The sequence below is a fragment of the Hylobates moloch genome, unplaced genomic scaffold (genome assembly GCF_009828535.3).
Source record: "Hylobates moloch isolate HMO894 unplaced genomic scaffold, HMol_V3 SCAFFOLD_4, whole genome shotgun sequence".
NCBI lineage: Eukaryota > Metazoa > Chordata > Mammalia > Primates > Hylobatidae > Hylobates > Hylobates moloch.
This window is the reverse complement of record NW_026652279.1, coordinates 83,936,452-84,080,630: the sequence shown is the minus strand read 5'-3', so window position 1 is coordinate 84,080,630 and position 144,179 is coordinate 83,936,452. Positions and strand designations below refer to the sequence as shown.

At 38.3% G+C, this 144,179-nt stretch overlaps 3 protein-coding genes and 2 pseudogenes across 22 annotated transcripts; 1 reads left to right on the top strand and 4 right to left on the bottom strand.

The window, feature by feature from the left end:
* Positions 1-3,291: 3,291 nt before the first annotated feature.
* LOC131383192 (large ribosomal subunit protein eL29-like) lies at positions 3,292-4,043 on the bottom strand (annotated as a pseudogene).
* Positions 4,044-14,884: 10,841 nt separating this feature from the next.
* Positions 14,885-16,213, bottom strand: LOC116467445 (eukaryotic initiation factor 4A-I-like; annotated as a pseudogene).
* A 10,203-nt stretch (positions 16,214-26,416) lies between these two features.
* On the bottom strand, positions 26,417-77,441 carry ALG5 (ALG5 dolichyl-phosphate beta-glucosyltransferase). 4 transcript variants are annotated; one of them, XM_058437661.1, is made up of 10 exons: positions 77,220-77,441; positions 71,834-72,005; positions 71,398-71,444; positions 70,012-70,080; positions 65,869-65,961; positions 62,056-62,169; positions 48,484-48,543; positions 42,125-42,276; positions 29,095-29,180; positions 26,417-26,626 (listed from the first exon to the last, which is right to left on the bottom strand). In XM_058437661.1, the coding sequence occupies exons 2-10, from the start codon at positions 71,970-71,972 to the stop codon at positions 26,511-26,513; spliced, it is 876 nt and encodes a 291-aa protein (XP_058293644.1). In that variant the 5' UTR covers positions 71,973-72,005; positions 77,220-77,441; the 3' UTR covers positions 26,417-26,510. The 4 variants fall into 4 exon arrangements, with proteins under 4 accessions (XP_058293644.1, XP_032006349.1, XP_058293645.1 ...); XM_032150458.2 differs by lacking the exon at positions 77,220-77,441 and adding an exon at positions 75,689-76,040; XM_058437662.1 differs by lacking the exon at positions 77,220-77,441 and adding an exon at positions 75,154-75,503.
* EXOSC8 (exosome component 8) lies at positions 77,086-85,886 on the top strand. Its single transcript, XM_032150455.2, has 11 exons — positions 77,086-77,137; positions 78,575-78,611; positions 78,798-78,861; positions 79,226-79,299; positions 80,810-80,855; positions 82,206-82,311; positions 82,401-82,446; positions 83,250-83,346; positions 84,290-84,410; positions 85,003-85,109; positions 85,454-85,886. Exons 1-11 carry the CDS (start codon positions 77,121-77,123, stop codon positions 85,567-85,569), a joined length of 831 nt encoding a protein of 276 aa, XP_032006346.2. The 5' UTR covers positions 77,086-77,120; the 3' UTR covers positions 85,570-85,886.
* Positions 85,765-136,643, bottom strand: SUPT20H (SPT20 homolog, SAGA complex component). Of its 17 annotated transcripts, none has more exons than XM_032150433.2 (26): positions 136,512-136,643; positions 128,162-128,257; positions 125,217-125,252; positions 124,531-124,589; positions 124,188-124,254; positions 121,910-122,039; positions 120,754-120,857; positions 117,311-117,427; positions 117,143-117,196; positions 110,375-110,514; positions 108,674-108,830; positions 108,527-108,583; positions 106,717-106,788; positions 105,105-105,262; positions 103,480-103,506; positions 102,892-102,924; positions 102,015-102,132; positions 101,030-101,132; positions 100,725-100,883; positions 98,703-99,009; positions 98,156-98,310; positions 96,168-96,223; positions 94,078-94,197; positions 88,403-88,508; positions 86,828-86,931; positions 85,765-86,084 (listed from the first exon to the last, which is right to left on the bottom strand). In XM_032150433.2, exons 2-26 carry the CDS (start codon positions 128,162-128,164, stop codon positions 85,944-85,946), a joined length of 2,583 nt encoding a protein of 860 aa, XP_032006324.1. In that variant the 5' UTR covers positions 128,165-128,257; positions 136,512-136,643; the 3' UTR covers positions 85,765-85,943. The 17 variants fall into 17 exon arrangements, with proteins under 17 accessions (XP_032006324.1, XP_032006338.1, XP_058293633.1 ...); XM_032150447.2 differs by having other exon boundaries at positions 98,703-98,772; positions 121,910-122,036; positions 136,512-136,639; XM_058437650.1 differs by lacking the exon at positions 136,512-136,643 and adding an exon at positions 136,141-136,407.
* Positions 136,644-144,179: the final 7,536 nt, after the last annotated feature.

Sequence of the window (144,179 nt, the reverse complement as noted above, 5' to 3'; positions counted from 1 at the left end):
AATATGGATGAGATTCTATTCCGTGGATCAGAATCAAACTGGTACATTGATCCCCTTGAGCCATTAGGTGCTCTCTCTCGTACAATCTGCCCAGGCCTGCAAAATGAAGCAGATTTTTTATTGTGAATAATAATAGGAGATATTTTTCTTCAGATTATGTTTTATTTCTTCTCATTGAGTGTGAGGAACACAAAATGGCTTAGTAAAAGCAATAAAATCAGTACAGTCACTAACTTTCCTTTGTACTTATTATTTTATGATATAGATGAATATTACTGATTGGTGTGATCTTCTCAGGGTGCTGCTCTTCAATGAAAATAAAAATTATTAGCTAATGGTTTTTCCTCAAACTCTGCTTTCTATAACTAATCAGTGTTTTAATGTTTGTGTGTTCTTTATAAAATTTAAATGTAATTGGTTACTGAATTCTGTTTCCAATATTAGTATCTATGTAAACATGATAGTATAACCATTTTTTCATCTGTGAGTATGCATAAAATAGTATTAAAAAATAAAAAAATAATAGATTGTAACGAAGTCTGTAGTCATCCATGGATGCAAAGATTCTGCTTTGTACGTCTTTTGTACAAAGTTTGAGCTAGCATGATAATGGCTGCACTCAGAGTAATAACTAGGAATCATAGTCTCCACACTCCTCCCACCTCAAGTCTCCTTTCTAAATTTTATCTGTAACTCTGTCCTGATGCTGCACTTTTTCTGCCTCCCATTCGGACTTTCCTTGAAAGTCATCTTTCATTCCGTAATCATTATTGAATGCTTTCCTAAGTACCAGGCACCCGAATTAACTATATGAACACAGAGCACTGGCCCTTAGTAAAGGCAGCCTAAGAGAGAGATACATCTACCAATGATTATCACACAACTTTCTGTGTCACCGTAGGGGAGTGGGCACAGGGAGGTGTCAGGGAGGTCTTCACAGAGTCGAAATTTTAGCTCCAACTTGAGAAGAGAGCATGAACACCTACTGTCCTGCACCCCCCGGGCCTCCACCCTGCCTGAGTGGCTGCAGCCCTGCAGGTGCCGGCCTCACAGCAGAGTGCAGGCTGCACTTCAGCCCACTTGCCCCCCTGGCCTGACACTCTGATGCAGGCCCAACTTGTTCAATCATGAAGGCAGAATGCCTACTATGTGCAGAATTCCCTGAGGCTTTGAGTAGAAAAGCCTCAGTTTTCTAAGAGAATTGTCAAAACTAGTTGGATAGATAAGAAAAACAATGTTAACATGGCAGTTCATCACCAAATACATTCTAAAGGATTGAGACAAGAGAGCGATGGACCATCTTGACTCAGCAGTGAGGATCAGATGCTGTCTCCATTGTGAGAGTCCCCCAACCGGGAACTGGACTGGCGCTTCCCACACCTCCTCTCATTTCCCTCTCGTGACCTCTCACGGGAGAATTATCATCTGCATTTTACGGTGAGGAACCTGAGGAACACACAGACTATCCCCTCCAAGCTGCCTTTCTCCAACGCCCAGATATTTACACCTCATTGTTGTCCTGGAACTTGAAGTGGAGTTGAAAAGTGATGCAACATGGGCAGTGACATCCCAAGAAGAATAAGCTACACAGGCTAGAAGGTGGAAGGGGCTGGGGGAGAAAAGTTTGTAGAGATAAGAGGTAAGGAGACCAATTAGGAAGCCATTGCAACATTCTAGGCATGAGGTGATGGGCGTCTGTAGGATTCTAGAAAAGTGAGGAGGAGATGTATTTATGGACACTTTGAAGAGATAATCAAGAAACTTTGGCAAAAAAAAAATGGAGGAATCAAGGATCGAAGACAGGAGGAAATGCTACCTTTAGAAGAAATAGGTAAATAAGTACTATGAAGCAGGAAACTATGCTTTGGGGAAAAAAGATAAAAGAAAATCACCTTCCTCTTCCCACAATTGTTCTTAAAATGTATTTACCTTTTTCCACCTCAGAGCAGCATCACTGCATGAAATTATGTATACTACATATATGTTTGTTTTGACTGGCTCCTCTGTAGGAAGGCTGGTCTTGCTCACTACTTGTATCCCCACAGCCTGGAACAATGCCTGGCACATAGTAGGTGCTCAATAAATATTGGTTGAATGAATGAAATGTTTAGTATGTGGTGAAAAATATTCGGAAAGTAATTAGAAGACAGATGTGGCTTTGCCTTTCTAAAGGGAGCGATTGCTATGCAGCTCCAACCAGCTGCGGCCATGTGAGAATAAGAATATCTTTTCAAGAGATAACAGACATTCAGAATTTTATGGAAAATCTTACAACTTAAAATAGTTTTTTTCTGTCACTCAGGCTGGAGTGCAGTGGTGTAATCTAGATTCACTGTAACCTCCGCCTTGTGGGTCCAAGCAATTCTCCTGCCTCAGCCTCCCGAGTAGCTGGGACTACAGGTGCATGCCACCATGCCCAGCTAATTTTTGTATGCTTAGTGGAGATGGGGTTTCACTGTGTTGATCAGGCTGGTCTCAAACTCCTTATCTCCAGGTGATCCTCCCGTCTCGGCCTCCCAAAGTGCTGGGATTACAGGCAGGAGCCACTGTGCCCGGCCACAACTTAAAATATTTTGCAACCCACCCAGGTTTTATTGTGAACCAAGTTTGGCTAGCAGTTTGCAGCCTCTGGGTTTCACTTCTCTCAAGTCCATTCGGCATCTCTCTTTTTGTTCTATGAGAGAGAAACAATAACTAAGGTCATGAAATCCATCAAATTAGAGCTTTTTGTCCTGGGAGAGAACAAACCCTTTCTCAAACCAACACAATATTTGGCCTTTCTTCCACTGTCAAGCTTCACAAGGAGGGCTGATGTTTGTTTCTTCTTCCTTGCCACCCCACCCTTCCTAATTTCACCAAATCTGGCTTTTGTCTTCCGCTGTCCACTGTTTGATTTCAGTGCTGTTCTAATATTCTTAGAGGTTGCCGGGGACCTTTTAATCATTAATTCAGTGTTTTGTTGACTATCATTCTTTTTAAAAAAATTTTGAAATGCACCTTTATTATTTCAGTTAAATTCATGTTACTATTGGAGTTAATCAGATTTATTCATTTATTTAAAAATTTGCTTAGTAATATGTTATTTGGAACCGTTTTAGGGACTAGATGAGACTGACTTTTTTTAATGTCTGATTTTTTTTTTCCTGCCTCAGGTTTATTTGTACAAATAGCGCAGGAGAACACCAGCCCCATGTACATGGCAGCCCAGGGGTGTCGCAGTAGTCCTCTGTCCTCACGTTGGCAGACAAAGACAAAGATCTCTACTCTGAAGCGTTGTAGGAGGCTGGGCACCTAGGGGGCCTGAGCTGGAACTGGAGCTGGAGCTGCAGGCCGGGTCTTGGTTTATTCCTTGGCCTTGGCCTTGGCCTTTGGCCGGCACAACCTGAGCCCCTGGGCAATGAGGGCACGAGAATGCTTCCCAAGCTTGGGGTAGGGCAATATAGGCAAGTCGATCAAGCTTGCAGCTGACTCCCTTTGGGATTTTGGGCTTAACCTCCTTGGGCTTTATGAGGGCCTCGATAGCCTTGGCACGTGCACTCATGGCCTTGGCACTGTTGGCCTGCATCTTCTTTGGGCCTTTCTTGTTGTGCTTCTTGGCAAAGCACATGTTCCTCAGGAACTTGGGGCCCACCCCCCTTAAGAGATTGGTATCGGCTGGGTGCAGTGGCTCAGGCCTGTAATCCCAACACTTTGGAAGGCCGAGGCAGGTGGATCATGAGGTCAGGAGATCGAGACCATCCTGGCTAACATGGTGAAACCCCGTCTCCACTAAAAATACCAAAAATTAGCTGGGCGTGGTGGCGGGCACCTGCAGTTCCAGCTACTCGGGAGGCTGAGGCAGGAGAATGGCGTGAACCCGGGAGGCGGAGGTTGCAGTGAGGCGAGATCGAGCCACTGCACTCCAGCCTGGGCAACAGAGCGAGCCTCCATCTCAAAACAATAAAAGAGAGAGATCCGTATCTTTGTGATCAGAGTTTCTTGATGCCATTTCTGTGCCGTTTTTGGGACTGGTTGTGTGTGGTGTGGTTCTTGGACTTAGACATGTCTGCATCGTAAGCTGTGGCTTCCTGGAACCGGAAGCTAATGTCTTTAATTTTTTTAAATGTACAGTTCAGTAGTCTTAACTATTGTCTTGCAGCAACAGATCTCTAGAACTTTTTTATCTTGCAAAATTGAAACTCAATGCCTATTAATCACTAATGCTCTCTCCCCCAGTTAGAAACTACCTTTCTACTTTGTGATTTTTGACTGCTTTGGATACTTCATATGAGTAGAGTCATACAGTATTTGTCCTTTTGTAACCAGCTTATTTCACTTAGCATAATGTCCTGGAGGTTTATCCATGCTGTAGCATGTGACAGGATTTCTTTATTTTTTTAAGGCTGTACAACATTCTGTTATTGCATGTATATACCATATTTTCTTTATCCATTCATCAGTGAACATTTGGGTTGCTTCTACCTTGTGGCTGTTGTGAAAAAATGAACATGGGTGTGCAAGTATCTCTTTGAGATTCTGCTTTGATTTCTTTGGATATATATCCAGAAGTGGATTGTTGGAGCAAACAGTAATTCTGTTTTTAATTTTTTGAGAAAATGCCATATTGTTGTCCACAATGGCTGCCACGTTTTGCACGCCCACCAACTGTGCACAAGGGTTCCAATTTCTCTACATCCTTGCCAACTCTTGTTATTTTGTGTTCTTTTGATAGTGACCATCCTACAGGGTGCGAGGAGATAGCTCGTTGTGGCTTTGATTTGCATTGCTCTTATGAATAGTGCTGTTGAGCATCTTTTCACATGCCTGTTGGCATTTGTATACCTTCTTTAGAGAAATGTCTGTTCAAGTCCTTTGCCAATGTTTTATTCTGGTTGTAATTGTGGTTGTTGTTGCTGTCGAGTTGTAGGAGTTTCTTATGTAATCTGAAGATGAACCCTTATCAGATATGTGATTTGCAAATATATTCTCCCATTCTGTAGGTTGATTTTTTTATTCTGTTGAATGTTTCTTCTGATGCACAGACTTTTTTAAGTTCGATGTTGTCCCATTTGTCTGTTTTTGCTTTTATTGCTTGTGCTTTTGATGTCATATTTGCTTCTCATTCTTGATACCTCTGCTGCCCTTAACAAACCCACAAAGGTTTTAATAAATTAAATCAATAAATGAATGAATATGCCATAAATAAAAAAGAACAGAAAGCCTTCTACTCCATTAAGTGGCAGGATTTACTTCACCTGGGCTTCCTCATAGAGTGCTCCTTCTTCTGCTCCTTGCCTCATTAGTGACTTCCCTTCCTCTGCGTCCCAGTTTAAGTGTCACGTCCTAGAGAAGCCTTCTGGGTCTTTTCTGACTTAGTCAGATCCTCTGTGGCCTATATCTTTCTCATTCATAATCAACACTGTTGTTCCACATTAATATATAATTTAACTATTTGATTAATATCAGTCCCCTTTAATTAATTATAACATCAAAAAGAATGAAGAGTGTGTCTGATTTTGCTTTTATTTCTCACAGCTAAAACTGCGTCTGGCACATAGTAAATGCTCATTAAATACTTATGAAATGTAGGAAGATTTACTGTGAGTAGAAGAAGAGAATAGGATAATGGATCCTGGGCTTGGGCTTGAGTTTTTGATATCCCAGGTGCAGAGCAATGAAGGAGAAAACAATGCCTGCCCCGGACTCTTTTTTGGAAGACTAACAGTAGTGTGTGTGTGTGTGTGTGTGTGTGTGTGTGTGTGTAGTGAGGGTAGACTGGGTGGTGATACATGTTCATAGAGAAGTGGCAGGCATGTTAAAGGGGCTGAAGAGAGAGTATGATCCACAAAACTTCCACTGTAAGGGTAAAACTAAGGCTTATTCTTATTTTTACGTGGGACTTAATTATTTGACGGTATATGTGGCACAGACTCTAATCCCATTATAAGGGCTTTTTTTACATTTAAATTTTATTTATTTATTTCATTTCTATATATTTTTGTAGTTTGTGATGGGGGTGTCTGATTTTGTGACACCTGATCCCCATAGAACTAAATGGGCCCCATTCTTTTTGAATAGCAGCTATTTAAGTTAAAGATAAATTTAATTTTGATTTGGAAACTGTGCAATACTTTCTGAAATAAAAAGCAACAACCGAGGGAACCTCAGAATAATATTTGGGGTTTACCACTAATAACGGGGAAACAAACCTTTAGTTTAAAGCCAAGTTTTGGCCTCGAATTGGCTAGAAAATATCTCTCCTTTCCTTTAAAGGACAGGCCATTAGACCAGCAAGACCCCTGCCTGTGTGCTGCCTGTCTGAAACGTGCTAATTTTTTTCCTCATAACTGTGAAGTGATTAACACGTTGCCTTTTTGCCATTTTCATGGTATTATCATCTTTATAATGGCTAATAAATCTTATTATGCTCTTCGATCTACACATTGTTCTTTCATTTAACTTTAATTTATAGAACCCTAGGAGAAATTAAAGAGATATTCAAAATACTTTAAATGCTAATAAAAGAATATCTCTAAAAGCATTTTCTGTACACATAAAATGTTTCATGTGCACACAGAATCTTAAACATTTGACCTAATCACTTTTCTTCCTTGATGATGTACTTCTATGTTCACATATCATTTTTAAAAATTTTTATTTTTAGTTCTGGGGTACAAGTGCAGGATGTACAGGTTTGTTACATAGGTAAACGTGTGCCATGGTGGTTTGCTGCACCTATCAACCCATCACCTAGGTATTAAGACCAGCATCCATTAGCTATTTGTCCTGATCCTCTCCCTCTCTCCACCCTCTCTTCCCAACAGGCTTCAATGTGTGTTGTTCCCCTCTCTGTGTCCATGTGTTCTCATTGTTTAGCTCCCACTCATAAGTGAGAACATGCAATATTTGGTTTTCCGTTCCTGTGTGTTTGCTGAGGATAATGCCTTCCCACTTCATCCATGTCACTGCAAAGGACATGATCTCATTTCTTTTTATGGCTGCATAGTATTCCATGGCATATAAGTGCCACATTTTCTTTATCCAGTCTTGTTCATGGGCATTTGGGTTGATTCCATGTCTTTTCTATTGATTCACATATCATTTAATGAGTCTTAGGTCTATTTTTTAGCCCTCTGTTGACGATAGTTAGGGGCCAGGTGCAGTGGCTCATGCCTGCAATCCCAACACTTTAGGAAGCAGATCACTTGAGCACAGGAGTTCGAGACCAGCCTGAGCAACATGGTGAAAGCCCGTCTCTACAAAAAAAATACAAAAATTATCTGGGCTTGGTGACACGTGCTTGTAGTCTCAGCTACTCAGGAGGCTGAGGTGGAAGGATCACTTGAGCCCCAGGAGACGGACGTTGCAGAGAGCCGAGATCCCACCACTGCACTCCAGGCTGGGTGACAGAGCAAGGCCCAGTCTCAAAAAAAAAAAAAATAGGGATAGAAAATTTCATTTACAGGAGGAATACGATCAGGAAAACTATTATACAACATGGTGACTGGTGACTGTAGTTAATAACAATGCCTTGTATACTTGAAAATTGCTAAGAGAGTAGATTTTAACTATATATATCAAAAATAAATTATAAGTGTGTGAGGTGATGCATATGTTAATTAGCTTAATTTAGCCATTACGCAATGCATGCATATTTCAAAACATCATGTTGTATGCCATAAATATATACAATTTTTTTTTTTTTTTGAGATGGAGTCTCGCTGTCGCCCAGGCTGGAGTGCAGTGGCGCGATCTCGGCTCACTGCAGGCTCCGCCCCCCGGGGTTCACGCCATTCTCCTGCCTCAGCCTCCTGAGTAGCTGGGACTACAGGCGCCTGCCACCACGCCCGGCTAATTTCTTTTTGTATGTTTAGTAGAGACGGGGTTTCACCGTGTTAGCCAGGATGGTCTCGATCTCCTGACCTCGTGATCCGCCCGCCTCGGCTTCCCAAAGTGCTGGGATTACAGGTGTGAGCCACCACGCCCGGCCTCTTCATTAGTTTTTGCATTACTCTTAGAGTGAGAAGTTTGAGTGGAGAAATAAAGTTTCTTGTTTTTTTTTTTGAGATAGAGTTTCACTCTCATCACCCAGGCTGGAGTGCAATGGCTCGATCTCAGCTCACTGCATCTGCCAGCTTCGGCCTCCCAAAGTGCTGGGATTACAGGCACGAGCCACCATGCTCAGCCTGAAATAAAGTCTTTTAAAATAAAGTTGCCTATAGAATAAGGTAGGTCATAAACACATAAATAAAATATGAGATAATATTCTGTATTTACCAGATACCAAAATATTCTTTCTGATATGTACATGTGTGTTACTGTACATTTTCATAAAATTTTAGTTTGTAAGCTCACGCTCGTATTATTTAATTTGGTTATTGCCATAACCCTGTGGGGAAGCAACCCACATAATATCTGTGTCTTCTCATGTCGTAGATAAGAAAACTGACATGCACACAGCTTACCTCACTGGAAAAAGTCACACACTCACCAATCAGTATCTATCCCCAAAACCAATGCCTGTCTAGAGGAAAATATGATGCCCAAGAAACCACATTTTTAATGAGATTAAATTTTCCAACATATATTTCTTATGTGAAATATAAATAAGGTTCTGTTTTCATTAGAAGAATTTTTATGAAGTGAATGTAAAAAAGTGAATGTGATATGGTTGCCACTAAAGCTCAGCTATAATACATTTACATTAATAATCAGAAAGGTGAATTGCAGGTGGCAGGTGTTAAAGAGGGTAAAACATTATATGGGACCTGATTAAACTGAGGTTTTAAAATTAAAACCTCCATTTGTTTTTTCTCTTTACATAATCAGCCTGTGGGAAGAGAAAAGTAACCATAGTCGAAAACATTAGTAGGCCCAAATCTCATCCTACCTACATCTGGAGTGGTGTGATAATCTGTCCTCTTCTGACTAGGGCTTGTATTTGATAGGTTCTTCTAATGCTTCTTTTATTTTATTTTCATTTATTTATTTATTTTTTGAGACGGAGTTTCCCTCTGTTGCCCAGGCTGGAGTGCAATTGCGTAATCTCGGCTCACTGCAACCTCCGTCTCCCAGGTTCAAACGATTCTTCTGCCTCAGTTTCCCTAGTAGCTGGGATTACAAGCAGATGCCACAATGCCCAGCTAATTTATTTATTTTTAGTAGAGATGGGGTTTCACCATGTTGGTCAAGGCTGGTTTTGAACTCCCGATTTCAGGTAATCCACCTGCCTCGGCCTCCCAAAGTGCTGGGATTACAGGTGTGAGCCACCACGCCTGGCCAATACTCCTTTTATTTTAAAAAGGACAAGTTAGACACTAGTTTGCATGCATAGCTTATTGATTCTCCTGCAGTGGGGTCATAGCTCCCCATTTGTGATGCTGGAAGATTGCCTGTGGAATCACAGGACCTCTTCCAATGTTCTGTTATGCTATAAAAAGACCAGAACTTTTACATTTTAAATTAAAAGAATATATGTGCATTTTTTAAAAATAATAAAACAAAACCAGTAGTTGCGGCAGTAGTAGCTGTTAGTGGTGGTAACAGTAATAACAGGACTGGGGAAAAAAGTTAAATGCCTATTTTAGTTTTCAAAATTAAACTTTTTAGGCCGGGCATGGTGGCTTACTCCTGTAATCCCAGCAATTTGGCAGGCCGAGGCAGGCAGATTGCTTGAAGCCAGATAGTTTGAGACCAGCCTGGGCAATATGGCAAAACCCCTTCTCTAAAAAAAAAAAAAAAAAAAAAAAAAAAAAAATTAGCCGGGCCTGGTGGCATGCACCTGTAGTCCTAGGTACTTGGGAAGCTGAAGTGGAAGGATCGCTGGAGCCTGGGAGATGGAGGCTGCAGTGAGCTGAGATCATGCCACTGCACTCCAGCCTGGTTGACAGAGTGAGGCCCTACCTCAACAAACAAATAACAACAACAAAATTAGAATTTTCATTTTGAGATACCTGTAGATTTACATGGGTTATGGACTGAATGTTTGTGTCTCTCTAAAATTCATATGTTGAAATCCTAACCCCCAATATGATTGTATTAGGAGGTGGGCCTTTGAAAGGTAATTAGGTCATGAGAGTAGAGCCTTCATGAATAGGATTAGTGTCCTCATAATAGAGAACCCACTCTCCCTCTCTGCCAAATTAGAGCACAATGAGAACACAGCTTACTGCAAATGAGGAAGAGTCCTTCACCAGACCATGGATCTGCTGGCACCTTGACCTTGGACTTCCCAACCTCCAGAAATGTGAGAAATAAATGTATGTTGTTTAAGCCACCCAGTATATAGTATTCTGTTATAGCAGCCTGAACAATGACAAAATGCAATTTTAAGAAATTATACAGAACGATCTCAGTATTCTTTGCCCAGTTTCCCCCAATGGTAGCATCTTGCAAAACTATGGTATAAGACCAAACCCAGGATATTTTCATTGATACAACTAAGACACAGGACATTTCCATCACCACAGGATCCCCCCTGCTGCTGCTTTATAGCCACATCCACTCTTTCCTACTCCAACACTTTCGCTAATCATTAATTCCTTCTCTGTTTCTATAAATCTGTCCTTTCAATAACGTTATATAAATGGAATCATACAGTATGTATGCTTTTTTTCACTCAGCATAATAATCTGGAGATTAAGGCTGTTGGGTATATCAATAATTGTCCCTTTTGGTTGCTGAGTAGTATAGCATGGTACGGATACACTCCAGTTTGTTTAACCATTCATCTATAGGAAGACTTCTGGAATATTTCCAGTTCGTGGCTATTATGAGTAAAGCTGCTATAAACATTTATGTAAAGTTTTTGTGTGAACATAAATCTTCATTTCTTTGAGATAAATGCACAAGAGCACAATTGCTGGGTCGTGTAATAGTTGCATGTGTTGTTTTTAAAGAAATTGCCAAAATACTTACCAAAGTGGCCATACCATTTTACATGCCCACTGGCAATATATGCATGATCTAGTTTCTCTGCATCCTTGCCAGCATTTATCATTGTCATTATTTTTTGTTTTAACCATTCTGCTAGGGGTATAATAGATATCTCATTGTGGTATTAATTTGTGTTTTGGTAATAGCTAATGATGTTGAGTATGTTTTCATGTGCTTATTTGTTACCTGTATATCTTTCTTTGGTAGACATCTCTTCATACTTTTGACCATTTTTAAATTGAATTGTTTATTTATTTACTTTTTTACTGTTGAGTTTTAAGATATCTTAATATATTTAAGGTACTAGTTCTTTGTTGGATATGTGGATTTGGGGTATTTTCTTCCACTCTCTAACTTGTCTTTTCATCCTCTTAACAGGGTGTTTCATAGAGCAAGAGGTTTTAATTTTGATGAAGTCCAATTTAATTTTTCCTTTTATTGATTGACTTAGGTATAAAGTATAAGAACTCTTTGTCTAGTTCTAGATCCCAAAGATTTTCTCCTGTGTTTTTCTTTCCAAAAGTCTGACATTTTACATTTAAGCCTATGATCCATTTTGAGTTAAGTTTTGTGTAAGGTGTGAGACTTAGGTTGTTCAATTTTTGCCTATAAATGTCCAGTTGTCCCAGTACCAATTGTTCAAAAGATTGTGTCCTTCACTAAAGTGCAATTGTACCTTCATCAAAAATCAGTTGGGTCCAGGTATAGCAGCTCACTTGTAATTTCAGCATTTTGGGAAGCCAAGGTGGGAGGATTGCTTGAGGCCAGGAGTTTGAGACCAGCCTAGGCAACATTGAGAGATCCCGTCTCTACTAAATTTTTTTTAAAAATCAGTTGGACATATTCATATGGGCCTATTTCTGGGTTCTCTATTCTGTTCTGTTGATTGAGCTGTATCTATCTGTCCACCAATAGTGTCAATCTTGATTACTGTAGCTATCTAATAAATTTTGAAGTCAAAAAGATTGATTCTCCTTTTTCAAAATTGTTTTATTCTAGTTCTTTTACCTTTTCATATAAATTTTAGAATAATCTTGTCTACATCTACTAAAATTCTTGCTGAGATTTTGATAGAAATTGTATTAAGCCTGTATATCAATTTTGGGAGAATTGACATCTTTACTATGTTGAGTCTTCCAATTTAGGAATATGGTATATGTCTCTCCATTTACTTAGATCTTCTTTGATTTCTTTATCAGCATTGTAGAGTTTTCTGTATAATGATTTACACCTATTTCCTCTTTTTTTGATTGATTATAAATGATATTGCATGTATAATTTCAGTGTCCATGTGTTCATTGCTGGTATATATAAATACAATAAATTTTTGTATGTTTATCTTGTATTCTGTGACTTCATTTTTTTATTTTTTATTTTTTGAGACAGAGTTTCACTCTTGTCGCCCAGGCTGGAGTGCAATAGTGCAATCTCGATTCACTGCAACCTCTGCCTCCCAGGTTCAAGCGATTCTCCTCCTTCAGCCTCCCAAGTAGCTGGGATTACAGGCATGTGCCACCATAACCGGCTAATTTTGTATTGTTAGTAGAGATGGGGTTTCTCCATGTTGGTCAGGCTGGTCTCAAACTCCCGACCTCAGGTGATCCACCCGCCTCAGCTTCCCAAAGTGTTGGGATTATAGGCATGAGCCACTGCGCCCAGCCTCTGTGACTTTAATGAATTCACTTACTAGTTCTAGGTGGATTTTTTTTGATAGGTTCCTTAGAATTTTCTATGTAGACAATCATGTGATCTACAAATACAGAGTTTTTATTTCTTCCTTTCTGGTCTGTATGTCTTTTATTGCCCTTTATTGACTAAAACTTCCAATACTATATTGAATAAGAATGTGGTAAGAGTAGACATCCTTGTCTCGTTCCTGCCCTAAGAGGGCAGGAAATATTATTCAAAAAAATACTCAGTTTTTCGCCATTAAGTATAATGTTTTATGTAGGTTTTATGTGCTTACATTTTATCAAGTTGAGGAAGTGCCCCTCTATTTCTAGTTTTCTGAGAGTTTTATTGTGAATGGATGTTGAACTTTGTCAAATGGTTTTTGTGGGAATCAATTGATATAATCATATAATTTTCTTCCTCAGCCTGTTAATATAATGAATTATGTTGACTGTTTTTCAAATAATGAGCTAGCTTTGCAGATGTATAATAAGTCACACTTGGTCGTGATGGGTAAATCTTTTTAAATATTCCTGAATTCTATTTGATAATATTTTATTAAGGATTTTCATGCCTTTGTTCATGAGAGATATTGGTCTGTACTTTTCTTTTCTTGTTCTCTTGTTCTGGTTTTTGGTATCTGTTCTGTTTTCTGGAAGAGGGTACGTAGAACTGGTGTTAATTCTTTTTAAATGATTGGTAAAATTTTCCTGCAAAACTGTCTGAGAGAGGAGTATTGAAATCTCCAACTATAATTCATCTGTTTTTCTTTGCACTTGTGTCCATTTTGCCTCATACGTTTTGTAGATCTGTTGTTTGGGACATGCACACTTGATTTCTATGTTTTCTTGGTGGATTGAATCTTTTTTACTACATAATATCCCACTCTGAGTCTAGTAATTTACTTTCATATAAAGTCTTTTATCTGATAGTATAATAGCCACTCCAGCTTTCCTTTGATTAAAGTTTGTATGATATCTTTTTCCATTTTATACTTTCAACCTGCTTATATTGTTATATTTGTAGTGAGTTTCTTATAGACAGCACATAGTTAGATCATGTTTTTAAATACTCTCTGCTAATCTCTTTTACTTGAATTTAGATTAGTTATATTTAATGTAATATATTCTTGATATGCTTAAGGCTTAAATCTGTCATTACTTTTGCTTGTTTTATGTCTGGGTTTTGTTTGTCTTTTCTTTTTTTGAAATAGGTTCTTACTCTGTCACCCAAGCTGGAGTGCAGTGGTGCAATCATGGCTCACTGCGCCTCAACTCCTGGGCTGAAGTCATCTTCTTGCCTCAGCCTCCCAAGTAGCTGGGGCTACAGGTGCATGCCACCAAGCCTGGCTATTTTATTTATTTATTTATTTTTATTGAGATGGGGTCTCACTATGTTGATCAGGCTGGTCTTAAACTCCTAGTCTCAAGCAATCCTCCAGCCACAGCCTTCTAAAGTGCTGGGATTACACGCATGAGCCATCATGCCTGGCCTTCTGTTTTGTTTTATATTTCTGTTTTCTTTTTCTGCCATCCTGTGGTTAGATGAACAATTTTTAGAATTCAATTTTTGTTTATTCATAGTGTTTTTGAGTATATCTATTCATATAGCTTTTTTCATGATTTCTCTAGGTATTACATGATACATAACTCGTCACATTTTACTGGTGTTATTTTACCAGTTGGAGAGAAGTATAGAAACATATCTGTTTTTGTCCCTTTACCTTCCCTCAGTTATAACAGTCTTATATATTTCCTCTGCATACATTTAAAACCACATCAGTGTTACAATTTTTGCTTCTGCAATCAATTTTAAAAACTCAAAAGGAGAAGGAAAGTTTATTTATTTATTTTAGTTTACCATATGCCTTCTTTCTCCCTGATGTTTCAAGTTTCCCTTTTTGTTTTTTTGGCAGTTTCTAAGTAATTTTATTTAGAATTTTGCATTTGTTTCCTGAATCAATAAATACAACACAATGTAAACATGGCTACAATTTTCTGTTCCCTGCTTCCCCCTACCTGGGGACAATCCCCTGGCAACCTCACTCAGGAGTTTTAGGGGTTCTCCCTCCAGATTTGGTCCAGAAAATGAGGTTGAGTGACATAGTCCCTCGAATCACTTTCAAAGGAGGTCAGCTGAGGTGAGGAGTGTGCTCTCTCTGGGATCTGGAGGTTACTAGATTGGGGAAATGGTTTAGTGATTTTTGGGAGAAGAGCTGGTGCCTGGGGCAAGAGCCTACCCCAAAGAAAAGGGTGTCTAAAATGTTCACGTTTCCTTCTTTTGCCTCAAAAAGTGACATTTATTCAGAGAAAAAAAATGACAAGATGTCCACCCCTTGGCTCCCCTTCCCTCCCCACCCCTGCTGTTCCTCAGCCTCCTGAGATTGAACCCTGGCTGGGGCTAGGAAGCAGGACATCCCCTCAGCCATGAGGTCAGCAACATTGAGGGACATTTCCTCAATGGAGGTGTTGTAGAAGATCTTGATGTCTTGAAGAGTCCTCTTGTCTTCTTCACCATGTTAATAGCCACAACTTTATGGTTAAACTGTCCACCTCGACCGATTCTGTGCATATAGTTTTCCCTGTTTGTGGGAAGGTCATAGTTGATGACTAAAGAAAGCTGCTGCACATCAATGCCTCTGGGCAGCAGGTCAGTGGTAATCAAAACTCTGCTAGAGCCAGAACGATACTCCCTCATGACCACATCTTGTTCCTTTTGGTCCATATCTCCATGCATGGCAGAGACAGTAAAATCTTGAGCATGCATCTTCTGGGTTAGCCAGTCCTCCTTCCTTCAGGTGTTGATGAAGATGACTGCCTGGGTGATGGTCAGGGTTTCATTCAAGTCATACAGTTGTGTCCAGCTTCCACTCCTTTCATTCCACGTTGATGTATAATTGGTGGATACCCTTCAGGGTCAACTATTCCTTCTTGACAAGAATCCGAATGGGGTCCCTCATGAACTTCTTGGTCACCTCAAGTACATCAGAAGGAATTGTAGCTGACAGCAAAACTACCTGGGTGTTGCTGTTGAGCATTTGGAATATGTCACAGATCTGGTCCTTGAATCTATGGCTTAACATTTCGTCAGCTTCATCCAGTACAAACATCTTGATGTATTTGGGAGACAGGTATCTCCAGTTAAGCATGTCAGACACACGGCCAGGGGTACCCACGATGATATGGGGAGCTTCCATCTGTAGTTTCTGTACCTTAGCACACACATTGATTCCCCCAATACAGGCATGACAGGAGACACCCATGTAGTGTACTAGTGCCATGACCAGCTTCTGTATCTGCTAAGCCAGTTCTCGAGTAGGTGCTAGGACCAAGGCCTGGGTGGCCTTTAGATCTCATTGAATCTGCTGCAGAATCAATATGGCAAATGTGGCCATTTTCCCAGTCCCAGATTGGGCTTGAGCGATCACATCATAACCCTTGGTACAAGGTAGAATGGCTCATTACTGGATGGCAGAGGGCTTCTCAAAATCATAGGCATAGGTGCCACAGAGGAGGGACTCCGAGAAGCTCTTGTCATCAAAGCTGTCAACAATCTCATTCCAGTTACTCTCAATGATGCCTTCGGGCTCCATCCTATCAGAGCCATTGTCTCTGGATCAGTAATCCTGACTCGCTCATGATCCTTAGAAACTAGCCAAGGTTCCCTTTTTTATTGTCTCCTTTCTATTTAGAGAATTTTGCTTAGCCATTCTTTTACAGTAGGTCTGTGGGTATTAAATTCTGTTAGCTTTCTTTCCTCTGAGAATGTTTTGATTTCCCTTTCATTTTTGAATTATTATTATTTTTGCTAAGTATAGGATCCTCTGTTGATAGTTTCTTTCTTTTAACAATGGAAAAATATTATGACATGTCCTTCTGATCACTGTGATTTCTGATGATAAATTAATTCACTGTCATTCTAATGGTTTTCTTCTGATAAATAAAGTATCATTAGTTTTCAGAAATTTAAGTATGATGTGTTTTGGTGTGGATATCTTTGGGTTGATCCTATAAACAGCTGAATCTGTAGGTTTTCATCTCTTGTCGAGTTTGGGAAGTTTTCAGTCAATATTTCTTCAAGTATTTTTTCAGCCTTTTCAGGGATTCTAATGACACAAATGTTAGATCTTTTTTATATATAGTCACACAAGTTTTTGAGGTTCTGTATTTTTTGTTCAATTTTCTCTCTTTTGATCAGATTGTTCTGTCTTCTAGTTTACTGATTGTTTCCTCTGTCCCCTTCATTCCACTATCAAGTTAATTCACTGAGCTTTTCATTTCAGTTATTTTATTTTTAAGTTCTAAATTTCCACTTGGTTCTTCTTTATACTTCTATTTCTTTGCTGAGGCTTTCTATTTTCTTCATTTGCTTTAAGAATGTTTGTAATTACATTGAAACTGTTTTGTCATGGCTGCTTTAAAAAAATCTTGGCCAGATAATTCTATTATCTCTATAATCTTATTATTGGCATCTATTGATTATCTTTTTTTATTCAAGTGAGTTTACTTGGTTCTTGATTTGATAAGTGATTTTCTTTTAAATCTGGATTTCTAAATGATGTTCTGAGACTCTGGGCCTTATTTGAACCTTTTGTTTTAGCTGGCTTTTTCTGATACAACTCCATTGCCAGGTAGAGGTGTGAGTACAGATGCCCCACTAGGTCTCTACTACACCAGAGAGGAGGAGGACTACTACTGGTGTTGGGCAGGGGTGAGAGGTCTGGCTTACTACAAGGTCTTCACTGTCACTGTGATGGGTGGGGCCTCATCACCACTGGGCGACGAGAGAAACAAAACCTACTCTGACACATGACTAACTCTCTGCTTGGCCTCCTCTGACATCACCCCAATAAACTGCAGGGCAGGGGTGAAGACCAGACCTCCCTGATAGTCTCCACTGATATCATAGGAATGGAGGACTCATTACAGGCTAGCAGGGATAAAAGTCCTGCACCCTACTTGTCTTCTTTGACGTCACCCCAGTAGGGTGTTCGGTGCCTAATTACAGCCTCATTAGGGTTTGAGTTGTCTCCCAACTCAGTCTTTGCTGGTATCAGTTGCGGGAGTGGCCACCACTTTTCTGTAGTATTTTGTTGGAGTAGAATAGTTCTTGTCTAAATGTTTTTTTTTTTTTTTTTTGTCTTGTAAGCCTGCCCCTTTCTTGGTCTTTTGGCAAGAGAGGCATTTATATGAGACAAAAAAAACAACAAGGAACTCACCTTTATGTCATTCTTTGGGTCTTAAGATCCCTAGCCAGTCTGCCTTCTTCTTTTCACCTTTCAGAGTATAATTATGTTTGTTGTATATATAATGTCCAGTGTTTTTAGTTGTACTTAGTAGGAGGAATAGGGGAAAGTACATCTACTACTCTGTCTTCCCAAAAGTGGAATTCCTTACTTTTTTTTCCTCATTGTATAATTATTCTGATTCAACTGACCCTTTCACTAAAATTCCTAAGAAAATATTTCTATAGATCTCAAAAAATACAATGTAAAATATAAATGAGTAGGATTGCTATCCTGTTTCAGAAGACTGACAAAGATCAAGCTGGGCATGGTGGCTCACGCCTGTAATCCTAGCACTTTGGGAGGCCAAGGTGAGCGGATCATCTGAGGTCAGGAGTTTGAGACCAGCCTGGCCAACAGGGTGAAACCCCATCTTTAGTAAAAATACAAAAATTAGCCGGGCATGGTGGCACGTGCCTGTAGTCCCAGCTACTCAGCTACTCGGGAGGCTGAGGCAGGAGAACCGCTTGAACCCAGGAGGTTACAGTGAGCTGAGATCGCACCACTGCACTCTAGCAGGGGAGACAGAGCAAGACTCCGTCTCAAAAAAAAAAAAAAAAGGGCAAAAAACGAAAAAGAATGACAAAGATCAAAAGGAACTGACAGTATAAAAACTATCTTCCCAGATGGAGGTGATTTTACTTACATCATAGTTGTGCATTGTGCATGCGGAGTTCCATAGAGATGCAACAATTTAGGGGAAATTTTCCTAATTTTAGACTGCAAAGATTCATCCTTCCTCAGAACATATCTGGCTTCTTGATCTCATATTGTTTGCATTGCAATTTAAATGTTTAACATATTCCTTTCTTTCTAAGTAGATCCCTTGAGAATAGACATTTTTTAAAATGTAGAACTGCTAGGCATTCAATATGTACTCATTGAGTGGATGATGGAAGGACTTATACTTCAAAGTGTATATAGTGCTATGTTAAGGACTTATATTTTCCTTACAGTTTTATTTTGAAAGACTTAAATAAATTCACACCACTGGAGAGTTGGGACATGTTTTGCAATTACTATGGCTTTGGGGCCCCTAGGTTTTACTATTTCTGCGATGACAGTAGAAAAAGCTGCAGTGACATTCATCTACCCTGCATGGAGGTACATGTTGTTACTGTAATATTAATGGGTCAGAGATATAGACCTTATGACTTCGTTTTCCCCAGCAGTATTTTTTGCTCTTTTTTTTTTTTTTTTTTTTTAAGATAGAGTTTTGCTCTTTCACCCAGGTTGAAGTGGCGTGATCTTGGCTCACTGCAACCTTCATCCCCCGGGTTCAAGTGATTCTCCTGCATCAGCATCCCGAGTAGCTGAGATTACAGGTGCCCGCCACCAGGCCCAGCTAATTTTTGTATTTTTAGTAGAGACAGGGTTTTGCCATGTTGACCAGGCTGGTCTCAAACTCTTGACCTCAAGTGATTTACCTGCCTCTGCCTCCCAAAATGCTGGGATTACAGGCGTGAGCCACCGCGCCTGGCCCCAGCAGTATTTTTGAGGTGCATTGTGATACTGCTCAGGTAAGGACCTCTGCTGTTCCCCTTTGTCCTTTCTCAGTACTATCAGAATTTAGACAGGATCAAATCTAGGTAAAGTATTATGTTTTGTGACTATCAAAATACTAACTGAAGTTTTACTTCAAAATCAGTGAATTACAAAGATATCACTTCTTAGAGTCTCTTATTGGATTAACAAAATAAATTTATCAATTTGTGGATTTGGCACTTTTGAGACTGCACAAAAACAAACAAAAAACTGCACAAAAACACAAAGCATTTTTGAGACTGCACAAAAACAAAAACAAAGCAGTCCTCTAGACTTCTTCTTCAGGGGATTTAACTGTCAATAAAATGGATAACCTCATTCATAGAATTATTTTTTCGATGAGTGAATTGAAATGGTAGCATTATCTAACCATTTCCTTTATTGAACAATCACAATTTAGGATGCTGTGGAGACAAATAAAATAAAGGCAAAGTTTCTGCTCTTAAGGAAATTATAACTGATATGGTTTAGTTTTGTGTCCCCACCCAAATCTCATGTCAAATTGTAATCCCTAGTGTTGGAGGAGGGACCTGGTGGGAGGTAACTGGATCTTAGTGGTAGATTTTCCCTTTGCTGTTCTCATGATAGTGAGTGAATTCTCAAGAGACATGGATGTTTAAAAGTGTACGGCGCCTCTCTGCTCTTTTCCTCCTTCTCCAGACATGGTTGTAAGTTTCCTGAGGCCCTTCACCTTCTGCCATGATTGTAAGTTTCCTGAGGCCTCCCCAGTTATGCTTCCTGTACACCTGTGGAACTATGAGTCAATTAAACCTCTTTTTTTTTCTTTTAATAAATTACTCAGTCTCAGGTAGTTCTTTATAGCAATGCGAGAAAGGACTAATAAAATAACTGAATAAAGAAGGTGGAACATAGAACTGGAGAATCAACTACGAGTAGAAGTACAGTGGACCCCTGAACAATGCAGGGGTTTGGAGTGCTAACCCCTGTGTAGTTGATAATCCATTAACTTTTGACTTCCTCAAAACTTAACTACTAATAGCTTGCTATTGACTGGAAATTTTACCAATAACATAGCGTATTAACACATATTTCGTAAATTATATGCATTATATATTGTGTTCTTACAATAAAGTATGCTAGAGAAGAAAATGTTATTAAGAAAACCATAAGTAAGAGAAAATATATTTAACATTCATTAAGTGGAAGTGAGTCATCATAAAGGCCTTCATTCTTGTCTTCACATTGAGTAGGCTGAGGAGGAGTAAGAGGAGGGGTTGGTCTTGCTGTCTCCCAGGTGACAAAGGCAGAAGAGGTGGAGGAGGTGGAAGGGGAAGCAGGAGAGGCAGGCACCCTTGGTGTAACTTCACGGAAATATTAATATGTCATAATTCTGGTCTGATTTCTTTTTCATTTCTCTAAAAATGTTTCTCTACAGTACCAATCCTTCTTCTACCATTTGCTTTAGTTTCAGTGCCCATATTGTAGAAGGGTCCAGGTTGTAAAAGAAGTCACAAGCAGTCTTGAATAATTGGAGTCCTGCTTCTTGTGTCTTCTTCTGCATCATCTGGCACTGGTTCAGAAGCGCTCATCTCCATCAAGTCATCTTCTGTTAACTCCACTGGTGTTGTCTCTATTACCTGTTGAATTTCTCCAACATCCATATCTCAAAACTGTTCACCTGCCATCTTTTTTTTTTTTTGCCATATCCACAATCTCTTTCATGATTTCTTAGATTGGCTCTGTCATATATCCTGTGAAGTCATGCACAACATCTGGACACAGTTTTCTGCAGGAATTATTGTTTCATGCTTGGTGACTTTCACAGCTTTTATTTTTCTATAATGATGGCTTGCATCTTCAATGGTATAACTCTTTCAAACTTTTTTTTTTTTTTTTTTTTTGAGAGACAGGGTCTTGCTCTGTTGCCCAGGCTGGAGTGCAGTGGTGTGATGACAGCTCACCACAGCCCCAAACTCCTGGGCTCAGGGAGTCCTCCATCCTCAGCCTCCCGAGTAGCGAGGACTACTGGCATGCACCAACCACCACGCCCAGCTAATTTTTAACTTTTTTGTAGAGATGGGATCTTGTTATGTTGCCCAGGCTGGTATTGAACTCCTGACCTGAAGTGATCATCCCATCTTGGCCTCCCAAAGTGCTGGGATTACAGATGTGAGCCAACAGACCCCAACCCCTTCCAGACTTTCATGTTCTGTTGGGCTTTTGTTCTAGCATTGACAATCCTTTCAATAGAGAACTGTGTGTAAGGAGACTTAAAGGTCCTATGACTCCCTGATGTAAAGGCTGAATTAGACACATCGTGTTTGGGGGCAAGTAGACAACTGCTAAGCCTTCCGTGTCAAACTCATGACGTTCTGGGTGATCAGGGGCATTGTCCAATGTCAAAAGAACCTTAAAAGGCAATTTCTCACTGGCAGGGTACTTTTTGACTTCAGGGACAGAGCATCAATGGAGCCAATCCAGAAAAAGGGTTATCATTGTCCTGGCCTTCTTGTACAACCAGAAGACTGGCAGCTGATGTTTATCATTTCCTTTCAGGATTTAGCAGCTTTATAGATAAGGGCAATCCTGATCGTAAACCCGACTGCATTTGTACAAAACAACAGTTAGCCTGTTTCTTCCTGCCTTAAATCCTGGTGCTTGCTTCTCTTCTTTACTAATAAATGTCCTTTGTGGCATTCCACCCCCACCCCGCCCCAGATTAGGGCACTTTCGTCTGCATTAAAAACCCGTTTAGGCAGATATCCTTTCTCCTCAATGATTTTCTTAATGGTGTTTGGGAACTCATCTGTTGCCTCCTGGATCAGCAGAAGCTGCTTCTCCCTTATCTTGACTTTTTTTTTTTTAAAGCCAAACCTCTAAAATGAACCATTCATTTCTGACATTAAATTCCCCAGACTTAGATCCTTCACCTTCCTTTAACTTGTCATATGATGACTCTGCCTTTCTGCGAATCATATTAGAGTCTATAGATGTCTTATAGCAATCCTGTACCCACTTAAAAGCTGCATTTTCAATATGAGAGAAAAGGTATTTTGCAAAAATTCCAAGATTTTTGTACCTGCAGATGTAGTAGTGGCAATGGATTCACAATTTTTTTTTTTTTTCCCAATAGTCCTTACACTGGATTTTTTTATTTTTGAGACAGTCTCGCTCTGTCACCTAGGTTGGAGTGCAGTGGTGCAATCTCGGTTTGCTGCAACCTCCGTCTTCCGGGTTCAAGTGATTCTCATGCCTCAGTCTCCCAAGTAGCTGGAATTACAGGCGTCTGCCACCACGCCCGGCGAATTTTTATATTTTTAGTAGAGATGGGGTTTCATAATGATGGCCAAGCTGGTCTTGAACCATCTCAGGTGATCCGCCTGCCTCGGCCTCCCAAAGTGCTGGGATTATAGGCATGAGCTACCATGCCTGGCTTGGATTCATTCATCTTGAAATGGTGAGCAACCTCAGCTGCAGCCCTCATCTATGGTACATATCAAGCAGTTCAACTTTTTCTTGTAATGTCATGACTTTTCTCTGCTTCTTGGGAGTATTTCCAGCATCACTAATGGTACTTCATATCTGTCCCATGGTGTTATTCAAGGTTTACAGTATTGCACTAAACATGAAAAATACATGAGAACTGCAAGAGCTCAATTTCTACTGTTATATGCAATTTACTGGAGAGATGAACTGCTCATATGGAGACGGTTAGCGTCACACAGCATTTAACCGGATACTCACACCTGAGCTCACTGCAATAGCAACGGGAGGTGGCTACAAAATTATTAATTTTATGCAGTTATGATTTAATACTGCATTTTTTTTTTTGAGACGGAGTCTCACTCATGTCACCCAGGCTGGAGTGCAGTGGCGTGATCTTGGCTCACTGCAACCTCCACCTCCCCAAGTGATTTTCCTGCCTCAGCCTCCCAAGTAGCTGGGATTACAGGCACCTGCCACCATGCCCGGCTAATTTTTGTATTTTTAGTAGAGATGGGGGTTTCGCCATGTTGGCCAGGCTGGTCTCGAACTCCTGGCCTCAGGTGATCCACCCACCTTGGCCTCTCAAAGTGATGGGATTACAGGTGTGAGCCACCACACGCAGCCTAATCCTGCATCTTTGTTTAAATTTCTCTCAACTGAATATGTATGGTCTATGTTTGTATGCATAAATTTGGATAAATCTGAATATTTGTGTGTATCTTATATAGTAAATGATAGACTAATATTGCAGTCTTTGATAGTATGAAAGGTATTAAGAAAAAGGTTATGTCATTAATGCATAAAATACATGTAGATATTAGTCTATCATTTACTACTATAATTTTATAGCAACCTCCTGTTGCTATTTCAAATTTTCACAGATCCCCAAAAACTTTTTCAATACACTTTTTGAAAACAATCCATGAATAAGTGGATCTGTGCAGTTCAAACCTGTGTTATTCAAGGGTCAACTGTACATAACTATATGGAGATAGAGGATTACAGATGTCAAGAGACATTATTGTCCATATGTGGCCCTCAAGTCAAATAAGTTTCTCATATATATATATATATATATATATGTATTTTATAAGAACAAGTGAGAAGACTTGACATAGACATGGCCAAGTTGTCTGAGGATCCTCAGGTTATACTGTTTTAATCATGCTCCATGTTCCTTTGTTTCCTATTTTTTATTTCAGTAGAAGCATGAATAATGGCTACTTGTGTAACCCAGGGCAAATTATTTGGCTACTTCGTTCTGCGAAATGTGGGTAATTATACCTGCATGATAGAGTTGTTTGATCAGATTAAACTACATAATGCATGCAAAATATTCATTACTCTTCCTTGTACATACTATAAGGATAGTAGCTGGTGGCCAGGTGCAGTGTTTCACACCTGTAATCCCAACACTTTGGGAGGCTGAAGTGGGGGGATCGTCTGAGGTCAGGAGTTTGAGACCAGCCTGGCCAACATGGTGAAACCCCATCTCTACTAAAAATACAAAAAATTAGCCGGGCGTGGTGGCAGGCACCTGTAATCCCAGCTACTCGGGAGGCTGCGGCAGGAGAATCGCTTGAACCTAGGAGGCGGAGGTCGCAGTGAGCTGAGATCGTGCCATTGCACTCCAGCCTGGGGGACAAGAGCAAGACTTCATCTCAAAAAAAAAAGAAAAAAAAAAAGATAGTCGCTGTTATTTTGTTATTTCACTCTGCTATTGCTGCATGTAGTTTTTCTTAGCAGATTCTGTAAGTTAACAGGTTAAACTACCTTTTCTCTCTGATTGCCTCAGAATCTGTCCCATATTCCTCTCTTAGGTAAATCTGTGCTTAGAAAGGTAAGCTGGCATCAATGATATCAGAATTTTCCCTATAGTGTTCACAGACAAAGTACATAAAAAGTATTGTGACTTTCCTTCAATATTCCTATTATGCTTCAAATATGCATTTCTATCTCATTTATAAAGAGCAATAACAAATTATTTCATTGCCTTTTTATAATTTCATTAAGGATCTTATTTTTGGCTCAAGGGTTATTCTTAAAAATTCTTATGAGCATGGTCTTCTCTTTGCTTTCTATTATTCTTGATTTATCCATTTAAGTGACTTTAATGCTCACAAAATCTGGTAGTAAATAAAGTTTATTCATCTCATCATTATTAAGTGTTTACTATATGCTAAGCCCTCTGCTGGAGATACTAATTGTAGTAAGACATGTCTTCTGTTTTTTGAGACAGAGTTTCGCTCTTATTGCCCAGGCCAGAGTGCAATGGCGCAATCTTGGCTCACCGCAACCTCTGCCTCCCGGGTTCAGGCGATTCTCCTGCCTCGGTCTCCCAAGTAGCTGGGATTACAGGCATGCACGACCACCCCAGTTAATTTTATATTTTTAGTAGAGACGGGGTTTCTCCATGTTGGTCAGGCTGGTCTTGAACTCCCGACCTCAGGTGATCTGCCTGCCTTGGCCTCCCAAAGTGCTGGGATTACAGGTGTGAGCCACCGTGCCCCTGGCAAGCCTTCTATTTTCAAGAAGCTCATTGTCTACTGCAGATTTGATATTATCACTGTTGTTCAAACTACTGGAGAGGGAGGAGTCACTTTTAGCTTACTTTTCTACTCAAAAATGTTTTATTTAATGTACTGCTGAAACTTTCTACTTATATGATCCCCAGTTTTCATGCCTTCAGAAACTGAGGACTATAGCAGTCATTAAAGGGTGTGGGCTTGGGATCCAGACTATGCAGATTACAATCATGACTCCACTCTTTCCTAAATATGTGACTTTGGGCAGGTCACCCTTTTGTGCTTCAGTTTCCTCTTCTGTTCTGAGTCATTATATATAAAGTGCTTAGAACAGTGGTTGGCATACAGTAAACACTTAATAAATGTCAAACTATTATTAGTTTGTTTCTCTAAGATGGCAGAAACAATCTAATTCTGATTTTGGGGGTTCATTATTTTATAATTGCTATTAGTTCTTGCAGTATCTCAAAGAGGCTTCTGATGTTACTATGTAAATATATTAATATTACAAAATTGATTGACAGGAACTCCCTCCATCACCCAGGCTAGAGTGCAGTGGCACGATCATAGCTCACTGTAACCTTGAACTTCTGGGCTCAAGTTGCCTCCAGTGCTAGAGATGAATAAGACTATATGGAAATGAACACCTTTGTGACTAAGTCTGTATTCTTGCCTTTAACATATAATTTCCTAAAGTTTCATAGGCTGAAATATAGGTTTCTTTGATTTGGATAAATTTATATATATTTAAACTTATACCCTAGCTTTATTTTTAAATCTCTGAAAACTGTTACATGATTGTAGTTTATAGTTAAGTTCATGAGAGTTATGCAGGCACTTTAGGGTAAGAATCACTTCTGTCTACAAAAATTATGTTTCTCAGAATTATAATGATAATGAAGCTAAACAAACAAAAGAAAATCTGACTTTTTAAATAAACATCTTTTAAAAATCATTTATATCCAAAGAGATATATAATTTTTCACTTATGGAAAGTTAATTCTTTAAAATTATCAAAAGGCAGACAATGACAAGTTTATTCCAGCTTTACTTAAAATTTTAGTTTCAAATGAAATGAAATGTGACTCTGACGCATAAGAACACAACTGAAGACTGCAAGCAACCTAATTCATTTTCCGAGTTTGCTCAAGCCTCCAGGCACCAGTCAAATATCGAAGTCGTATAAAAAGTAGGTCTTTGCCCATCTGTAGCCAGCTCCAAAATGGAACTAATTTAGAACCTGTGATTTAAAAATAATTAAAAACAAATTAGCTTAAATAAGCTCAACAGAAAACCTATCAGTTTAAAGTCAGTCTACATGATCGTTGTGAGCCTTTAGCACCTTAATTTTTTAAATCATGGACCAAAAAGTTAAACAATTTCAAAGCTGAAGTGAGTGGAGTGGTTTTCTCTAAAAACAAAAACAGAACATCTTGGAGTGAAATAAAACTTGAGAGGATCTAAATAGTGAAAATTTCATACAGCCCTACTATAGAAAGGAAGGACTACATATGGTGAGGGCTCTAGAAAAGTCTAATAAAAAAACTACCCACTGAGTGCTCATTACTGAAAATAATTACATACGAAACAACTAAAGATACAGCACAACAGATAAATATGATTATTTCTACATAAATCCAATCTTAATGATAAAAAATAAAGCCTATGATCAGACTTAAGATAATTTTGTCCAGACTTCTTTGTCTCGGGCTACACGAGAACACCAGCCTAATTAAATATCTGATCCACATATCACAGCAGACTCTTTTTTTGTTTTTTTGAGACAAGATCTTGCTCTGTCACCTAGGCTGTAGTGCAGTGACACGATTATGGCTCACTGTAACCTTGACTTCCCGGGCTCAAACGATCCAGTCCTCCTACCTCAGCCTCCCCAGTAGCTGGGAGTACAGAGGCACGCACCACACCTACCTAATTTTACAATTTTTTTTATAGAGATGAGGTCTCACTATGTTGCCCAGGCTGGTCTCAAACTCCTAGGCTCAAGTGATCCTCCCAATTAGGCTCCCAAAGTGCTGGGATTACAGGCATGAGTGACCGTGCCCAGCCACAGCAGATTCTTGTAACCATTACTTATAGTATATATCTGCAGATAAAGAAGTATCAGGAGGAAGGTTTAACATTTCATTATCATTTTAATTATACTTTCTATTTAAAGAAAACCTTTTTCACTGCTCTGAATTTATATGACAGCTTTCTTCTGAAAACATTACCACCAAAACACTGTAGAGACATTATCGTTTATCAGAGCCAAATATTATCTTCATCCCACAAATGAGGAAGTTGAGGGACGTACAATTCTTATTACAATACAACTATCTCTGTAATGCAAATAAGCAAATGACTAAACATAAAATGGACTTACTTTTCCCCACCTCATCTTCCCAAAGAGTCTGCGTTGGCCAAAGATCAACACAAATCAACAGAGTTGATCATGATACCCCTGAGTGATCCTTTGACCTGCTTCCCAATCCCCTTTGATTCTAGGCAGCTACTGTGGAGATGAGCTAAGATTTTGTAAACTCAGTTTGATTCAGCAAGACATAAAGAGGTTTGAATTCATCCTAGACTATATAGTTTGTATAATCTTGAGACTGGTTCTTAACCTTTTTCTGTCCCTAAACATCTGAGGTTACAGAGCAATAATGGTTTACTGCAACAAGGACTCTCACCAGAAGAGCTGGACTTTGAAAAAGTCTCCAGTTGATTATGTTAACTGCTCCCACACTGTGAATTAATTTAGGTTCATTGTAAGGTAAGGAGAAAACTAGAATATGTTTAAAATTCTATATAGCTAGCTGTCTAAGCCTTTTTAAATAGGAATTATTAAGATTTATGATAGATTTCAAGTTATTATAGAGTTGGGATCTTTATATTTTTGGATATATGTACAGATATAGTTTTAAAATGGCTCTGGATTGACTGTGGACATTTGGAGTAAAAACACTTTTATTTATTTTTTCAGATGGAGTTTCACTCGTTGCCCAGGCGGGAGTGCAATGGTGCGATCCTGGCTCACTGCAACCTTTGCCTCCCAGGTTCAAGCAATTCTTCTGCCTCAGACTCCTGAGTAACTGGGATTACAGGCGCCTGCCACCACGCCCGGCCATCTTTTTTGTATTTTTTAGTAAAGACGGGGTTTCACCATGTTGGCCAGACTGGTCTCGAACTCCTGACCTTAGGTGACCCACCTGCCTTGGTCTCCCAAAGTGCTGGGATTACAGGCATGAGGCATGGTGCTTGGCCATAAAAAAAATTTTTATTTCTTATTTAGCTTTGCACAGTGGTTTGCAGGTGCCTAATATCCACCTAGTGATAAAAAAATATATAGGAAATGGTGATGCAAAAAATAAATTTATCTATCTCAAAAGACTATCAACCTTCTAACTTCAGATCACCATGACTTTGTCTATTGTAGGACGTTTTATTGAAGTTTCTTCAACAAGGTAGTAGGCCTACTGAAGGCCCCATGAACAGACAAAAAATATTAAAGGCAGCAAGCCAGATGGAAGGTATTAGCAGGTACTATTCTCCTTGGAACTGGATCTTTGAGTCAAGACAGCTGAGAAGGGCTTGATGAGGGGAGCAAGGAGAACATTAAAGCCAGCTGACTTTACTAGACAACTGTATTATCTGGTATCTCTCCCTTTGTCTGACTCAAGACAATCACACAATAAACAATATACTCACCTTCAATTTCTGTCCAGTTGACAGCAATTTCTGCTATTGGAATTTTAAAGAACTGTGCTATGTACAGTAGTTCTACATCAAATGCCCTAAAATAGAAAATATATTGATATTTATTTTTAAAGACAAATAGAACACAACTATATCTCTACCTTGGCATGTTTTAAAGAAGCTTACATGGCAGATATAAAGCTTACACCATAAACCTGAAGATCAGATTCACAGAAGTCAAATAATTCAAAGCTGAGTAGTTCAGAAGTTTCAAGTCAAATAATAATTTAGAATATCATTGCATAACATTGTATCTCTATTACAACTCAGAAACTCACAGTGGTAAAACTAGCCTCATGGGTTCCAAGAAAAAATTTAATCCTGGAAAATTTCAGGATTGATGGTTTTCAATCCTAATCTTAACTGGACTAGCTCAAGGTAAAGAACTGACATTTTCAACTGATTCAGAGAGCTGATAAAACAAAACCCTGAGATGCTCCAGTTGAGACTGTTTTACATTACTTTAGAGTTGGCTGCCTATTCTCTTCTACCATCAGAGGATCAAGATTACTTTTCTAATACAGCGTCCCCAGGGCCTTCCTTGTCTTTTCTGTTCCCCTTCCCTGTGGTGTCCTGCACAGTATAATACTGGCAACTATTGAAAGTAAAAAGCTACTTTGGACTAGTCTGAAATACTCTTTGGATATAACTAATACATACATAGGAATCTGATATATTGTCTTACTTGTCCTAATATATACTGTTAAACCATTTCCAGTCTAAATCTCCAGTGTATCCTTCCTTCCACTTACGAAAGGTCTTTCTTAAAGCCTCTTTTCAGTCAGTGCCTTGGCTTAGGTCAAACCTGCTTTCCTTAAAGGTTCTGAATCCTGACTCATAAATTTTCCTGGATTCTGCTTACAAAATTTCTCTGAACTAGTTGCTTCTCTCACTGATATTAAACTCAGGAAGAAAAGCACCACTACCTGTTAAATCTTCTTCATCATCATTTAAACTGTCTAAAGTCCTTGACTGTTTTGCCTTCATCCATGAGTCAGTTCCCACTTTCTAGGCTGCACAGAGCACAGTTCAAACTTCTAGGGCTTGGTTGTAAAACATTATGAATACAGACAAGAAAATGCCTAAAGTCCACTTATATTTGATTTCTCCAATCCCAGACAACTTGAATTTGGGAGATTTTTGTTTTTTTGCCACAATACCATAATCATCCATTACGTAAATAGTTTAAATTCCAAGTATTTGGATAATTCAATATGAAAACTATTTTTTAAAACAATGCTTTTTCTTATCCAAATGAAATACTTAGTTAAGATGATAAAACCATTTACAAAAGTGGTTGTATTTTAAAACTTTCATCCCCTAGAATTGTGATACTCATGAAAAAAGAAATAATTTCAATATTAAGCCTGGTGCTTAACCCTTAACTTTCCTTTTAACACAAAAACAAAATATTAGCTAGTGGGCTGAGTTAGTTCTAATGATACTTGATAACCTGAACAAGATTATTATATATTATTTCTAAGGATATCAGTATATAGCTAGTGACTTACCAAATACACAAAACAATTGAGTAAAAAAGAGTGGGGAGGTTAATTGAAATCACTTTATATTTAAAAAAAAATACCCTAGACCAAAAGAGTTTTTTGGTTTTGTTTTAAACAGGGTCTTACTCTGTCACCCAGGCTGGAATGCAGTGGCACAATCAGGGCTCACTGCACCCTCGGCCTCCCCGGACTCAGATGATCCTCCCACCTTTGCCTCCCAAACATCTGGGAGCATAGGCCCAGATATTCCTTACTAAGTCCTATAATTTTATCTTCTTCTTTTCTAGTTTTGTTCTTTTGAGATTTCTTCAATGTATGTATCCCAGGTCTTGAACTCCTGGGCTCAAATGATCCTCCTGGCTTGACCTCCCAAAGTCCTGATATTACAGGCTTGAGCCACTGTGCCTGACCCAAAATTAAATTACATCTTTCTCCTCTTAAACATTTTAGAAGACATGAAGATATTACACATACAAAAAAATGCAGCTCATATCATAAGTGCCCAGTCTGTTACCTAAGCAAACATTTTAACTAAAATACCAAGTACTTCTATAAAAAGCCTTATGTTATTAAAGGGAAACAGTATAAGGGTTATTCTCCAACTAAGATGCCTTCTTTTGTTTATGCAAATATGGGTTGGGCTGAGCCACTGTGTTTTCTTTTCTTACTCAGTTCCTGGTACAGCTGTTAGCTCACTAACAGATTCCTAAAGGACAAAAAATATGCTGAGACCCTGTTAAACCCAGCAGATGGACATGAACCCCACTGCTGCCTCCTGCAGCCCTACCACAATTAACACAACAATATGGAATGAACAAAGATGGGAGGAGATGATAATAATAATAATAATAAAAAAAACCCTGTAAGTTGTAGGGAACATGGACAGGAGCAGTGGGAGAAGGGTGCCACAGAGCACCCCAGAGGCTCAGGCATTGAAGGCCTCAAATGATGTCTTCAGATGAAGACACAGGTGGGGCTGCAAGTAGGACTCACTGAACATCTAAGATTTTCCTTCCCTTCATGCCTTTTTCTCTGTTGGTTCTGTGAATGCTAACAGCCAGGCTCACAGCTCCTAGGCAGGAGACTGAAGGACTCTACTTTCATGAAAATGGCCTGTCCAAAAGACAGTGCCAGTTGAGACTTTCTCACACGTAGCTCTGCTGGTTTAACCTGTGGCGAAATTTACCAATCAGAGCCTCTGCGCATGGACACAGCTTCTACTGAGTGTTTTAGTGCCATACTATAGACATGTGAAGAATGAGTGTTAAAAAGAAACATACAAAATCAGAGGCAACAGAAGCAATGCAGGTAAAGGAAATGACAAAGTTTTAAAAAAGATATTCAGAGGCAGTGGAAGATACTGTAGTCATGAAACAAGAATAGGTTTTTTAAAAAGTTAATACTGAAAAACAAAAAAAGAGTTCTAGGAAATTACAATTTTGATAGCAGAGATAAAAATTCAAAAAGAAGATTGGATAATAAAATTGAGGAAATCTCAAAAGATCAAAACTAGAAGAGAGAAGATAAAATTACAGGACTAGTAAGGAGGTTCCACATCTGTTTGTAAGAGAGCAGAGAAAATGAAGAGAGACTGTTAAAAAAAAAAAAAAGATTAAGAAACATTTATCAGAACTAAAGGACATGACTTTTCAATAGATGGTGTTGGGAAAACTGGATATCCATATGCAGAAGGACGAAACTGGACCCTTATATCAAAAGACTAAAACAAAAACAAACCTCAACATGGATTAAAGACTTACACACTTACACATAAGACCTGAAACTGTAAAATTACTAGAAGAAAACATATGGAAAAAACTAAATGACACTGGTCTGGGCCATGTGTTTTTTATTAGATTGGATCCCAAAAGCATAGGCAATAAAAGCAAAAACAGACAAGTGGGATTACATCAAACTAAAAAGCTTCTGCACAACAAAAGAAATACTAACAGACTACAGACAACCTATGGATTGGGAGAAAATATCTGTAGACCATATATCTGATAAGCGGCTAACATCACAAATATACAAGGAACTCAACTCCATAGAAAGAAAACAATTAATTTGATTTAAAAATGGGCAAGGGACCTGAATAGACATTTCTCAAAAGATGACATACAGATGGCCAAGAGATATATGAAAAAATGCTCAGCATCACTAATCATTAAGGAAATGCAAATTAAAGCCCCTGTCAGAATGGCCATTATAAAAAAGATGACAACAAGCACTGGTGAGGAGGTGAAGTGGGAACCCTTGTACACTGTTGGTGAGAATGTAAATTAGTATAGTGATTATGGGAAAGTGTATGGCAGTCCCTCAAAAAACTAAAAACGTAATTACCATATGGTCCAGAAATCTCACTTTTGAGTATTTATCCAAAAGATTTGAAATCAGTATGTTGAGGAGATAACTGCACTCTCATGTTCACTGCAGCGCTGTTCACAACAGCCAAGTTATCGAATCACCCTAAGGGTCTGTCAACAGAAAAACTGGGAAGGAAAATGTGGTATATGTACACAATGAAATATTATTCAGCCTTGGGCAACCTCCTTTGGGTCCCCTCCCATTGTATGGGAGCTCTGTTTTCACTCCATTACATCTTGCAACTGCACACTCCTCTGGTCCGTGTTTGTTACGGCTCGAGCTGAGCTTTAAGAGGTGGCAGTCTTACACTGCTGGGGTCATCAGAAACGAAAGAAAAGAGAAATAGAAGGGAACCGCCAAGCAGATATTGAAGCCAAAAAAGCCAAAAGAGCTGCAAGGCGGGACCCTCCATTAGAAATGCTTATAGAAGGACCCCTAGTATGGGGTAATCTCCTCCAGGAATCCAAGCCCCTGTACTAAGCAGAAGAAGTAGAATGAGGCACCTCATGAGGACATAGTTTCCTCCCCTCAGGATGGCTAGCCACTGAAGAAGGAAAAATACTTTTGCCTGCAGCTAACCAATGGAAATTACTTAAAACCCTTCACCAGACCTTTCACTTAGGCACTGATAGCACCCATCAGATGGCCAAATCATTATTTACTGGACCAGGCCTTTTCAAAACTATCAAGCAGATAGTCAAGGCCTGTGAAATGTGCCAAAGAAATAATCCCCTGCCTTATCACCAAGCTCCTCCAGGAGAACAAAAAACAGGCCATTACCCAGGAGAAGACTAGCAACTAGATTTTACCCACATGCCCAAATCTCAGGGATTTCAGTATCTACTAGTCTGGGTAGATACTCTCACTGGTTGGGCGGAGGCCTTCCCTTGTAGGACAGAAAAGGCCCAAGAGGTAATGAAGGCACTAATTCATGAAATAATTCCCAGATTTGGACTTCCCCAGGCTTACAGAGTGACAATGGCCCTGCTTTCAAGGCTGCAGTAACCCAGGGAGTATCCCAGGCATTAGGCATACAGTATCACTTACACTGCGCCTGGAGGCCACAATCCTCAGGAAAAGTTGAGAAAATGAAGGAAACACTCAAACGACATCTAAAAAAGCTAACCCAGGAAACCCACCTCGCATGGCCTGCTCTGTTGCCTACAGCCTTACTAAGAATCTGAGACTCCCCCCAAAAAGCGGGACTTAGCCCATATGAAATGCTGTATGGACAGCCCTTCCTAACCAATGACCTTGTGCTTGATTGAGAGATGGCCAACTTAGTTGCAGACATCACCTCCTTAGCCAAATATCAACAAGTTCTTAAAACATTACAGGGAGCCTGTTCCTGAGGAGGGAAAGGAACTATTCCACCCTGGAGACATGGTATTAGTCAAGTCCCTTCCCTCTAATTCCCTATCCCTAGACACATCCTGGGAAGGACTCTACCCAGTCCTTTTATCTACCCCAACCGCGTTTAAATTGACTGGTATGGAGTCTGGGATACATCACACTCGAGTCAAACCCTGGATACTGCCAAAGGAACCCGAAAATCCAGGAGACAATGCTAGCTATTCCTGTGAACCTCCAGAGGATCTGTGCCTGCTCTTTAAGTGACAACCGTGAGGAAATTAACTAGAATCGTAGATCCCCAATCTCCATGGCCTTCCCTTGTCATATTTTTCTCTTAACTGTTCTCTTACCCCCTTTCACTCTCACTGCACTCCCTCCATGCCGCTGTACCACCAGCAGCTCCCCTTGCCAAGAGCTTCTATAGAGAATGTGGCTTCCCGGAAATACTGATGCCCCAATGTATAGGAGTTTTTCTAAAGGAAACCCCACTTTCACTGCCCACACCCATATGCCCCTGCACTTCAGGCCATACATTTCAATCCCTGTATCTTTAACCTCCTTGTTAAGTTTGTCTCTTCCAGAATCGAAGCTGTACAACTACAAATTGTTCTTCAAATGGAGCCCCAGATGCAGTGCATGACTAAGATCTACCGTGGACCCCTGGACCGGCCTGCTAGCCCATGCTCCGATGTTGATGGCATCGAAGGCACCCCTCCAGAGGAAATCTCAACTGCACGACCCCTACTACGCCCCAATTCAGCAGGAAGCAGTTAGAGCAGTCGTCTCCCCAGCAGCACTTGGGTTTTCCTGTTGAAAGTAGGAACTGAGACAGGACTAGCTGGATTTCCTAGGCCGACTAAGAATTCCTTAGCCTAGCTGGGAAAGGTGACCGTGCCTACCTTTAAACATGGGGCTTGTAACTCAGCTTACACCCAACCAATCAGGTCATAAAGAGGGCTCACTAAAATACAAATTAGGCTAAAGCAGGAGGTAAAGAAATAGTCAAATCATATATCGCCTGAGAGCACAGGGGGAGGGACAATGATCGGGATATAAACCCACGCATTCGAGCAGGGAGCGGCAACCCCCTTTGGGTCCCCTCCCATTGTATGGGATGGGAGCTCTGTTTTCACTCTATTATATCTTGCAACTGCAAAAAAAAAGAAAAAACAAATATTATTCAGCCTTATAAAAGAAATTCTGTCATTTGTGACATGGATGGAATTGGAGAATATTATGCTAAGTTATGCTAAGTGAAATAAACGTCAGACCCAGAAAGACAAATGTTGCATATCCTCTCACTTTTATGTGGAATCTAAAACCATCAAACTCACAGAGGCAGAGAGTAGAATGGTGGTTTCCTGAGGCTGGGTGGGGAGATAGGGAGATGATGGTCAAAGGGTACAAAGCCTCAGACAGGGGGAATAAGGTTTTTTTTGGAGATCTATTATACAATATAGTGATTACAGTTAATAATAATGTGTTGTACATTTCAAAATTTCTAAGATAGTAAATTTCAAATGTTCCCACTACAAAAAAAGGATGTCCATTAATTAGCTTAATTATGCCACGTTGTATTCATAAATCATAACATCACTTTGTATCCTAAACATATGCAACTATAATTTGTCAATTTACAAAAAATTAGAAGGACCTACTGAATACTCAACAAAATGCATGAAGAAGAACTACATTAAGGCCTAGGATTATAATATTTCAAAACACTGTGGAAAAAAAGCTTCCAAAAGGGGGTGGAAACAACATGCGAAGAGTCAAGATTCAGAATTGGACTTCTCCACAGAAGCATGGAGTGCCAAAGACAATACAGGAATGTTTCCAGAATTCTGAGGAAAAATTTCCATTTTGAATGATTATAATCCTTTCTCTACCTAACTATAAAACAAATGTGAGGGTAGAATCAATTTTTTTTTCACATGCAAGGAATCAAAAAGTTTCTTTCTCATATTTTTAGGAAGTTAATAGAGGAATGTGCTCTACTAACATAGGGGTATAAATAAGGAAATGGAGATAGAGGATGGAGCAAGCTGTATCACAGGCCAGAGAGCAAGCAGAAAGACATGAGCTGACTGAGATGTCTCCAGCAACAATGAAGAGATGCAGAATCTGTGTTTAAACACAGTGAGGGATAATTATACTCTTGAGATCCTGAACATGAGTAAGTAACAGATCCATAGGCAAGTCAAGCAAACAAAAACCCCAAACATTTATTACCTTCAGGAAAACAAAAAGTAGTACAAGAAAGGTAATATAATCATGCTGTGCTCAAAGGTGAATTATCTTCATACAGCTCTGACTATCAATACTGACAAAAAATAATTATTTTAAAACAGTATTTGGAGTTTACATGTGGAGGGTATACAGAACTTTAAGAGAACTTTAGTTCTTAGCATCGATTTCCTATTTTGGAAATTAATATCTAAACCTGGACAACTGAGAAATAGCTATGCAGACCCATTATTTTGAACACAAATGCAAATACCACAAAGAAATAGCAAAAAACACTTGAAAGTGGCCACAGCTAGGGAGTGGAAATTGGGGCAAGGAATTACTATTCTAAGCCTATCAAACTAACTATTTAATATATAAAAGTATAACACTGATTAAAAATAAAAAGTATTCATTGAAGCAAAGTTCATTTCAAAGAAAAAACATATATATAAATTATTATTGAGACAGGGTCTCATTCTATCTCCTAGGCCGGAGTGCAGTGGTGCAATCAAGTGCTCACTGCAGCCTTGACTGCAGGGCTCAAGCTATCCTCCTGCCTCAGCCTCCTGGGTAGCTGGGACTATGGGCATGTGCCACCACGCCTAGCTAATAATTTGCTTTTTTTTTTTTTAGACGGAGTCTCGCCTGCAATCTCCACCTCCCGGGTTCAAGCGATTCTTCTGCCTCAGCGCCCCGAGTAGCTAGGATTACAGGTGCCCGCCACCATGCCCAGTTAATTTTTCTATTTTTTTTGTAGTGATGGGGTTCTGCCATGTTGCCCAGGCTTGTCTTGAACTCCTGGCCCAAATGATCTGCCCAACTCAGCCTCCCAAAGTGCTAGGATTACAGGTGTGAACGACTATACCTGGCCCAAGTATTTTAACTTCCATAAGTGGAAATAATTTAGGTGAAGTACAGCTCTGAAGATGAAGCTATATACATAGTTGGTTCTCCACATCCATGGGTTCCACATTCGCAAATTCAATCAATCATGGATTGAAGATATTAAAAAATAAACAGTAAAAAACCACAATAAAAAATAATACAAATAAAATATATAAGCTGAGTGTGGTGGCTCATGCCTGTAATCTCAGCACTTTGGGAGGCTGAGGTGGGAGGATCACGTGAGCTCAAGATTTTGGGACCAGCCTGGCAATATGGCAAACTCTGTCTCTACAAAAAAATACACAAATTAGCTGGGCGTGATGGCATGCACCTGTAGTCCCAGCTACTCAGGAGGCTGAGGTGGGAGGATTGCCTAAGGCCAGAAGGCAGAGGCTGCAGTGAGCCATGTTCACTCCAGCCTGAGTGACATGAGACCCTGTCTCCAAAACATTAACAACAAAAAACAAACACACAGTACAACTATTTACATAGCACTTACCTTGTATGAGGTATAAGTAACCTAGAGATGATTTAAAGTATATGAGAGGATGTGCGTAGGTTATACGCAAAGACTACACCATTTTATAGCAAAGACTTGAGCATCTGGACAGATTTTGGTATCTGTGGGTGATGGTCCTAGAATTCATTTACTGTGGATACCAAGGGACAACTGTATATCTATGTATCTGAATTTGAAGGCCAAATTTACATTACTTAAAACTTTTTAATCTTTCTATTTTTATTTTTAACATACCCATTTAACTTATATTAATATTTGAATATATATACTTAACATACCTATACTCAACTCTGCAGTTCTGAATCTAAAGAGATACTGAGAGTCTTTTTTTGAGACAGAGTCTCACTCTGTCACCCAGACTGGAGTGCAGTGGCGTGATCTCAGCTCACTGCAACCTCTGCCTCCCAGGTTCAAGCAATTCTCCTGCCTCAGCCTCCCAAGTAGCTGGGATTACAGGCGCCTGCCACCATGCTTGGCTAATTTTTAAAAATTTATTTTTAGTAGAGTCGAGGTTTCACCATTTTGGCCAGGCTGGTCTTGAACTCCTGACCTCAAGTGATCCAACCGCCTTGGCCTCCCAAAGTGCTGGGATTACAGGCGTGAGCCACTGCGCCCAGCCAATACCAAGAGTCTTAATTTTAGGTATACTCCTTTACAGATTTCTAATACCTAGAAACTCTATTTGATTTCGATTTCTCGAAAGTTCTGAGAAAAATTTCAATGAATCCTTAAGAAAAAAGAGTCAAATGTCAAAGGTGACATTTGGAAACAAGGCATAGATGTACAACTTGGTTTCTGTAACTTATATTGTTCTTTAGTCTTGATTTAAAGTGCAGGGAACAGAGATGTTTAAATAAAAACCACTGATGACATATTATTGTGGTGAAGGGCATACTGCTCATTAAGCTGATACATGTATACTTGGTGGTTCTCCTTTAGAGGCACCAAATAAACATAATGTACCCTAAAGAAAAATGTGAGCAGTTAAAATTTTAAGTGAGGTGAATCTTTTTTTTCCCTAATAAAATTTAAAAAAAAACCAAACAAACCAAAAAACAAAAAACAAACCGAGACAGGTTTCACCATTGTTGCCCATGCTGGTTTCAAATTCCTGGACTCAAGCAATCTACCTGCCTCAGCCTCCCAAAGTGCTAGGATTACCGGTGTGAGCCACCATCCCCAGCCATTAAGTGAGGTCAATCTTATGTCAATTAACAACAAAATAAATAAAAGGCTTGCATGTAACATTAACATTAAAAAAAGAAAAAAACCCCAATAATGTTCTTTAACTTAACCCCACAAGAACTGCTGTCTAATACAACAGCCCCTCAGCACATGAGGATACTGAGCACTTGAAATGTGGCTAGTCTGAATTGAGATGTGCTGTAAATTTGAATATATAGTACAAAGAAAATAATGTAAAATATTTCAACTTTTTTCATACTGATTGCATGGTGATATGACAATATCTTGGAAATATATTCGATAACAAGTAAATCTTATCAGCTTTTTACTTTTTTTAAGAGACAGGACTTCACCCTGTTGCCCAGGCTAAAGTACAGTGGTGCAATCACAGCTCACTGCAGCCTAAACTTCTGGGCTTATGAGATCTTCCTGCCTCAGTGTCCCGAGTGGCTGGGACTACAGGCGTGCACACCACCACACCCGGCTAATTAAAAACATTTTTTTTTTCTAGAGACAGGGTCTTGCTATGTTTTCCAGGGTGGCCTCAAGTGATCCTCCCCACCTTGGCCTCCCAAAGAATTGGGATTACAGGCATGAGCCATCTTTTTACTTTTTAAATGTGGCTAATAGAAAATTTGAAATTACATATATGCCTTGCCTCTGTCTCATATTTCTATTAAACAATGCTGCCCTAGAACAATCCTGACAGGGAAGCTTCATGATTTTTAAGTTATCAATCCTAACCTTTCATATTTCAACAAAAATGAAAGATCTTTAACAACGAAAAATAATATTCTCAATTTCTAAATTCTTCCTTTCAAACTACAAAGAACCTGCATCTCTGACCCTAGTTCTGGAGCCAATAGCTGACTGAAAAATAGCTAATGCAGACAGAGGGCTTTACTTCTGGAGTCGTTTCTTGAATTAGATTTTCTGATTTTGGAGTCTATTAACTATCAGTTTATTTTATTTTTCAACATAATAAAAACACATATCTAAATTTGACAACTAATGTAGACTACTTAAAATGTTTTAATCTAGGAAAAAGATTTTAAAAAGTCTGAATGATAATTCTGAAAATACATTTTTTAAAGTAATATTTTTGAGGTTATATGGCATATATTTCTAGGAAGACAACAGGTCTTTGAAAACAGAAAAATTGTAGAGAGTATAAAAATGGACACATACTGGCATAATCATACAGATACCCAACATGAACAGGATTCACACAGAACCTATGACTGAGTATTAGTTCTTTCAACAGTATCTACTCGGTACCTACTATGTGCCGGGCATGATATTAGATAGTGGGATATACTAATAAGTAAAATTAAATGTGACTCTTGCTCTCATGGAGAAAGATTATGCTTTAATCGAGAAAAAGAAACATTAAGTAATTACACAAATATAAGAAAAAACTACAAATGTCATAGGTGCTATGAATACAGCACATGGTACTGCAACAGGATATAATTAGAGGCACCTGAGCTAATTATATTATCTTTAGAGCGTGAAGGCAGGCTACCCTAAGGAAAATCTGAAGGAGAAGGTGAGAAAGGGCGTAGTTAGAAAAGAAAAGAGTCCACATGTGGAGACACAGGTGGGGCCAGACTAAAGACCATGGGAAGCCCATGAAGGAATATAAGCAGAAGAGGTGCATATGATTGATCACACTTAAGTTTGCAAAGACCTTGTGGGCTACAGCATGGTAGTCTGGAGAAGGATGGTGTCCTGGATGGTGGTGGTGGAGATGGAGAGAAATGGAGGAACATAAAAGCTAAAATCAACAGTTCCTGTCATGGATTGGATATATGCATGTGGAGAATGTCAGGGCTGATGTCAGGGTTTCAGTTTCCGTGCGACAGTGCTAGCCACCTGTATCTCCAGTATATTTCAAAAGAGAGCTCAGGAGTATCAAATGCTGCTGATGGGTTAAGTGTGACAAGTGGTCATTTAACATGACCACTGGCTTCAATGACACAGAGGTGGCTAGATGTTAAGATGAAGTAGACTGGGTGTGGTGGCTCACGTCTGTAATCCCAGCACTTTGGGTGGATCACCTGAGGTCAGGAGTTCAAGACCAGCCCTGGCCAACATGGTGAAACCCCATCTCTACTAAAAATACAAAAACTAGCTGGGTGTGGTGGTGCCCACCTGTAATCCCAGCTACTTGAGAGGCTGAGGCAGGAGAATCACTTGAACCCAGGAGGTGGAGGCTGCAGTGAGCGGAGATCATGCCATTGCACTCCAGCCTGGGCAACAAGAGCGAAACTCAAAAAAAAAAAAAAAAAAGATGAGGAATGGAAGAAAATCCATATGAAGAAGGTGGAGTGAGTGGGAAGCAAGAAAACAAAGCCAGTGAATATAAAACACTTTTTCAAGAGAAGGTTGCTTGCGAAGGAGAAAGGGCTAGAGCTGGAAGGGCACAGCAGGTCAATGGAGAGGGTTCTGGGAAAGATGTGATGGAGGGGAAAAGGCTGAATACACAAGAGATGAAATATATGGACAGGATTAGGTTTTGACAAGGTGGAAGGAGATGTAGAGGTCAAAAGATCGGTCTTAGGAAAAGCACCTTATCTCCCGTAGAAGGAAGAAAAGAGAAAATGGGTGCCCTATTCTGTTTTGATATTTCTGAGCTTTTTCTTTTTTCTTCAAAGGAAAAAAAAGGAAGTCTAAGGAAAAAAAATGTTTTCAGGCCACTCAATTTCTACTGTCCACAATTAAGGTGAATACACATAACTTTATACCATATTGTTGGGTTTGTGTATTTTCAAAATAAGATCCAAGTATAAAGTATAAAGGCAAGATGAAGTTTACATACATTACTGTCAATTTTGTTTAAATCTACATGTTCATTATAAATATATAGGGCTGTTTCTCATTACCTAGAATGATGGCTGGGTCATAAGACAGACTGGATACATTCCAGTCAGAAACCTACCATCGTTCAACGTGTAGAGATGAAAATGTCCGCGAAGCTGCTTCTCGAGTAAATAATTTGAACCCACACTGTGTGTCCCTGATTCCTTTGACACAAAGGAACCACACCAGAAAGTGGAACCCATACATGAGAAGAGTACGGAAGTAAGAACGCTGAAAACAAAGACAAAATATAAATGACTTTTCCATTCATCTGTAAAGGAGACACTGAAAACACCTGCCTGTAGACAACTGTATTTTAATATTTAATTGACTGGTAGATCTTACATAAGAACACCACTGTTCCATGAGCTTCACCAACAAAGTATATTAAAGAAACAGCAAGAATGCCTACTGCTTGGAGCAGAGTAGAGGCACTAGGAAGCAGTTACTCATTTCCTGGAGGCTGAGTCAGACAAGTGGCCAGGGCTTTAGCCTACCAGGAGAAACAGGTTTGGGGCTGCTGCTGTGAGCAAGGAAACATCTCGTTTACTTACATATTTTATGCTGCTTTACCCCACATACATTTCAGTTTCAAAAAAGATGTCAGTTTCCAGGATGTATTGACAAAACAAAACACAGATGTAAGCCTGCAGTTGATACTTAACTAATGAGAATATTGACAGAAGACATATAGCAGAGTATCATGAAGGTTATGGACTAGAAAGGAGTTTGAAACAAACACCTGTCTTTCTAAGTATGCCAGAGATCTAATTAAATACATTTAAAATACTGAGTTCTTTAATACTTTGGATATTAAGTAGGTTTTAATCCCATCTGAAGTTTCACTACTGTTATTGATGATTAATTTTATTAGTAGTAACAGAATATTCCATTAGTCATGAAACATAAGAACATAAGATTATTATCACTGGATTCCAGACTTTCACATTTAAGATTTAGTAAAAGATAGGATCTTTCCAAAAAATAAAATAACAAAATTTTTTTTTTTAGCGACAGAGATGCCTTCTGTTGTCCAGGCTAGAGTCCAGTGGTGTGGTCATGGCTCACTGCAGCCTCAAATTCCTGGGCTCAAGTGATCCTTCTGCCTCAACCTACAGAGCAGCTGGGATCACAGGCGTGTGCCACTACACCCAGCTTCTTTAAGACAGATCTTTTAAAATGTTCCTTAGTTAAGGCAATAGACTCAAGTAATGATGCGTTACTTACGTACATAAGCAACCTATTAAGAGTCTATTAGAACATTTAATATCTCATACTATAGGATAAAGGTCCCTTCCTCCTTTTGGCTTTTGCTTTTCAAAATTATAATTTTTAGTATCATTCTTCCTTAGTATGGCTTTTTCCATCATCACCAAACAGAACCACAGTGGAACAGAGTAACACAGAAAAAGCACCAAATCAGGCGAGGTGCAGTGGCTCTCGCCTGTAATTCCAGCACTCTGGGAGGCCGAGGCAGGTGGACTGCCTGAGGTCAGGAGTTCGAGACTAGCCTGGCCAACATGGCAAAACCCTGTCTCTACTAAAAATACAAAAATTAGCCAGGTATGGTGGCACATGCCTGTAGTCCCAGCTACTTAGGAGGCTGAGGCAGGAGAATAGCTTGAACTTGGGAGGCACAGGTTGCAATGAGCCGAGATGGCGCCACTGTACCCCAGCCTGGGTGACAGAGTGAGACTCCGACTCAAAAAAAAAAAAAAAAAAAAAAAGAAAAAAAGAAAAAGCACCAAACTAGCAGGCCTGTATTTGAATCCTGGCTCCATTACTAATTAGCAGGGTGACCTTGAACAAGTTACTTCAACCCTCTAAGTCCATTTCCTCACCGATAAAATGAGAATAATGCTTACCTCACAAAGTTATTATAAGGATTAAATGAGATTATTTTAAAGAATATAGTGTTTGGCACAGAAAATAACAGGAACTCAATAATGTTCTTCATAAAGAAGAAAGCTTGAAAGCTTACTCTCCTGACCACAATTTTACTTATGTATTAAATAGGGCAGGAAGGAAAGGAAGAATAAAATACTTATCTATATAGTATGTAAAACAAACTTTTAAAAATGATCTAGCACTTCTCATTTATCATCTAGAATCATTAGTTATGGGTTGATGTAAATAAGTCTTACCTCTCTAAGTAGATAGGGCAGAAACCTCATCTTAAAATACTTTAGGAATCTCACAACAGCTTGCTCAGTGCCTTCCATATAAAATACTTCCAATAAATACAGGTTGACTGATTAAACCTCCAAAAGAGCACTTATGCTTAGGAAAGGAACAAATAGAAATTGAAAGATAGAAAAATAAAAATTAAAGGTAGAATAACAATACCTATATTCTCCTTGAGTGATTTTTAATGTGATTTGAGTGAGCTTATTTGTTAGCAAATAAAACTACTCATGACTGCTCTGGCTTGGATGTTAACACAGGATTTGTGTTTGTTTTAGGATAATGGCTATTTTTTAAAAAGCAGAAGAATGTAGAGTTCACATGAAGATCTTAAGTGATTTCTAACATATTTAAAAGCTTAACAAGGTTAGTCACAAACAAGAGAATCTTGTTTTTGTTTTTAGAACTTTGCAAAATATCTTAAAATTTAGAAGATACCTAAAATATAGGATAGACTTATTTAGTTAAGTGAAGCTACTAAAAGAGAGTAGGCTTATATGATCTTCTGAAATGGCTATTTAAAACATTAAGGAAAACAATTTTCACTGTTTCAGTGTTAATGCTAATATCTTCAATGTTTATAAAATGTAAACAAGAAATTAATTCAGGTGAAATTTAAAGGTGACTGCTAATTTCATTATCTTAAAATAAGAAGTTCAAAGAAGTCTCAGGACTTAAGCAAAGACTCTTTAAACAAAAACTAAAAACATTAAATAACCACTAATGGATTCTATTTTTGAATCCTTTTAAAATGATAAATTCAAGAATAGCCAGACCGTATATAAACATTACCGTTATACAGACCACATGGGAATATAAGCACTTTTAAGGATGATACAAGACTCCATCAGGGCAGTGTCATGTTTGTCTTCCAAGGGAGCAGTAAAAGAGGTGGTAGAATAATTGAGAAATGTAGAAACATATCAAGGAAAGATGTTTCTGAACATTAGGCAATAAGCTACTGAAGTTGTCATTTGCTATCTTGATTAATTCTTTTATAATTTTCTCATTTTCCATAGATTGATCACCATGCAGGGGTTTATTACTGACAGCACATGAAGGGAAATGGAAAGCCATGCTGCAGTTTTCTGGACATGAGGCGGATGCGTGTCTTGTGCCTCTTGGAGACAACCTTTTGTGAGACAGGTATGGTTCTATAAGAATAAGCTGGACTTGAACAAGCCTACTGAGCAGTAGTTGTTATAGCATCTGCAGCAGACAACCAATGATCTCTAGCGAGTATCAAAGGTTATCCTTTCTTTCTATAGAATGGCAGCCAATTCTGTGGGAGTCAAGAGCACTAAATCAAACACTAGGTTTTAGAGACGAAAGAATGGATGGATGGAGACAAGATGAATTATAAATATGTGGTTCCTGCGATTGATCCCTTGATACCTGGCTAAGAGCAGTACTAGGTAAAAGATTAGACCATAGCATAGTCTCATTTAAATACTAGTGTATTTCTAGGAAAAATTCAGAGTTTTCAACCAATGCAAGTTCTAAGTGAAAAGAATTTACACCATGAAAAACAAAACCAAAACACATGGCTCCTTTCTACAGCCACCACCAACAAACACAAGAACTATCTCTTGCGTATATTACTCACTGGCTCCTAAGTCTGTCTTTGGCTGTTTTTCCAAACTATCTTTTTTCCTTCACCACGTAATTATCCTTTTTCATCTCATTAATATATTTTTTTAAAAAAAAGAAAGAAAAAAAGTACTTAAAAAAACATTAAATTAGTATTGATCTATTTCCATTAGCGGTTTTAGTGTGCAAAAACATTTATTTATTTTATTTTATTTATTTATTTTTTGAGGAGGAGTCTTACCCTGTCACCCAGGCTGGAGTGCAGTGGCCTGATCTCAGCTCACCTGCAACCTCTGCCTCCCAGGTTCAAGTGATTCTCCTGCCTCAGCCTCCCAAGTAGCTGGGATTACAGGTGTCTGCCACCACGCTTGGCTAAGTTTTACATTATTAGTTTCACCATGTTGGCTAGGCTGGTCTCAAACTCCTGACCTCAGGTGATCTGCCTGCCTCGGCCTCCCAAAGTGCTGGGATTACAGGTGTGAGCCACTGTGTCCAGCCTATTTGTTATTTCAACACAGATAACTGTATTTATAATATCATACTATTTTTTACAAACAACCTAATATTTCAGGTTTTATCCCATGTTATTAAATAGTCTCCATTATCATCAGCTTTACTGGCTGCACATTTCATCTAGGGCTATAGCTGTATTTCCTATTGTGGGAATTTAGTATTTAATAGTTTCTACTACAATTTTATATATATATATATATATATATACACACACATATATATACACATATATACGATTTTATTATACATATATACACTATTTTATAATTATACACATATATATAAAATGTGCTGAACATCTTAGACACATACTTTTCCTTTTCTTATCCCCTGTGCGTTGTTAAACTGATGAAGTTGGGATTATTCCAAGCTCTCTTCACATTTTAAATATCTAGGAGTGTGCTATTCTCTATGGTTAACAGATTAACCTTTTTCAAACATCAGTGAGAATCTCTAGGATACATAGAATACTAGACTAGGTGCTAGTAAAATAATTACTTCTAAAAAAAGGAGAAGAGGCCAGGCATGGTGGCTCACACCTGTAATCCCAGCACTTCGGGAGGCCAAGGAGGGCAGATGACGAGGTCAGGAGTTCGAGACCAAATGGCGACCGCCTCTACTAAAAATACAAAAATTAGCTGGGTGTGGTGGCGCACGCCTGATATCTCAGCTACTCGGGAGGCTGAGGCAGGAGAATCGCTTGAATCCGGGAGGCAGAGGTTGCAGTAAGCCGAGATTGTGCCACTGCTCTCCAGCTTGGGTGACAGTTAGACTCTGTCTCATAAAAACAAAACAAAACAAAAAAAGGAAGGCCGGGCATGGTGGCTCATGCCTGTAATCCCAGCACTTTGGCAGGCCAAGGCAGGTGGATCACCTAAGGTCAGGAGTTTGAGACCAGCTTGGCCAACATGGTGAAACCCCTTCTACTAAAAATACAAAAATTAGCCAGGCATGATGGGGTGTGCCTGTAATCTCAGCTTCTTGGGAGACTGAGGCAGAAGAATTGCTTGAACCTGGGAGGCAGAGGTTGCAGTGAGCCAAGATTGTGCCACTGCACTGCATCCTGGGTGACAGAGCGAGACTCTGTCTCAAAAATAAATAAACAAAAAATAAAAGAGACTCTGGGTTTCTATACTTCAATATAATCCTTAAAAGGTTTTTGTCACTCTGTCATCAATATACCTTTTTTAAAAATTAAAATTTCTACACATCTCTTTTCCAAATCATTGGGGGAAAGGTTCAACCTTTTATTCTACTGGTTCTTAAAGCCTCGTGTGCGTAAGAGTGACCTGGGAAACTGTTACTCTAGTTTTTCTAGCATAATCTACAAAATGAAGAATTGAACATCTTTAGTGACATTTTTACACCCTAAAAGGGCAGTTGCAAACTTGTGAAATTTTAAGGTATAGTGTTTTTCTAAGAGGAATGAGGTTAAAAAAAAAAAAATTTAAACTGAATAAAATTCAAAATAAAGCACTTAACTGTGCCAATGTTAGAAAAAAAAAAGGCAAGTTGATTGGTTAAAAAATGCATCATTTAGGCTGGGCACAGTGGCTCACACCTGTAATCCTAGTACTTTGGGAGCCTGAGGCAGGCGGATTACCTGAGCTCAGGAGTTCAAGACCAGGCTGGGCAACACAGTGAAACTCTGTCTCTACCAAAATACAAAATCATAGCCAGGTGTGGTGGTGTGCGCCTGTAGTCCCAGCTACTTGTGAGGCTGAGGCAGGAGAAATGCTTGAATCCAGGAAGTGGAGGTTGCACAGTGAGCCGAGATCACACCACTGCACTCCAGCCTGGGCAACAGAGGGAGACTCTGTCTCCAAAAAAAAAAAAAAAAAAAAGCGTAATTTAGAAGTTTGTTTTATTACTGAACAGATTCTCTTTATCTTAAAAATATATTAAAAAGACCTGCTTGCATCCTAAGGCAAAGCGAAGTCCACATCTTCTTGTATATGCTTAAAAAAAAAATCAATTCTAAAATGTGCCAATCCTTCATAATCTTTCCACAATTACACATTAATTTCTTTTGAAAGGAACCTCACGTTTAAGAGATTAGACATAAAAGCCAATTTCTTGCCAAATATATATGTAAAAAAGGAAATAAAAGCCAATTAATTGGCTGTTCCATGCCAGTTAATGAAGTCTCACCTGAGCAATTGATTCTTTTTCTAAATGAGCTCGAGATCCACATGCTATAGCCATTTGATTCTGAGGAAAAAAGCAGAGATAGTTTTTCAATATTTAAATATCACTAATAAAAATATTTATTTTCAATGAGAATATCTCATTTTTAGAAACTGATTTTAAAAAAAGTTGACATTAAAAATCTTTTAAAGGTTTATTGAAAAGTTCAGAATATATACAACTTTGAGAAGCCTTATCACACCAAGAGGACACTAAATTTTGCTTAAATAGGGCTAAATATAAGGGGAATGCATTATATTAAAATTCATAACTTTAAATGATATTTTCTGTGTGAAAATACTATATTATTTGAAAGAAAAATTAGTGGTATGAGAAAGAAAAGGGTTATCTGTAGATGACATAATTATATACCTTGAAAATCAAAGAGTAGCAACTGAAAAACTACATTAGAAACAAAGAATTTTAAAAGATGAGTAGTCACAAAATGAATATATATACAAAACTTTAGAAGTCACATGTACAAACAATAATCACAAGATATAATCGAAGACAGCATTTATAACACCAACAAAAATGAAAAATCTAGAAATAAAGTTTATAAGAAAGGTAGAAAGTTTAGACAAGATCTAAATTAAGGAAACATGTAAATGCTAACAAGGAAAACAAAAGAATTAAACACACAGAAGGTCTTGTCATGATGGATGAGAGGATATAGTAACAGCATTAAAAAGTCAATGCTTCTGGCTGGGCGCAGTGGCTCATGCCTGTAATCCCAGCACTTTGGGAGGCTGAGGAGGGCAGATTACGAGGTCAGGAGATCGAGACCATCCTGGCTAACACAGCGAAACCCCGTCTCTACTTATTCACAAAATTAGCCGGGCGTGGTGGCGGGCGCCTGTAGTCCCAGCTACTCGGGAGGCTGAGGCAGGAGAATGGCGTGAACCCGGGAGGCAGAGCTTGCAGTGAGCCGAGATCATGCCACTGCACTCCAGCCTGGGCGACAGAGCAAGACTCCGTCTCAAAAAAAAAAAAAAAAAACAATGCTTCCTAATTTAATACCAATAAAAATACCAAAATGATTTTTCACTGAACTAGACAAGCTGATTTTAGAGTTTCCATTAAAAAAAAGTCCTTGTTAGTATAGTGGTGAGAAAATAAACAAAATTTTAAAAGAGAAGCAAGAATAATCAAGAAAAGAGCCAGGAAAATTCAAGAGTAAAGGATGACTCATCACAAAAATTTAAAAAATATATGATAAAGCTACAATAACTCAAACTAAGGTGCTGGAATGTGAACAGACAAATCCATGGACAATTCCATGGACAGAATGAAAAGGCCAGGAAACACATACATAAAGCCATGTGAGTACTTAGAATATGATAAAGATGACCTTTTAAATCAGTGGGAAAAAGAGGAACTGACAAATGGTGTGGGACATCGTGGTAGCCACTTGGAAACCAAATTAAGTTGGACTTGAGCTTCTTAACTGAATAACGGGACATAGTCCAGATACATCAAATATTTAAATGTAAAATATCAGAAATCATTTTGTAAATAATCTGAAGGAAGGCACAAGTACAAAAAACCAGAAGACTGATCCATTTGTTAATAACATTTTAAAGAACTGTGTGACAAAATAACAAAAAATCCAACTACATTCAAAACTAAAACACAAAAAAACTGGGGGAAAATATTGGCAATTTATACTAAAAGGTTAATTTCCAAAAAGCATAAAGTGCATTTACTAATTATTTTTAAAAGTACCCAAAAATACAGTCGGAAAAGCAGACTAGAAACAGAGTACACAAAAGAGGAAGTGAAAATAGCTCTTGAACAACTGAAAAGATCCTCAATTACACTTATTCCAAGAGTAATGCAAAAAAAACCTATAATTTTTTACCATACTGTGCCTGCACACTCTCTAGCAACAGCAATTTGAAACGTTATCAAAATTACAAATATACATATAACCTGACCCAGCAATTCCAACAATTCTTCCGATAAATACACTTGCATATGTGTAAAATGACTTTCATAGAGTTTAATCATTTCACTATTTGAAATAGCAAACCTGCATGTCCATCCGAAGGGACTGGCTATGAAGATGTGAAAGAATGAGGAAGGTCTTTATGCATAAATATAGTGCAATCTCCAAGATACATTGTTAAGTAGAAACAAGAGAACAGTGTATAGTATCACACTTTGCAATTTTAAAAAGAACACATAAACAGTATGCATCTTCCCAATAAAAGAAATGAGTAACACTAGTTATATCTGAGGGTAACTGAGAGATGAAAAGTAGCTAGTTTCACTGTATATCTTTCTTATACCATTTGAATTTTGAATGACTAACAACAATAAATTTAAAAGTGTTCATTATAGAAAATTTGCAAGTATATACTTACATATATAAATGATAATTAAAGAGAAAACTCATGTATTATCTTACTACCTAAAAGCAGCCACTGTTTTAAACTGTGTATATTTCTTTGTATTCTTTTTCTCTACATTACAAAAAACCATAGCTCAAATTTATTCATGTACGTCATGTTCTTTTTCAACAAAAGTTTATTCATGTTAAAGTTTATTGTTTTTATACTTTTTATGATGGGTATTTTCAAACATATGCAAAACTAGAAAGAACAGGAAAATGAAGCACCATATACCTACTACTTAGCTTCAATAATTAGCAACACATTGCCAATCTTGTTCTATGTAAAGCCCCCCCACCACCATCCCACCCAACCTGGGATTATTTTGAAATAAATTCTAGACATCATATGTTACAAATTCATATAATGTCAATCATAATACCACTATGATACCTAAAACATAAATAATTCCTTAATACCATCAGATATACATATTTCAAATTTGCCCAATTATCTCTTAAATGTTTTCAGTTTGTTTGAATGAATGGCCAAATAAAATCCATAAAGGGCCAGGCGCAGTGGCTCACGCTTGTAATCCCAGCATTTTGGGTGGCTGAGGCAGGCGGATCACAAGATCAAGAGACCGAGACCATCCTGGCCAACACGGTGAAACCCTGTCTCTACTAAAAATACAAAAATTAGCTGGGCATGGTGGCATGCACCTATAGTCCCAGCCACTTGGGAGGTTGCGGCAGGAGAATTGCTTGAACTCAGGAGGCGGAGGGTGCAGTGAGCCAAGATTGCACCATTGCACCCTAGCCTGGGCAACAAGAGTAAAACTCTGTCTAAAAAAACAAACCACCACCACCAAAAAAATCCACACAAATCAGTTGGTATTTCTTTTATCTGTGGGTTCTCCTTACCTCTTTAAATTTTTTTCTTGTAACTTGTTGAAGAAACCACGTTGTTTGCTCTACAGTTTCCTAGGTTTTAGATGTTGCTGACTGAACCCCCATGGTGACATTTAACATGTCCTCCTGTCCCCTGTACTTCCTCTAAACTGGTAGTTAGATTCAGAGGCTTGATAAGATTCAAGTTTGATTACCTTTCAAGAATTTGTCATAATAGTGCTGCATGGTAGTTTTTCTTTTTCGTGTCAATTGTTAAGGGCTATATACAATATTTTAATGTACAGATTTACCATTACTTTGACTATTTGCCTATTTGTTGTCCTTTCTAATTTTATGTTATAGAAAGGCAACTGAAAGAACATCTTTGAATATAAAACTCAATCTGTATTTTAGATTTCCTTCTTTGGAGTCGTAGATGTAGAATACTAAGTTAAAAGTCTGAATGTTTTTTAATGCATATGGACCAAATTTTCCTTTAAAAGGTTCTTTACCTGTAATCCAAGTATTCTGGGAGGCTGAAGTGGGCACATCACTTGAGACCAGGCGTTTGAGACCAGCCTTGGCAACAGAGCAAAACCCCATCTCTATTAAAAATACAAAAATTGGCCATGCATGGTGGCGTGCCCCTGTAGTCCTAGCTACTCGAGATGCCAAGGCAGGAACCACTGCACTCCCGCCTGGGCAACAGAGCAATAACTTGTCTCAAAAAAAACAAAACAAAACAAAAATGTTACTTACATTCCCATTAACTGGTATGATATTGACTATTAAATCAAATTCTTGTCAGTTCTAGTTATTCTAACTTTATTATTAAAAAAATAAACTTTTGGGGGATGTTTTAGCTATCCACATTTTCTTTAAAGCATTTTCTAGGCCGGGGACAGTGGCTGATGCCTGTAATCCTAGCACTTTGGGAGGCTGAGGTGGGCAGATCACCTGATGTCAGGAGTTCAAGACCCATCTGACCAACATGGTGAAACCATTTCTACTAAAAATACAAAAACTAACCAGGAGTGGTGGTGCATGCCTGTAATCCCAGCTACTCAGGAGGCTGAGGCAGGAGAACTGCTTGAATGTGGGAGGTGGAGTTTGCAGTGAGACAAGATTGCACCATCACACTCCAGCTTCAGTGACAGAGCGAGACTCTGTCTCAAAAAAAAAAAAAAAAAAAAAAAAAAGAATTTTCTTAGCTGAGCACTGTGGTTCATGGCTATAATCCCAGCACTTTGGGAGGCCAAGGCAGGCAGATCTCCTGAGGTCAGGAGTTCAAGACTAGCCTGGCCAACATGGTGAAACCTCATTTCTACTAAAAATACATAAATCAGCCGGCAGTGGTGGCATGCATCTGTAGTCCCAGCTACTTGGGAGGCTGAGGCAGGAGAATTGCTTGAACCTGGGAGGCAGAGGTTGCGGTGAGCCGAGATCGCACCACTGCACTCCAGCCTGGGCAACAGAGTGAGACTCCGTCTCAGGAAAGAAAAAAAAAATTGTGTTATATGCTTTGCCTACTATTTAGTAGTAAAATAATTTCTTCTCTTGTTTTTCTGGTAGAGGTACTTTGTGCAGAAAGGGAGAGAATGATTTTCTTAGAGAGGAAGCACGTTAAAAGTTCAAATAGCATATGGCAAATCAGTTTTAACTTTAAACTTGAAAAGAGCAACAACACTATTGAGTAATACATAAAAAAGAACATACTTCTACATTTCAAAGATTCATGAGTAGAGTTAAAATACCATGTAATTTAACTAAAAACAAATCAAAATCCAAAAAACTTTCTTTTACAAATCTCGTTTTTATCTCAGCATAAGTCCCCAAGAGCTTTTAAGAGTTTTGTGTATCTGAAGAATTCTGATGTAAGAGCTGAATCCCTGATACCAATCTCACTATCAGGTAGAATTAATCTAAACATTTTTTCAAAAAGTTAGCTGTTCTTCAGAAATGAAAGATATCTTTGTTTTAAAAACTGCCCATATTAGAAAATGTCTGTAGACATGGAGTCTCTTTCTTTTAAACCTCTTTTGGAGTATAACTGAATTTCCCATGGTTTTTAAAAATGAATATTTAAGTTACTATGACAGCTGGCTTTTAATAAGTGAGGCAGGTGTGGTGGCATGTGCCTGTAGTCCTAGCTACTGGGGAGGCTGAGGTAAGAGGATTGCGGCTGAGTCATGACGGCACCACTGCACCCCAGCCTGGGAAACAGAACGAGATCCCAACTCATTTAAAGAAAATTAAAAAAAAAAAGGTGCAGTGGCCCATGCCTATACTCCCAGCACTTTGGGAGGCTGAGGCAGGTGGGATCGCTTGAGGCCAGGAGTTCAAGACCAGCCTGGCCAACATGGTGAAACCCTGTCTCTACTAAAAATACAAAAATCAGCCAGGCATAGTGGCACACACCTGTATTCCCAGCTACTTGGGAGGCTAAGGCCTGAGAATTGCTTGAACTTGGGAAGCGGAGGTTGCAGTGAGCCGAGATCATGCTACTGTACTCTAGCCTGGGCGACAGAGTGAGACTGTCTCAAAAAAAAAAAAGGGGGGGGGGGTAAGAAGTATATTATCTTCTAGCAAGAAATGCTAAATCAATCAAAATCTTTCTCAGTACTTTTTTCTTTTTTTTAAATGGAGTCTCACTCTGTTGCCAAGGCTGGAGTACAGTGGCAAGATCTCGGCTCACTGCAACGACCACTTCCTGGGTTCAAGCGATTCTCTTGCCTCAGCCTTCCGAGTAGCTGCGATTACAGGCACGTGGCACCACGCCCGGCTAATTTTTTGTATTTTTAGTAGAGATGGGGTTTCACCATGTTAGCCAGGATGGTCTCCATCTCCTGATCTCATGATCCATCCGCCTCGGCCTCCCAAAGTGCTGGGATTATAGGCATGAGCCACTGCGCCCCACCTTTTTTTTTTTTGAGACGGAATCTCGCTGTGTCACCCAGGCTGGAGTGCAGTGGCGCAATCTTGGCTCACTGCAACCTCCACCTTCTGGCTTCAAGAGATTCTCCTGTCTCAGCTCCCAAGTAGCTGGGATTATGGGCACGTGCCACCACACCCAGCTAATTTTTATATTTTCAGTAGAGATGGGCTTCTGCCATGTTGGCCAGGCTGGTCTCAAACTCCTGACCTCGGGTGATCCGCGTGCCTCAGTCTCCTGAAGTGCTGGGATTACAGGCGTGAGCCACTGTGCCCGGTCCTCTGTGCTTTTTAAGTTAAATATTTTCACACAATTTACTGGAGAGAAGGAATAGATAGAAATATAGCTAATTTATATTAACAATCATAAACAGTAACAGAATTGGATCTGATGAAAAAATATCAAGCACAAAGATGAATGCTGGCCAGACGTGGTGGCTCATGCCTGTAATCCCAGCATTTTGGGAGGCCCAGGTGGGAGGATCATTTGAGGTCAGGAGTTAAAGACCAGCCTGGCCACCATGGTGAGACCTCGCCTATACTAAAAATACAAAAAAAGTTAGCTGGGCCTGGTGGTGGATGCCTGTAATCCCAGCTCTTTGGGAGGCTGAGGCAGGAGAATCACTTGAACCCAGGAGGCAGAGGCTGCAGTGAGCTGAGATTGTGCCACTGCACTCCAGCCTGGGTGACAGTGTGAGATTTGGTCTCAATTTAAAAAAAAAAAAGAAAAAAGATGAATGTTAATAATTACAGGTACTGGTTGATTGCTGAACACATGCTAAACACCTGACATACATTTCCTTATTTATTTATTTATTTATTTATTTATTTATTTATTTATTTATTTATTTATTTATTATGGAGTCTTGCTCTGTAGCTTAGGCTGGAGTGCAGTGGCACGATCTTGGCTCACTGCAACCTCCACCTCTTGGGCTCAAGTGATTCTCCTGCTTCGGCCTCCTGAGTAGCTGGGACTACAGGTGTGTGCCACCACACCCGGCTAAGTTTTTGTATTTTTAGCAGAGATGGGGTTTCACCATGTTGGCCAGGCTGGTCTCAAACGCCTGTCCTCAGGTTCCCAAAGTGCTGGTATTACAGGGATGAGTCACTGTGCCCGGCCACATTTCTTCATTTTAATCTCTACCTCAGAGTTATGGTGTCTAAAACAAATGACTTTGGAGGTTGAGTTCTCTTTTGGAAGCCTGTTTTTCTACCCATATATTGAGAGGGTGAAACAAACATACCAGCTTCTTAGACTTGCTCAAATGGTCCACAAAAAAAGAAGGACTGTCACGTTAAGGAACCAAACCATGCACGCCTATATGAATTATTGGTATACAAAACTAGAACTGGCCAAGGATTACTATATTAGAGATAAAAGAGCATTCAGGGTCATTAATAAGCAATCCAGCACTCCAGACTGAATTGTGCATGTGGTTAAGATCTGCTTCCTATGGTTCTTCTTAATGTAATTTTTCTCCGTATCTTTTTCATATCCATTAATTCTAGTCATCTGTGGGCTTAAAAAACTAAAAACTCAGCTTGTTAGAGCTATGTCTAAATCAGAATTTAAGGGCCAGGCATGGTGACTCAGCCTGTAATCCCAGCACTTTGGGGGGCCAAGGAGGGCTGACTTCTTGAGGTCAGGAGTTCAAGAGCAGCCTCGGCAACATGGTGAAACCTCGTCTGCTAAAAATACCAAACAATTAACCAGGCATGGTGGTTTGCACATGCAGTCTCAGCTACTCGGGAGGCTGACACATGAGATTTGCTTGAACCCTGGAAGCAGAGGTTGCAGTGAGCCAAGATCGCACCACTGCACTTCAGCCTGGGTGACAGAATGAAACCTTGTCTCAAAAAATAATAATAAAAAATAAATAAAATAATTTAAAACCTAAGTCACAGCCTGAGAAATTCCTCTATAATCATGAAATACACACTTTTTAGTATTTATTTTGCTTGTCAGGGATTTTTGATTCTATTTAGAAAAGTTAAGCAACTGAACAAGTGATCATCATATATTTTGGGATTATTTTTTGAAAAAATTTTATTTTTATTATTTTTTGAGACAGTCTGTCTCTGTTGACCAAGGTGGAGTGCAGTGGCGCAATCCTGACTCACTGCAACCTCTGCCTCCCAGGTTCCAGCGATTCTCATGCCTCAGCTTCCCGAGTAGCTGGGATTACAGGTGTGTGCTACCACACCTGGCTAATTTTTTAGTAGAGACGGGATTTTACTATGTTGGTCAGGCTGGTCTCATACTCCTGGCTTCAAGGATCCTCCCACCATGGCCTCTCAAAGTGCTGGGATTACAGATGTGAGCCACTGTGCCTGGCCAGCATACACTTTGCTTAGAAAAATTACTAAAAAAGAAGCGTATTTTTAAAAAGAGGTAGACTAACTACCAGTTAGGAAACTGAAAATCTGAGAGGAAAGCTTTGCATATTAAAAAACAAAGATGTGGGGAAAGAAAATACAAGTAAAATACAAATGAAAGTTTTGGCTGAGCATGGTGGCTCATGCCCCTAATCCCCACAATTTGGGAGGCCAAGGCAGGCAGATCACTTGAGGCCAGGGATTTGAGACCAGCCTGGCCAACACAGTGAAACCCCATCTCTACCAAAAAACACAAAAAATAGCCTGGCGTGGTGGTGCATGCCTGTAATTCCAGCTACTCGGGAGGCTGAGGCATGAGAATCGCTTAAGCCCAAGAGGCAGAGGTTGCAGCGAGCTGAGATTGAGTCACTGCACTCCAACCCGGGTGACAGAGGGAGACCCTGTCTCAAAAATAAAATAAAATAAAATTTTTAGTATGAAAATGTAAATGCCCTATTTGTATTATACAAAGCTCTACTTAAATTATATACATGTAGTTTAAAACCTTACAAGAGCACTTATTATCAGAAAAGAAATTGTAGGCAACTTTTGTAAGATGACTTTGTATAAGAATCATCAGACCAGAACATGTAACCTGGTTACTCTAAGAGGAAATACAAGCAAGTAGTAACAAATTTCTTTTTGTAGTCATTAAAAAAAAAATCATTTAAGAAAGAAGACATTAGAAACCACTGTAAAACGTACTAAAGAAATGACTTAAATGGTTAAAACAATATTGTAAAAGACATTTAAGCTAATGACTGCCATCTAGTGAGACAGTCATGTAATTATAGGACTTGACTACAAAACCCATGTTCCTGTTTCATTATTTTCTGAACTATTTCAGTCACTATTTTTATTAGGGCTTAGGGAAATACATGCAAGGCATGCTTATCAAATTTGTGGCTTAAATGAATTGAGAAAACAGCTATTGCCCTAAAGATAGAACAAGAACCTACACTTTTAGACACAGAAATCTAACAAGTTGAAGTTATTAAGAGATAACTAGCCACAATTCCATTCCTGAAAACAAAGCAAAAGAACACAGAAAGAAATCCACACCAGTATAGAGATGGAGAGACAAAGTTCAAAGGCAATGAACAGGAAAAAGAGTTGGCAATACCTGTACGAAGTAACAATGTAATGTGGAAACCAAATCCACACAAACAGACACATCTTCAGTGGAAAATTATAAGAAAAAAATATGCTATGTTTAAAAACTGTAAGAACTGGGCCGGGTGCAGTGGTTCATGCCTGTAATCCCAGCACTTTTGGGAGGCTGTGGCGTGGCGGGCGGATCACGAAGTCAGGAGATAGAGACCATCCTGGCTAACATGGTGAAACCCTGTCTCTCCTAAATATACAAAAAAAAATTAGCCGGGCGTGGTGGCGGGCGCCTGTAGTCCCAGCTACTCGGGAGGCTGAGGCAGGAGAATGGTGTGAACCCGGGAGGCAGAGCTTGCAGTGAGCTGAGATTGCACCACTGCACTCCGGCCTGGGCGACAGAGCGAGACTCTGTCTCAAAAACAAACAAACAAGCAAACAACAATAACAACAAAAAACCGTAAGAACTGACAGCCTAAAATAGAGAACACACATGGAAAACAGCTTTGACTCTCCGAAGGGCTGTCACAAAGAAGTGGAGTAGATAATTTTGTGTAGCTATAGAAGACAGAAACAATGGAAGGGAGTGATTAAAAGGAAATGTATTTGCATTTGGTGTCTAGAGGAACTTAGCTGAGCTGAGACAGAATGAGCTGCTTAGGCATCACTGGAGCTATGCAGTAGAGGCTGAAAGATCACTAGGTAGTTGTAAAAACTTTCCAATATTGGATAAACGACTGAATTAGATTTAAGAGTCAGCAAACTATAGGCTGTAGCCCAAATCTGATCTGCTGCTTATTTGTGTAAATAAAGGATGTATTTTATCTATGTCTACTTTCATGCTACAATAGAGTTGATCAGCTGCCACAGAGGCTGACTGGCTTTAAAGCTGAAATATTTACTATATGGTCCTTTATAGAAAAAGTTCTCCAACACCTGAATTACATAAGTAAGAAGATTTCTTCTAATTTCTCTACGCATGTCAACTTCAGAATGTAAGTTTTCTGAGAGCAATGACTGGCTGTTTATAAGCTTTGTTAGAACCATATTTTTCACTGGGTGGATCCAAAAACTATGAATTTTGTAACTTTAACCACCTATCATTTATTTGTCTCCTTTCCACCTCCTCCAAAGCGTATTACATGATGCATATTAATAAAACTTACTGAATTTAATTCAAATTCATTCAATTGAGTTGGGACGCTTAAATAATTAGGGATACTTTAAGGTGCTATAAAACCAAGGCTATGAATTAATAGCTTAATGATAATCACATGCTTTAATTCTTTAAAACTTAACATTTCTAGTAACAATGTAGTAAATGGGATTATGATAAGGAAAAAATATGGCATCAGAACTCCTTTTCTTTACAGAGTAGTATAAAGGAACTAGATTTATAAGAATAAAGTTCAGATTTTTTTTCTGTTTTATTGTTTGGTTCACTCCCTAACATCAGCAAAATCATTTAAATTCTCTTTGCCCTACTGCTGAATGACAAAATCAGCTGCTAAAAATCTGATGCCTTATGCCCTCCCTCCCACTCATGGCTCCCTCTAGAAAGATAATGCAAAGGAAATATTTATCAAGTTTCTCTTGGGGTCCTCTGGGGAAAACCAGGAAATCACACCAAGTAACTTTATGAATCAGATTTTCCTTTTAGCCTATCATGATTTACTAAGATGTTGGACATGAAATACTTTTTTAGTAAGAGTGAACTACAACATATCCAACAATAAATTCATATCATGTTATAAGCCAGAGAACTTTTTGTGATGATGGAAATGCTATACAACAAGCTGGGCATGGTGGCTCACTTCTGTAGTCCCAGCTACTCAGGAAGCTGAGGCAGGAGGATGGAGTTTGAGTCCAGCCTGGGCAACATAGTAAGACCTTATCTCCTTAAAAAAAAAGGGTAGCTTTTAGCCACAAGTAATTTAAATGTGGCCAGTGAAACTGAGGAACTAAATTTTCATTTTATTTAAATTTAAATAGACACATGCAGCTAGTGCTACTCTTCTGAAGAGCAATGGTATGAATATCTTTACAGATAATTCTCTTAAGAATTATATTAGTTGATTCACTTAGAATCTTAAAAAAACAAAAAACAGCTAGAAATGCAAGTGATGGGGATGGATGATGGTGGGGGAGAAATATAATACTTCACAAAGTGTGGAATTAAATAAATATTTATTTCTAGAAAGATATGCAGTGAGTTTTTCTGTAATTATTATTAAATTTTTTGGGGGGGCTTATACGTTTACCTTTTTGTGTTGTTTGGTTTGGTTTTTGTTATAATAGGATCTTAATAAATATGTAGTAATATTCAGTTCTAAACTAGGTCTATTTCATTCATAGATAGTTCTACATATTCATTTTATTTTGGTCTCAATTTGTTTCCTTAGTTCTGTAATTTTTTTTTTTTTTTTTGAGACAGGCTCTTGCTTTGTCACTGAGGCTGCAGTGCAGTGGGGCAATCACAGCTCACTATAACCTCAAACTGCTGGGCTCAAATGACCTCCTGCCTCAGCCTCCTGAGTAGCTGGGACTAGAGGCATGCACCACCACACCCTGTTAACTTTTCTCTTATTTTTACAGAGATGGGGTCTCATTATGTTGCCCAGGCTGGGCTCAAACTCCTGGCCTCAAGCGATCTTCCTGCCCTGGCCTCCCAAAGTGCTGGAATTACAGGCATGTAAACCTGGCCTGTAATTTTTCTTTTAATACCATTTTGTTGTTTTGTCATCTTACCTTTGAAGACCTGTGTTGCTAAATTCTTATTTTCATTGTTTTATTTCTTTAGCCAGAATACTTGCATGTAATTTTGTCCTTTTCCTTGGATTACACTGTCTTAATCTTTTGTATGCAACTTTAATTCTTTTTGTGTAATTATATGTTGGTGTGATTGCCATTTCTTTATTTTGTCATGATTAACATGGGCAGCTCTCCTACAGTAAATGAACATTCTCCTTGATGTACTTATATCTCTTCCCCCTCTAAACTAGAATTTCAAGGCCTGAGTGTTATATTTGGACTTGAGGGTAGGTGGTGGGAAGGCAGGGAGGAAGGACCCTCCCCTGGAGCTCTACGTGGCTTTGTTGGTTACTTGGGTTCCCTGGTGTTGTGAGATTTTGTCAAGTGTCTTGAACAAGCTACACTCCATCCAGGAAAGGATCTAGTCACATGGATCTCTGTCCCTAACTCAGCTAACAGTCCTGAAAAATGGCAGACCTCAGCAAGTTTTCTTGCTTCTGCTGAAATTCTGATATATTGTGTGATGGTAGGTATATTGTTTGATGTTGTCCAAGGGTGCTTTTTCATTCTCTTATTCATTTTTTTCCAGATTGGGAAGTATTTGGCAAACGCTCAGGATTCATCAAATCCTGAGCGTTTGTCAAATTCATCTTATTTCTCTAAATGGCTTTTAAAAGGTAGGAATGGCACTAGGATTTTATTTCTTTCCTCAACCTCCACTTTTTGAAGTTACGGCGTGAAGTTTCAAATAATCCTTTTTGAGTGATTGCTGCTTGTGATTTTGTTTGTTTCATCAAAAACTGGATTCTGTGATCCGGCTTCATTTCACATCTTTACCTGGAACTCAGGCTATACTTTTAAATAAAAGTCTTAATTGAATATGCACAATAAATATTAAAACTTGGGTAGAAGCAATCAGAAGCCAAGAGAGAGAAATGGTCACAATATAAAGTAAGTAATTGCCAAGTGAATCTCATAAAATCAGACAATATTTGTAACAAAATGATCAGTTCCTCTACGGGGCTGTACCATTTGTATAAGGACTTCATACCAAAAACACTCAGTTTTTAAACAGATAAGTAAATTCTCGTTTACTTTAGCTCCCCTGCATTCTTGACTGAATGTTATTTAAACTACATTCTTATACTCACAGGCCAAGGCTGTAGGTCATTTAGTCCCTTTTCTAATTTCTCAACATCTGGAAACTTTGTGGCTCCATCAGCATCTGCCATAAGGATCTTTTCTCCTCGAGAACTGAATATACCCTGTATTTTAAAATTTCAAGTCAAAGAAAATTGGTTAAAATTCAGGTTAAATTCAATGACATTTCAGTCTGTTCTACTTAAAATACCTAAGAGTGAAAATGAGTTATGAGATGGCTGAAGGAGGCCAGAGTTCACTGAAAACAAATTACCTGTATATTAAGAAGATCTTCTCAAATGTACCTATTGCCTATCCTCATTATTTTAAAAGCTTTGTGAAGTCATACTACAAATATCTTGGAAAATACCAAGACAATAAAATAGGTTTGGACAAATTAAAAATACTCTGCATCACAAAGAATCAAAAGGGACAGTACGTATCATACGTATTATATGTTTATCGTGTCATGATGCTTAAAATGAACTAGGGGTTACTTATAACCACATATAAAGAACATGTTTATAGACAGATTAAACATTCTAATATATAGATATGCTGTGAAATGTATAGGTCTTTAGTATTATTTATTATAGGATCTAAAGTTTACTAAATTAATTAAAGAAATAAAAAGTGTCAATAAAATTTAAGAATTATGCATAAATCCAAATGTTATTTTATGCCATTTGCGGTATTTGAAACAGCAAAATTTATGCCATTCAATTCTGAATTGGCTGGTCTTTTGTGCAAATTATGGCTCCATGAGTGCATATTTCATACAGAAATAAACTGCACATCAACTTTTAATTTCTCTGGTGTATTTGACTGAATTCCTTATTTCTTACGTGCAAATATATTTATGGTTTGATACAGTAACATTGCTTTGATAACACAACATAGTGTGACTATACATAAGACATATACAAATGTAGAGAGAAATCAGGTCATTTATTCTATGGTAAAATAAGCTAACTAGTTAGTATCTATGATGTCTTTTTAATCACACCCATTAGAACAAATGCAAAAGGCTAGGTGAGATGACTCACGCCTATAATCCTACCACTTTGGGAAGCTGAGGTGGAAGGATTGCTTGAGCTCAGGAGTTTGAGACCAGTCTGGGCAATACAGTGAGACTCCATCTCTACAAAAAAATTTAAAAAATTAGCCTGATATGGTGGCACATGCCTGTAGTCCCAGCTACTTGGGAAGCTGAGGTGGTAAAAAAACTGGAGCTATTAGTTTGAAATGGGGCAAAAAACCAGTAAGTGACTAATTTCAATGATGCATGATCAAACTTGTTTAAGCCTACTTTCCTGTTCTACTGTCTATGGCCTTCACTTCACTGCAGCTCCTTGAAAAGGCAGTCCACCATAGCAACTCCCATTTGTGTTTCCTCAGTAATATTTTATGCCCATTATTTCTCATGTACCTCACTGCCTTAAGATTTCCTGGTTCTCCTTTTCTCTGTAACCTCCTCTTTGCCAGTTTAATGGCTTCAGGTTCAACTATCATCCGACGTATGTGGATGACTCACTCACGTCCTCTCTCCTAGGCTATTCTGGATACCACTGCATGTTGTCTCAAACTTAATATGGCTCAGACTCAACATAACTGCCTCTTATACCAGCTCCTCCTCCAGTGTTTCATTCCTTCTATTAATGGCATCATCATCCTCCCTGTTACCCAAGGCCAGTGGTACTCATTTGACATAGTTTAGATCTGTGTCCCCTCCAAATTTCATATTGAAATGTGATCCCCAATGTTGCGGGTGGGGCCCAGTGGGAGGTGTTTGGGTCATGGGGGTGGATCCCTCATGAACAGCTTGGTGCTGTCCTTGCAATAGTGAGCAAGTTCTCATGAGATCTGGTTGTCTAAAAGTGTGTGGCACCACTGTGCCCGCTAACTTGCTCCTGTTCTCGTCATACAATGCGCCTGCTCCCACTTCGCCTTCTGTCATGAGTGGAAGCTTCCTGAGGCCCTCACTAGAGGCAAATGCTGGCACCACACTTCGTATACAGCATGCAGAACCGTGAATCAATCACATCTCTTTTCTTTATACATTATCCAGTCTCAGGTATTTCTTTACAGCAATGTAGAATGGCTTAGCATGTCATTCTTCTCTCTGGTCCCAGACCTGATTCTACATCATTTTAATAGCTCTCACATTTATCCCCTCATTTTCTTCTCTTCTGTCACTATCATAATCCAAATAAATATTCATCACACCTTGCCCAATATTGCTACACTTGCTGCTGGCTGGTTAAAGTGTCACTCTGTCAATGGTAAAAAATGTAAAGGCCCCTTGTCTACAGTTTGTGACCTTAACCCACCCACCCCTCCAGCCTTATCTCCAGTCAAAACGTGGGTACCATGAGTGGGTCCTTTACTGTGGCATGTTCTTTCGCATTGCTGTGCCTTTGTTCATGTTCCCCACTTGTAGGTGGTGAAGTCCTATTCCTCCCTAAAGACCCCTCTGGGACATCTCTGCTGCTCCCCGCAAAAGATGGTGGCACCAACATTTTGCATGGACTTCTGTTACAGCATTTACAACACTGTATGGCAATGGTCTCTCTCCCTACTAAACTGTGATATTCTTAAGGACAGAATAAATGTCTTTCATCTCAGTGTCTCTAATGAAAGTACAACGTTGGCTGAATAAAGAAACAAACAGATAGATTTAAAGCCCATCATGACATTGCGTCAATCCTACTTTGTTTCATATATCCTGTGACCCAGCCAAAGTGAATCACTGTTTCTAGTACATATCCAAAGAGTTCCTACTTGTCTTTTCTGGCTTTACTAAATGGTGTGCTGTTTTCTCAAGTCTTTTCTCCATAGAGTTATCAGAGAAGTTAAAAGCATGGCTTTCAGAGTGAAACTAACTGCATCCAAATCTTGACTCTACCTCTTATCATCTGCTAACGTTGGGTAATTTACTTTACCTTCTTTCCTCACTTTCCTCTCTATATAATAATCAAACTAATAGCACCCAATTCATAAGACACTGTGAGGAGGGCAACATGTGATTATTTGTATCCTGACCATTTCCCTTCTCCTTCCTGTTGAATGCGGACGTGATGGCTAGTGCTCCAGGAGTCACCCTGTGTGTGCATGAGGAAGGAGGAGTGAAACGGCAGAAGCCTGGACTTCTGATCACTGTGGAGTTGAACAAGCCCTGGACTGCCCACCTCTAGACTTCTTTTTATGAGGGAAAAATAAATAAATGAACCTCAAAGTCAATTATTTAGGTTTTCTTTCACATATCTTGATTTTTAAACTTTCAGCTTGATTCATACCTGATATGCCTCAGCTGACAGTAACTTCTTTTTTGAAATTTCTTAGCACTTTATCTGCACGTCTCTCATAATTATAATCTTCTTTTTTACTTATGCAAATGCTTACCTTTCCTATTAGACTGCACATTTCATCAGGATAGACCCAAGTCAAATTCATCTTATTTCATGCTACCATGCATAACAGCATACCTTCATCAAGGTAAAACTTAATACAAAAAGCATTTTTTAAACTGTAAAAAACCATATAAGCTTACTATCTGCTAACTCTATCAAAGATACAGAGGTAGATGGTAACATTTTAAACTTTAAGATAAACATAAATACATAAATATATTTTTAAATCACCCACTATATTATAGATATGACACATCTTAAAATTTGACTAAAAACATGAAGTTATTATTAAAAATATGTTATCACTAACTTGAAATGCTGGTATTCAAGCAGTGAGCAAACATACAAGTCTGCAAAAGACATTAGTCAAGATACCTTCATATTTTAGATAAAAATGTTGAAAATATGTATTACCATTCTAATTGCTCCACCTTTTCCACGATTCTTCACCAGGGTTATCACACGTACTTTGTCACTTCCATATTTCTGGCAATATTTAAAAGCTATCTGTGAAATTATATAAAAATCAGAATAAAATTAATTTGGATTATAAGAGAATTATATAAGCTGTGTTTCTTGCTTTGGCTCAAACACTGCTATTGCAGTTTATCCCTTCTTGTGACTAGATTATACACACTGTACATTTTGATGACCTGGAGAAGCTGTAGAATTCTTGGTGCCATTGACCTACTAGGTTGAAATCATATTTCAATTTCCTGCAGAGGAACCACCACAGTGGGCAATGACCTTTTTTTCTTGACTCCTCTACCTAAGCTACTGAGCTGCTAAAAAAACAAAACAAAACAAAACAAAAACAAAAAAACCCCACACAAAAGCCATGTGCTATCTGACTGGTACAAACTTGTGATTGGGCCCTTAACACTGGTTAATGACTTTTGTATTTGTTCTGGTCTGCAATCGATCTTATTCCCCAGAGAGGCTGTTTGTATCCTGACCATTTCTCCCGAATCTTTTCACTCAAATTCCTCTCTCTCAGCAGTAAGTTCTCTTCTAAATCTTCAATCTCTTCCTCTCTGCTGGCTCCACAGCCTCTGACTTGCTGAAGCTGCCAGCATCCTAAAAACTTTCCTTTGACTTCACTATTTCCTCAAGCTACGGCCATTATTCTGCTTTATAATCAAAGTTGTGAGATAGTGTTCTATATTTGCCACCTGCATTTCATCACCCATTTATTTTTCAGTCCATTGTAGTATGGCTCATGTCCTTTGCTCTTCCACATCCCCTTTCCTTGTAACCTTAGCCCATCAGGTACCCTCTCCTTTGACAACCATCTCTACAGGCAGCTGTAGAGTTGCTCTCATCTGGCTTTTGCCCTCCTCTGCTGTTCCTGTTTTCACCACTAACTCCTTTTGCTTGGCTTGCTCCTTAAATGCTGATAATCCGCACAAGGACCGACTCTACACTGTACACACAGCTAATGGGAAACCCCGGCCATCTTCTCTTCTCAACATACAAGCTCACTGGGAGGCATTGCATGGGCTTAATTACAGCTTATATTTATGAATCTCACATGTCTGTTTAGAGCCCAGACTCTTCTCTCCTGTGTCACCTAGTTATATATTGGATAAATAAAAACTCCAGAATTTCATTCATCTCCTCCTCCCAACTCTTGCTCAGTCTATATTCCTTGCTGCAGCAAATGGCATCACTATCTACTAAGTTGCTCAAATTGAAAGCCTGAGAATCATCTTCCATTTCTATCACCCATCACAATTCATTGGCTACTATAACTCACTGACTGATTTGTAAAATCCCTCTCAAATCCATGCTATCCTCACATCTTCCTGACCTAGTTCAGGGCCTTATCCCCTAAAGTCTCCAGATCTCTACCCTGACTCCCCAATTCATTCCTAAGGTTATACGAGTAGCCTTTCTAATATGGAAATCAGTTCACATAAGCCCTGTTCAAACACCCTCAATGATGACCTACGGCTTCTAAGCATCACATATGAGTTCCTTATCATAGCATAGGAGATACTTTGTGATTCAGCCTTCACCTTTTTAGCCAGCTTCTGAGGCTGCCCCATCAGTACCGTGAACATTAGCAGTATTTGAGGTTTCCAGACCATATCATGGTCACACTTGTATGCCTTTTCTCAGAACACTGTCTTCCAGCTTCCTCACCTGTCAGGCCAGCTTAAGACTCAGCCAAACACGATTTCTCTTTTCTAGCCTCCATGCCCATCCCCACCTTCCCCCGGGAAAAAGAAAAGTATAATTCTAATAGCAATATGTACTACTAAAGCATTTTCTCATTCAACTATTACTTTACTCATCACATAACGCAACTGTAAATGTCAGCTACTTAAAGGCAAAGATTTTTATTTCTGGTATCTGACACATAGCTGAAATCTATCAGTTTCAATGAGCAAATGCAGCCACGGACCTGTGTACACACTCCTGTTGCAGCACTGTTAACTAGCTGCCAAACCAGCAAACAGTGCCTCCTTCTTTGCTGTTATGGCCCCAATAATGTATAGTGATAACTGTGAAGCCCTAGGGGATGAACCATGATTGGTCTAACTCCTCTTTGCTGAGTACTTTTGCAGCCTCCCTGCAGGCTTTGGTGGTCATGTCACTAAGTTCTAGCTTGTGAACTTTGGGTGTGGGCTTTACTAGAGGGAGGGGTGAGGACTTCTGATAAAGATTTTCATTCCTAGTTAAAAAGGAGAGATGCACGCAGAGATGATTCTTTTTTTTTTTTTGACACAGGGTCTTGCTCTGTTACCCAGGCTGGAGTGCAGTGGTGCCATCATAGCTCACTGCAACCTTGAATTCTTGGGCTCCAGCAATCCTCCTACCCTCCCACCTTGGCCTCCCAAAGTGTTGGGATTACAGGCATGAGCCACCATGCCCAGCCCAGAGATGATTCTTAAAGTCCTGGCTGTCCCTTACTACTCCAGGACATGTAATATTTGCAGCTGTGGCCATTTTGTGATGAAGGAATGCGTGAGACTGAAAATGATATGGATCCAGCAACCTGATCCTGTTTAAATGCTAAGCCAACTCTGGAATCAACTATTTCTAGACTTCCTGGCAGATGAGATAATTAAACGTCTTTATTATCTAAGCCACTCTATGATATAGTTCCTAATTGATAAAAACGTCTAACACATAGTGCTCTAATTATTTGATGCATAGTTCTAGTATTATTAATAGATGTGAACTCCTTCAAGGCAGAAAGTGGTCTTTACATCTTTGTATTTTAGTACCAGTCAGAATTCTCGACTCCTGCTTAACAGATGAAGAAACGTCTGTTCAAAGAACAGTTATTTGTGCTGTAGATGTTTACTCTGGAATGGCACAATACTTGAGACTCCAAAACCAAGAGGATAAAGTCATTGTATAAGTAGCTAAGTGAACTAATAAGACTTTACTATGTTAGGATGAAAAGCTCCCTCTAAAGAGTATGGTATCTAGCTTCAAGGAATATAACATTGTTGAAGCCACACCTGTTTGGAATGGATGCACACTGAAGCTTTACAGCATGGCCTTTAGTATACAGGGCAGCAGCTGTCACTCGGCCACGATTTGTGAACTGAGTTCCTACTGAGTGCCTACTCGCCTTTTTGATATGTTGTTTGAGGACATAATAAACATCACTGTACAACTGCAGTATTCTCTTTTACTATACTTTGTGCCCCCTTAGTCTGAAACGCCTCAAGAACAAGAGCCGTATCTAAAATTTCCTTCCTACGGCCCTCAGACTGTAAGACATTAACAGGGAATCTACAAATACTTAACTTAGCGAAAACTGGTTTGTTTTAAATAAAAAGTTCTACTAAATATAATTTCAACTTTCTACTTCCTCCCAACCTTGGGAGCAGTGGGGCCAATTGCTAACCCCTCCCTTGCTTGTCCGCCCTGGGAGGGCATTCCTGATCCTTCCAGCAGAGCAGCTGGCCACTCACAGGTCAAGGGCCACCAAAAAAGTGCTCCTCAGGAGAAGATGCACAGACTCAGCTGGGTCTAGGCTACCTCTCTAATCTCAACAGCAAGTGTCCAATGTTGCTTTCCATGCCATTCCCTTCATGTATCACCAAACCACTGAGATGGTTTGTGTTCATAAGTTTCACATCATACTATTCAAAGTGCAGCACTTACCCTTCCCAAGCCAGATCCTGCCAATGCTCTCTGTGCATGTGAAAGGACACACCTGATTCCCAGGGGCTGGTATGAAGGCAGCTTTCTATCAGCGTGACTGCTTTAGAAATTATAAGGCAAGATGGAGCATAAAGAAACTGTGCTTAGGGAAAAAGGAAGCACAAATTGGTAGGCAACGAAGGTTCCTACCCTAAAGGCCAGGAGGAACTGTGCGTGGGCATGTTTCTTCCCTATCTGGCGATCTTCAAAGCTTCCCTGGTCTTATGGAGAAGTTCCATAAATGAAATCTGTTTTTTCTGCTATCTACACTATAACAATGGAGAGTGTTAGGCACAGCTTTAGGGTCCCCTGGTGAATGAAGTGAGATTTCACATGTGCAAAATTATTCTCTAGTTTCTATCTATTGTCAATTCTGAAAGCAAGTGTATTTACCTTTGAGGTCTGATCTTTACTGCCATCATCAACTACTATCACTTCGTAAGTGAACGCAGGATCTCGTTTCTGCAAGAAACAAAACTAAAATAATACAATTTGGCATAACTGCCATAAAGTATTCTAATAAAATCACCAATAATTTAAAAAACAAGTGCTTTAGTGTTGATACATATAAATTTGAATATAAATATTAGTGCACAAACCGCACAGAATAAAAAGGCTAAATAAAAAAAGAGAGAGAGATCCTGGGTAGAGGTGGAGAGTGAATATTGACTCAATCTCTCCATGTCACCTTGCTGTTCCCCGGTCTGCCCTGTAACTTGGTGGTGGAAGAAGCCAGGTACTTGTGGTGCTACAGCACATTTGAGAGGGTACAGGTGTGTAAGAAAAAAGCTCCTGAGGTTTGAAGTCAGAGAGGGCAGATTCCAGCTTGGCGGCAGCATTTCTTAGCCTAATGACCTTGGGCAACTTAACTTTTTGGGCCTATTTTCTGATTAATAAAAGAGAACAGAAAAACCTACTCTATGTGGTTGGTGTGAAGATTACATGTAATTGAAAAGGTAGAAGTCTCATACATATTAAGGGCTCAATTCCTTTCTTCTTTTCTCTAAATTGAATGTTTGGAGTTGGTAATAAGGTAATACAGCCCTTTCTCTTTCAGGGAATCTTCTATTTCCCCTTTATACAAAAAATCTAAAAGCAAAGTAAATCAAAACAATTTTTTTTTTTTAAAAAAGAACTCACTTAATTCTTAATCCCTCCAAGGGGATTCCAATGGTAGCTAATGTTACAAAAGAAGGTTGTGTATTATTTCTCTTCTCCTTATGTAGGGAAAACAGGAAGAAAATGTGAGGGGAGACTCTTGACAATATTGAAGAAACACAAAAGAATTTCAATGTAAGTGTGTCTTTTAAAAATATCTTTTTTCTGTTCATTCAGACTTAGTTTTTCTGTTTATTCAAACTCAGTTAACCAAAAAATAAAAAAAGAGAGAAGAGAATAAAAGTTAACAGCAAAAACAACAATACACCTTTTCTTACAAGTCACAAAAGTAAAAACAGCATTGTGGCATCATACAAAGTCTGCAGACATACACTGTCACTCAATTTTAAATATATGATCAAGCAAGACAGGATAAAAATGGGTAGGAGGGTACAGAAACAGAAATTTTTGCTTCCTGGTTTGTCCTGGGTCACCCACCTGCCTCTGGAGGTAGCATGCTACGTGCCGGGCTTACGGGTAGCAACAAGCAAGCAGCAGGTGGCCCAGCGATCGGGGTGCTGCCAGGACTGCCTCTCACAGTGCATCTAGCTTGGGGTCCACAATTGGTGACCTGGTCTCATTTTAATTGGAGATATCATATTAAAAGAGAAAACATGATACCTGTCTCTTCTCTAGATAGCTCAGAGCTTCATCCATCATCACAGGCACTTAAAGAAAAAAATATATTAAAAATCGCTTTTGAAAATGATTTTCCAAGCCCGGCACATTCAGCTTACATACAGAAAAAAGTCCCAATAATCTAACAAGCCCCTCTGGTACTCTCCCAGTGGTCATTCCCATCTGGAATCCTGCCTTCCGTCCACAATGTGCTTATTACCTCTCTAGAACATTCCAGTCCCGCTGCTTCATGACGCTGCTCCTATTCATGAGAGCAAATATTCACTTCTCTCTCTGCCGAACTACAACAATTATCAACTGTGTGCTCAACACAGCCCACATCTATTAATGTTTTGGCAAAGAAAGGGAAGTCAAATACTTTAAATTTCCTTTTCTTTTCCAAACTACCCTTTACCAAAAAAATCAAAACAGGGCTTACACCGTTTTTCTTCATTGTATGAAGGCACAACGACAGAAAGTTGTTTGGTAGGTGAGTCCCATATGCTGGGTAAAGTTTCTTTCTGGCCTTTGGCATTTAAGAAGAACTTCTCTTCTTCATGTTGATGGAGTGCTGGCATTTTGGTAGCAGTTATAAATGCAACGATGGAAATCTAAAAGCAGGCATACATGTCTTTTACAAAACAGAAATTACGTTTTGCTGACTTTTCTGTATTTATGTTAGAATACATCATCTACTTTTCTTTTAGCTGAATATTCACTCTCAGGTTTTAGTTCATTAACAATGGTCTAGAGGTGACTCCAAAATTAGACAATAGTGAGTCCCCTACTTATGAGAATTACTGTCCTTTTTTCCATCAGTAAGGTGCGGATGCCTTAGCAGGCTCTGTCTCTTCCCAGTCATCATTCCCCAGGCCTCCACCATTCCAGCTACAATAAAGGTCAGTCACTACAGGAAGACCACTCTACTCTTAGGTGACCTAAACCCCCGATCCTTAGCGTGTCTACATGCATAGAGACAAACACACACACATAGAGAGACACACACATACAGTAAGGTCCTGTCTCTACTTGGAATCTCTATGTGACAGGACAAGTCCATTTTGCAGTTGGAACATGCGGGGTGAGGGCACAATTTCCATCCAGGACCAGACAGACCCAAGATATAAAAGGAAGATTCCCCGGACTACCAAGTAGGGACCAACAATGTTTAAGAATATGTTTTTGACACTTAACTCGAATTTGAATTCAGAATACAGCATTTACTGAAGTATCTAACTTACAGGCTCCCTTCCATATGCACTTGGGAGCTAAGCTTTGGAAATAACCATTGTTTTTACATTGTTTCCATTGGTACACTTTCTGCTTTCAAAACAGTCTATAAATTTTTGGAATGCTACTCATTTGTAATTTAATGATCAATTTGAAGACATTATCAAATTGTTATTGTCATCAGCTCCTGAGGTTTGATCTTTGAGGTCTGATCTTTACTGCCATCATCAACTACTATCACTTCATAGATTATAAGATTATAATCAAAAATTATCAAAGATTATAAGGGCTGTGCTGAAAGGACAAAGTAGTCAACCTGAAGGGGCTCTCAGTGGCCTATGATGCAAGAATCTGATCATTCTTCCACCTCCCCCCTGCCAAAAAAAAATTATTGCAATGGATCAAACCATGAAAAATACTGTAAATCATAAATTCACAATGACACTAAAAACAAAAACTGGGTAGGATGCAAGAACCATCTCATTTCAAAAATTTGCCTTTTGCATTTTATATGTATGAAAGGTATTTTAGGGTAAATGAATAGCTGAGGATGAGATTTCTTTCATTACAAAACTCTAGGTAATAAATGAAGGATACAATAAGAATATTTCACTTTGCAACCCACGATGAAATAAAGCATTTAGGTAATGATCCTCAATGACTACTAAAACCATTAGGCTGATGACAAACTTTATAAACTGGTGGGTCTGGCTGGCAACATTTGAAATCACAGATCCATCTTAACACCAGAGACAAATGGCCATTACATGACTCCTGATGAGACACGAGAGAAAGGAAGAAGCATCACTCACAATTTTTTCGTGATTAAAAAACACATCAAGTATGTATCTGATCAGGTCTCTCGATCCTAACTACCAGTTTATAGAAAATTTGAGATAGAAGATGTTAAAAGGCACTAAGGGGATGCAATCAAAGAAATCCAAATTGTGAGAAGTTCTACAGGACAAATGATCATATTAAAGACAAGGAAAAAGGCGGGGCGCAGTGGCTCATGTCTGTAATCCCAGAAGTTTGGGAGGCCGAGGAGGGCAGATCACCTGAGGTCAGGAGTTCGAGACCAGCCTGGCCAACATCGTGAAACCCCATCTGTACTAAAAGTACAAAAATTAACTGGGAGTGGTGGTAAGCGCCTGTAATCCCAGCTACTCAGGAAGCTGAGGCAGGAGGAGAATTGCTTGAGATTGCTTGAGGGCGGAGGTTGCAGTGAGCCAAGATCACGCCACTGCACTCCAGCCTGGGCGACAAGAGCCAGACTCGTTCTAAAAAAAAAAAAAAAAAAAAAAAAAAGACAAGGAAAAGAAAAAAACGGGGAGGAGAAACTGTCAACCGATTAAGAGACTCAAGATATCAACGGAGTACAACGTGTGGCACTTGTTTGGATCCTGATTGGAACAGACAGACATATATACTGAGACATATATGAGATAAATGAGGGCAAGTGAACTGAGGGGGCATTTGAAATCACAGAATAAACTTAAATCTGTGACCACTTTATTGTGTATTTTAAAAAGAAGGACCTTATCTGTTAGAAATAAATGCTGAGGATTTAAAGATAAAATGTCTTCCGAGTTGTTTTAAAATAATTCAGAAAGGAGGTGAGATTGTGAGAAAGAATGGAAAGTGGATACATATGAAGATAGGATGAGGTTTTGAAAAATTATTTTTTTAATGATTTATTGCTCTGGCATTTAAAAAACCTAAGTTTCACTAGTTGTGTAACATTTGAGTACACGAGCTCATTTCTCCAACATGTTTCCTCACCAGTAAAATAATGCTAATGATAACATATATGTCACAGTGTTATTTTAAAGATTTAATAACTCGTATTAAACCGAGTGCAACACAACATATAGTAAGTACTACAATCAATAAATGGTAGCTCTTATCACTTCAAGCTAGCGGGAACAAATACCGTCAGTACAAGCCCATAAAATCTGTGCAAAAGACCCAAAGTAAGGCAGCTTCAATCTAAGAATGTGTGAATCCACTCCCCGCCCGCACCCCGCCAAAAATAAATAAATAAATAAATAAATCCTGGTTTGCTCAAAAACTTGAAAAAACAAAAAAGCCCTAAACCCTGAAATCTCCACTAGTTAGGGCAAGAGAGGACTCCTCTCTCACCCAGATACTATCAACAAAGAAGTAAGGATGCATTACATTTTTATCTAAACTGTAAATTTATACATCCTCTGGAAAGATGGCAGAGTGACCCTCCTGGCAGTGCTGTCTAGGTGGCTAATCTGAATGTCAAGGAAGCTGAAATCCTCTCCACTTACTAACTAGAGGGCAGGCTCATTCCAAGGTGTGCGGGAGACAGTTCGCCAATTTTCTACCACTTAACAATCAGCAAATGTTTACAATATTTTTGTGTTTCGAGAGCAAGGGCAAAGACAATCGAGTTTGAATTCTATTGTCCTGCCTTGTTTAGGGGCAGTATATTTAGGGTGCTTAATTCTGGGACACAATGCGCCCCCGACAAGAGGCCTGAGGCCTGTCTCTCTCGCTCACCCTGCGTCCCTAGTGGGTCTCATCAATCCACGGATTTATTCCCATTTGTAACAGATGGCTGCCATCAGGGCTCCGTCACCCCTATTTGCTTAACCCCATCAGCGAAGGGGGCAGGCTAGGGAGCACACCCCTTCTGGGGGCTCGAGATCTCCCTGGGCGGAGCAGAACTGCAGCGGCTGCAGGTCCCGGAGAGTCTGGGAGAGGTCGAGGCTGACAGAGCAGGTGGGTAGCAGGCGCGGGCGCCAGGGGCGATGGAAGCGGCGACGATGCCAGGCCGGGTGGGTGCGCTCCAGTGTGAAAAAACTTACAAGTCTCTGAGCACACAAAGAGATAAGATTCCAAGGGAAAATCAACCGAAGAAAAGGAGAGTGAAACTCCAGGAAAGGAAGCTCCGAGGTCAGGAATTTGGGGGAAGCCGGGGGAAAAAGGGACTTGTCGGAGAACCGGTAGGGCGGAGGAGGGGACGCCTAAGGAGACGCACTCTCCAGGAGAGCGGTAAGCCCCGGCCTGCGCGAGTTCCCATCTCTGTTCTTACCAGTACGAAGGCTGCGGCCGCCAACGCCGCGCCGAGCACCGCCAGCTGCAGCAGAAACGGAGCCATCCTCCATGCCGGGGCCTTCCGCCCAATCCCGCACCTACACACAAGCGGAAGCGCGCCCGCGCGACCCGGCCCCGCCGTCAGAGAGGTCGCGCCCGCTGGCCGCAGCGCCCCCGCGTGGCGAGGCGGAGAAAACGCCGCTCTCGTGCTCTCGTGCCCTCGGCGCCCAGTTAAAGGTTTCTGGTTTATTACATTAGTTTTTATAAACTGTGGTAAAATAAAAAGTTGCCATTTTAATCATTTTAAGTTTACAATAGTGAGTGGCATTAATTACACACACAATACTGTGCAACCATCACCACTATCTATCTGTAAAGCCTTCCCAGCTCCCTCCAGGTTCTGGCAACAACTAATTGCATGCTCTATTTCGGGTATACTCATGCTAAAAAACAAAAAAAAAACAAAAAAAAAAAACAAAAAACAAACCACGCTGTGTTTATCAGACATTCAAATTTAACGTGGTATCCTGTATTTTATCTGGTAACCCCACCTAGGAGGGAGATGGCAGCCCTGAGCACGACACAGTTTCCAACACAAGGGGATGCTTAGGAGCCCTCAGCTCCGGGACCTGCAGAGCACAACGTGGTGCGGAAAATGAGCGCATAGAAAGTTCAGGTTTCTCGGCCGAGCGCGGTGGCTCACGCCTGTAATCCCAGCACTTTGGGAGGCCGAGGCGGGCGGATCACAAGGTCAGGAGATCGAGACCATCCTGGCTAACACGGTGAAACCCCCGTCTCTACTAAAAATACAACAAAATTAGCGGGGCGTGGTGGCGGGCGTCTGTAGTCCCAGCTACTCGGGAGGCTGAGGCAGGAGAATGGCGTGAACCCGGGAGGCAGAGCTTGCAGTGAGCCGAGATCGCGCCACTGCCCTCCAGCCTGGACGACAGAGCGAGACTCTGTCTCAAAAAAAAAAAAAAAAAAAAAAAGGTCTGGTTTCTCATGTGTTGGAGCACGGAGCCCTTGACCAGTGAAAAGGCAAGGCCAGGGCTCAGCCTAAGTCACAGGCGGAAAAAAGACGCAGAGACATTGGAATAACGCTCCACACGCACTGCTTGATTCCTCGCTAGAAACCTTGTTATCTCCGAACTGTTGGCGTTATTCTGAGTTACAGCACCAGCTCTTTTATAAAAAGGGAGACCGTCTCCTTCTTTAACAGCAGATTCGTCAAAATACGTCCAAGGCAAGGAAACCTAGAAGGGCGTCTGGGCAGGGGAAAGTCGATGCGAAGGCGGGCCAGGGACCTTTCGTCGCATCCCCACCTTGGCATTTCCTGTGGCGTGAGCGGCCAGGCGTCCGTGTCGAAAGTGCGGCGGCGGAACAGGCGCGCAGGAGAGGAGCGGCGCAGGCGCAGACGCGCGGGCGGGAAGATGGCGGCTGGGTTCAAGTGAGTGTTGGCGGGTGGCGGGTCGAGTTCTGTACCCTGGCGGACGGTAGCTTCCTTTAACTCTTAGCTGGGATTCTCTCACCTGGAGGCCGACCCCGTTGGGGTGCCATTTCCTTCCTTGTCGAAGCAGGCGACGGGCGGGAGGACCTGGAGGTCGTCACAGTGAAAAGAAAGGGCTTCTTCCCCCCAGTGAGACGGGAGATGAAAGGACTCTGTAGAGTTCCATACTCGGTGCGAGCGCTCGTGAGCGTGATGTGTAGTGAACGTGCAGTTCCACGTAATCTTTTAAAGATTGTGGCCGGGCGCGGTGGTTCACGCCTGTAATCCCAGCACTTTGGGAGGCCGAGGCGGGCGTATCACCTGAGGTCAGGAGTTCGAGACCAGCCTGGTCTACATGGTGAAACACTGTCCCTAATAAAAATATAAAAATTAGCCGGGTGTGGTGGCGGGCGCCTGTAGTCCCAGCTACTCAGGAGGCTGAGGCAGGAGAATCGCTTGAACCCGGGAGGCAGAGGTTGTAGTGAGCCGAGATAGCGCCACTGCACTCCAGCCTGGGCGACAGAGTGAGACTCTGAATCAATCAATCAAGATTGTTGCATCAGAGCCACATACCGCCTGCTTCTCCCTCTCCCGTAGTTTATTTCTAAAAGGATCATGCCTTGTTCGGAAGGTTTTTGTATGTGTGAAGCCAATGGACTTTATTAAAGTTTTTAAAAAATGGATAAAATAAATAAGATTCCAAAGGAAATCCATCATGTTGAAATAGTTATCTATGAGTATAAACTCCGAAGACATGATATAGTAGTATATATACTTGCTTTAAAATTAACCTTCGTAAACAAGATCTAGTGGCAAGACTAGTAGTAACTCCTGGGATTTCAAAGTAACAGTGAGCCTGAACATACCTTACACAGCTAAAGGGTACAAACGAAAACATTTGTGGTCTCCGTGGTTGTTAAAGTTGCGGGTACTGCTAATGTTACTATGGTTTATTGCCTACAGTCAGAAGTGAAGAATATGCTAAATTTCATTTACAGTGAAAATAAAGATGTACCTTTTGTTTCCTGAGTTATCCAGTAAGAGGTAACTATTCATGATCACTAGATTATGAAAATAATCGTTTTTCATGATCACTAGATCACTCTGAATCCTTGTTTCAGAGCAAGAACGACATGATTCTTTTGACACAGATTGAGCTTTTAAAGAGCTCACTCAAAGGGCTTTTAGACGCCAATTTTCTAATCGTTTATGGCAGAGTTAAGGACAGCAATTGAATGTGATTGCTACTGCAAGAATTTTTACTTTCTAGAATTACTTTTAGTTAAAAGTTGTGGAGATTAATGCTGCATCACCACACTCTTAAGATCTTTGCCAATTTCTGGATTTATGTTACGATTCATCAGTTTATCTCAGATATATTTTTAACACGTGTTTCAGAACCGTGGAACCTCTGGAGTATTACAGGAGATTTCTGGTGAGTAAAGGTTATGTACATGTTATGCGTTTTGATAACAATGAGCTGCTTTTAAAGATAAATTTCAAGTAATTTAATCCATTTGAAGTAACATTTAATGTTTCCCCGGTGTGTGTAAAACTTGTGAATAGATGTGTAAAATATGTAATAGGTATAATCTGTTTTTATATAAACATATTTATTTAGAAAGAGAACTGCCGTCCTGATGGAAGAGAACTTGGTGAATTCAGAACCACAACTGTCAACATAGGTAAGGATGTATTTTCCACTTTCAACTGTATGATATTCCCAAGTTTTAGTCTCTGAACCAGCTAAACAGTTTTTCAGCCAAATTCTTTGTCTAAAGGATTTGATGATTTTTTTGTCAAGAGATTTTTATCTACAAAAGCCCTGTAACTGAATGAAAAATGATTAACACAAATTCAAGGACAGGTGAATAATTATTTAAACACTAATTTAAAATAGTTATGTAAAAATTATTCTAACTTGAAATATTCATAAGCAACTGAGGGGGTAGCAAGATAATCATACACAGCAAACTAAAACAATTATTATGTGGATAATTTTGTAGCTGTTTTCCTTTTACGAACTTTTCATTTTGCTTATCTTCTCAGGTTCAATTAGTACCGCAGATGGTTCTGCTTTAGTGAAGCTGGGAAATACTACAGTAATCTGTGGAGTTAAAGCAGTAAGTCTAAATATGTCCTATTGAGATTTGAGTTACAAAGTTAGCTTTATTTATTAGATTGTAATATACACCTGTAATTCTACTCTTAATTTGGCAGTTGGGTGTCAATTTTTAATATTTAATTTCCCAAGAGCTTTCACTATGAGTGTTAGAAAATATGACCCAAGTTTAATGACTAAGTGAACAATTGTCAAATGTAGCAAAATGAAACAACTTTTAAAATCTTAGTCACCGTTTTAAAAAAATTTGGTTATATCATTTGAGAAATTAACAGATTTTTGGTGACATCCTTTTAGCCAGTGATGACATGTAATCTGTGTAAATGTGTAGAAAATTGAAATTGTTGAAAAGAAAAATTTGAGGGAATATTGGCTACCATTTACTGAGTACCTGCTATGTTCCAGACACCTTTTTAGGCGCTTTACAGAATTATCCACTTTAATCCCTACAACAATCATTTGTTACTTCCTTCTACCTCCTGTTTTACAGATGAGGTTCAGTAACCTGTCCAGGTACATAAGACTCATAAGTAAAACTTAGACATAAATCTGACTTCAAAGCCTGTGCTTCTTTGACTACACTATACCTTGTGTTATTTAACCTCAGTTGAGATTCTTCTTTGGTAAACCTGGAGTGATACATAACAATAAGATTTGAGAACTTGCTCCTTGTCAGGTTTTATGCCTGGGATTTAACAGGTCTATCTCATTTGGCCCTTACTAACAGTCCCTAGGAGTAGACACTATTTTCTTCCCATTTGACAAGATGAGGAGTTTAAGGTAAGAGGTTAAATAACTTGCCTAAAGTCTCTCAGCCAGTAAGTGTGGCTCTGACATTTGAACTGGCTTAGTAATTGCAGAGCGTTTGCTTTTTTTTTTTTTTTTTTTGAGACGGAGTCTTGCTCTGTCGCCCAGGCTGGAGTGCAGTGGCACGATCTTGGCTCACTGCAACTTCCGCCTCCTGGGTTCAAGTGATTCTCCTGCCTCAGCCTCCCAAGTAGCTGGGATTACAGGCGCCCACCACCACGCCTGGTTAATTTTTGTGTTTTTAGTAGAGACAGGGTTTCACCATCTTGGCCAGCTGGTCTCAAACTCCTGACCTCAGGTGATCCGCCTGCCTGTGTCCCAAAGTGCTGGGATTACCGGTGTGAGCCACCATGCCCAGCCGAGCTTTTGCTCTTTACCACTAAAGCAGCAGTTCCTAAATCTGGCTCTATCATCTGGAGAATAAATTAAGATTCTTGGCTACTAGGTGGGGGCACAAACCCAGTTACTATTTTTTAAAAGATCTCCAGGTAATCTTGACGAGCAGCACTATAGTGTAGTCCGCTGTACTGTAGTGCCTTCTTATCTTGTAGAGCTATTGTGAGGGTCAGCACCAATGTCCGTCGAGGCCCTGACACAGTTCCCTAAGCTGATATTTGATAGAGCCTTCCTTAACTGATTGCTAAATTGTCTTCATAATTTTTCAGTAGCTTCTTTCAATAGGAAACATTTCTTTGCTACTACAGGAATTTGCAGCACCACCAACAGATGCCCCTGATAAAGGATACGTTGGTAAGTTAAATGGTTTTGTAATTTTAATACAAATACTTTTAACACATTTAATAATTTTTAGTTAAGTCCTAGTTGAGTTGATGTAAATAAAATTATTCCTAATATTCAGAAATATTTAAGAATAAAACAAATTCCTCAAAAGTTTTCTGTTAGTAAAAGATAGCATAATAGCAGGACATAGAATTTCATAAATTTAACCTTTATCAAACTTGCTTGCTCAATTTTTGTTCATACATTCATATGTTACTAACCAAGAAAATAGAATTTTGGCTGGGTGTGGTTACTCACCCCTGTAATACCAGGATTTTGGGAGGCCAAGACAGCAGGATCGCTTCAGCCCAGGAATTCAAGACCAGCCTGGGAAACAAAGGAGACCCCCGTCTCTACAAAAAAAAAATCAAGTTAGCTGGGTGTGCCTGTGCACACCTGTGTCCCAACTACTTGGGAGGCTGAAGCAGGAGGATTGCTTGAGCCTGGGAGGTTGAGGCTACAATGAAATATAATTGTTTCACTGCATTCAAGCCTGAGTGAAAGAGTGAAACCCTGTTTCAAAAGAAAAAAAAATAGAATGGAATTTTTTTTAGTCAAAGAACTGTCATTGCACACCTTTTGTTTCCATAAAGATTCTTTGCTTTATACAACTGCTATTTTTTTCTTGTCTTGGAACCATCTGTTCTTTATGGTAGGAACCAACATTTTTTTAAATGAGAAAAACAGTTGGATGTTAGCAGAGGGGCTATATCTTCAGTTACAGATTGAGGTATTTTGAAAGATATCAGGAAAACTTGTAAAGGATTTAGGAGAATTGAGGTCTAAAATAGATTTTTTAAAAAGGCATATGGGGGAAAAAAGTCAGAAAAATAGAAATTTTATGGCTGGGAGTCTTAGAGAGACCAAACATAATATAGCTATAATATTACAATGTATTCTACTCAGAAAAGTCTGTCCATGGCCACAGTTGCCTTTACTGTGGATTGATAATACCTTTAACACTTCAATAATCCATAAATTAAAAAGTTTAGGCCAGGCATGGTGGCTCGCGCCTGTAATCTCAGCACTTTGGGAGGCTGAGGCGAGCAGATCACGAGGTCAGGCGATCGAGACCATCTTGGCCAATATAGTAAAACCCTGTCTACTAAAATACAAAAAATTATCCGGGCGTGGTGGCGTGTGCCTGTAATCCCAGCTACTTGAGAGGCTAAGGCAAGGAAATCTCTTGAACCTGGGAGGTGGAGGTTGCAGTAAGCTGAGATCGTACCATTGCACTCCAGCCTGGCAACAGAGCAAGACTCCATCTCAAAAAAAAAAAAAAAAAAGGTTTAGTTCATAGCTTCAGAGTGTTTCTTTCAGTTCCTAATGTGGATCTACCACCCCTGTGTTCATCGAGATTCCGGTCTGGACCTCCTGGAGAAGAGGCCCAAGTGGCTAGCCAGTTCATTGCAGATGTCATTGAAAAGTAAGAGCACCATGATAAAATTTTATTATAATTCATTTTCAGATAGTTTTTGACTTTTCGTTTACTTTGCTCTTTGTCATTAAATCAAGTTCACAGATAATTCAGAAAGAGGACTTGTGCATTTCTCCAGGAAAGGTAAGAGGAATAGAGAAGCTGTAAGTTCTTACTAATTCTGAAGGGATTTTTTTTGTGGGGGAAAGTGAACAAGGAAATTGAAACCACCAATCAAAGTAGCTTTAAATATGGCTGTCTTACAGATTTTAGAGATTCAGTAATTTCTTACTCTGTAATTCTCTAAATGAACCATATTGTTTATAAAAAACAAGTTTGACTAACTTACTGCCTGTCTGGGAGCTACCTTTTAAACTGAAGTAATTTTTCCCCCCCTTAAAGTTCAATCATTTTTTATTCCTTATAGCAGATTATAACATTAATCATGTTAACATATGTTTATGGTGAATCCACACAGTAGATTCCAAAGTCTGTTTGAAAATGTAAAACTAGGTTGATTAGAACCTAGAGAGGCTTTTCTACTAGATCATATAAAGTGATACGTTAGCACTGTAAAACTTAAACATTTCATGTATTATGGGAAAGTGCATTTTGAATTTTAGCTAGGGCTTTCAAAACCATCTCCCTTATCTGTAACCTCCCAATGAGAATGGGAATTCCTTCTACATCTGTAGCTCCATTAAGGGAAATGGACATGTTTGTCATTTGTCAGCTTGGCAATCAAAAGCCAGCTTTCACCAAAGCTGTCCACTTTCTTCTGGTTTTCTATAGAACTTTAAAAAGGTAAGGCATTTTCTTAAGGTTTTTGAGCCTTGAAGGTTATCTTGCTTGTTTAACCAAGGGTTCTGTGGTTCTTAAGTCTAAGCTAAGAGCATGTTCTACGCATTAGAAGACTTTAATTTCCTTTTGTGTTAATTCTATTTTAGCTTGCCTGGGTTCTATACTGTGATCTCATTTGCCTCGACTACGATGGAAACATTTTGGATGCCTGCACATTTGCTTTGTTAGCAGCCTTAAAAAATGGTAAGCAGCCTTACAAAAAAGGCAATATTCCCACTAATGGGTTAGAATGTTCTGTTTTGTGAAACTTTTAATGTACATTTGCTTTCATATGCTTCCAAATTAATGAATGTAATGCTGACATGACTTTCCAAATATAGTTCATAGTTGTATATTCTGTAACTGAATGCTCTTTAGAGTGCTGCTTTGACTGTACCCATCTACTTAAGTTAGGACTTCAGTCCTTTCCAAAATAGTGTTAATATTGGTGGGAGAGGGAGACAAGAGTTGTAACTTCTGGCTAGGTGATTGATGAAGATCTGCCAGTAGTCTCCTACTTCTTTATGTGATATTGCCAAAAGAAGTAGAATGGATTCTGTTGTTTTTACTGTGAGGCCGTAGTAATAGGGGTTTCTTAGCAAGGAGTTAGGTTGACTGATTAGTTACAGATTTCAATAACTTGTGCATATTCCCTATCATTGATGAATTGGTAGGAACAAATAATTGGAGGTGGAAAATAAAGTTAGCACAGCAATATTACAGTAGAGTGGTTAAGTGAATTGGAGGTAGAAAATGAAGTTAGCACAATATTATAATAGAGTGGTTAAAGTGGAGATTCCTGGCTCTGTCACTCTGTGCTGAAGTTTCCGTATCTATAGTAAAATAGGGATAACAGTACTTACTTTGTAAGAGTATTGATTAGGTGAATACAATGAAAATATGAAAATGCTTAAAACAGTACCTGGCAGATATAAATTTAAAAATTATGCAATAAGCACTAGGTAGGAATGTCAGATGTTGTGAAAAGCAATGTATATCGTCTATATTTACCTTAGTGGCTGTAAGGTGCTTTTTAAAAAGAAATGTTCTGGGCAAGTTAAATAGAGGGAAAGGTGAATTAAAAAAAAAAAAGCTTGGAAACCATTTGTTTCTTAGAGACTTACTTTACAGATTTGCCTTTTCTTAGTACAGTTGCCTGAAGTTACAATAAATGAAGAAACTGCTTTAGCAGAAGTTAATTTAAAGAAGAAAAGTTATTTGAATATTAGAACTCATCCAGTTGCAACTTCCTTTGCTGTGTTTGATGAGTAAGTTAATCAAACTTACTTTAAAATTTTCTATATTTAAGATTAGGGTAATTGATGTTCAGCATTCTAACTCTTTAGGAAGTGTTATGGTGACCCTACATCCTAGTTTTCCCTGGACACTTGAATTTATACTTGTCCCTGCACAATTATTTCTAGTCAACCTGTCTGCTTTCATAAGCATCCTGATTTGGATGATCAATTGTGTTCACTTTACCTGTTCCTTGGTTTACTTATACCTGTGTAATGTTAATTTTCAATTCTTTCACTAAAGATTTATCTGAAGCTATCTTCAGTATTTTCCAAGGATTTTAGCATGTTCAGAAATAGAAGAGCAGGGCTGGGCGTGGTGGCTCACGTGAGCCTGTAATCCCAGCACTTTGGGAGGCTGAGGCGGGGGATCACCTGAGGTCAGGAGTTCAAGACCAGCCTGGCCAACATGTTGAAACCCTGTCTCTACTAAAAATACAAAAATTAGCTGGGTGTGATGGCATGTGCCTGTAATTGCAGCTACTTGGGAGGCTGATAGTATGTTTAGTATTTTAAAGTAAAATTTGTTCCATGGATTCATAACTTATATTTTTTCTTTTTATAGCACTTTGCTTATAGTTGACCCTACTGGAGAGGAGGAACATCTGGCAACGGGAACCTTAACAGTAGTAATGGATGAGGAAGGCAAGCTCTGTTGTCTTCACAAACCAGGCATGTCCCTGCCACTTCAGTCCTAAACATATGTAGATGATAACTCAGTGTGAGCCTTAAATTAGGGAGGGCCAAATGGAATATGGGATATTTTATTTACCTAATTTTAGTATAGTTTCTTAGCTACCTCAAATGTTCTTCCATCTTGATGGTATATGTCAGTGGTTCTTAAACTTAAGACATACATTAGAATCACTTGGAGGTCTTGTGAAACTAGTAGATCTTGAGACTGTACCCTGATTTACATTATCCAATTTTTTTGTTTTATAATTTGACATGACATTAGTGTTTTTAGAAAAGGAATGATAACTGAGATTAAAAGTATTGGCAAAATAATTTTTCAGGTGGAAGCGGGCTAACTGGAGCTAAACTTCAGGACTGTATGAGCCGAGCAGTTACAAGACACAAAGAAGTTAAAAAATTGATGGATGAAGTAATTAAGAGTATGAAACCCAAATAAATAGCCACATTTTCAAAACAGATTTGTAAAAATTGTATTTGTTAACACTGTGCACAAACGTTTTATACTAAATAAATATCAAACTACATTCTTCTGAAAGATGTTTCTATTATTTCTTAGGTCACTTACTTCCATATATATTATGTATAGTGAAACCATTTTTAAAAAGCAATGACTTAGGCAAACCAACCCTAGTTTGTTAAACCATTTCCCTGTTTTTATTTAAAAATGATAAGGTTGTGCTTCTGTATAAAGTTTGTACATCTAGCAATGTAAAATACTGACACATTAAAAAAAAACAAAAAGTAGAAACTCAATCCTTTTGATTCAATGCTCTTGTGTTTTTTAAAAAGGAACAAAAAGTAATGCAAGACTCAGAATTTTGGAGTGGTTGGCGTGCCTCTCTTCATTTTACTTTTTGACTGGCTGCCTGTATGCCGATGACGATGTAGCTGAGCTGTTTGTGCTGCTGCTGCTGCTGCCATAGCCATTTGATGCTGCAAGAATCGCAACTGCTGCAAAAGGGAGGGAAAAAAATCAAGTTATGTTAAATGCAGGCAGGTGTGGAAAGGTGCTTTTCCTGAGAGTGACGAAACAACACAACTGAAAAAGGGAGAAAGCACCAAGATAACAAAAAGGGACTATACCACATTGAGACAATGCACAGTCAAACAGCACCAGTGGCACAGAAGCCTGCTGAGGGCTTTAAAAATGATTCTTGGCAAACTTCAAAATTATTTGTTACTTTGCCCTGCCAGTCTATATTGTAGTAACTCAGCAACTTCAGTTACCATTTTGTTGTATAATGATAGTTTATAGCAATATAAAACAACCCTGAATATCAAGATAGTCAACTATAATATGCTGACTTTCCTTCCTAAAATTATGGTATAACATTTTTCTAAATAAACAGGTATGACATTTACTAATAGGAACACTTTTCTGCAGTAAAATATTAGAAAGTTAACAATTGGCACTTAAAACTGTCTTTCAAAATATACTGCATACTAGAAAAATGTATGTTAATGTGCCACCAGCACTTCATGAAAAATTTTAAATTAGAGTATGGCTTAAATGTACAAAATATATTCAGTGCTCCAAGTTGACTGGCTAAAATGTCAGACTTTTAAATTTTGCTAAATTATTCACCAATTACAGTCTTAAAAGACAGTAAAATAAAACTAAAGCAAGTTATTTTGAGGTACTTTTGGAGCTGAGTATCTTTAAAAATGTAATCAGAGTGAAGTTGCTGGATTACTTGTATCTGTTGCTGCTGCTGTTGAAAGGCAGAGGAGAGCTGGAATCTCTGCTGAGGAAGGCTTTGCTCAGGTCTGTTCTCGGCAGAGCCAAGCTGAGACAACACTACAGAGAGGAGAAGGGGAAAGCAGGCCAGTCAAAAAGTTTGAAGGCTACCAGGGTTAGAAAAGGACAACATAGAAAATGAAATAATAGAAAAGTTAGCAGTATGATTATCTTAAGTATCAAATCATAGACATTTCAGAATAAATTTAGTATATGGTCTCCTGTTAGTTGGGGGTACCACTGATTATGGAACTTTCTGGACACAAAAAGAGATGCACTCCCTTAGTGCATTATGTATCAAAGCACTGAACCTCTCTTCTCTTGCATCTGTATAAAATTTGATACTGATGCTATTTTGTTTAGAAGAGTATATTATTTTTGAAATATAACCAACAAAGTAGGAAAAGGGAGATGGAAGAAATCCAAACTATTGTAACAACAAAGCTGGTAGACAGACAATTGCTTTAAACAAAAGATGCTGCAATGAATATCAGACTACTAACAACAAAGGTGGTGAACTGAGACTAAGCATTGTTTGTTTTTTTTTTTAGCTGAATGGGACCACAGTAATCAGTTCAACACTCATTTTACATATGAGGAAGTTTGAAGGCCAACATGATTTAAGTGACTCACTCAAAGTTAAGAAGTCTAGCTAGGAACATTCTCATGATTTTTTCAGACTAGAGTTGTTTCCACTAAATTATACTACAACTATTTTTGGAAATTCACAACTGGTCTGATAAAGGTATGTAATTATATAAACTTCTATTTGGAAATTCACTACCTCTAAATTGGAACTTTATATGTAAGGATTACTTACTTCCAAAATAAAGATTATTACTCTAAAAGACTTCTAAAGGCATCATAGTAAGCCCACAGTGATAAGATGCTGACAACATAGTCACTCATTCAATCCTCAAACTCTTATCATAGTTTTCCTATCCATGTGGCTTACTCTTTCAATTAAGTGTGAAGTTAGAATTATCGTCTTCAACTGACAGGATAATCATTAAGAGTAATCTTTAGTTCACCATTTACTGCTGGAAGTGTTGAGAAGTAATTTTTTTTTTAAATGATAAAAGTGGCTTACAGAAGCTATGCTATTGACCATTAAGACTTAAGTCATTTATGCAACTACAAGTTACCAGAATGAGACCAAAGAGTATGCAATCTAGAAAAATTCTGTCTTAACCCAGGAAAACAAAAAAGTTATTAATTAAGGTAACTATTGGCAAACACTGAAAACAGCTCTGGTAACCTAGTAAAGTGGATAATTATTTTGCCAGTAAACTGTAACATAAGGAAACACAACTGTGGTAATTATGTTAAGTCAAAGCTCTTTTAATTAATTCACTATCAAATTAATGAAAAAAATCTCAGCCATTAATCAATTTAATAGTTCACACATCATAGCTTTACTTTTTCCTGTTTACTGGTTGCAAGGGAAGGAAAAGAAAATAATTTAAGTGGTGAGATGCCAAATAGATTAGATATGTTTAGTAAATTCATATAAAGTTATGAAGATACCTACCAGCTGCCTGTGACTGCATAAAACTTCCTACTCCAGTAAGGTTAATAACAGCAGCTTGCTGAGCAGATAAGGCCTGTTCTTGACTGGTTGAACCTTGTTCAGAACCCTGAATAAAAAAATAATAAATGACTTGTATAAGAAAGAAAAATTTGAGCTGGTGAAAAGAAATCAGTATTTTTTCCTATATGAAAGAAAGCAGTATTAGACTAGTCTTGTAAAAAGAATAACAAGGAAAATACTTCAAAGGTATTTAGAATAAGCAAGAATACATTTATGGTATTTGAACAAAGAAAACTTCATTTTTCAGTGCATCTGTATTTATTGTTTGATGCTACCTAGATAATGCCTAAGGCTTTTATAAAGCTTCACTGTAACAATTTTTTGAAGCTTAAAACACCCTTTGTAACATAAACACAGTAGTGGAACTTTTAGTCAGCAGACTAAGTCAAGAAAAGGAAATAAAAGGTATATACATTTTATAGGAAAAAATAAAATTGTCCTTATTTGCAAATGGCACAACTGTCTATACGGTAGAAAACCCTAAGCAATCTCCAAAACAGCTCCTAGAAGTAGTAAGTTCAGTAAGAGGGCACAAAACAAGACCAATATACAAAAATCAACACTATATATACTAGTAATGAACATGTGAAAACTGAAATAAAAAAATACCATTCACAATTACTCAAAAAAAAAAGAGAAAAGCTTAGGTATTAATCTTAAGTCTAAGAAAACATATACAGGGCTTGTATACCAAAAACTACAAAACACTGACTTTGGTCTAGATAAGGACATACTATGTTCATGTACTGGAAGACTCACATCATAAAGATGGCAGTTCTTGCCCCAAACTGATCAACAAGTTTAACTCAATTCTTTTAGAAATGCCGGCAAGGTTTTTGTAGATATAGACAAGATGACTTTAAAATGTATACGGAAAGGTAGAGAACCTACATTAGCTACAACAATTTTGAAAAATGGTATGGGAGAAAACACTGCCCAATTTTTTTTTTTTTTTTGAGACGGAGTCTCGCTCTGTCGCCCAGGCTGGAGGGCAGTGGCGCGATCTCGGCTCACTGCAAGCTCTGCCTCCCAGGTTCACGCCATTCTCCTGCCTCAGTCTCTCCGAGTAGCTGGGACTACAGGCGCCCGCCACCACACCCGGCTAACTTTTTTTTTTGTATTTTTAGTAGAGACGGGGTTTCACCGTGGTCTCGATCTCCTGACCTCGTGATCCGCCCGCCTCGGCCTCCCAAAGTGCTGGGATTACAAGCGTGAGCCACCGCGCCCGGCCAACACTGCCCAATTTTAAGACACTACAATGAACAAGACAGTGTGGTACTGGCTGAAGGACAGACACATAGATTAATGAAACAGAACAGGGAACCTAGAAATAGACACACCCAAATAGACCCAACTGACTTTTTTTTTTTTTTTTTTTTTTTTTTTTTCTTTTTTTTTTTTTTTTTTTTTTTTTTGAGATGGAGTCTTGCTCTGTCGCCTAGGTTGGAGTGCAGTGGTGCAATCTTGGCTCACTGCAAGCTCCGCCTCCCGGGTTCACGCCATTCTCCTGCCTCAGCCTCTCAGAGTAGCTGGGACTACAGGTGCCCACCACCATGCCTGGCTAATTTTTTGTATTTTTAGTAGAGACGGGGTTTCACCATGGTCTCGATCGCCTGACCTTGTGATCCGCCCACCTCGGCCTCCCAAAGTGCTGGGATTACAAGCGTGAGCCACCGCGCCCGGCCTCCAACTGACTTTCAACAAATGTGCAGAAGTAATTCAATTCAGAAAGGATAGCTGTTTTTTTCTTTGTTGCTGTTGTTTTGTTTTTTTTTTTTCAACAAATGGTATTGAAACAATTGGATACTGATAGGAAAACAAAAACAAACAAAAACAAAACATGGACCTAAGTTGCACATCTTGTACAAAAATTAACTGAAAATGGATCATGGATTCAAAATAAGAAACTATGAAACTGTTAGAAAAAAAATACAGGAGAAAATCTTTGGGACCTAGAGCTAGTCTGACACATGACAACTACAGGATATTCCATAAAGAAAAGATACTGTTAACTTGGACTTCAGCAAAATTAAAAACTTTTGCTCTGCAAAAGACATCCTTTGGTACCACCTAAAATAGTGTCTGAAGTAATATTTCAGTATATAATGGCAAGCCAAACATTTCAAAAGTTCCATTTATCTTGAGGGGATCTCCCTGGATATAAAAAGAGATTGGACAAAAGAGCACAGAGCTGAAAGGAGGATACATTACTGAATTTCGAACCCAGTTCATGAAATGAACAACAGAATAAGGCAGACCACATCACCACCATAACGGAGTGATGATAAAACAAACAAACAAACACTCAAAATGCAAAAAAACTACAGGTGATATCAATTTCCCCCCAAAGCACTCCACAAACCTAAAGTAGCCTATAAGCCACCACCACAAATGGAATATTCAAACAAGGAGGAATAATGATTAAACAAACGTCTTGAAAAAGAAAACAAATACTAAGAAATAAAAGGACTCAGGCTAAAACTAAAAGGATAAAAAAAGATGTACTAAGCTAACATTAATCAAAAGAAAGAAACCAGAAATATTACCAGAGATAAAGAAGGTCATTTATTAATGATAAGGGGTAAATTAATCAAGGATATAACAATCCTAAATGTATATGCACCTAACAATATGGGCTCAAAAAACAACCTTTAGCAAAAGGAAAAATAGAAATTTCCAGTTTTGGTTGAAGACTTCAACACTTCTCTCAGTAACTGATATACAGAAAGAAAAGGATATAGAAGACCTGAATGATGCCATCAAATACCTTGATCTAATATGGAACACTCCTAACAGCAGAATATACATTTTTTCAGCCATATATGGAATATTCATCAAGACAGATCATGTTCTCAAGCATTAAACAAACCTCAACAAACTTAAAAGAACCAAAAAAAAGTTTTCAGACCACAGTGGATTTAAACTAGAAATCAACTGCAGAAAGATATTTGGAAAATTCCCAAGTATTTGGAAATCAAACATATCTAAACTCATTTGAGAGGAATCCATAAGACAGAAAATTCTATGGAACAAAATGAAGGCACAGCATATCAAAATTTGTGGAAAGTGGCTTAAGCAGTACTGAGAAGGAAATGTATAACATTAATTGTTTATTTTAGAAAAGAGTGACCTCAACACAATAATCTAAGCTTCCACTTACGAAACTACAAACTATCATCCAAGAAAACATTCCAGAAATAAAGAAGTGACCCTATACATTAAAAGGATCCACAGGAAAAACATGGAAAAATCAATCTGACACATACACCAGTGAGAATATTAGACAAACATTAAGGGCCTCTAGGCAAACTGCTTAAATAAACTTACAAGAGCAAGATAATTAGACTGGCATCAGATTTCTCAAAAACATACAAAGCAAGTCAACAGTAGGAAGCGTTTTTAATAAATTTAAAGGAGAACTAAAACTAGAGAACATCTATAAGAAAACAAGTGAAAACGCTTCAAGACATTGGATTTGGCAATGATCTTCAATATGATACCAAAAGCACAGGCAAGAAAAGTAAAAAGAGAAAATGAACTACATTAAAATAAAAAAAAAACAACTTCTGTGCAATGGATGCAATCAAGAGTGAAAAGACAACAAATGGGAGAAAATATCTGGAAATCAAACATCTGATATATGTGTATACGAAGAATGAAGAACTCCTACAATTCAACAACAAAAATTAATCTGATTAAAAAAAATGGGCAAGGGACCCAAACAGACTTTTCTCCAAAGATGATACCCAAATGGGCAACATGCATATGAAAAGATGCTCCACACCACTAATCATTAAGGAAATGCCAATCAAAACCACAATGGGATTATCACCTAATACCCATTAGGAAGGCTGCTTAAAAAAAAACAAAACCCAAAAATCCCCAAAGACCCAACCACCACCAGAAAATAACAAGAGTTGGCGAGGATTTGGACAAATTGAGATCTCTGTATGTTGTTGATGGCAGTTAGGTAAAATGGTACAGCCACTATGGAAAACAGTATGATGCTTCTTAAAAAATTAAAAATTACCACACGAACCAGCAATCCAAATTCTGGGTATATATCCAAAAGAGTTGAAGACAGGGTCTCAAAGAGATAACTGTACATTCACATTCACACTAGCATTATTTACAATAGCCAAAAGGTGGAAGGTACCCCAGCATCCATCAGTGGATGAATGGATAAACAAAATATGGTATATACAAGTATTATTCACCATGAAAAAGGAAGGTGATTCTGACACATGCTATAGAATGAATGAACCTTGAAGACTTTATGCTAAGTGACATAAGTCAAACACAAAAGGACAAGTAACTATATGACTGCACTTATATGAGGTATCTTGAATAGTCAAACTCATACTAACATAAAGTAGAATAGTGGCCAAGGGGAGGAGTTGTTATTTACCGGATATAGTTTCAGTTTTGCAAGATGAAAAAGTTCTGTAATAGAAATCTGTTGCACAACAATGTGAATACACTTAACACTGCTGAATTGCACACTTAAGAAGTTAAAATGATAAGTTTTGGCCAGGCGCGGTGGCTCATGCCTGTAATCCCAGCACTTTGGGAGGCTGAGGTGTGCAGATCACGAGGTCAGGAGATTAAGACCATCCTAACACGGTGAAACTCCGTCTCTACTAAAAATACAAAAAAAATTTAGTCGGGCGTTGTGACACACGTCTGTAGCGACAGCTACTCGGGAGGCTGAGGCAGGAGAATTGCTTCAACCCAGGAGGTGGAGGTTGCAGTGAGCCAAGATCGTGCCACTGCACTCCAGCCCGGGCAACAGCACAAGACTCTGTCTCAAAAAAAAAAAAAAAAAAAGTTAAAATGGTAAATTTTATGTGTATCTTAATGTTTTTAAAAGAAAATCAAAGATTTTATATCTAGCCAATCTTTAAAGTGTTTAGAATGAAAAAACAGTAAGTTTTTAATGTGCCATTCCTGAGGACTCTATTAGAGGATGAGCTTTATCCAACCAAGACCTGACTGGGGGAAATTGGGCAAAAGGACTAATGGTGAATATTTCATATAATTTGTGAGATAGAGAAACTGGATTTGGGACCCAGGAATCAATATTTTTTTAATTTCCCAGATGACTCCAGTGTACCCGAAGTTTAGAAACACTTGTACTTCCTTCTTCTACTGTCATTTATTGCAATTCTTATTCAATTTCTTTCTCTTTGGCAGTGTACACGTTTGTTTTTGTCTGTGTTCCCACTGCCTTACATTTTATGATAATAGGGATATCTTTATTCCAATAGCAACAAAATCCTAAAAACAGAAAGACAATGTTGGGGTAGAAAATACATGAGCGACAGGGGCACAAAGACCTAGGTTTGAATCTCTGGCTCTGCCACTCACTGTATGGCTAAGAGCAAGCCATTTATCTGAATCTCAATCATCTATGCAAGATGCAGGTGATACCATCTGTTCGGTATGGTATGACTGTTTTATTAGGAATACACACCCAATAGCTGATTGCTACTACTGTTAATAAAAACAGTACAGGAAATGTTTACACTAACAAAGCAAATGAAGTATGCTTGGAATATACCAAAAAATGTTATAAATTCGATGTAAAAGCATATGGAAGGCTAGAAAACCCATACCTGCTCCCCTGGCTGTTGAGGACTAGAAGTTGTGGGCTGCTGAGGTTGTTGTGGTGTAAACTGGGAGAGCTGCTGTTGCTGCTGCTGCAGAGTGTTAAAAATAAGTGAACCACCTGGAAGCTATTAAGAATTTAAACAAAAATTAACCAATTTCACATGATTTTATATGAAATATTTAAATTTATTCTACAAATATTTTTGGATCATGTGCTATGTGTCACTCTTCTAGTTATTGAAGAAACTGGTGAACAAAAAACAAGTTGGCTGCCCTTAAAAAAAAAGACCTATTTAGAAACCGTTTTTAAGTCCTATTACTTTGGGCTCGCAAGTATGCTAACACTCTTAAACATAAATTTTTCTGCTTCAAGCTAGTAGTTAGCTATCCCAATTCACATGCTATTTTTTATTTCACTCTTTTTATACATCAATACAAATGAGCATTAAATACATTAGAATGTACAAACAAGCAGCTTATGAATCAGAAATGTATACTACGAAAAGCCACCCCTCATAAATTTGTTCTAGTTTTGCCAAAAAAAAATATTATACAAGATCTTTTATATAACACAGTGAGGAATTTCAAAGCTGAAAAGAAAGTGCATTTAGATGTCCATATTTATTTTGGAGACCACTACTTTCTCTTTCATTAAAATCTAATTTGAATTTAATTAATCCAAATTAAAAAACAATTTTTAAAGAAGCACTCAGAAAACTCCAGGTTAAAAGGGAAAACAATGCTTTTCAAATGCACCAAAAAACAGTTTTTCCATTTTAAGCTATAGGGGTTTATATACAGACCACTTTGAGGTCCTTAGGAGAATGTCCACGAAAATACCAAATACAGAACTCTTAGGTCTGTATAGTCAAAAAAAATATATATATATAATAAAAAAAAATCCTTGGGTCAAAATATCTATCTATATCCATCACAGCTCATCATTAGGTAAATCTGGACACAACACAGATCAAATGTTCCTTCCTCCATCAGTATATAGTAAATGTAGAAAAATATAACAAACTAAAGGATTTCCATTCCTGTTAACACTGAGACTGATCCCTAAGAAAATTTCAACAGAATATGCCAGAAGGTAGGCTAAATAAACAAATGCAATTTGTGGGCTTGTCCATATTATAAGTATATTGTTCTGCAATTAGTCTGTAAACATACTGCATCGTATATAGGAAATAAGTTTTAAATTTTAGCTCTAATGAGAATTTCCCGATTTGCTAATCCTGAATACCAGGGTGGCTGACCTGTTATTGTTATTTCCCATCAATCCATAGCTCTACTATGTTACATATCCAGATCTTTATAGTCATGTCTATCCATTTTCCAAACTACTAGCTTAAAGCTTACTCCTTTAAATTAGAGGACCTAGCATAACACCAGGAAATGTTGTAAATTCACCCCCCTTTTCTTTCCTTTGAGACAGGATCTTACTCTGTTGCCCAGGCTGGAATGCAGTGGTGCAATGTCAGCTCACTGCAGCCTCGACTTCCTGGGCTCAAGTGATCCTCCGACCTCAGCCTCTCGAGTAGCAGGGATTACAGGTGCATGCTACCAGGCTTGGCTAACTTTTTGTAGTGATGGGGTTTTACCATATTGCCCAGGCTGGTCTCCAACTCCTGAGCTCAAGCAATCCACCCACCTGGGTCTCCCAAAGTGGTGGGATTCTAGGTGTGAGCCACTGCATACGGCCCACATACCTATTTTTTAAATCTCCTTCAAGCACAAAAAAACAGTATTACATATATGTATACATAAAACATCTGTTGGGAAAGCAATTATTTTCTAAATATATCCACTATTATTATTGTAGGGAAGTATCCTCCTTGGTAGGTGCAAATTCTCCCCACTAGCACAGCTAGTTCTTAATTAGGCAGGGCTACTGGAGCCAAAGTGTGGTATATAGGATACAGATTCTTTCTCTTTATCCACTTGATCATACAAAGGCAGCAATAATAACCACACCCTTAGAAGAATCTAAACAGACCTCAGAATTTCAAGTGCTGATACACGTAGATATACATTGTTTAGAAAAAAAGTCAATGTACAAAAAATTTAATCAAAAGCAGTATTTCAGGTTTACCTGGAGTAGATTTAAGGGCCTGAGACTTGAAGTATTTTTTAAACCAAATGGAACACCTGTTAAATAAAACTCATGGTTATAACAGAATTGAAAGTTTATCACACATGAAAATAGTTTATACTTTGGTATATATAAGCACAATAATTTTATGTATTCTCTGCATAGATGTGCTTATTTTCCAAACTTCAAAAATATCTTAAAAACAAAAAATTGTCTTCAATATTTATCAATACTGAGATTTTATTCAAAGTTGTGAAGCACCAGATGCGCATTATATTCTATATTTCAGAAACTGGGACTTCTTTTTCATTCTTCTGACTGTTGGCTGAACAAAGAGTAATCAAGAATTATGTGAACACCATGAATATAACAAAACTATCACTGCTGTGCAAATACATTCCAGGTACTGGCATCTATTTACATTTCTCAGTGCTACACAGTATACTATAATAATCATATCTCTAAGAACTGGTGTGCTTTATGCTATTTAACTACAAATGTTAATGAGAATGCTAAAGAATGTTGCAACTTGTGTATAAAGATCAAAACTGAGAGTCAGGAAACAGTGCTCTGTTAATTTAAACTTATTCCTAAAAAATCTGTTACATAACACAGAGCATATCTTAAAGCTGGGGGTGACAAATGTTTTCAGTAAAGGGGGCTTTTTTACACGTTTTCATCATGTGGGCTTTGTGAGCACAAATGGCCTCTGCTGCATTTTCTTTTCATAATCCTTTAAAAATGTAGTAACCATTCCTAGCTTAGGCTGTGTGCTGTAGTTTGCTGATCCTGGTCTCAAGGTATGTATATATTTTGCTAACAAAATATACCAATTTGAACACTATTTAAAAATGTATCTAGTTCTCTATCATATAATTTAAAAAGAAAAGATTTAAGGGAAGAAATGCACATGTAATACTAGCGAAGCCTTGTATAAGAAACTGAAATTTGGCAAAAATATCCCTTTCTGGAAAAATTCTCATTTAAGAAAATGGCTTAACCCCTTTTAAAAGTGGATGACATCTGTATAATGCTTTCTAGCTTACCAAAGGCACTTTCATACTTCATTTACTTCTCTTGAGTATCAACTGAAGATATTTTTATTCCCACTTTAGAGCAAACTGAACTGAGGCTAAGGGGGAAAAATTTAGTGACTTCTGTAGAGCCCCAGTTTAGCAACTGAAGCCACATGTAACTGGTACAACTAGTAGTTACATGTAAATATCCTAAATTCAAGATGTGAAGTCCATTTCCAGGACTTCTCGCACTAAGGCACACTTACGCTTATTAAAATAAGAACACTAGCTAGAATTAGGAAATTACAGCAACACGTTAGCATGTTTAATTATATTCTCTAAAAATAAGCACAAGTTATTATAACTGTTTTCCTGTACAGGTAATAACTACTCCTAAATAAAAGAATGCTTATCATGTCTCAGGCACAGTTTAAGCACATAATCTGTATTATATTTCATTTAATCCTCACGACTATGAGGTAAGTTTTTATTGCTATTCTCATTTTATTTATGAGGAAAATTAGACACAAAGGTAACTTTCTCAAGAATACACAAATGGTAAGTTGTACAACTGGGAATCAAGCTGAGGTAGTCTGGCTCCAGAATCCAGGCTCTTAACTGTGATGCAGTTGCCTCTTGTGCACAATGTATATTTTCAAAATACATTTATTTTCCCTGGAATATAACTACAATGACAATAAGGCTACCAAAATTAATTTTGTTATTTGGAAAGCAAAAGAAAGATTTGCACAGACTCACAGGCTTACCAAGTTTTCCACAGAAGTTGACTGCTAGATGACTTTTAATTCAAATGCCAGAACTTTTAAAGGCTTTTGAAGTGAAATACATGTGACGCAACACTTCATGAAATAATGACATTAAATGCCTTTAGCATTACTCTTAAAATTACATTTTTACTTTAGCATATACTTTAATTTTTTTTTTAGAGGTTATTATTTCCAACATTCTGACCTGCTTGAGAAGCTGCCTGCATTGCACTGGGCAATGCATTTGGTAGCAGACCTCCTGAGGGTAGAAGGCCGCTCAGGTTTATTCCTGCAGGAGTTATGGCACCAGTGTTACAGCCCAGCATGGGGTTTGAACCACTCATCAAAGCCTGGGCCCCACTGCAGGAGAATAAGACAAGGCATTAAACTTCACTGTAAAAGGAAAAAAATCAGCCACACAATTCCTCAGATTAAAAAACAAAACTACTAAGCAAACACAACTAGTTATTTATCTGTCTTAAATATCAAAGAAAGTAATGCAGAAGATAAACAGGAAATTCTAAGCTGCTGTCAAGATGAAGTATCAAAAAACAAAAACAATAAGATGAGATATCATCTCAGTGCAGTTAACAGATGTATTATTTAAAATTAAAACATACATGGTCAGGCAGCTTCTGTCCATATCTAAACTATTCCCTTCCAGTCTGAGTAATATGTGGTTTGTTCTTAATTTCACAAATTAAGAATTTATTTAGATTGGTGAAAAAATCTGAACATCAATGCAAACTTACCAAACAGAGCCCACTACATTGATGAAGTTAAGTCCAGCAGAGTTTGCCATGACCTGGGTGGCCGTGGTTCCTGGAGTTATAGATGTTACCATGGTGGAAAGAGGAATGGTTGTTACAGGCATTGCCTGGCTCAGAGACCTTTGCTGCTGAGCAAACTGAGTTAACAAAGTGGGCTGAGGGGTGAAGCCTGAATCTTGGGGAGTAGGGGTGGCTGAAGGGGTACTAGGAGTTGAGCTCTGAGCATCAGGAGGGTGTGGGGTCGATGAAGGGGTTGGTGTAGGAGTAGATGGCTTAGGAGTTCCAGATCCTGCTCATTGAGAAAAATAAAAATTGCTAGTTTGTTATAAATGGCCAGTCCTTTTAAAATAAGGTTAATGGAATCTTACTTAGCACTGACAATTTGTTCTAGTTTTTTTTTCAAGCAGTTAACTGCAAGTGTTAATTTCTACACATGATACATGAGTGTTGCTACACTCAATTACAATTAAGGATGCAGTATATCACCTAAAAATCCCATTAAAGATGCTATTGCAGTAACAGTAAAAATATACAGTTATATTCTACCACAATACCCATTTAAAAGTTAGTTTCCTACATGCTGCCTTTGGCCTAAAAAGTTCAAAACGAATTCAAATTAATTTGTTATTTACGATTTCACTAATTCAAGACTTCATTTAAAAATATTGCTTATTTAGTGTAAAAGTCTGAGATAAACTGTGAACATATTTAATAAGTTACATATGGTTAACAATCATATTTGGCACCTAAATATACATGTTTAACTCCTAACACATCAAGTTTATCCTGACAAACAAATTTACAAAAAACAGTAATAAAGCAAATATCTGATAGATAATACTGCATCTTTAACAGTAACTGTGTACTTCTGTTTAAATGTAGAATGTATAGAAAATCTGTTGTGAATGAAGTATGCACAGTTTATCAATTTTTTAAAAAACAAAAACAAAAAACAAAAACCAAAAAAGTAAAACCAAAAGCTCTTGAGGTGTTTTCTTTTTTAGCTTTCATGTCCTGCAGAAAGAAAGGAAAGAAATGTGAATGTCCAGAAGCTGTCACTCAACCCTTACTTAAAGTAACAACTGTGTGCAGTAGATTACCATAATCCATACCCACAACATAAGAAGTGTGAATAAGACTTTCAGAAAATTTATATATTTTTCTTTGTGCAAAACAAGAAGGCAGAAAAATTACACCTTTTGAGCTATCGAGATGAAGATGTTTATATCTAATGCGAAGACCACCCTATCACTGTGCAGGGTACTAAAACTTTCAGCATATATTAGCCATCTACAAAAAATCTAAAAAACTGGAATGACTTTTTTCCCCAAATTGGTACTTTCAGATATTTACTAATTTGAAGAAATTCTCCCAAACTAATGCTAGCATTCTTGTATAACTCTTCTTGATGTTAAAAAAAAGTATTCAGTAGTAAAAATTACATTTCAGTATCTTCAGAATAATGCTTTATGATAATCATCACATTTTAGTAACTGACAACAATTTATAAAAGAGTGTAGGAGTGTTTTTAAATTATTGTTTTTCAGTTTATTGTATCACCACCTTGGAACTAGTTGACTTCTTACATATACACAAAGATAGGACCTGCAGCAACAACTCTTATGACATTTTTTTCATATCAGCCACACAATTTACATAAATATGTAAAATGATCCTAGGGTACACTGGAATAAAAAATATTTTGAAATCTTATTGCCACATGTAACTACCAGGTTATTTTTTTAAGGAGATGTGTAGGTTGTAAGTCTATAAGAAAGGTATACGCAGAATGCATACACAGATACAGAAAAACAAGTACAATTACAATAGAGACATAATACATACAATCAACAAGAGCTCTGCCTGAAGCTTCTAGCAACTTATACATTTTGGGTACACAGTACATTCAGATATCACTACTTCACAAGTTGAAAAAAGCTGTCTTAAGAAACACTAATGCAAAAGCTTATGAAGATTTAATGAAGAATTTAAGTTATGACTCACTTTGTGATGAGCTGGCAGGTGATAGGGCAGCTGGAGAAAGCATGCCAACTTGATTGAGATCCACAGATGATTTCCGAGGAATACCTGATGGCTTAGAAGAAGGAGGAGGAGTTGGAGATTTGAGAAAGCTGCTTGTCTGTTGTGGTGTAAAATAGTTACCTAGAAGAACATAAAAGTTATTTCCTAAATTTATAATTCAAACTTCTGTGAACTCTAGAAATCAAAATGGGGCAAAGTTTTAAAAAGAGATTATGATTATATAATGTTTGTTATTCTAGACTGCAAAAAATTAAAAAATGTAATACCTGAGGAACTATTTCCTGAGCTTGAGGGAAGTTTGATTGGTGGGGGTCGATGTTTTACACCCTTCCCCAATACTGAAGACTGAACTGACACGGTTTCAGTTTGCTAAAAGACAATGACATTAAGCATACTTGTTAAAATTAATACTGCTATAAACCCCAGATGATATTTATATTTAACTTCATAGTTTATTAAATAAAATTAATACTGCTATAAATCCCAGATTTTTAACTCTGCAAAGTGCTCTTAGTGGTTACAGATTGAATACTGTATGTATTACAGGGAAAATTTCACATGAGACTCATGAAATATATTACAGTACACATAAAGAATGAGGAAAAGATTTCTGAGTAATAGGGTGGGAAGAGAGAGTTTTAGGGAGAAAGGCAGAGGAGTAAGATGAAAGCAAAGCTTCCACCCTTCCATACCTATCTATTAAAGGAAATAACAGCTGTTGAAGCCAAATGACTAGAACACAGAGTTCATTATAATTTTCCTTTTATCTTTGTGTACATTTAAAAATTATGTAATAAAGAGTTAAATAATAATTTTTAAAAAAGGTAAAAGTAAAAACAAAACTAAATTGTACCCCCGCTCCTCAAAAAATGATTCTTTTTTTTTTTTTTTGAGATGGAGTCTTGCTCTGTTGCCCAGGCTGGAGTGCAGTGGCGCTACCTCGGCTCACTGCAACCTCTGCCTCCGGGGTTCAAGAGATTCTCCTGTCTCAGCCTCCCGAGTGGCTGGGATTACAGGTGTGCGCCACCATGCCCAGCTAATTTTTGTATTTTTAGTAGAGACGGGGTTTCACCATATTGGTCAGGCTGGTCTCGAACTCCTGACCTCAGGTGATCCACCCGCCTCGGCCTCCCAAAGTGTTGGGATTACAGGCATGAGCCACTGTGCCCAGCCTCAAAAAACGATTCTTAACATTTCTCAGATTACTTGTGAAACAACTGGGCACAAAGAAGTAACATTAATGAAACACACTTCTGTTTCTTTCCCTGGAGAAACCTGACTCAGACTGGCTGAGCCACTGGAGCTGTGTGACATCTTGACCGGACATTTGGCTTCATTCTGGACTAATTCTTGGTACTGATTGACTACCCTAAAATATCAGGAGAAAACAGGTAAAGATTAGAAAACCTGTTTTAAACATAAATTTATTTTATAGGAAAGAATAATGACTATTAATGGCAAAAAGAAAGTTCTATCAAAATTAACATATTAAAAATTAGGCAATTTATCTTTGTGTTAAAAGTACATATTTTTAAACTGTTCAATGACAAATTGTCCAAAACATTGTGCTAAATAACAATCTAAAGATATACTTTCAATATCTTATTTCTAATACAGAAATTATAGGGATTACTTAAGTAGTAAGCAGCCAAAGAAAATACTCAATTCCTTTCTTAGATTCTGATTAAAGTACTATCTAGAAATCATCTTCCTTAGCTACAGTAGATATGTCTAAGTTTTCTTATTTAAAACAAAACTATATTTTAAACATTTCTTTTGTTTTCTTAATTCTATGAAAAAAAACCTAGGTATTATAAACTTTGGAAAAATGCATTTAAGTCCCCCAAAAATCTCATCCCATGAAAAGAACCATTCTTAATAGTTTGGTGTATCACAAGCTTTCAAATATTTTTCTACAATCGATAAGATTTTAAAGTTGGAAAAGACCTTAGAGGTTTTACTGTCCAATGCCCTAATTTTAGAACAGAGGCCCATAAATATTAAACAGTGTAAATATGGTTAATAGCATAACCAAAATCGGTTTTTAACTCCTAGTATTCTCTATCCTATAAGGGTGAAAAATTTTTCATATCCATCCTGACCAAAATAGAGATGCAAATATTTTTACCTCTCAGCATCGGTCTTTGATCCAATAATGAACCTAAAATGTTTAAGGAAAAAAAAGGAGAGAAAAGTATTAGGTAAGAGTTGTCTTAAGAAGCCTTGGGATTACTTTTGAAATCTTCCATGTTTTAGTCACAGTAATATAAACTGGTGTTAAATCTACCAAGATATGAAAAAAAACCTTTTTAATGCATTTAAACATATGAAACAATGACTAAGTTTTGCATGCATTATGAAACAATGTGAATAATTTGGTTGATTTAATTAAGTGATATTTCTTTTGGCACAAAATTTATTTATTAAAACATAATCTGGGCTGAAAGTTACCAAGTGCTATATACCCTTACAACTATTGATCCTAAAGCAAAATCACTGAACTACCATGTGCAAAGGTCTTTGGCCTTCCTCTCACTTTAACCTGCGATTTTAGAAGTTACTATTAATGTCTACATAACAGATCCTTAGAATATATTTCAAACAAGGTATACATATTTATCACCGATTCAAATAAAATATCTTTGGCAAGTCTTTTTAAAGAGTTTGATATTTATGTAATTTCTTAACAGATTAAAATAGTTTATTTTTTAATTACCAATTTGAATGATCATCTGTGGATGAGCTGAAATATAAAATGTAAAAAAAAGCTTAGTTAATGCAGCTCAAACTTTAACTTCACAGTTTATTAAATAAAGTATTTTATGAATACAGAAGAATGACTGGAAGATAATAAATCATGCAGCTACTCTGATGCAAAGGTAAAAAATTCAATTCTCTTCCTGTCAAACAAATTAGTCATTTGGCTCTACAGACCAATTTTTTCACAAAAGAACATGTATCACCCTTGTGTTCTACAAAAATAAGTTAATAAATTAAAAATGGCCAATGTTTGTTGTCTTTAAGTGAAAAGATTTTTTTAAATATAAGTAATCAATATTGGGTACTATATTCACTACCTGGGTGATGGGATCAGCAGACACCCACACCTTAGCATCATAAATATACCCCTGTAACAAACCTGCACACATACCCCTATATCTAAAATAAAAATAAAGAAAAAAAAATGGCTTCCTTAGAAATGCATGCTGAGGATTCAGAAATAAACTGTTGTGATGTCTATAACTTAAAAAAAAAAAAGAAGAAAATGTATGTAATCAAAATATCTGATCCTTTTACAATAATAAAAACAGGTCATGTGAAAAAACAAGCTGAGGATTCCCTGTTATTTCCTTTCATTGACTTTTACCTAAATATTGGTGGGGTTGCTCTTTAAAATCCACCTTTCTACTGTTTCAATTAGTATTTCGTGTAAGTAAAGGCTTTACAATTAACATAGACCTGGCCCCCATCCTTTTCTGCTGAGCTTCTTTTTTCTGTTTTTCAAAACAGCACCAATTTGATTTAAAAAACCAAACAAATAGTAAAACAAAATAAAACTAAATACTGACAGTACCAAATATATATAGTTCATACATTTTGGAAGATCATCTATATTTTTATGTATTAATATGTAGGGCCAATAACTACAATAAGCATTGAGTCTGTGTCCTTACATGCAGTGCCAAAATACCAAGCATCCTTTTACATTTATAGTAAACTTGCTTCCTATTTAAACACACTATTGCCCAAACACTTCATGTTCACAGGTTAAAGTCCGAAGTGTCATAAACATATAAAGAAGGATATCACAGGAATAGCCTTCAAAACAAGCATAAAAATAATTATACCATAGGTTTTTTTATTTTTAATAACTCTTGAGCAACATGGTAACTACGACTTAAGTTTACTTAGGTCTACTGCCAAATCTAATTGTTATATTTAACTAATAAGTGAGTTCCCAAAGAGAAATTTTTATTCATTAATGGTTCATCAGTAGTTACTAGATAAATTCTTGGTGCCTTATTTTTTTTTTTTTTTTTTTGAGACAGAGTCTTGCTCTGTCGCCCAGGCTGGAGTGCAGTGGCGCAATCTCGGCTCACTGCCAGCTCCGCCTCCCGGGTTCACGCCATTCTCCTGCCTCAGCCTCTCCGAGTAGCTGGGACTACAGGCGCCCGCCACCACGCCCGGCTAATTTTTTGTATTTTTAGTAGAGACGGGGTTTCACCGTGGTCTCGATCTCCTGACCTCGTGATCCACCCGCCTTGGCCTCCCAAAGTGCTGGGATTACAAGCGTGAGCCACCGCGCCCGGCCTTCAGTTACTTGTATTTAACAGAACTCACTGTGATGGAGACATCTGGCTGTCACTTTCTTCATCTGCTTTACATGGCTGTATTTTACCATAGTAAAGTGGATCTCCAAGCGACTGCAAGATGGTCAGCTTTGTTTTCTGATACTGAGTACCAGCTTCACATTCAAATACATAATCATCTTTTACATCCTGAAAAATGCATAGCACCTCAAATAAATACCTTCACAAGTAGGCAGGCAATAAGAATTAGTAAAAATCAGGAATAAATGATACAGTAACATGTATCTGACGATAGGAAGACACACAGCACTTAGGCTACAAAGATATTTAAGTCTGCCTATGAGAATAAAGCACAGCATGATTCTTTTCCTAAAAACTATATGGGCACTCAGCATGCATTTAGTAAAGCATTAACATATACTATGAAGTATGAACACATATGTAACAATATTAATACATCATTAAATACATTATTAGACATATTAATATACATATTGGAAATAATAACAATGAACATTAATCAAACACTGTTCTCAGCACTCTACAGGGACTGAAAGCTCCACCGTATTTTCATGGTTGGCACTGTTATTATCTCCATATTAGAAGTCAGGGAATTAAGCAAAGAGAGGTTAAATGAATTGCCTAGGGTCACACAGGGAGTTAGCAGTGTGTCCCTAAGCTTGCACCCCTGATCCTCATGCTGCCGTGCCTGTTTATGCTCAGGAGGGCAGTACAGGATTCTTTTTCACATGGTACTCTGGGAATGAGAGTTCAGATGGCATGTTTAATCAAGCTTAATATGCCAGAATTTCATACTAGATATATGAATTGCAAATATTAAATAATATTAAAAGGATAAAACTTTCAAAAGCAAATCTATCATTTGTCTGCTTTTGCTATCACACACACAAAACATCTCTCATCATTTCACTCCCAGAGTTCACCTAATTTAAATATTACACCTATTTCTCTCTTTTTAAGACGTTATTATTGCAATTAGGAAAACGTATAAAGAACACTTCTGTTAAAAGGCATCCTTAGAACAATTTATTAATTTGAAACAAAACAAATCAGAACTACCAATACGCAAACCAAAAGTAAAAATGAAGTTCTTTGTTAAAATTGCTCTTTAAGGCTGGGTGCAGTGGCTCATGCCTGTAATCCCAGCACTTTGGGAGGCCAAGGTGGGTAGATCACTCGAGATCGGGAGTTCGAGACCAGCTTGGCCAACATGGCGAAACCCTGTCTCTACTAAAAATACAAAAATTAGTCAGGTGTGGTGGCAGGTGCCTGTAATCCTAGCTACTCAGAAGGCTGAGGCAGGAGAATTGCTTTAACCTGGGAAGTGGAGGAGGTTGCAGTGAGCCAAGACTGCACCTCCAGCGTAGGCGATAAGAGCCAAACTCCATCTCAAAAAATTAAAATAAAATAAAAATAAAAAAAAAATAAAAAATTGCTGTTTAAAATGCAAAGCATACTCTGATAAACAAAATAGTTGTTTCTTCTTGTAATAAACCGAACTCCCAGAAAGTAATTTAAAAAAGAAAAAAGGTCCCAAACTAATGGCAATTGCACTTTAGTAAATTCAGAGGCCAGATTAGAAACGGCATAATTAGAAACAGAGACAGGCAATGATTACTTACATGGGCTGGCCAGACTGTTGGCTGTGAGTCATCAGATTTGATAGACTTTTCCACTTTAGCATATTTCTCCACCTAAACAATCAAATCAAGAAATACCACATAAAATAGAATCCATATCAGATAAAATGGAATCAGTATTCTGATCAAAGAGAAGAAACTAAATAACTCGACAATACAATATACTGGTTAGCGCAAGAATTCTTAAATTACCGGTATCAACTACTTATGCTTAAGTAGTTTAAAAGTCTTCTGATGTGTATAAAACAACTTTAATAAAACCAAACTAAATAAATAAGTGTTAATAAACACAGCTGCTTTTCTAGACAGTGCCTCTTCATTTTTTTTGTTCATAAGCTGATATGTTTTTCCTTTAGAGCTTTTCCTTCAGGAAAATTGGAATGTCAGAGAGATAAGGATAAGGATCTTTTCCTTTTGGCAGGGCTTTTCTTGAAATAAAAGCGGTCATGTAACAGTGGGGACAAAACTAAGGGAGACTAGGGAAGGTAAAATATTAAAGCTGATCAAATTTTTTGAACCTTTTCCACTTTGTAGTCAGACTTGACCATATCTTCTGTACATGTCCTAGGCATCTGTGTGAGTCAAATGTTATTATCTTACTGGCAACCACGATCTTAAGAGTAATTTAGACTTACCTGGGGCACCTATTAAAAATGCAGATTTTCATGTCTGTCCCTTAGAAATCCTAAGTAAGTAGATTTTGAGTAGGGCTTGAAATCTCTATGTTTAACTGATATCCTAGGTGATTTTTCTGATTGAGCTAGACTGAGAAGCTTTGAGGGCAACTGCTACTCAATGTGTGTGGTCCATGGACCCCAGCATCACATAACCTAGGAGCTTGTGAGAACTGCATCTTAGTGCCTCAGACTTGCTGAGTAGCAATCTACAATTTAAAAAGCTCTCCAGTTGATTCGTAAGGACATTAAAGTTTGGGAAGTACTCCAGCCTGTCCTCCAAAGCTAAATTCCACCCTTCAGTATTTACACTGAAATTCTATTATCAGGCCACGTTCCTTGAAGAACTGCACATCAGATACCAAAAGATAATATGGCTTACTTCCTTGAGTTGTATATACAGTCTACTGCTGCTTCTGGCTTTGTGCTTTGCATAATTTCTTTTTTTTAAATCAGAAACAGTAAGAATAATGCATGTGCTAGCATGGAAAGGGTACAACAGAAGAACAAATCTGAAAATAAAGAGTTGAGTCAATATAAAAAAGAACAGAGGAGAAAGAAAAACATAGGATCACTCATCAAAATATCCCTTTTCTGTCTTCAACCATTTATAGTTCATGTATATTATGGATCAATAAAGAATACAACCCAATGTTCCTAATCTTGGTTACTTCTCTAGTATTATTAATCTTTATTTTATTTTATTTCAAATAGTATTATTAATCTTCAAATTTAACCACTTTGAGCAAACAAGCACTATTAGGAAATTTTGATGAAATATTATGAAAAAAAGAGATTTCACGTGATTATATAATATACACTGTATTTTTCCACATTTTCAAATTGTTTTGTTTACTATTCCTGCTCCAAACAACTATATTAAGGGGTTATGTTCTTTCAACTTCATGTGAAAAAAGAACAACACACCGCTTCTAAAAATCATTTTTCAATGTTTTTTGAAATAAATCATATTGTTTTTAAAAAATGTGTTTAGAGTATGATCTAAATCACTTTGTTTTTAAAATATGGTTTTTTTTTTTTTGTTTTCTCAAGGTATAAGCAACCAAATGGTAAAACTCAGAAACTTTATATGAAAAAAAAGTAATTCATGAACTTACATCTACTTCAGAAGGTATGGCCAAATTACAGGGACTCCGTTTCCACATATCTACACACTGAAAAATTAAAAATATAAATATACTGAAAATGCTAAATAAGACAGGCTTTTGGGCATAATAAGCATCATTTAAAATATATATACTTACATTTCCTGCCTTAGAAATTTTGAGGTCAAAATGCTGACCTGCTTTTCTTTCCTTTCTTTTTTGTAAGAAATCAAGTAACCTCAGCTGAGGAGGAGGTGGACAATGAGATAGATCTTGCTGCCGATTCAGAGAGGATCTGGAATACCTCTTGAAACACCTGAAATATTAAGAAATTTGAACTAAACGGCACTAATAAAAGAAACTCATAATATATGTGGGTTGAAACTAGTCAGTGCTGAATATGTACAAATCATGTTTATAGAACACTGCCACATGCCAAGCACAGTCCTAGGAACTAGGACTAGGTGAAATAAAAATAAGTAAGACAAACAAAATTCCCATCACCACACAGCTATCAAGTCCAGAGGGGGAGGAGACATTCACAAGTAAACAGATAAAATAATTTCAGATTTCAGATACCAAGAAGCAGTAAGAGAAACAAGTGTACTGTGGAGAGTACGGGATAAGGAGGGCAACATTAGGGAAGGGAAGGGGGAGAGGGAGGGGAGGAAAAGAGTCTGAAAAAATGACATGTGAGCTGACACAGGAATGATGAGAAAGAACTAGCTATGGAAAGATGGGAGTGAAGGGGATAACTTCCAGTTTTGGGTACAGGCATCTAAGACTCTGGAAGTTGCCACCTCATCCTAACAAGTAAAAAGCTGAATAAACAGAAAAATTAACGATTCTTCTTAGATCCATCAAAGAGATGTGGTCACAAGACAAACCACTGCCCCAAACTTGGAGAAACCAATAGGCAAATGCAGACCATCATAGCTTGCTGAAGCAGAAACCCATTAGCACAAACCTCCTCAGGAACCAGTGCCAGGGTAGGGTACCTCAAGTATAACTGATGAATTGCTGGAGGCCTAGTGTGGACATGTCTGAGATTCAAAACTCCAGGGGGATCTAGTCACTGGGAGCCCCCAGACTTTTGGGGGTTTTATCTCCAGGAGCTCAAAGAGGTTCTCACAGTGACTACTGGGGAAAAATTCCCTCATGTTTCCCATGGAGGGTGGGGAAAAGAAAATATTCTGAAAGATCAGGGAATGACTATTTGAAGAGACATTTTTAAAAGATGCCGAGGGAGGAATAAGCTTGATTTGTTTCAAAAACAAAAGGTAGGTGTGCCTAGATTCAGTTTATAACTGACTTCTAAAAACTATGATCATATTTTCTCAAATCTCGAAATTACAAATTCTTTCCTTAAAAGTAGGATAACAACAATTAAATCAGTCATTCATTTTTAGGAAAATAATGAAAAAATTATTCTTTCTGTTCATATTTGATCTCAGCCTCTTTACCTTTTTGGCAAACAGACTATAAACTTAGAAAAAGTTTATTCTTTAAAAGACTGCAGAAAATGCATCAGTTCAATCTAAAGCATAGAGCATTTAAAAAAATAATAATACTATACAAGAAAATATGAGACCATTAAGAATCCTATTTTCAAAAAGAAAAAAAAAATCAGAGGCTGGTGCAGCTGGTCATGCTTATATTCCCAGCTGTTTGGGAAGCCAAAGTGGGAGGATCACTTGAGGCCAAGAGTTCGAGACAAGCCTGGGCAACAAAGAGAGACCCCATCTCTACCCTTCCCCACCAAAATCAGAGCAACCATACCCCGGAGGGAAAAGATACTATAAATAGCAAAATTTACAGCTACTTGTGTCTTTTGGTTCACCCTTCCACAAAAGCAATTACCGTTTCATTGGGCGAGTATTCATCTTTTGCTTGTTATAGAGCAGTCTGTTTGCAGTGCAGGTGACTGCTATAGAAGGATCAAGACAGAGTGGTTCAGCTGTAGCTAGGATGAGCTGGCTCTCAAGCAAAAGTTTGTCTTCCTGAAATGTGTTAAGAGCATATGTCAATACCAGATTTAAGATTTTCAAATATGTAATCATACATTGCACTTAATCTAGAAATATTCCCTGGAATTCTGCTAAGGACTACAGTAAAATATGGTATTTCAAGTTCCAATGCTAGTGTGCATGTAAACTTTTAGAAACCAGACAGCATAAAGAAACTTCTAATGGAAATTCAATGCAGGTATACCTCGTTTTATTGTGGTTTGCAAATATTGCACTTTTTACATATTGAAGATCTGTGGCAATTTTGCACTGAGCAAGGCTGTCAGCGTCATTTTCCCAACAGAACACACTTATTTTGTGTCTGTGTCACGTTTTGGTAATTCTTTCTGTATCTCAAACTTTTTCATTATTATTAAATCTATTATGGTGACCTGTGATATTCAATGTGTACTTAATCAAGAAATGATGTATGTTCTCTGACAGCTTCACCGATCCACCACGTCCCAGTGTGGGATCTCCCCTGTCTTTCTCCTTCTTCTCAGGACTTCTTACTTCTAGAAACATTATAATATTTAAATTAGGCAAAAAATGGCCTCTTAGTGTTCAAGTGAAAGGAAGAGTCACACATCTCCCATTTTAAATCCAAAGCTAGAAATGATTAAGCTTAGTGAGAAAGGCCTATAAACAGCTACAACAGGCCGAAAGCTAGGCCTCTGGTACCAGTTAGCTAAGTTGTGAATGTAAAGGAAAAGTGCTACTCCAGTGAACATCCATAACAGATAAAAAAAAGCAAAACAGCCTTATTGCTGATACAGAGGAAGTTTTAATGGTCTGGATAGAAGATCAAACTAGTTGCAACATTTCCTTAAGCCAAAGCCTAATCCAGAGCAAATCCCAACTCTCTTCAAGTCTATGATGTGAGAGACGTGAGGAAGCTGCAGAAGAAAAGTCTGAAGCAGAAAACTGGTTCATGAGGGTTAACAGTAGAAGCTGTCTCCATAACACAAAAGTGCAAGGTGAGGCAGCAAGTACTGATAGACAAACTGCAACAAGTTATGCAGAAGATCTAAGATAACTGATGAAGGTGGTTACCTTAAACAACAGATTTTCAAATTAAACAAGACAGCCTTATATTAGAAGAATATGCCACCCAGAACTTTCATAGCTAGAGAGAAGTCAATGTCTGGCTTCAAAGCTTCAAAGAACAGGCTGACTCTCTTGTTGGGAGTTAATGCAGCTGATGACATGATGCTGAAGCCAATGCTTATTTGACCATTCTGAAAATCCCACAATCCTTAAGAATTACTACTCCATCAGTGCTCTATAAATGGAACAACAAAGCCTGCATGACAGCACATCTGTTTACCGCATGTTTTACTGAATATTTTAAGGCCACTGTCGAGACCTACTGCTCAGAAAAAAAAGATTCTTTCAAAAATATTACTGCTCATTAACAATGGCCTTGTCACCCAAGAGCTCTGATGGAGATGTACAAGGGGATTAATGTTTTCATAGCTGCCAACACAATATCCACTCTACAGCCTATGGATCAAGGAGTAATTTTGACTTTTAAGTCTTAATATTTAAAAAATATATTTTGTAAGGCTTTAGCTGCCATAGATAGTGATTCCTCTGATGGATCTGGGCAAAGTAAATTAAAAACTTTCTGGAAAGGATTTGCCATTCTAAGCAGATGTCACTAAGAACATGCATGATTCATGGGAGGAGGTCAAAATAGAAACATTAATATGAGTTTGGGAGAAGTTGATTCCAGCCTTTATGGATGACTCTGAGGGGTTCAAGACTTCAGGACAAGAAATCACTGCAGATGTGGTGATAGCAAGAGAACTACAATTAGAAGTAGAGAGCCTGAAGATGTGACTGAATTGCTACAATATCATGATCAAACTTGAATAGATGAGTTGCTTCTTATGGATGACCATATAAAGTGTTTTTTTTGTTTTTTTTTTGAGTCAGAGTCTCCCTCTGTCACCCAGGCTAGAGTGCAATGGCGTGATCTCGGCTCACTGCAACCTCCGCCTCCTGGGTTCAAGCAATTCTTGATTTGCTACTCGGCCTAAGCCTCCCGAGTAGCTGGGATTACAGGCACCTGCCACCATGCCTAGCTAATTTTTGTATTTTTAGTAGAGACAGGGTTTCACCATATTGGCCAGGCTGGTCTCGAACTCCTGACCTCATGATCCACCTGCTTCGGCCTCCCAAAAGTGCTGGGATTACAGGCATGAGCCACGGCAGCCGGCAAAAGTGGTTTCTTGAGATAGACTCTATTCCTGGTTGTGAACATTGTTGAAATGACAACATAATATTCAGACTATTAGATAAACTTAGTTGATAACGCAGCAACAGGGTTTCAGAGGACTGACTCCAATTCTGAAAGAAGTTCTACTGTAGGGTAAAACTGTATCACATGCTATAGAGAACTCTTCCATGAAAGAATCGATGGGTCAAACTTCGCTGCTGTCTTTTAAAAAACTGCCACTGCCATTTCAATCTGTCAGATCCTGATCTGTCAGAAGTCATTAATATCCAGGCAATACCTCCCAGAAGCAAAAAGATTACGACTCCCTAAAGGTTCAGATGATCATTAGCATTTTTTAGCAATAAAGTATTTTTGAATAAATGTATATAGATTTTTTTTAAACATAATGCTATGGCACCCTTAATAGACTACAGTACAGTTGACTCCTGAACAACATGGATTTGAACTATGCAGGTCCACTTACACTGGAGTTTTTTTTTTTTTTTTTTTCTTTTTTTTTGAGACGGAGTCTTGCTCTGTCACCAGGCTGGAGTGCAGTGATGCGATCTCAGCTCACCACAACCTCCACCTCCTAGGTTCAAGCAATTCTCCTGCCTCAGCTTCCTGAGTAGCTGGGACTACAAGCGCATGCCACCACGTCCAGCTAATTTTTGTATTTTTAGAGACGGGGTTTCACCATGTTGGCCGGGATGGTCTCGATCTCCTGACCTCATGATCCGCCCGCCTCAGCCTCCCAAAGTGCTGGAATTACAGGTGTGAGCCACTGCGCCCAGCCAGGAGTTTTTTTTCAATACAAGTTACACTGAGTGTGCATGCCTCTTCTGCCTCCCCTTCCATCTTCTCTATCTCTTTGTACCCCTGAGACAGCAAGATGAACTTTTCCTCTTCCTCCTCCTTGGCCTACTCAATGTGAAGATGAGGATGAAGACCTTTAATATGATATACTTATTGATACTTATATTTGATATACTTATTGATACTTATATCAGGAGTTCGAGATCAGCCTGGGCAACACAGTGAAATCCTGTCTCTACCAAAAATAAAAAAAATTACTGGGCATGGTGGCATGCACCTATAGTCCCAGCTACTCAGGAGGCTGAGGTGGGAGGATCACTTGAGCCTAGGAGGCAGAGGTTGCAGTGAGCTGAGATTGTGCCAATGCACTGCAACCTGGGTTGCAACCTGACTCCGTCTCAAAAAAAAAAAAAAAAAAAATCCAGTAAGGCTTCCCAGCCAACAGTAGGTATTAGTAGTTAAGTATTAGAGGAGTCAGAAGTTATACATGGTTTTTTGACTGCACAAGGGCCACTGCCCCTAACCTCTGTATTGTTCAAAGTCAACTATATAGTGTAAATGTAACCTTTTTATACACTAGGAAACCAAAAAGTTCATGTGACTTGCTTTATTGCAGTATTTGCTTTACGGCAGTACTCTGGAATCAAACCCACAGTAACTCCGAGGTATGCCTATAATTTGTAGAGTACGGAATGGTTAGGTTAAAAGAGTGGCTACTCATTAACTGAAGAAACTGAGCACCTATGATGTGTTAGGCACCTTTCCAGGAATTGGGGATAAGGTAGTGAGCAAAACAAAATCCTCTGCTCTCACAAAACCTATAGAGTCATAAAGGGTTATGGCATTTTTCAGTAACTGTGAAGTAACCGTCCCATCCTATACTCAACTACATTACAAGAATAAAAATGACTCTGCTAATATTGTGTGAACTCTATATACCCAATTCCAAAGCACATACAGGCTCTTTACTATTATCACATAACATACTTTACTGAATCCTATTATTTTGCTTAACCTCTGAAATATCTTGATAGCTAAGGCTATTTTTTTTAAAAAGTGAATCAATTAATAATATTGCTAAATAAGAATTTGTTAGAATTAACCAGTTGCTTTCTCACGTCCATTAACTAGATCTGGCTGGTTTCTTCCTCATTGTGTCACTTAAGAGTTTATTTTATTCACTGAATTCCTATAAACTGCTATTTACAACTAGTGGCTTGATGTAATATGGGCTCTTTTTTTTTTGGACAAGAGTTCTTTATTGGTGCTATTACTACTGTTGTGTACTGTCTCTTGCATCAAACCAGGAGGTACACAATAAGTGACTGTCCCATCTTCAATCAGTGGGTTTAATCAGATTTCTACATTATAAAATTTCCCATTAACCTTCATCTAATGGTTTTCATATCCAAGAATTACTGCTGTCTAGATTCATTACTTCCTTAAGACTTTCAAACTTTTATTTTTTAAAAGTCTATCATTTCTTTTGCACCTATTAGCTGGAAATTCTCCTAAGAATTTTCCCTCAGTTACTTGGCTGCCTAAAATACAGTTCATAACAAGAAGGGCAGAATAAATATTATATTCTCTCCTTTATCAATCTTCAGAGTAAGAAACTGATGCCCTAGGAAACTCTGATGGTAACCAATGAGTTTTTCTGTTTTCTAATATTCTTTTTATAGCTTTTAATCTTTTTGTAGATGATAACATAGCCCAAACCAAAACCCAACACTTGGTAGTTACTGATGAACTGAAGCTTACTTTATAATCACATGTCACAGAAAGGATAACTACCATTACTGATATTTTCTTTTGACTTAGTAATTATTCCTCACTATAGTCACAGACAACTTAACACTTTTGTGAGTGGGCATCTCATATACAAGGGGTCTTTAAAAAGTTTATGAAAAATGAGTATCAAGAAAAAACTATACATAGGTTTCAAAACTTTTTCCACCAAAATAAATATGTACTAAGCTGTTATAACATGTCTGAACAGAACCTAGTTTGAAACACTAAGAAGGATAAGACATCAGTTTGAAAATAGCCTCTACCACAGCAACATGAATTCTGCTAAAACTGAAGCAAGAACAAACATCAAAGTGATGGTGAAGCTTGAGTGGAAGAATCGTGAAATCACTGATGCTTTTTGAAAAGTTTATGAGAAGAATGCCTCAAAGAAAGCAGCAGTTTACAAATGGGTAACTTGTTTTAAGAAGGGACAAGACTGTTGAAGACGAAGCCTGCAGCAGCAGATCATCCACATCAATTTACGAGAAAAAAAATTCATTTTGTTTGTAACCTAATTGAAGAGGACCAATGATTAACAGCAGAAACAATCGCCAACACTACAGGCATCTCAACTGGTTCAGCTTGAACAATTTTGACTGAAAAATTAAAGTTAAGTTTCCACTTGATGGGTGCCAAAACCACTGCATCCAGATCAGCTGCAAAAGCAGAGCTTTCAATGGAAATTTTCAACAAGTAGGACCAAGATACTAAAGCATTCTTTCCAGTATAATCCTGAAGATAGTAAAGCACAATTAAGGCAATGGCCACCAAGAGGCAGAAGTGACTCAGTCAAAGCAAAAGCAGACAGGTGAAGAGCAAAGATCATGGAAACAGTTTTCTGGGATGCTCAAGACATTTTGCTTGTTGACTTTCTGAAGGAACAAAGAATGATAACGTGCTTATTATGAGTGTTTTGAGAAAGTTAGCCAAAGCTTCAGCAGAAAAATGCCTGGGAAAGCTTCACTAGAGTCGTTCTGCACCACAATGCCTCTGCTCATTCCTCTCATCAAAAAAGAGAAATTCTGTAAGGGTTTTGATGGGAAACCATTAGCTATGCACCTTACAGTCCAGATTTGGCTCCTTCTGACTTTTTTGTTTCCTAATCTTAAAAAAAAATGTTTAAAAAGTACCCATTTTTCTTCAGTTAATAATGTAAAAAAGATTGCATTGATATGGTTCAGCTCCCAGGACGCTCAGTTCTTTAGGGGTGGACTAAATAAATGGTTGATATCATTTACAAGCATCTTGAACTTGATGGAGCTTATATTGAGAAGAAAAGTTTATATTTTTTATTATCTTTTAATTCTAGTTTTCCACAAATTTTCTGAAGTCCCCTCATGTATCACTGAGCCAGAACTGGAGGGTTAACTGGTTATTCTCAGGGGTAAGGGAGTTCCCCTCATTTCAAGGCAACCAGTATAAATGGCAAAGAAAGATAGGCTAGGCTAGGTTCAGAAACTTGAATTATTAAAAAAAAAAAATCAGTATCTATTTGTAACCATGGTAAAAACAAAACATTTTTCTTCTGTTTGAGAGGAGATAAAGAACTAAGTTTTATCTCATTGAATATATTAGGTCAGCTTGACCCTAAAATGATCTTAGGCAACTTGAGGGATTACTACACATATAAAGAGACCCTTAACTTCTAGATCTCATAAAGGAATACCAGCTTTTCACATAAAGCATCAAACTTAATTATTGAATAAAAATAAGCAGAAAATCACTTTTGCTTAATGACAAGTTTTTTTCATCCTATATTTTGCCTGTTTGAGATTAAAAAACAAAACAACTAACCTGGGTCCATTTGTGGTTATCACTTGTTATTGAATGTACATCACAAATTAAAGTCTAGAAGAAATAAAAATTTAAAAAACTCAATCTATGCACAAACATATGAAGAATTCGATAAATAAAACTCCCAACTAAAATCTAAAATAGTATTTCTTAATTCAACATCCTTACCTGCATTGTTGGACGTAAGAGAATGTGCCGACTTTGGTAACCAGGAGATTTCATGTTACTGGACTGCCTGTAGTCACGTATTTCTGCTATGACACACCCGCAATGAAAAATATTAACCTGTTTGGGTAAAAATACGTAAATGTCATTTTTTTTTCCAAAAGCCTAAATAAGTGGGTTTATATCAAACATTTCGCATTCTTTACACTCATGCAACATTTCTGGCCACGCATGTATGTACTCTTCAGTAGATTTGCTTGGTAGATTTAACACTATGTAAACCTTTTCAGAGGAAGTATTTTATGTTCATCACTATGACACAAGAAGCAATTTAAAACTATTTAATAGTTTCTAATTATAGATTGACTTTGGCATCTATCAAGTCAACAGTTTGACTTTTGGCATTTACATACTATTATGTTACAGATCCTTGGAACTGCTGTTCTTCTGCAGCTCACTGGCTTACTGTTACATTTTGCTAACTTTGTCATTACTATAAAGTTTATCATTGTTATAAATTGCCAACCAACCTTGCCAGTGTTTCAGCTTCTAGATATAACTTCTGTATTTGCTCTGCTAAAATTTTCAGAAATAAAATCTTTGCCCTTAGCCTTTATTAATAAGAGGGAAGCTAAATATAAAATTCAAATGAAAAATAGTTTTTCAGGCCGGGCGCAGTAGCTCACGCCTGTAATCCCAGCTTTGGGAGGCTGAGGCGGGTGGATCACAAGGTCAGGAGATCGAGACCATCCTGGCTAACGTGGTGAAACCCCGTCTCTACTAAAAATACAAAAAAATTAGCTGGGTGTGGTGGTGAGCACCTGTAGTCCCAGCTACTGGCATGAACCCGGGAGGTGGAGCTTGCAGTGAGCCGAGATTGGGCTACTGCATTCCAGCCTGGGCGACAGAGCGAGACTCCGTCCCAAAAAAAAAAAAAAGGAAAGAAAAATAGTTTTTCAGTCCTTTCTATGCTCAAATGTAACAACTATTATCATTGAAGTCTTGCTAGTTATGACTTGCCACAGTCACTCATAGTGTGTTTTTCACCCATTCAGAACTTTTAGTGGGTACTGTGGTCTCCATGTTTTGTCATTCTTTTTAATAAATATTTACTGAGCAACTACAATGCGTACTATGTGCTAGGCACTATCCAGGTACAGCTTCACAGATACAGTAGTCAGACAACATTTGCTCTCAGTTGTGGGAAGACAGGCAATAAACATGTAAACAGAACAAAGTAATTTTAGATAGTGATGAATTCTATAAAGGAAATCAAATAGGGAAGGGCTAATCTGGATTGTATGTGCAGACAAAAACCTTAGGTTTTATCTAAGATCTGAAGCACAAGAAAGGGCCAGACACTTCAGGGACAGATCATTCTAGACAGAGGGAATAACACATGAGAAGTTCTTACTGTAGGAACAAGCTTGGAGTGTTTTATTGTGGAAACGAGACAAGGATGGATGGAATGTAGTGAGTGAGGATGAGATTTAGAAGATGAAGACAAACAGCAAAGCAAGGGTTTTGTTCAGAGCACTGGGCATGACTGTGTATCTTAAAGAGAGACTGGCATTTGCTAATGGACTGAATGTGGAAGGTGAGGACAGGGTCATCTGTTAGACTGAAGAGACTGGTGATAAAACTGGTTTGGGAGGTAAAATAAAGTTCTGTTTTTGTCATGTTAAATTTGAGGAACCTATTTTATATCGAAGTAAATATGTAAGTTAGGAGCTTGGTGGAATGGCCATGGTGAGGCATATAAGCAATAGACTAAGTAACATTTTAAAAACCCATGAAACTGGCTGAAATCATTCAGGGAGAATATTACTAAAGAAAAACAGAGGGCCAAGGACTGAACCTGAAAACACACACGTTTATGGATGGAACAGGGATTATAGTAAATAAGACCGAAGGATTAGAGAAGGCAGAGGAAAACCAGGAAAATGATGTCTCAGAAGTCAACAGAAAGGCATTTCAAGCAGGACGCAGTTATATCCACTGATCTTTGCTAAGAGGCCAATTAAGAAGGAACAGAAAAGTGACCAATTATTCAGTATATAAAGATCACTGGTAACTCTGACAAATGCAGCCTCTGCAGAATGACATCATGATGCCATATGAGATAGGTGGTGGAAAGAATGGGATGTGCAAAAGAGGAAATGACTATAAATTCTTTAAGTAGCGTTGCTGTCAAGAGTAACAAGAGCAGTAGTTGGAGAAGGACATGAGGTCAAGGGAGGATTTTTGTTTTTTTTAATTTGAGACATACAGGTTAAGTATCCTTTATCTGAAGTGCTTCAGCACAAGCTTTTCCAAGTTGGAAATATTTGCATTATACTTAGGTTAAGCAGCCCTAATCAAAAAACCTGAAATCTGAAATGTTCCAATTAGCATTTAAGTGTCAGTCAGTGCTCAGATTTTGGAACACTACGGATTTCAAATTTTCAGATTTGAGATGCTCAACCTGTAACACAGTATGCTTGCATTTAATAGAGAAAGTGAAATAGAAAAAAAGAGAGGTTATAATTTTAAGTCCTTGAGAAGGGGAGGATCCAGAAAACAAGTGGAGGGGATGGATGCCTATAAACAGTATACATCAACTATTTTAACGGGAAGGCAGGCAGATATGAAGAGAGAGGTAGGGATGCTAGTCAACTGGTGCTAGGAGGAAATGAGAGTTCTCATGTGATGTCTTCTTTTTCCTCAGTAGAGTACACAGTATGGCTGGGGTTAAGTTAAGGCAGTAAGAAGGAAGTAGAACAGGGCAAGGGAGTGCTTACCTAGGCAAGCTATGAACAGAAGTACAGACGTAAAGGCCAGTTTCTGGCCCCCAAGTGAAAAACTTCATAAATATTCAAAGTAGTTTCTTTCATAATTTCTTGATAGTAACTATAGGGAGATTTCCAATTGATGAGCTAATTGTTCTAACTATTTTAGAAGAACTACATCTCTACGTTTCAGTATACCCTAAAGGTTAAATATCCCACAATAAACCCATTTCCAGATAGCTATATGTGTCTCATTTAATCTTCTATTATTAGTTTTAGAGACAGGGTCTCGCTCTATCACCCACGCTGGAGTGCAGTGGTGCAATCACCACAATTCTGGTTTTCCTCTTCCTTCTCTAATCCTGCAGTGGTACAGGAGGATCACTTGAGCCCAGGGGTTTGAGACTGTAGTGAACTCAAACTCCTGGGCTCAAGTGATCCTCCTGCCTTAGCCTCCCAAAGTGCTGGGATTACAGGCATCATGAGCCACCAAAGCCCAGACCGATTTCATGTCTATCACTGTTGGGAACAGTGATAGAAATTAAATATCATCTGTCACAAAACATCATATAGTCGTTTATATACATATATGTATACATACACAAAAATGTGACATATATATATATATCATATACATATAACAAATATAAAGACATTTTAAAGACAAAAATTTTGTACCTGAGATTTTTCTAGGAGATCAACCAAAATAGGAGGTAATTCTTCTGCATCCAAATATTCAAGCAATTCTCCTTCTTCATAGGGCAGTCGAATGGTCTCGGAATCTTAATTTAAAACATTAAGTTTGAAAATGATCACACTCACTGAAAGCTTAGCTGTATAATTCAAATGGCTTTTCAAAAAATTGTATATAATAAAACCAAAAGGCATTTCAACAAAGCAAGGATCAAAACCAAAAGGACTTCTTCATGTCCTTCTTTATTTAAGGGGGAAAAAACAAACCTAACACATTATGAAAAAACATCTGGCATAACGTCACAATCTGAATCACAGCCCAAAGCAAAATAATCAGAATATGATAAAATTCCAATGTCAAAGTAACTGAAAGTTCATTGAAGACCAATTAATCTAATCTGGAAATCAGAGGGACAATTTGGTGCCTTATCTGAAAAGTAGTCACTTTTAGAACAAAATTCTCTTGGTGTTACACTTTACAATTAATTACCAACACACACACAAAATTCTAGCTATGTGAGTTCCTTGTAGAATTCCCATTATCATCATATTAAAATTTTATACCTCTTTAATGAAACTGAAGTGTTTATATTTTTAAATTATTTTCATATTCACCATTAACAGAAATGTTCATATTCAGTATGAATAGAAATATTTTAATATGTGAAAATTACTCAAAAGGCAGTGAGTCTGCTTAATTTTGAAGATTCCAGACTCATATTCAAACTGCAGGATTACCTACCTTTAAACACGGTATACTATCTTAAAATATAAATAGCAATAGAGTGACAAGAAATTCTATTTTAATCATTTGTAAGTTATGCCTCTATAATTTTCCTTTTTTTTTTTTTTAACCTTTCCTTTGGTTCTGAGATGCTTGTATAATTGGACTTCAAAGACATATCAATTAGAATACTTCTAAAATGCACATTCAGGGAAGATAACTGTAAGAGAGATAATTTCTAATATTCTACCAAAACATATCATAAGGAAGAAAACTGGGATCAAAACCTGTTTTTATCACTAGGTCATCACTATCTGAAGGACAAATGCTTTCACAGGTTAAAAAACTACTTTAAAAAAACAGCACATCCTGCCTAGCACAAGTATTTTGTGGCAGCTGTGCTCTGGAGGGTCTTACCTGATCCGTTTTTTCCCCTGAGCATCAGAGAATATCCCTCATTTCCTGGGTATAGATTGACCACTAAACATGACAAAGTCTCTTGCATAACAAGTTTCTCTAACAAGTTCACATTTCTTCTTAATTTCTGCTTTAAAAAGAGGCAGAGCTCATGAAAATAATCCAGTATAACCTTAACAAATAACGCTATGATTTAACAAAATCAGGCCTGAATTAACCTTTTGGTGCTCTTTCCGCATTATGATTCTGAATAAATGGAGAAGGCTCACAAAACTATAGCCACTACGTATGGGACAGCTGTGTAAACTTGATTTTTATTTACTACTATGTTTTATGCAAATTAATTCATATTTTAAAAATGGGTGACCTATAAGACAATAAAAGCACTTAAATGTAAAACAAGTACTTTTGAATACTTAAGAAATAAAAATATTTAAATAAGTAGTATATAAAACCATTAAATGCAAATATACAAAACACAGAAGCATACAGTTTCCATTAAGTAGAAGTCTAACCTAAAGAATTTGGATCATTCTCTTTGGTTGTATCTAAGAAGTGCACATTTCTTTACTATTTTATAGGCTAAATAAGATACAAACAAGTTCAACAGCTCTAAGCTGAAATGTTGAACCTAAAAATATCTAACTGGTAAGACGAAGTAAGCAATTTTCTGTAAATCCAGTTCAACAGCTCCTTAAAAACCACAACAAAGTCCATGATTTTAAAATTGCATATAATTTAAAATAAAACTAACTTACAGATTTAACAAATCATGTCATCAAATCTTATTTAGCAAAAATAACAGTAAATATTTTTTCAGAATCTCAAAAAACAAAATGTTTTGAATATCTTATATTTAGTAAATATATATTAAACATATATCATACACACACAGAGAAGTGATAAATTCTTAATCTGTCATCACCATAGAATCAAAACACTAAGCAATCTGAAAATTTTTTAAAAAGGCAAACAACTTTTAACCACTTTGATGTTAAACTAGTAAAGAGAGACTTAAAATGTTAGTCTTTTCAGTGTAGAGAAAACCCTCATAATTTAAGACGGAATTAGATAAATTTTTACAGTATGTGTACCTCTTCAACAAAACAAATTAGCTATCACAGAGTTGATCCCATTTAGACTAGAGGTTGCAAATTTTCTTTCTTAATGGGCCAGATAGTATTTTACGCTTGTGGGCCAAATAGTTTGTGCTGCAATGCTCAATTTGTCTTTGTACCTATAAGGCAGCCCTAGATAATATACAAACCAACAGGTGTGATGGGTTCCAACAAAAATTCATTTATAAAAACATGCAGTAGGCCACATTTAGCTGGTGGAGAGTGGCTTGCCAATTCCAATTTAGAATCTTCATATATGTAGCTCTCTTATTTTAGTTCTGTCACTGAGATGATGAATATGTACATTCTATTGTTTGTAGTGATGGTTTCATGAGGTGTTTCTATCTATAATGCACATGTCAAAACTTAAAAAATATATACTTTAAACATGTACAATTTATTGTATGTCAAGTATATATCAGCAGAACTTATGAAAAACATACTGTAAGATTTATTTAGAGTTTAAAAATAATTTTTTTCCTAATGTAAAGATTTTAAAGTTAGACACTACTGGAATTCCACTGTTTTTGGCCTAAATAGTAAAACTGTATTCATTTTTAAAGACAGACAACAAAAGCTCATAGAGACGTTTAGGTCCTTCCAACCCGAGGGCTCCAAGACATCAATAAATCGACTTCTGTTACATTTCTACTACCCATATCTTTATGCCAAATAAAAATGAATTAAGTTAAATCAGCCATGAACTCGTTTTACGACCAAGCTCACTTTTTATTACCGTACTTGAATTTCATACATGCTCTGTAATAGCTCTGGCTTTCCAGTTCAAATCATCATGAGAAAACAGGTTACTGCTATAAATTTGTAAATAACTTCTCAGGAGGAAGTGCTATAAATTCATAAATCACTTCTCAGGAGGAAGAAGCAGCAAAATATAATATATACTGTGGCTTTGCTCATGACTTCCTAGTGAGACAGTCTGATACTCAACATAACTGTTCCTTCACTCCTACCTCAGCAGGTGATCTCTGCCTGGTGCCAGATTAGCCAGAGCTCTGGGTCAGCTACAGAATTGACTAGGGTCAGGTTAAAAAAGATATTAGTTCACTCACACACACAAAAATAATACTCCAAATGTAACTCCTCCAAATTCCTCTCTTCTACATTTCAAAGGCTACAACACAATAAAAATGTACACTTACCTTAACCTCAGGTTCTTTTTCACATTCTTCAATATACAAGTCATAAAGTTTTTGAAATACAGATTTTCTAAAAAAATTTAATGAAACAAATATATAAAATGTTAACATAGTAATCATCATGACATGAATGTTATTTAATTTTTTCCTAAATTTTCACATTTTTGCCTCAATTTCCCAAAAACTGGGGTGGAGCTGAATACAGTAGCTAACATCAACTTAGAAATTCCTAATACATGCAAAGAACCTATAAAATTTCTAGCTCAGTGCCTACTAGGAACGCAATAAAAGGTAGCTATCATCATATTTCAATGAATCTAAGATGTTACCAATTAATTATTCATACCTTCCACTTGATAGGTATTTCCTTTTAGGAGGTCTCTGTCGGGCACTTTCAATGACATACTAAAAAACAAAAGTTTATGAGAACAGCTTGCCTTTTGCTTTTGACTATGAAAAACTGTATTGAGTATATCTAAAACATACGTAAGGCTAAAAAGGCTACTCACTTAAGTCTCTGAATTACATCTTGTAGGAAAAACTACTTAACATCTAAAGATAAGTTTCAAACAAATGAAATTTGAACTGTACCACGATTTAGCAGAGTATTTCATTGCCATAAGCAAAATCATAGTTTCACAACCATGACTTCACAGGTCAGAAATATTATCAATATATTTTATGGTTGTTCAAAATATGCTTACTGTATGAAAAATTGTATACTGTATACCTTAGCTATTTTTTTCTGAGTAATTAGAAAACTTGTCAAAACAGGAAAATACAATTTTAGAAATTCTATATCCTTCTTCAAGTAAGTTTTATTCCATAACATTATTATCTTGAGGATTCCAAGTAACAGGCGATCCAAATATCACCTGGTATTTTTATATATTTACAGCAAAATGATACACATACTTGTCCTAAAATAGTAATGTGCTCCTTTAAAAATCACATACAAAAATCTCTTAAAACTGGAGCTTTTTGTCAATTAAAGACAACACTATTTCAATATGTAACTTAGTCACACCTCACCTCTGCACGATCCAAAGCTAGTTCTAAAGCTTGTTGCTGTAAAAAGTAAATAGTATATTTGGTAATATTAGTTATTTCCACAAAAAAAAATTTAATATACATTTAACATTTCTAATGTTTTCTAACACAGGTCTAATATATTTTCCTTTATTTGTCTCCTCCACTCCACGCTATGATCAATATACATAACAAAGAAAAAATATGAGTCTTGGGCACCTGATTACTAACAACAAACTAATTAAGAATGCTAACACGGTCTCTCTGGTCAGTGTTTGTGAGGTTAACATAGGGGAGGTTTGGATATGGCAGCTATCATCACTTCATAGACTTTAATTTTTAAGAGCACCATTCAAAAAAATATACTGGCCATAAAGTATACAATCAAAATGAAGCAAAGGCTAAAACTCCTCATCTGCTAAAAATCTTGAAAATTGGGAGTGGGGTTGTACTGGCACTTAACATTAACTTAGAAATTGCTAATATATTAATGCAAAAACCTACAACATCTCTAGCTCAGTGCCTAGAAGGAATAAATGATGGCTATCATTGCCATGTTTCAATGAATTTAAGATGCCATTGAAAGCATGCATCATTATTTTGCATAACATTAAGACAGAAAAAAATACGCTATCAATTCTAAGATATTCTTGAGTATCAACTCATCATCAATTCAGTAATATTAAAATATAAAAGAAAATGAACCTCAGAATTGATGAAATATATTACTGTTACTACATGTAAGGTTTGAGATCTACTAGTAGATCCCTATCCATTCATTTCTTAGAGACGAGGAAAAAATATGGTGAAGCTATGCTATGTCTTCATTTGTAAAGTCTTCATTTCTAAAGACACATATGAATAAAAGTACTAGGTTCTAAACAAAATTAAACATGGCCAGGCATGGTGGCTCATGCCTGTAATCCCAGCACTTTGAGAGGCCGAGGCGGGAGGATCACCTGAGGTAAGGAGTTCAAGATCAGCCTGGCCAACATGGTGAAACCCTATCTCTACTAAAAATACAAAATTAGCTGGGCGTGGTGGCACACGCCTGTAGTCCCAGCTACTCAGGAGGCTGAGGAAGGAGAATCACTTGAACCCGGGAGGCAGAGGTTGCAGTGAGCCCAGATCGTGCTATTGTACTAGAGCCTGGGCAAAAAGAGCAAAACTCCATCTCAAAAAAAAAACAAAAACAAAAAAACAAACAAATAAAACAAAACCCAAATATACCACCGGTGGTTTTCTTTCTAGTTTTTTGTTTTTTATAGTCTTTTTCATTCACAATGATAGTCATTTTTAAATTTTATTAAGAGGCACAGAACTTTCAGTTTTTATTTAAAAGGACTTAAATTCTTCTGTCTTATTTTGCAGATTCCAATACCTCAACCTACCAAATTGCATGTGGGTAAAAACTCCTACCACCCACCAAAGTCCCAGGAGGGTAAGGGGGAAAAACAAATACTGCCACCCTTTGGAAATCAAGGGAACTTTTAAGTGAACACCTAGTCCTAAGGATGGAGAATTTGTGTAATTCCAAAAATAGTGGGCCTTCTTGCACTGTTCAATAAAAAACCCACATTATCAAATATCTAAATATGATAAGTGAACAAAGTCTGAAATCTGCCATCTTTTCAAAACGTTCAGTTATAATAAATCTACACCAATTTGCTTTGTTAAAAAATCTTGGCCAGGCACTGTGGCACATGCCTGTAATCCCAAAGCTTTGGGAGGCCGAGGTGGGAAATCAGGAGTTCAAGACCAGCCTGGACAATATAGTGAGATTCTATCTCTACCAGAAAAAAAAAAAAAAAAAAAAAAAAAACTTATAAGAAGCAGATTCCCAGTGAAACTGGTTCCCAGGATTCAAGTTAAGATTCCTGAATCCCATTTTCCCTGATCCCATTTTCCACCATGAAAACATAATTCTGTACATATACACTTCACAAATACAGAACGTTCTTTTAAATTTTGCCCATAAAATTTTAGAGTTTGTATCAAAAAATTATAATAAACAAAATCAAATATATACAGTCTAGGACAATTTTAAACAGCCAGTCATCTCAAGTAAATATTTCGTCTTCTGAAATTAAAACTTCAAAGGGTCTTCTAGTGAGACATGCCTACATACATAAATAAAAGCATCATTCATTCATTACCTCCTTCAAAAACTTAAGAGGAAAATGATTAGGTAATATAGATGCAAAATACAAGGTGTGGTCAGAACCCCACTGTGATACTTCTACTTTTCTCTAATAGGGGAGGAGTAGACAGGCAAGAACCCAAGAGGAGAAGGAAGACAGATGTTTTCTGAAGTTTGTGATGCAGAATAGGGGTTATCTAAATAAATAACATGGTGATCAATGTTCATTTATTCTCTGTCAAATGCTGCTGCTTCTTTAAAACATTAAAAAGTGTTTTTCTCCCTTAGTCTGTCATTTCTTAATGGCAAAAGTTAAATGCCTACTCCTAAGTATCTTTAGTGATTGTAAGTCAGTGAACAGAAATGTGCCATTAGATAATTAGCACTGATGCTGCCTGAAATACGTTATGTGCAATTAGCACGTTACATTTGTTTTTAAATTTTAATAAAATCTAAAGAAAAGCTTTAAGATATGAGAAATCTATACTCCCCAAAACTATTTGTTATTTATACCCATCCTCCTTGCCAACGATTTGGAATATGTCAAAGTAGATAGAAGTAAATATTTTTAATACTTCATAAACACAACAACAGATAGATGGATGAATGTGATCACTGTAACACTGATTAGTGAGCAATATATTTTATAGAGAAGATTTTGCAATGTGATTGCTAAGTAATTCCCCAGTTGGGATAACTTGTACAGCTTACAAGAATATTTCTATATCTACAATACAAATATCTTTATGAAGATGAAGGAAGAGAACATTCTAAAACACAAATTTGAACATACTGAGCCGAAGCTTACCATTATGGCATAAAATAAGGGTCCAAAAGAAGAGACAACTCATGTACGCTGATGAAGTGGGGTGAACACCATGCCTTTAACATCAATCTTACAGTACTGAAAAGCAAAAACAATAAAACCCCAATATTAACATAAGGCTATTAAGAGAAAAAAATGAGATTACATATTTAATAATTAACAAGGAAAATTACTTATATTTTCAACACATATATATTTTTAAGACACTTTTTAATAATGAGTAACAATAAAATTCATGTACCACAACCTATCCACTCACTGCTGAAAAGTAGTTTCAACCAGGAAGGGCAAAACACACTTGCCAAGTTCAATTATTACTCCCTTTCTCAAAAATATTCAACATCCCTAGAGAGAAAAAAATACGTTTTTTAAAATCTCTTCTCTATCACCACTGTTGCTATTCTCATTTTTTCTCTGAATTATTTTAATAGCTTGCCCACTGGGCTTGATCACTATCCAGTTCACTTTACAAATCACAGATATAATCATGTCTGCTGACAAAAAATCCTCTTATTAATAAGAGAGGACACAAACAAATATTAAAAAAATCCATGCTCATGGATAGGAAGACTCAATATTGTGAAAATGGCCATATTGCCCTAAGTACTCATAGATTCAATGCTATTACCATCAAGCTACCATTAACTTTCTTCACAAAACTAGAAAATACTACTTTAAATTTCATATGGAACCAAAAAAGAGCCTGTATAGCCAACACAATCCTAAGCAAAAAGAATAAAGCTGGAGGCATCATGCTGTCTGACTTCAAACTATACAAGGCTACAGTAACCAAAACAGCATGCTACTGGTACCAAAACAGACATACAGACCAACAGAACAGAGGCCTCAGAAATAACACTACACATCTACAACCATCTAATCTTTGACAAACCTGACAAAAACAAGCAACGGGGAGAGGATTCCCTATTTAATAAATGGCCCTGGGCAGACTGGCTAGCCATATGCAGAAAATAGAAATTGGACCCTTTTCTTACACCTTAACAAAAATTAACTCAAGATGGAATAGACTTAAACATAAAACCATAAAACCATAAACCATAAAAACCCTAGAAGAAAACCTAGACAATACCATTCAGGGCATAGGCATGGGCAAAGACTTCATGACTAAAACACCAAAAGCAATTGCAACAAAAGCCAAAATTGACAAATGGGATCTAATTAAACCAAAGAGCTTCTGCTCAGCAAAAGAAACTATCATCAGAGTGAACAGGCAACCTACAGAATGGGAGAAAATTTTTGCAATCTATCCTTCTGACAAAGGTCTAATATCCAGAATCTACAAAGAACTTGGCCGGGCGTGGTGGCTCACGCCTGTAATCCCAGCACTTTGGGAGGCCGAGGCGGGCGGATCACGAGGTGAGGAGATCGAGACCATCCTGGCTAACACAGTGAAACCCTGTCTCTACTAAAAATACAAAAAAATTAGCTGGGCGAGGTGGCGGGCACCTGTAGTCCCAGCTACTCGGGAGGCTGAGGCAGGAGAATGGCGTGAACCCTGGGGGGCAGAGCCTGCAGTGAGCCGAGATTGCGCCACTGCACTCCACCCTGGGCGACAGCGAGACTCCGTCTCAAAAAAAAAAAAAAGAACTTAAATTTAGAAGAAAAAACAACCCCATCAAAAAGTGGGTGAAGGGTATGAACAGACACTTCTCAAAAGAAGACATTTACGTGGCCAACATACGAAAAAAAGCTCATTATCACTGGTCATTAGAGAAATGCAAATCAAAACCACAACGAAATACCATCTCACGCCAGTTAGAATGGCGATCATTAAAAAGTCTGGAAACAGCAGATGTTGGTAAGGCTGCGGAGAAACAGGAACACTTTCACACTGTTGGTGGGAGTGTAAATTAGTTCAGCCATTGTGGAAGACGGTATGGCGATTCCTTAAGGATCTAGAAGAAGAAATACTGTTTGACCCAGCAATCCCATTACTGGGTATATACCCAAAGGATTATAAATCATTCTACTATAAAGACACATACACACGTAATGTATGTTTACTGGAGCACTATTTACAATAACAAAGACTTGGAACCAACCCAAATGCCCACCAATGACAGACTGGATAAAGAAAGGGTGGCACATATACACCATGGAATACTATGCAGCCATAAAAAAGAATGAATTCACGTCCTTTGCAGGGACATGAATGATTCTGGAGACCATCGTCCTCAGCAAACTAACACAGGAACAGAAAACCAAACATCACACGCTCTCACTCATAAGTGGGAGTTGAACAATGAGAACACATGGACACAGGGAGGGGAACATCACACACTGGGGCCTGTTGGGGGGTTGGGGGAAAGGGGATGGAGAGCATTAGGACAAATACTTAACGCATGCGGGGCTTAAAACCTAGATGACAGGTTGATAGGGGCAGCAAACCACCATGGCACATGTATACCTATGGAACAAACCTGTACATTGACCACATGTATCCCAGAACTTAAACTAAAATTAAAAAAAAAAAAAAAGATACATTATCTAGCCTATTTGATACAAAAAAACAAAAAACCAAACCTCACTCTTTGGGTACATGTTTCTAATATTTGGTGGGAAGAAAGATTCATTCAAAAAAATCAATGAATCCAGGAGCTGGTTTTTTGAAAACATCAACAAAATTGATAGACTGCTAGCAAGACTAATAGAAGAATCAAATAGATGCAATAAAAAATGATAAAGGGGATATAACCACCGATCCCACAGAAATACAAACTACCATCAGAGAATACTATAAACACCTTTACGCAAATAAACTTGAAAATCTAGAAGAAATGGATAAGTTCTTCGACACATACACCCTCCCAAGACTAAACCAGGAAGAAGTTGAATCTCTGAATAGACCAATAACAGGCTCTGAAATTGAGGCAATAATTAATAGCTTACCAACCAAAAAGAGTCCAGGACCTGATGGATTCACAGCCGAATTCTACCAGAGGTACAAGGAGGAGTTGGTACCATTCCTTCAGAAACTATTCCAATCAATAGAAAAAGAGAGAATCCTCCCTAACTCATTTTATGAGGCCAGCATCATCCTGATACCAAAGCCTGGCAGAGACACAACCAAAACAGAAAATTTTAGACCAATAGCCTTGATGAACATCGATGCAAAAATCCTCAATAAAATACTGGCAAACCGAATCCAGCCACACATCAAAAAGCTTATCCATCATGATCAAGTGGGCTTCATCCCTGGGATGCAAGGCTGGTTCAACGTATGCAAATCAATAAACGTAATCCAGCATATAAACAGAACCAAAGACAAAAACCACATGATTATCTCTAGATGCAGTAAAGGCCTTTGACGAAATTCAACAATGCTTCATGCTAAAAACTCTCAATAAACTAGGTATTGATGGGACATATCTCAAAATAATAAGAGCTATCTATGACAAACCCACAGCCAATATCATACTGAATGGGCAAAAACTGGAAGCATTCCCTTGGAAAATGGGCACAAGACAGGGATGCCTCTCTCAACCACTCCTATTCAACATAGTGTTGGAAGTTCTGGCCAGGGAAATCAGGCAGGAGAAGGAAATAAAGGGTATTCAATCAGGAAAAGAGGAAGTCAAATTGTCCCTGTTTGCAGATGACATGATTGTATATCTAGAAAACCCCATCGTCTCAGCCCAAAATCTCCTTAAGCTGATAGGCAACTTCACCAAAGTCTCAGGATACAAAATCAATGTACAAAAATCACAAGCATTCTTATACATCAATAACAGACAAACAGAGAGCCAAATCATGAGTGAACTCCCATTCACAATTGCTTCAAAGAGAATAAAATACCTAGGAATCCAACTTACAAGGGATATGAAGGACCTCTTCAAGGAGAACTACAAACCACTGCTCAATGAAATAAAAGAGGATACAAACAAATGGAAGAACATTCCATGCTCATGGGAAGGAAGAATCAATATCGTGAAAATGGCCATACTGCCCAAGGTAATTTATAGATTCAATGCCATCCCCATCAAGCTACCAATGACTTTCTTCACAGAATTGGCAAAAACTACTTTTAAGTTCATATGGAAGCAAAAAAGAGCCCACATTGCCAAGTCAATCTTAAGCCAAAAGAACAAAGCTGGAGGCATCATGCTACCTGACTTCAAACTATACTACAAGGCTACAGTAACCAATAACAGCATGGTACTGGCACCAAAACGGAGATATAGACCAATGGAACAGAACAGAGCCCTCAGAAATAATGCCACATGTCTACAACTGTCTGATCTTTGACAAACCTGACAAAAACAAGAAATGGGGAGAGGATTCCCTATTTAATAAATGGTGCTGGGAAAACTGGCTAGCCATATGTAGAAAGCTGAAACTGGATCCCTTCCTTAGCCCTTACACAAAAATTAATTCAAGATGGATTAAAGACTTAAATGTTAGATCTAAAACCATAAAAACCCTAGAAGAAAACCTAGACAATACTATTCAGGACATAGGCATGGGCAAGGACTTCATGTCTAAAATACCAAAAGCAATGGCAACAAAAGCCAAAATTGACAAATGAGATCTCATTAAACCAAAGAGCTTCTGCACAGCAAAAGAAACTACCATCAGAGTGAACAGGCAACCTATAGAATGGGAGAAAATTTTTGCAATCTACTCATCTGACAAAGGGCTAATACCCAGAATCTACAATGAACTCAAACAAATTTACAAGAAAAAAACAAACAACTCCATCAACAAGTGGGTGAAGGATATGAACAGACACTTCTCAAAAGACATTTATGCAGCCAAAAGACACATGAAAAAATGCTCATCATCACCGGCCATCAGAGAAATGCAAATCAAAACCACCATGAGATACCATCTCACACCAGTTAGAATGGCCATCATTAAAAAGTCAGGAAACAACAGGTGTTGGAGAGGATGTGGAGAAATAGGAACACTTTTACACTGTTGGTGGGACTGTAAACTAGTTCAATCATTGTGGAAGTCAGTGTGTCGATTCCTCAGGGTTCTAGACGTAGAAACACCATTTGACCCAGCCATCCCATTACTGGGTATATACCCAAAGGACTATAAAACATGTTGCTATAAAGACACATGCACACGTATGTTTCTTGCGGCACTATTCACAATAGCAAAGACTTAGAACCAACCCAAATGTCCAACAATGATAGACTGGATTAAGAAAATGTGGCACATATACACCATGGAATACTATGCAGCCATAAAAAATGATGAGTTCATGTCCTTTGTAGGGACACGGATGAAGCTGGAAACCATCATTCTCAGCAAACTATCGCAAGGACAAAAAACCAAACACCGCATGTTTTCACTCATGGGTGAGAATTGAACAATGAGAACTCATGGATACAGGAAGGGGAACATCACACACCGGGGCCTGTTGTGGGGTGGGGGGAGGGGGGAGGTATAGCATGAGGAGATATACCTAATGTTAAATGACGAGTTAATGGGTGCAGCACACCAACATGGCACACGTATACATATGTAACAAACCTGCATGTTGTGCACATGTACCCTAAAACTTAAAGTATAATAAAAAGAAAAAAAAAAAAGAAAGCCTTCTTTCCCATAACTACAGGAGTTCTCATCCTGGCTGCACAAGAGTAACTTGCAGAGCTTCAAACTGTGGGATGCGTGTGACCCACCCACTTGAGGCTGATTAAGTGGTCTAGAGTGAGGCACAGTCCCCATTTTTGGAGCTCCCCAGACGAGTCAAACGTGCTGCCAGGGTTGAAGCTCACTCTGCCTAGCACAGGATGGTGCATAACATTTGCTCTAAGACTGGGTATGGTGGTTCACACCTGTAACCCCAGGACTTTGGGAGGCCCAGGTGGGAGGATCATCTGAGCTGAGGAGTTTGAGACCAGCCTGGGCAACACAGTGAGACTTGTCACTACTAAGGGAAGAAAAAAAAATTAGTCCAGCATGGTGGCACAGGTCCCAGCTACTCGGGAGGCTGAGGCAGGAGGATCACTTAAGCTTGGGAAATAGAGGTTGCAGTGAGCCATGATCACACCACTGTACTCCAGCCTGGGTAAAAGAGCAAGACCCTGTCTCGAAAAAAAAAAAAAATTAACAATTAAAATAAACAGAAAACATTTGCTTTGAGAGTGATGACAAATAAAAATTATTTTTAATCTATTCACCTAACTTCATGTAACCACTACTAGGTGTCTACACAGCTGAACTAAAGCACAACTTCTGATGACAGAAAATAAGATTTTCCAGGTAAAACAGTTTTGCTTTGATTTCTGGTGAACCCCAAAGCTTTGTTTTTGCCAAGCCATTAAAAAAAAAAAAAAAAAGGAAAGGGCCAGGTGGGGTGTGGCTCACATCAGTAATCCCAGCACTTTGGGAGGCAGAGGCTGCCTGATGGCCTGAGCCCAGGAGCAGCAGTTCCAGACCTGCCTGAGCAACATGGGGAAAGTGTCTCTACAAAAAAAATACAGAAGGCCGGGTGCAGTGGCTCACACCTATAATCCCAGCACTTTAGGAGGCCAAGGCAGGTGGACTGCTTCAGCCCTGGAGTTCGAGACCAGCCTGGACAACAGGGCAAAACCCCGTCTCTACTAAAAACACAAAAATCAGCCGGGTGTGGTGGCGTACACCTGTAATCCCAGCTACTCAGGCGGCTGAGGCAAGAGAATCGCTTGAACCTGGGAGGTGGAGGCTGCAGTGAGTCAAGATCGCGCCACTGCACTGCAGCCTGGACAACAGAGAGAGACTCCGTCCCAAAAAAAAAAAAAAAAAAAAAAAAAAATTGGCTGGGGCGGTGGCTCACGCCTGTAAGAGGCAGAAGCAGGTGGGTCACTTGAGGTCAGGAATTCGAGACCAGCCTGACCAACAATGGTGAAACCCAGTCTCTACTAAAAAAATAAAAAATTAGCCGGGTGTGCTGACACACGCCTGTAATCCCAGCTACTCGGGAGGCTGAGGCAGGAGAATCGCTTGAACTGGGAGGCAGAGGTTGCAGTGAGCCGGGATCGCCTCATTGCACTCCAGCCTGGACAACAAGAGTGAAACTCCGTCTGAAACTTTAAAAAATGGACTAAACTCCTAATATAACACAAACACAAGCACCATACAACTGTAAATGATTTACAATCATTTACAGTGAGTAAGATATTACTCCTACCCTTGAAGAGCTCGTAGGAGGTTTAAGCTGAATTTAGGTTAAAGTGAAAATTTTCTGACCACTGAATTTGAAGATGAAGATACACTACGTACTTTTCGGACAAAATGTGACGACTTTAAGATTTCTTGTCCTAAATTGGGAATGGGGGCTTACTAACTTTAAATTATTTAAGTACTTCAGACAAAAACTAATAACTTCATATCTCTCACGAAGCAAACATTCTGACTATACACAGAATTTACTAGAACCTGTGAGGAAACTGTAATCATTATCATCTCCGTTTTACAGAATAAGGCAATCAGAACTGACTTTCCTAACATCACAGACCTAGATCAGAATTCAGAACTCTCAGTGTCCAATCTTAGGTCCCTTCCAGTATTACAACCTGCAAACTTATCAAACCGGCATCTGTTTTTACATTTCTTTAAAAAGCAAAGCATTTAAAAAAAGGACCCAATTCTGCTCAGAGACGAATATGTATTTCTTAATTTGGATCTAACTTGGATCCAAACTTGGATCTAACATGGTCATCAACCCAAGTACATTGTACTCAACTCCGAAAATCCTGCTCGTCACTTTATATTTTGAGTCCTACTAGAGACTTTGATAAATTGCACTCAAGAAGACGCGGCCCCCACTACGCAGTGGTTACGGGAGATGGCTTCCAAGGCAACTGTTCTCCAAGTTCATTTCTGAGCGCTGGGTAACCATGGCCAGTAATTAATCCAATTCTAAGCGTTCCTATCAATTCTACTGATTTCCCTGATCGACCAGAGTCTTCCCACTGCAGGAGCTTTTGTCACAACTTAGGCTTTACCTGTAAAACCGTCATCTTCACAGAGGAGCGACCAGCCTTTATGCAATATGGACACCAAGAAAACCGCCTTCGAAGACACGCAAGGCAAAATTCTTGCCAGTGTCCGGAAATACCCGTATCTGGAACCCAAAAGTCAAACTAAAATTAAAAGTTCGGCTTAGCAACACCGCGAAAGGCGATGCAGGCGTCCACCGCGAGTTTAGCTGCCTCAACCTCCGCCCCGGCCTGCCGGGTCTCTGGGGACCCCCGTCTTCCTCCAGCGGGCTCTGGGATGCGGCCCGCTCACCTCTGACCCTGGCCGGATCTCGCGCGCCTAAGCCACAGCGTTGCCACTCGCTGGCCAGTCCCACCCACCTACCGCCACCGCCCACCTGTGCGGGTCGCCTCGCCGCTAGGCCCCAAGACGGCGCCGCCTGCTCCGCCGCAAAGCCCACCCGCCCCGTAGGCGGCTCAGTGCTGCACCCCCACCAACTGCCTGTTCCGGCGGCCGCACTTCCGACTGGCGGGCTGGGCCGAGGGGCGGGGAAGGCGGGCGGAAGGGGAGGAGCCGGGAGGGCGGGGTCGCGCCAGGAGCCTGGAGCGCTGCGTTCTGCGCAGGACGCCGGTGAGGGCTGCGGAGACTCGGGTCTGGGCGGCAGGCGGGGCCCAGGATCTCTGCTCAGGCCTGGAATCCGAATCCGCAAAGTGGGAGGGAGAGTGTAGATGTGAATTTGGGGAAAAACGACCCTGTTGAATTTCTAGAGTGGAAGAAACGTAGAACTAGCTTTTCTCTTTGCTTAGCACATACAAATGGAAAAACAGCGACACCGTTACCTACATTTACTAGTCCGATGCGTACAACCTTCTGTAGTGTATCAACTGCCAATGAGTTTAATGTTTTTAAAAAAACCACCCCAGAGAAGGGTTCTAAAAATTCAGAAACCGCATTACTAATACACATTGTAAGGTCTGTTTTGTTTTGTTTGTTCGTTTGTTTTTCAGACAAAGTCTCGCTCTGTCGCCCAGGCTGGAGTGGAGTGGTGAAATCTCAGCAGTCTCGCTCTGTCGCCCAGGCTGGAGTGGAGTGGTGAAATCTCAGCTAACTGCAACCTTTGCCTCCTGGGTTCAAGCGATTCTCCCTGCCTCAGTCTCCGGAGTAGCTGGGATTATAGGCTTGCACCACCACACCCGGCTAATTTTTGTATTTTTAGTAGAGACTGTTTCGCTATGTTGGGTAGGCTGGTCTTGAACTCCTGATCTCAAGTGATCCACCTGCCTTGGCCTCCCAAAGTGCTAGGATTACAGGCGTGAGCCATCATGCACGGCCTGGGGGTGAACATTTTTAATGAGCATTTATTATTTGCCGTTCACAATGCCAAGGGTCATGATGAATGAAAATGTCTTGGAATTAGAGTTAGTGGTTGCACACATTATCAGTGTATTAAAGTACACTCCAAATTAAAATCCGAACAAATTAAGTGGTTATTCCCATTCCTCCCTCTCTCAGCCCCTGGCAAATGCCCATCAGCTTTCAAACTGTGGTACCTATTATGGATATTTCATATAAATGGAATGTGTGACCTTTTGGTCTGTCTTTGTAGCATAATCTTTTGCAGGTTCACCTTGTATACCTTGTTGCATGTATCGGTACTTCATGTCTCTTTATGGCTACTATTCCACTGTACCTAGATGCCACAGTTTTACCTGTCCATCCACTGACGGACATTTGGGTTGTTTCCACTTTCGGGCTATTGTGAATAGCGATGATATGAACATTTGTATACAAGTATTTGTTCGAGTCCCTGTTTTCAATTCTTTTGGGTATAAACAGTGGAACTTCTGGGTCTTATAGTAATTCTACGTGAAAATATTTGAGGAACCCATAAACAAATGTTTCTACAGCAGCTGAACCATTTTACATACCAAGAACATTGTCGGGGGATTCCAATTTCTCCACCTCCTCACTAACACCATAATTTTCTATTCCTTTGATAGTAACCATCCCAAAGGGTATAAGTGGTATTTTATTGTGGGTTTGATTTGCATTCCCTAATGACTAGTTATGTTGAGCATCTTTCCATGCCCTTGTTAGCCATTTGTATATCTTCTTTGGAGAACTCTCTATTCAGGTCTTTCCCCATTTTTAAATTGAGTTGTTTGTGTTTTTGTTGTTAAAGTTATGTGTAGTCATATATTCTGGATATTAGACCCTTATGAGATATATCATTAGTGGATACTTTCTCCCATTCTGTGGGTTGTCTTTTCACTTTCTTTATAATATCCTTCAGTGTACAAACGTTTTTAATTTTGATGAAATCTAATTTATCTATTTTGTTACTTGTGCTTTTGGTGTCATAACCAAGAATCCATTGTGCAAGCACACTAGCTTTCATGTCTCTTCTTATGAGTAACTAATTCTATTGGTTAAGGGCCCCACCTTTATGATCTTCTTAAACCTTAATTACCTCCTTGTAGATCTTATCTCCAATACAGTGACATTAGTGTTTGGGGTTACACATATGAATTTTGTGGGGATATAATTTGGCCAACAGACTTCTGTACCCCTGCAATTCATGTCCTTATTGAATACAAAATACATTCATACCACCTCAACAGTCTCAAAAGCATCAACTCTAAAGTCTGAAGTCCAAAGTCTCTTCTAAATATCACCTAAAACAGATGAGGGTGAGACTTGAGATATGATTCATCCTGATGCAAATTTTCTCCCCAGCTATGAAACTGTAAAACCAGGGAAGTTATTTGCTTCCAAAATACAATGGCAGAACAGGCATAGAATAGGCATTCCAAAAAAAAAAAAAAAAAATAGCAAGAAAGAAAGGAAATAAAAGAAATAGGGAAAAAGGAAGGGATGACAGGTCCCAAGCAAGTCCAAAAATCTAGCAAGGCAAATTCTAGTAGATTTTAAGGCTCAAGAATAATCCATTTTGATTCAGTGCCCTGCCTTCCAGACCTACTAGGGTGGTGGCCCTGCCTTCTGGACCCTAGGTGGATGCTATACCTCTCCCCACACTCTGCCAGGCACGCTCTCCCAGGCAGAGTCTCATCCCAAAAGTTTTGCTAGGTAATGGCCTTGATAACATCTGAATTGCTTTGAGGTCATTCTCCCCTTTTCTTAAAGAATAGTGCAAGTTTGTCCAGGTGCGGTGGTGGCTCACGCCTGTAATCCCAACACTTTGGGAGGCCAAGGTGGGCAGATCACGAGGTCAGGAGTTTGAGACCAGCCTGGACAACATAGTGAAACCCCATCTCTACTAAATGCACAAAAATTAGCCTGGTCTGGTGGTGCGCGCCTGTAATCTCAGCTACTTGGGAGGCTGAGGCAGGAGAATCACTTGAACCTGGGAGGCGAAAGTTGCAGTGAGCCGAGATCCCGCCATTGCACTCTAGCCTGGGCAATGGAGTGAGACTCTGTCTCAAAAAAAAAAAAAAAAAAAAAAGAATAGTACAAAGGTAGCAGCTGGATAGCTCTATTGTCCTGTCCTGTAGAATCTGGGACATGTAAAAGCCTTCCATCATTTTTGTCTTGTCTGCATCCCCTTCAGTTGAAACAGGCAGTGTTTCTGCTCATATAATCTTATCATTTATTTATCAAATGATAGTCTAACCATACTTTTGGTGTTTTCTTTAGAATATACTTTCTCATTTTCTGCAACATGACAGGCAGAGAATTTTCCAAATATTTAAGTTTTGGTTCCTTTTTGCTTAATAATTTCTTCTTTCATTCATCTCTCTCCTCTTGCATTTTACTGCAAGCATTCAGGAAGATCCAGGTCACACTTTCAGCATTTTGCTTAAAAATCTCAGTTAAATATTCAATTTTATCATTCACAAATTCTGTCTGCCAGAAAACACTAGAAAACAAGTCAGCCAAGTTATTTGCTACTTTATAACAAGGATTGCCTTTCTTCTGTCTTCCAGTGACCCATTCTTCATGTCCACCTGAGACCTCACAAGAATGGCCTTTAACAAACATATTTACCAAAATTGTGTTCATGATTATGTTTTTTCTAAGAAGATGGAGGCTTTCTCTTCAACTATATTTCTGAGTTCTTACCAGAATTGCCTTTAACATCCACATTTCTAGCATGGAAATCTAGGCTTTTTCTAGCATGCACCTCAGAATTCTTTCAGCCTCTACCCATTACCTAGTTCCGAAACCACTTTCACATTTTTAGGTTTTATTAAAGCAACATCCAACTTCTTGGTAGCAAAATCTATCTTAGTTTGCTCAAGCCACTGTAACAAAGTACCATAAACTGAATGGCCTAAGCAACAGAAATTTATTTCTCATAGTTCTGGAGGCTGTGCAGTCCAAGATCAAGGTGCTAGCCAATTTGGTTTCTGGTGACGGCTCTTTTACTGGCGAGTAGATGGCCACCTTCTTTCCGCATTCTCATATGACAAAGGAAGGGGGAGAAGGAAAGGGAAACAGACAGAGAAACACACAGAGAAAGAGATCTGGTGGTTTTTGTTGTTGTTTTTTTTTTTATAAAGATACAAATCTATAGCATCAGAAATCCACTCTTGTGATCAATTTAACCTCAGTTACCTTCTTATAGGTCCCATCTCCAAATACAGTGACATTGGGGGTTTGAACTTCAATATGTGAATTTTGAGGGGACATATTCAGTTCTTAGCAAATACTATTATAAATGAAATTGTTTTTAATTTTCCAGATTGGTCATTGCTGATGTATAGAAACAATTTATTTTGGGGTATTGTCTTAGTCTATTTTCTGCTGCTGTAACGGAATACTACAGACTGGGTAATATATAATAAACAGAAATTTATTGGCTCACGGTTCTGGATGCTGAAGAGTCTAAGATTGAAGGGCTGGCATCTGGTGAGAGCCTACTTGGTATGTATGTTATCCCATGGTGGAAGGACAAAGAGAGGGCTAGAGAGCAAGGGATCAAACCTGAAGCCTCAAGTTCTTTTACAATTGGCATTAATCTATTCATGAGGGTGAGACCTCATGACCTAAACAACTTTACATTAGGCCTTACCACCCAACATTGTTGCATTATGGGTTAAGTTTCTAGCACGTCCTTTGGGGTGATATATTCAAACCATAGCAAGTGTTGGCCTTGTACTCTGAACATTTACTTATTCGCTCTAATAATTTTGTATGTGTGCCTACATGTGTATATTCTTTAGGATTTCTATATATAGAATCATGTAATCTGTGAACTGAGATAGTTATACTTTTTTCTCCCAATTTGAACCCTTTCATTTCTTTTCCTTGGTTAATTGCTCTGACCAGAGCCATCCCTTCATTTTAAATATTTTGCTCATGTGATTATGGAAGCTGGCAAGTCTGAAATCTGTTGGGCAGCTGAGTAGGCTGGAATCGCAGTCAAGAGTTGATGCTGCAGTCTTGAGGCAGAATTTCTTTTTCTCTGAGTAATCTCAGATTTTGCTCTTACAGCCTTCAGCTAATTGAATAAGTTCCACACACATTATCAAGATTAGTCTCCTTTAACTAAAGTCAACTGATTATAGATATTAAATACATCTTCAAAACACCTTCACAGCAAGCCTTAATGTTTGATTGTGTACTGTAGCCTAGCAAAATTGACATGTAAAATGAACCATCACATTCAATGTGGTAGATAGTAGTGTTAGTTCACAGGATTTTAAAACATTTGTATTTCTCACTGTCCTTCCCATGGCTTCAGTGTGGGCAGAGTATACTTCCTCATGGTGATTTTGCATGTGGCTATGTGACTCATTTTGGCCTTTGGAATATGAACAGATCCACTAGCAGATGAGGATAACTAGATGGGATCTTAGAAGCAGAAGACATGTGTGTTCTGAATCCTCTGATTGTGTGTGTGTGTGTGTATGTGTGTGTGTGTATGTATGTGTGTGTGTGTTTTTTTGTAAGCAATGACACAGAGTCCAATTTGAAAGAGCTCCTACTGGCAAAAGAAGGGACACTTGGAGCATCAAGGAGAATCAGAAAGATTTTTTTTGACTGAAATGGTTTGAAATATATCAAAAATTTCAAAATACATAAATTACAATGCTTTTATTAAACCTCTTACTGGTTACATTGAGGATTGCTAGGGCACTAACTCACTATTCTGAAATTGCTTTTAAAAAGTTTTTAAACCAAATTTTTTGCTTTCTTGCACGAACTAAAATTCAGAGTAACCAAAGAGTTGATGGGGAAAACTTTTTTTTTTTCTTTTTTTGAGACATAGTTTCACTCTCGTTGCCCAGGCTGGAGTGCAATGGTGCAATCTTGGCTCACTGCAAATTCTACCTCCCGGGTTCAAGTATTCCCCTGCCTCAGCCCCCTGAGTAGCTGGGATTACAGGCGTGCGCCACTATGCCTGGCTAATTTTGTATTTTTAGTAGAGACAGGGTTTCACCATGTTGTCCAGGCTGGTCTTGAACTCCTGACCTCAGACGATTAACCCACCTCAGCCTCCCAAAGTGCTGAGATTACAGGCGTGAGCCACTGCGCCCGGTCTGGGAAAATTTTTTAATAGAAAAATTCCAGTGAATAAATTAAAAAGTGATAGAATATCACCATTTTGCAACCTGTGAGAAAATAATGCTTCTAGGGAATAATTACTAATGGTTACCAAATAACCAAATGGGTGGAAGGTTGAAAGGAAACTTAATAGTGATCCACTTTACGTATGTGCTATTTATGTGCTATGTACTATACTATATAAATAGTACTTTATAGTATTACTGTTTATGAAATTTTTTTTTACAAAATCATAAATCTGAATTTAATCAAGCCTCTAGATCTAACTGCCAGTTTACTTGAAAAAGAAGAGGCACAGGGTAACATGTTAAGTGATCTTTCAGTGACCAACAGTGGTAGTGGAGGAGACCCACCCAAGTCTGGCTGTGTTGGGTACTTGTGATGCAAATAACTCATGAGGAGCCTCGCTTTCCTCCTCTGGTGCTGTCAGGGCTGTTACCTTGAGCTCCCATGACGTTAGTGGGTCCTCGATTTTAGAGTTGAAGGCTTGGCTGCCTGGCTGTGCTCTGAAAGAAATTATTTTCTTATGAGTGTCACTCTGTTCCTCCTTCCCTAATGCTTGCCACTCTGGTACCATTGCTACTGATGTCACAGCTTTTTTTCTGGCTCAAGTCACTCCTCCCAGGACAGGGCAGGTGCAAGTGAAGACAGAGAGAGGGTGGTTGCAGCAGTATGTGAGGAGGCCCTACCTGCTGGCTTGTGGACAGCTGTTCTGCTGGGTGTGCCAGCCACAGCCGTGACAATGGAAAGACAAAGCCTTCTCTCTTGCCTGACTCCCTCGCTTCAGCTGCTTTCCACACTTCCAATACCCAGATCATGTCATATGCCCCCTGTTACATTTTTTTGAGCCCCTAGTGTCCTTAAAATGAAGTCTGAATTCCTAATATGACATTTAGGCCCTCCATGGTCCAAGGCTATCCATGTTCCCAGACAGAGTCTTCCACGATAACTCCTTTACATCCTGCTGTCTTGCTGGCTGCATTGTCTATCTTGTTATAAACTTTTATTTCTCTATTTTTTTTTAATGAATGATTTTTCTTTACCTGGCATTTTCTTTTTTAATAAATTTGCCCATTGAATCTTATACCAGCCTGCTTGACTACATAAATGTTAATACCTCTGAGCTACTTTCTGGGATTTCTTCCAGTTGAGATTAGTTTTTCTCGTCTGTAATGTCCCCAAATGCTTTTTTTTTTCTTTGAGATGGAGTTGTGCTCTTGTGGCCCACGCAGAAGTGTGATGGTGCATTCTTGTTTCACTGCAACCTCCGCCTCCCGGGTTCAAGCTATTCTTCTGCCTCAGCCTACCTAGTAGCTGGGATTACAGGCTCCCTCCATCAGGCCCGGCTAATTCTTTTGTATGTATGTATGTATGTATGTATGTATGTATGTATGTATTTATTTATTTATTTATTTGAGACAGGGTCTCGCTCTGTCACCCAGGCTGGAGTGCAGTGGCATGATTTTGGCTCACTGCAACCTCCAACTCCTGGGTTCAAGCAATTCTCTTGTCTCAGCCTCCCGAGTAGCTGGGATTA

What these genes read in the sequence shown, in the direction of transcription:
- ALG5 (XM_032150458.2), bottom strand. Translation starts at nt 75,754, where the DNA reads ATGGCTCCGTTTCTGCTGCAGCTGGCGGTGCTCGGCGCGGCGTTGGCG. An exon ending in ATACAATGAAGAAAAACGGT is followed by an intron (nt 71,445 to 71,833) that starts GTAAGCCCTGTT and finishes TTTTTCTTTAAG; the next exon opens with TGCCTGTGATGATGGATGAA. An exon ending in GTAAAGATCAGACCTCAAAG is followed by an intron (nt 65,962 to 70,011) that starts GTAAATACACTT and finishes ATAATTTCACAG; the next exon opens with ATAGCTTTTAAATATTGCCA.
- EXOSC8 (XM_032150455.2), top strand. An exon ending in CCCTGATAAAGGATACGTTG is followed by an intron (nt 80,856 to 82,205) that starts GTAAGTTAAATG and finishes TGTTTCTTTCAG; the next exon opens with TTCCTAATGTGGATCTACCA. An exon ending in CTGTTGTCTTCACAAACCAG is followed by an intron (nt 85,110 to 85,453) that starts GCATGTCCCTGC and finishes ATAATTTTTCAG; the next exon opens with GTGGAAGCGGGCTAACTGGA.
- SUPT20H (XM_032150433.2), bottom strand. An exon ending in AAATTTCTAAGGCAGGAAAT is followed by an intron (nt 108,584 to 108,673) that starts GTAAGTATATAT and finishes TTAATTTTTCAG; the next exon opens with TGTGTAGATATGTGGAAACG. An exon ending in CTCCAGGGAAAGAAACAGAA is followed by an intron (nt 101,133 to 102,014) that starts GTGTGTTTCATT and finishes ATTGTCTTTTAG; the next exon opens with CAAACTGAAACCGTGTCAGT.